The sequence below is a fragment of the Sebastes umbrosus genome, chromosome 1 (genome assembly GCF_015220745.1).
Source record: "Sebastes umbrosus isolate fSebUmb1 chromosome 1, fSebUmb1.pri, whole genome shotgun sequence".
NCBI classification, from domain to species: domain Eukaryota; kingdom Metazoa; phylum Chordata; class Actinopteri; order Perciformes; family Sebastidae; genus Sebastes; species Sebastes umbrosus.
In genome coordinates, this window is record NC_051269.1 from 6,400,608 (window position 1) to 6,508,559 (window position 107,952).

Genomic DNA, 107,952 nt, shown 5'->3' on the forward strand with positions numbered 1-107,952 from the left:
TTTGTAAATGTTGTCTATATTATCATATTAGATAGCACAATGTAGTCTAATATATGATAAATGGGTACCGTATAGGGATGTTAATAATTAACCGTTAGCCGACATTAAGCATTTTAACCGATTTACGCTATTGGTTAAAACAGTTAAAATAAACATTAATAATTAATTAAAAAGCTGAGCAGAACTCAGAGGAGCGGCTCGTCAGTTCAAGGAGAAAAGCTGGAGAGACTGAGCCAGAGTTACAGCTACAGGAAGTTGACTTCTGTCTTGAGCGGAGCACAGAGCGGAGGAGTTGTAGCATTTATTCACCGACAAATAAACTGTACGCACACTGTCTGCTACCCCTACGTTCACAGCTATAACGCCACCGACAAAACCCACATTCACCGCCGCCACACACACACACGGTCTGTCGGAAACTCGCTAAAGTTACGCCGGGCAGACACACAGCTGACAACCTGCTAAACTAAACTAAATGTGCGCTGGAGACTTTTCCTGGGAAAGTGACTGCATGTCCGCGACACTACACGCAGCATCGTAGCTGTTAAGTTAACGCTCCCGGACGGTGAACTGGGGACTCAGTTGTCTGTTGTGCTCATACACTGCAGCTGACGCACCGCTGCATGCGAGGCACAAATCTTGTCGGTTAACGGTTAATAATCGCTTAACGAGGGTCGGTTATTGATTAAGAAAACGTTTCTAAATTAGCATCCCTAACACTGTAGATAGACAGAGGAAAAAAGGTTTATGAGTGTTGATTGATAGATACTGTGAATCTGCTGTCTGTATGTTTGTGCATACATTACAGCTCCATACATACAACATAGTTCAACATTTTATAAAGCTAACAATGCTGTGTGTACTATATTTACCCTGTATCCCAAAAAACATGCATCATTCTGTGACTTTTTACGTTTTTGCACACATTGATGAAGCCACGTTTCAAAACAAACAGCACATAACCATAAAATGATAAATGACAGTGCGAAGTCTAGAAGACAACAAATTAATTTTTTTTTTACCTTGATCTTGTTTTATCACCCTGTTTCACCATCATTATATACAGTATATCATTTATATTTTACATCCCTCTCATTGTTGTCTGTGTGGAGTCCAAGTGTAACTCTCCTCTGGACTGTTGTTCAGGACGTTATAGCAGCTAAATGAGTGAGATGAAGCTACATAGAAACACAACTAAACAGAGCGAAAAGTAAACAACGTGATGATGAGTCAACGACACTTCAAAAAGGACCTGATGAAACTAAAGTGACTTGCAAGAAGTAATAGTTATATATTTTTTCAACATAATATACTATGACTTTTTTATTATTATTTTGACATACTATACTATGACTTTTTCAGGACTTTTTTCGACATACTATATTAAGACTTTTTATTACATACTATACTATGACTTTGTTATTAATTCTTTCAACATACTATACTATAATTCGTTTTTCGACATACTATACTAAGATTTTTTTTACTTTTCTCGACATACTATAGTATGACTTCTTATGGGGTTTTTTTTCGACTTTTTATGATTTTTTTTTACATACTTTACTATGAATCTTTTTGACAAAATATATTCTGATTTTTTTTTACACTATATTATGGCTTTTTTCGACATACTATACTAAGATATTTTATGACTTTTTTCGATATGCCACACTATATAATATATAACCCTAACCCTGACCTATATAGTATATGACCCTAACCTATATGATATATAACCCTAACCCTACTCTTTATGCCATTAGCTGTTGAGCCTGTTACAAACTCTATATCGGCGAAACCAGAAATGCAATCATTCTCAGGATCAAGCAGCACAAGTACATCATGGAAAGAGGTAATGGCAACACAGTTTTATATTTACATTTCAAACTACACGGCCCACATAACCTGCAAACTGTGGGCCTGGGAGAAACCGTGAGTAGTCCACGGCTCAGAGACGGACAGCGGAGAGAAAATGGATCCGTTTACTTAAAACTATTGAACCTAATGGTCTTAATGAAAAATACTAAGTCTTTAAATTATTCTGGATATCAAACACTTACAATATAAAGTTAACACTTGCCTGATAGGAACTCCCCATGAGGTTTTAACTCTAACCCCTCCCCTCCCTCCCTTTTCCTTCCCTTACAGTACCATCAAAGTCTACGTCGCTGATCAACATAAAATGCTTTATATTAACTACTAATGGCATGTTTCCTTTATTCACATTAACCCTTGACATGTTTTGTTTATTTATTTTACTCCATTACATTGTATTTATATTTTATATTGTATTCCTTTACATTGTATATTTTATTGCCTTTTTATGAATTTTATCCTCCTTTATTATGCACTTTCATTAGTGGTACTTTTAAGGTTGAGCAGCGACTACGGATGGGACCAGGTGTCTTTGAAAGTTGGAGTGAATCATCCCTTTTACACTGACGCCATCTATTGGACAAATGGTTTTATAGCAGCTCACTTCTACACCACATCAAATGATCATATAGCTTCTTTTAAACACCTAATAAAGATATCTGTCTTAAATAATAACACTTATTTGTTTGTATATATTTATATTTATATTTATATATTTAACACTAACCTACAATCTGCATGGCTTGATGTTTTTTATTCCTTCTACAGCACTTATAACATCTTTTATAGCACTTTAATTTATTTTACTAACCTGCGACGTGTATTGTTAGTCTTGCTTTACGTATTATTAATTATTGTACCCATTTTTATCTATTTTAAATATTTTATTGATCTACCTATGGGAGCTGCTATTTTAACACTGTCTTTAAACATATTAAAAGGGTCTTAGCGTAACATTTTAGCAGAACCTCGTGGCTTTTTTACCTCTCTCTCGGCTGTCCTCCCTGAGCTAGTGGATTCCTTTATGTTTTTAATCCTTTTAATCCCAGACTGGCAGCTGAGAGTGGATCTTGGAAAACAACTAAAGTTCCCTGATCACATAATACACACATATAACATCCCTGATGATGCATAACCCCTAACCCTAACCCAGAGCATCCTAATATAAAGTAATATAATAATATCAAACATATAATATAGTTTGAATAGATGAAATATAGTTTCTAACTACGGAAATGGCTAACGGTAAAACCACATTTCCAAATACGCAGTAAAGTTTATTACAATTTCTGGTTTTCTGTTGCATAACCCCCCAGTTGTATCTCTGGTAAACCCTGGGAAGAGACGCTCGCCTCACTCTGTCGGGCACCGGACATTGATGTGAGGGTGGGGATCGAAAAAAAGTCATAGTATAATATGTCAAAAAAATTATAAAAAAGTAAGTGTCGTATGTCAAAAAAAGGCATAAAAAGTCACACAGTAGTATAATATGTAAAAAAAAAAAGTCATAATAAGTTGTAGTTTAGTATGTTGAAAAAAAATAATTGAAAAAGTCATAGTGTAGTAAATCAAAAAAAAGGTATACGAAGTCATAGTATAATATGTTGAAAAAAGGCATAAAGAGTAAGGCTGTCAATGTTAACAGGTTAATGCAAAATCGTTTTAATCGCCATTCATTTCTTTATTTGCATTAACACAATCAATCTTTCAGAGGTCGTAGAGGGCTCAGTTCTAAAGCTAGAGTGAAGATACTAGTATCATATGAAACTACAAAACCTAATGAACCCGTTGGTACCAACCAAGTCATACTAGCTTGAAGGAAGATAAATAACGCTACGAAGTTATGCTTTATTTTGTTGAGGAAAAACTGTCATGGCCATTTTCAAAGGGGTCCCTTGACCTCTGACCTCCAGATATGTGAATGAAAATGGGTTCTATGGGTACCCACGAGTCTCCCCTTTACAGACATGCCCACTTTATGATAATCACATGCAGTTTGGGGCAACTCGAGGGAACAAGAGTTACTAACTTGAGGGAACGAGTTACTAACTTGAGGGAACGAGAGTTACAAACTTGAGGGAACGAGAGTTACTAACTCGAGGGCACGAATGAATACACATTTTCTCCTAGAGGTCTAGGGGGCTCCGTACCATGAGGAGGTGCAGAAATCTAGTTTTCTCTCAGAACACTTAAATTATAATATGCTGAAAGGTTATTTTGGAATTTTTGCCCAATGATGCCAAAACATTGTTGCCTACTGAAGCTTTAACTGAGGACTATAATGCAATTAATAATATTTTAATTGATTGACAGCCCTAATATTTATATAGTTTTCAGGGAATGTGCAGTATTTAACATGTGTTTGTATTGTTTTAAGTTGATTGCAGCAGTATTGCCCAGGCACAATAAAGTCTATCTTATCTTATTTTAATATACGTTCTTTAGGGGAACAAAATTGAAATGTTGTTTGTGAAACTTTGTTTTGACACAAATACAAATGATAAACTAGACGAAGAAGACGGTCAGCTAACCACCAGGTTAAACCTAACAAGTTGCTCTTACAGTCTCGACACGTCTCACAAACAGTTCATGACATGACTAAACAGCCTGAAACTAGAACTAACGTTAGCCACCTGGAGGTCAAACAGTACCTGAGTTAGCTGAACTAACTGACTTTCCAAAGGCATCTCTCCCATTTCTATTAACAATCATTCATCATGATCTAATCATTGCTCTATAAATCATCATCATTGAATGTCTGTCTGCTCCTCAGTCAGAGCCTGACACTCACACCTAAAAACATTTAGTATTGCTTCACACTTTAATCCAACCTTCCCAAGAAATCTAAAGTTTTTAACTTTTTCAAGAGTCTTATCATATAATTCAGATTTGGCAATTTCTTTTTATATCCAAATACCATGAATTTGGTCTTGTCTGTGGATATTTTGAAGCCCCAATCATTGGCCCAGTCCATCACCTTATCCACAGCTCTTTGTCCACTCTCACCTCTTTTGACTTATTGCATAAGAAGTCTTTAAACTATTAAAGCAATGAGTTTACTGTTCATCAGACCACAAATGAGACAAGAATTATCTCAACACATCAACCGCCGTGGGTTAGGGTTTACACTGGAGTTAGTTGAAAGCCCGGTTTGTCACGTACTGTTACTAAAGGGCACCTCCGTGCGTCGGTTTCCGATGCCGAGGGATGCTGACCAAACAGCGGTATTTGACGAGTTGGGAGTGAGAACGGGTTGTTTTCGCGTATCTTTTGTACCCGCACAAACGTCCACAGTTAGGCAAGAAAACCACTCAGTCAGGGTACGGGAAAACTTCTTGGTTGGGCTTAAAACAAGTAAGTAAACTCGTACGGAAACAACTACGGAAAATCATCACAAACGTCAACAAAAAAACGTCACTAACGTAACTTATAAAGCAAAACACCGGTCAACAAAGATCTGGAACACGAGTCTCAGTCAGTACGAACAGGCTGAAACAGCACCATGTGTGTTCAATGCAGGAAGCAAACATCTGCATTGTGCTCATCATTTGGAGAATAATAAAAAAGTGAGGGGGGTTAAAAAATGCTGATCTACAGTTAGTGTAACTTAAAGCTTCAGTAGTCAGTATATTTTTGGCATCATTGGGCAAAAATTCCATAATAACCTTTCAGCATGTTGTAATTCAAGTGTTCTGAGAGATAACTAGACTTCTGCTCCTCCTCATGGCTCTGTTTTCAGGATTTAAGAAAATCTAGCCTGTGACAGAAGACTTTGACCAATCACAGGTCATTTCAGAGAGAGAAAGTGTTCCTATTGGCTCCTTCACCAGATTTCACGATGGAGGCGTCACAAACTTTCGCATTTTACAGCTAAAGCGTACACTACAAGATGATTCTTAAAACATTTGAGGAGAGAAATAGGCATTAATGTAACATAATATTGATTTATATTTGATCAGCGCTGCCTAGTTTGACCGTTTGGTCGGAGTTCAGAGTGATTGACAGCCGGCTCTCATAGACGGCAGATGGACAGCAGACCTCAGATTAGCTCTGACTGCGAAATCTTGCAGATGCCGTTAGGAGCACCGGAGGACACAGAGGAACATGTTTTTTTTTCAGGTTACCTGTTTCATGTTCTACTGTCATGATATAGCGTCCGTTTAATAAAAAATATTTTTTTTAATCATATTTGCTCCACCCTCGCTATTTCAGCTTTAACTCTACAAAAACACACAGAAATATAGGTTAGATTTAAACTATGAAAACCCAACCTGTTATAAACTAGAATTATCATTTAAATCTGTACTTACATTTTCTTTCTGGAAGAACTGGATGGTGACTAAAGAACATATAAATACCACACAGTTCACGTTACATAAGAGAAAGGTAAACATGATGCAGACAGAAGCAGGTTGACTGAGACTCTAAATCCCTCTGCTGTCCTCCTCTGAGGTGACAGATTGTGTAAATCTGTCATTCTGCATGTACTGTATGTTTCAGCCCCGCCTTTAATAGATGTCTCTGGTCCTAATTTACTACAGAAGTCTTTCCAACTGTTTTTTTATTGCTTTACCCGTCTAGCTTTAGCTCTAAGTTTCTTGTAATCAATAGCATATCTCTCTAGCGGATGTCTTTTTAACCTTTTATATGCTCTATTTCTGACTCAAGCTGCGAGGTTACACTCCTCATTCCACCATGGGACCATAGTACCTCTTAGAGGATTATTGTTCTTGGGGATAGTCTCATTTGCAGCCGACCACATTACCGTAGTTATCAAACTACTCCACTTATTTATACTAAATTCACTTTTTACTCAAATTTGATCCAATTAGCCCTTTTATAATTAAGTTTCAGGGATAAATTAATTGGCTCCTCAATCAAGCACCTACCAAATCTACTTATTATTGGCACATGATCACTCCCCATTGTATTTTGATCTGCTGACGTGATTGTGGTATCTATAGGGGATGAAATTGCCCGGCTTGTTTTAAACCATGTTGTTTGGCCATTGAAGAAGCTATGTTGCTTGTGGTGGCGTTGATTCATAAAACATCTGATGTGGTGCACATTTAAACACAGGATCCAGGGAGCCGCTCCAACCATTTATTGTAGTCAAGGTGGTCAACAGTTGGATGGCAGTTGGTGGATGATTTTTTCTATTCAAAGAAACATTAACAGAGGATATTACATATCTCAAAAATATAATACAACTTACAAATAATAATAACTTACATCATTCATGCATCCACAATCTGGAATTTGGCTCTTCTCCTTGACATAGGATTAAACTCAGGTATCTAACATAACACAAAACAACCTGTTCACTTTCAAACAATATATTCCATTTCAACCAAATCAATTATAAAAGAGCAAAAGCCATATCAGACTCACATCCCTCTTCTCTGTTTGCCTGGAGGGCAGATTTATATAATCTAGATGGGACTGGTCTAATCAGGAGTGGCATTCTGTGCTTGCAGGCGGGGTGGAGACTTGTGATTTAACAGCCGTCATTAAATATAACTAGATTGTTCTTATCTATAAAATCTTGTAAAACTATTCCGTTTCTGTCTCTGTTCTTACTTCCCCATTGTTCATTGTGTGCATTAAAGTCCCCTACCCAAACTACTGCTTCCTTCATCTTATCCATCATTTCCTGAACATGGCTTTCTTCTAGATTAATGCAGGAGTTATATAAATTCATAATAGTGATTTTCTCCTGATCAGTCCACCCCTCTGTTATTACACACTCTCCTGTACTGGATTTCATTTAGATTAAAGGTTGGTCTCCCTATCTTTCCTTTCACATTTATACGTATTACACAATCCAGACTTGGTTTCAACCAGGTCTCCTCAATACATATTATTTCTGGCTTTTCTTTAAATTCGTCTAGATTTGTTTTTTAATTCCTGCCCGTTTGCAGCTAGACTCCTAGCATTCCAGATAATGTAAAACATTATTCCTGTTAAAACTGAAATAAAGGTAGCAGTTCTTGTCCCTCTAAATGTATATGTATAAATGTATATTTTGAATGCTGGGTAAATTTCCCAAATCCACTCCAAGTCCGAATAGTTCAAATGGATGTACTCCCTCGTGTTCATTTTTTTTATTCCTCTATCATCCCTCTTGCTCCTCCTATTGGATATTGGGAAAAGCCTTGTTTAAAACTCACAACTCTCCAACGAGACACGACACAGGGAGGGCTGGCTCTCCCAGATTTCAAGGTGTATTTCTGGTCCTTCGTGTTACATCCTCTCTCTACATGGCTCAATCCTATAGTTCTTCAGCCTCTTGGAGACCGATTGAGGAGAATTTATCATCGCCTCATGGACTATAAGACCTAGTGTGTTCCAACATACCATTGAAAAAACAACAAAATTTCACCTCTACCCGTGACTTATCGTACTGTAATGAAGCAGCCGCGTACAGAATTCACAAACGGTCAGATGTCTGTACAGCACACACTTAACAATACATACTGAGGGGATTAGAAAGAGAAGGAAGTGATAATTTCAATCTATACTGTCAGTATACACAGTAACATGATGTATTAATCATTGCTGTGTGTTTCTCCAAGCAGACCAGTGATCCAAGAAAAACAAAAGGTCAAAGCATCATGGTGTCCTCTCCCTGTTGTTTCATGAATACTCAGAACACTATATATACATGTATATACACTATATAATATACAGTACACTATATATACATGTATATATACACTATATAATATACTGTACATTATATATACATGTATATATACACTATATAATATACAGAACACTATATATACATGTATATATACACTATATAATATACAGTACATTATGTAGTTACTGGTCCAGTGAACTTTATCAGCCATTTCTAATTAATAATATATTCATCAAACCTCTAACAACAATATGAACAGCAGTCTTCATAAACACAATATAACCGTAATAATGATTATCACATGAATGATTATAAAAATAAAAATGAATGATGATCACAATGTTAAAATAACAGTACTGAACTGAATGATGGGATGTATTCAGTTAGTACTTATTTTTAGTAGCCTGCATTAAAATATGGTATTTTAATGCAGGCTAATAAAAATAAGGCAAAATACATGCATAAGATCATGGACTAACTGTAAAACACACTGGTTTCTGATCAGAGTGGCTGCTGACTGAACAGATACGAGGCCAGGATGAATCAAGCCTGGCTGTTAGTCTGGTCTGGAGCAGGCTAGCTGCACAGAATACATCTCCATGGTAACTGATGTGTCAAGACTAAATTGAGCCAGGTTAACTGGAAAACCCCCGGCTTAATCCCCTATGTTATCTTGGTTTTGTGAAACAGGCCTCCGGTCATTGGTGTGAAAAGGGTATCAAGTGTGAAAGGGGTCCTAGTAGAGGACCTGATCAGTTTTATAACTAACGTTACCATTGATTGATAAACTAACTAGGTAGTGATTGAATGTTAGTGTACTCACCGTGTTGATCTCCTCGTGTTGTTCCAGCAGACAGCAGACAGAAACACAGAGACAGAAGCTCCAGAGATGAGAACTGAAGTCTAACAACACCAGACATGATCAACTGATGCTGACAGGTAGCAGCTAACACACTAGCTAACAGGGCTGTGTTGTTAGTTAACAGGTAGCAGGTAGTCAGCTGATCCTGCCTCACCGTTAGCTGAGATAACGGAGGTTAAATGTCCCAAATAAACCAACAGTGGATAACTGTTGATCACTTTTAACGTTACAAGGTAATAAAATCTGGATTTATAGGCTAAATGGTAGTGATGTTACGAGTTGTGCCGAGGCTTAGGGGCGTGTGTCTGGGTTTGTAGTGATGTTACGAGCTGTGCCGAGGCTTCGGGGGGTGTTTCGGGGTTTGTAGTGATGTTACGAGCTGTGCTGAGGCTTCGGGGCGTGTTTCCGGGTTTGTAGTGATGTTACGAGCTGTGCCGAGGCTTCGGGGCGTGTTTCCAGGTTTGTAGTGATGTTACGAGCTGTGCCGAGGCTTCGGGGCGTGTGTTTGGGTTTGTAGTGATGTTACGAGCTGTGCCGAAGCCTCGGGGCGTGTGTCTGGGTTTGTAGTGATGTTACGAGCTGTGCCGAGGCTTCGGGGCGTGTTTCCGGGTTTGTAGTGATGTTACGAGCTGTGCCGAGGCTTCGGGGCGTGTTTCCGGGTTTGTAGTGATGTTACGAGCTGTGCCGAGGCTTCGGGGCGTGTTTCCGGGTTTGTAGTGATGTTACGAGCTGTGCCGAGGCTTCGGGGCGTGTGTTTGGGTTTGTAGTGATGTTACGAGCTGTGCCGAGGCTTCGGGGCGTGTGTTTGGGTTTGTAGTGATGTTACGAGCTGTGCCGAAGCCTCGGGGCGTGTGTCTGGGTTTGTAGTGATGTTACGACCTGTGCCGAGGCTTCGGGGCGTGTTTCCGGGTTTGTAGTGATGTTACGAGCTGTGCCGAAGCTTCGGGGCGTGTGTCTTGGTTTGTAGTCATGTTACGTGCTGTGCCGAGGCTTCGGAGTGTGTGTCGAGTAATCCAGGGAGTTTCCTGCAATGCGCGTATCGAGGCTTGTATCGTTTTAGACCAATGTCGTCATTGATGACGAAGCCTCGCTGCCCGGCCATACCGCTGAATGGTTCATGAAGTGGTTCAGATCTTCACTGGTTCAATTTTCAGAAGTGACACAGAACACTAATATTACCCCTCCTGCAATTATTATATTATATTATACTACACTACAATACAATTATTGACCAAAGGATTGGTTTACACACATAAGATGCATTACTCACAAAACAATTACAGGTTATTATACATGTATCTTATATACTCATAATATACTTACTAAATAGACATTTTATTATATACGATATATATATAAATTGATTACATGGTAATAGATTTTTTTTTCAATGTTTATAGTCATTCCCAACAGCATTTACTGGCCCAAGATACATTATATCACAGATCTGTGGTCCCAGTAGACCACAACCAGCACGGCTCCCAGTAGAGCACTTACACTTACACACCAAAAACTGACAAACTGACAATAACCTGATATTTTCAGGTGGATTTTCATTTAATTCTCACTGTGCAATGTCATTTTCCACTTGTGCAATTTTGTTAATAGTCTGTTTATTGCCAATACTGTATATACTGCTCCTATTTTTATACTTCCTATATTTATACTTGGTTCATATTTTGTTTCACTTTATTTAGCTCTTCAGACCACATTAGGATTTATTTATATTTGTTTGTAAATATATGTGGAAATGTGCGTGTGTCTGGCGTTGGATTCTATCCTTTATTATTTTTATGTCCACCTTGTAAAGCACATAATGATGATAAGTGTTATAATTAGATAACCTTCATTGTTATAATAATTATTATTATCAACCACACAAGATGTTTGTTAACAGATGAAACCTTCATTGAACAACATGAGACTAATATCCTACAATCTAGTGTTAAATATTACAATTACACAGAAAGTTTTGATTTTCTACAACACCTGGTGTTTGCTGTCAAAACTAAGAGCCAATCAGCTCTTTGATCAGGCGACAGCCAGCTGTTTCCCATCATGCCCTGGGTCTTGCAGTCGGTGGAGAGCAACTGCGGCGCCTGGCTCTAAAAACTGCGGCCGCCTCGATCTCGTGAGGTTATCGTTGCCCACGTGTGCACGACGTCAGAGCAAGTCGGACACAAATCTAACCGGCATGCATTGCGTGGTGATCGATTCTGCGCAGGCCTGGCTGATCTCCATCGAGTCTGTTAGAAGCTACAGAGATTGGAGAGTAAATGGTGCTAATGGTTTAGCCTTCTGCTAACAGCAGCCAACGGCTCACGGCTACGGTTAGCAGAAGGCTAAATATTAACAACATTTACTCTCCGTCTCTGAAACGTTTCTCTGATATTGTAGCTCTCTAGAGCCTCAAATCACAGTTTGTCATCTCAAATGTCTGTGATATCTGGATTCTGGCAGCCAACAACACAGCAAGATGACATTTTAGATGTGTAACTTTAGCCCACTGCTAGTGTTAGCCTCCAGTCTTTCCTTTGTTTAGCCTCCAGCTAATACCGTGACCTCATCGTGACGTCGACACTAAAAGGGTCTATAAAACTTAAATGTTACCCTCATCAAAAGAGTCGTGGCTTTCAGATGTGTTGACAGAGTAGATGAGTGCAGCTCAAGGAAGCGAACATGTTGATGTTCTGGTTTTGTTTCTGTGACCTTCAGAGGGCCAGAACATAGCTGTGTTCAAACCAACCCCGGTCTCCCCTACATTACTTCACATACTGGATCACGACTGACCTCCTAGATATTGTTATCTCACAAACTCTTGCTTCAACGTACACGTCAGATTTAACATGAGCATGAGCAGATGAAGACCGACTGCACAGTGAAGCTCAAACACCCAAGAGTAGCAACAAAAAGAAAGACGTTTCTGAATAGAGGAACCTTTAAGTTACCCGAGAAGCTGGTTATATTTAACTGCTAATACACCAACATTAAAAGATGGAAATGTGTCTATTGACTGAAATGAGCTTCCATCTCAACAACTCCTCTGATGACAGATGGAGCGCTTGTCTTTAAAAGAGAGTCCCAAATGTAGTTCAAGTGATCAGCAGCTTAAAGAGTTATGAAACAACTTTAATATCATGATGATCAATGTGGACGATTCATCAAGAAACTGTCCAGCAGCCAAGAAACATGTTGTAGTATTAGAAGTGGGTTTGTATGTAGTCTGTTTCTTTTATCAAAGTTTGAATAAAACGTAAAAAACGTCAAAATGTTAGTGAGTTTTGGACGTTTCTGTCAGATAAAACTGCCGGAAATTACAGTTAACAATTAATATCAGTTAACATTAATATACTTTTTTATTGAGGACATGATTAAATGTACAAAACACAGCAGATGAATGACAACAAGACAGTCTGTGTTTCACCCATTCAACTGTTTCCATAGCTCATCTTTATACACACTGTAAAAAACAACAAAACTTTTTTTTACAGTTTTTCTCAAGAATTTCAAAATAACAGAAAAATTCCAATAATTAACTATTTATTGAAATGTGTTTTAACAAAACAAATCCGTATAAATGGAATACATTAAATATCGTTTTTTTAACAGCTTTTGAATGCCAATTTTAACAAAACTAATCATAAAAATAAAGTATACTTTACTGATAACAGGAAACACAGCGAATGTTTGCAGCCCAATAATAGTGCATGAAATCGCCTTACGCTTGCACAGATGACCTTTCTTAATCTTATGGGATTTATAGTTCCAGATAAATGGAAGAATTATAGAGTCCAGTTTAAAAAAAAAAAAAGCTTTTAGTAATATATATACAATGTTTTGAAAGAGGTGTAACAATTGAGGGAGACACATTTTAACTGTGTTCACTCTGCCTTTCAAGGAAATTGGAAGAGTTTTCCAAAACTCTAATTTGGTCTTCCATAAAATTTGCTTCAAATAGGGAGTTATACGTCTTCATGATCTCTACCCCCAAATATATACATTGAAGTATATTCTGTGTTGTAACCAAAAATATCAGTGTGTGCTAATTGTTACAGCAAACAGCAGGGCTGCAGAGCACATCCCTGCCTAGAACACCTGTACAGGTCAAATGCATCTGAAACTGTCTGATTAGTAAGGATTCTAGCTCTGGGATTGTTGTTTAATATCTTAACCAATGAGATAAACCCTGTTCCACATTCATATTTTTCTCGTACTGCATATAGGTAGGGCCACTCCACACAACCAAAGGCCTTTTCTGCATGTAAAGTCCAGATTAACATGTCCTCCTTAGGGTGTCTGGGGGAGTATATAATATTGAAAAGGCGTCTAAAATCATCAAACGAGTGTCTGTTCGGGATGACAGGAACAATTGTTCATGATTAATTCTGTGAAAGGCCTTGAATGCATCAATAAAACACGTGAATCAGTGAAATTTTGGCTTCCATATCCAGCAACTTTTCCTTTAGAGCATAAACACACATATCAGTGCCATGTTTCCCTTTTAAAGACAAACATTTAACGCTGTCAGCAGGATTCTTTACAGCACTTTAGAGACAATACTGACAAAAGAGAAACCAGTCCAAGGAGCTTAAGACCAGGGTTGGAAATTTACTTTTTGACCGCCTGCCACTGTGGCCGGTGGATTCCAAGTTTTACCAGCCACTCAAAAGATCACCTTTGGTTTTTTTTGGCTGGTGAGTGAAGTAAATCTAGCAGCCACTTGCATATTTTACCAGCATCTGGCCGGTGGCGGGTGCTTATTTCTAACCCTGCTGAAGACCGGCGGACACGGACAGGCGACGAGACGCCCAAGCAACATATTGCACATCTCTACAGTAGTGAACCATCAGGATTGCACTTGGCAGACATAAACAACTTTTCTAAAACAAATTCACTCAAACACAAAAGTAACATTTCATTTGAACTTATTAAACATTCACCCAAGCGATAAACTATTGTTCTGTTAGCTTTAAGCTTTAGCTCAGAGTTATCTTTATAAGAACTAAAACCAGTGTGATTATATCTCCACCTTCTCTTTGGCATCAAGGGACGACAGAGGTACAACCTCTGCTCCTTCAGCTACGAGTCTTGACCTTTATAACAATCTCAGATGTTTGTTTCTCTTCTCATCTGGACTATTCATAGTTTTCAGTGACGTGACTGGCACATAGCCTGGAGGGAAAACACCGTTTTCAACTTCAACTAGCTATCACGCTAGCTTATCAACTCCTTGATCATAACAGAATATAATAACTTTCACCACTGCTCATTTTAGAAAGGCCACCGCAAGAAAACGTCTTCTCTGTTCATGTAATGTGCGTTTAGATAGGTTTCCCATAAGCTTCACTTTCACTATACAATGCTGTCTGCCACCGGACACGATGCTGGGAAATTAAGGCTAGCGTTAGCTGGCGCGCTAGCGACGCCAGCTAACGCTAGCGACGCCAGCTAACGCTAGCGACACCAGCTAAAGCTAGCAGCCAGCCAAGAAACAAACATCTATGATCCATTGTCCGTTTCATAATCTAAACAAAGAACATGTTTTCTTGCGGTGGCCTTTCTAAAATGAGCAGTGATGAAAGTTACTATATTCTGTTATGATCAAGGGGTGTGTTCCAATCCGCATACTTCTGTACTACATACTCATTATTTTGAGTGCATAGTGCGTTCCAATTGGGTAGTACGGCAAATGCAGTGCACTCAAAGTACCCGGATGTTGTACTCAAAACGGTCAGATCGTTGAGTGTGGAACGCTGGACACTTTCCACACTCAACTGCCTCCATCTTGGCTGCGTAGCGGAAGGGGCGGAGCCACGACCACTATTCAAACAGACGTTGATAACAGAATAAAACAATACAATACGTAAACATACCGGTACATTTTCAGCCGACAGGAGGACACATCGTAGACGACGACGTTGGAAACGTAATTTCCACTCTGCTTTCCTTTTTTTTCAGAAGATATTTTGGCGGGTAGCGAGCCGCGGTCAAATGTTGCGATCGTCATTTCCGGTCAGTGCGCCGCAGAGTATTCGATTTGAGACGACACTACCCCGTTGAAATTTACGCACTACTCAAGTGAGTACAGAGTACACACAGTGCACTACATTGAAGTGTACTTCTGGAAGTACGTGGATTGGAACACACTCAAGGAGTTTATAACTAAACAGCGTTAGCTAGCATAGCTGCTAGTTGAAAGTTGTTTTGGTGATGTTTAGCTACATAACGTTATATCTTGTGGGGACTCCGTCCCTCATACTGCTGCCAAGATGAACGCGTGACGTTACAGTTATCTGTTTATCTTTAGTTTGAGAGGTGAAGGACAAGAAATGATCGTTGGTTACTGCGGTCAAGCTAACGGTCACTCGCATCTCGGTGGTTAAACCAGCCGCCGCTACAGTTGGAGACAGACGCAGGCAGAGCAGACGCAGTAACGTCGCTCACGAAGCAATGTCTGGAAAATGATTTAAATGAAATGAGCTGGTTTGACCATGAAGACAGGAGAGACGGCTAGCGTGGTCGTAGTCGTTGGTTGCACGGGTGTTCACTTTCAGTCAGTGTAGTCCGCTAGTGTGTCTCTCGCCAGCGACGGCGGCACGACTCACTTAATTGCACAAATTCACAATCCTCCCCTCTGGGATTTCGTTCCGAGATGGGACTGTAGGAACACAGCCCAGGCTTGACTTCTCTTTGGTTTGTGCATCAAATTGAACAACAACTATCTGACATTTTGGCTAACAGAGTTGTAGAAGCTGAGGTGTTGTTGGCGGACAGCGGAGGGCAGCTTTGTTTTGCCCTCCAGGTCGGCGTTCCCAGAGGACCGCGACGTCACGTGAAAACTATGAATTACAGTCGTCTTTATCAGACTAAAGTCCTGATGCTCAACCTTTAATGAATTTAGAGGAAAAGAAACAGCTCCCCTCAATATTCAGAGCTCCTGTTTTGGCATCAGATATGAAGCAGCTTTAGATATGTCCATTATCTGTATTAGCTTGTCCTGTTCAGGGGGGCTGGAGCCGATCCCAGCTGACGTTGGAGGAAGGCGGGTAGACCTTGGACGGGTACCAGACTATCACAGGGCTGACACATAGAGACAGACAACCATTCACACTCACATTCACACCTACAGGCCATTTAGAGTGAGGGTAAATAAATAATAATTTAAAATAGGTTATTTGCTAATTATCACCTAATTACCGTGACATTTGCAGACCTGTAAAATGTGTTAGCCTACATTTAAAAGTTTACTTGTGGCTACATTGATGATATTCAGAGCTCTGTTTAAAGAAACAATAATTTAACATGTTGGTGAATCAAAATGTTGAACTATTCATTTAATGGACAGTTAATGTACCTATTTATTTATTATTGTTTTTTATTATTATTATTCAGGGATGTTTCACTGAGAGGGAGTCTCTCTTTTTCAGGAACGCTCTGACCACATTCACACCAGGAAGCTGCCCAGTACAACCAGTATGATCTGCTGGCCACTGAGCAGCTCCACTGGAGTGACAACGCGCTAGCACAAATTTGTTTTAATGCCACTAATTTCTTTAACTCATTAACGCAACTTGTGATTTTAAGATTGTAGTGGGCTCAGTTTTAAAGTTAGAGTGAAATACTGGTACCATATGAAACTAGAAAACCTCGAAGATCCTCACTCTCTCTTTCACTCTCTCTCTCACTCTCAATCACTATCGCACTTTCATTTACAGGTAGTTGTTTAAGTGGCGTCTCTGGATTGTCGTCATATGAAGACTCTGTCTGCTCACGAGAACCTGCAACAAAAGAATAATATATATATATATATATATATATATATATATATATATATTACATGAAGTCACGTTTCTTTATCATATGCACAATATTTACAACAAAGCAGTCTTTGGCAATGAGAATCTTGGATCTCAGGTTCCCTTCAACAAGTAAGAGATAATGTACAGCGAGCCGGTCATTGTTGTGAAATAAACCCCGACAGAGCGACACGACAACCCGATGCGGAGCGGAGGTCTTGCATCACCCTGAAGGTCGACTAGCTGAACATTATCCCGCTTATTACACGGCTACTTATTTAAGAAATCAATAAATTCACACAAAAATGGTCTGCCAGAGTCCGACATCAGAACTGCGCCCATAGCAACGGTTTGTTATACATAGCAACGGTTTGTTATACGTAGCAACGGTCTCTCATATGTAGCAACTGTTTGTTATACATACAGGGTCCAAAATTAACTTTTTTCACTTCCTGCCACTGTGGCAGGTCAGTATTTTTTTTTGTCTGCCAATCAGAAATTTTATCTGCCACTTTTGAAATCTCTCGCTAAATGAAGGAATAACATTTTAGATCTGATGTCATTCAATGTTCAATATATTTTACACAAAAAACATTATATACATGGTAAATTACAGTGTTCGAATTACACCGTAGCTTCTGAGAGAGCCCTATTTTGGTGAGGAAAAACCGTCAGAACAGATGAATAATGTGGGATTAATTTGCGATTACTCACGATTAAATATTTGAATCGATTGACAGCTCTAGTTCACATGTGAGAAGTCAAAAGAATCAAGACTCTGGACCTGAGATAGTTATAATGCATCTGTTATGTTGATGTCTGCATACTAGGACACATTGATCAAATATATTATATAAACTTACCTTTATTACAGCGTATTGTGATGAACTTTCTAGCTTCAGGCAGAGCTAGACCTGCAACAATGATGACAGCTCCCGAAAGCAATACACCAAGGATACACAATCCATTGATCTCTTTGCGGCATGAGTCCTCACGCACTTTCTCTGAAACACATCACAAAAAGCAAATGTAACACTCAAAATGTAACTGCATATCATGAACAGCACACATAGACTACACAAAATAACAATTAAAAGGTGCCTAAAATATTTTGTAAACTAATAAGACATGAACAATTAAAATTATTTGATGATTAAACCACCAAGAAAGAAATCTCACCACTGATATGCACAAAGGTCTCAGCAGAAACCTGATGGCTGATTGTCTCCTGTGTGACGACACAGCGATAGCGGTCGGTCTTGGTCACAGTAGTTTGGAGGATGATGTCGTAGCTTCCTCCTCTTGCAGACACCTGTGGTTCCTCAGCAGGAAGGATGTTTCCATCGCTGTCCTGCCACTCTACTTTAGGTTTTAGAGAAGCACCTCGAACGTCACACTGCAGCAGCGTCCAGGTCTCTGTGGCATCAAGTACTGTGACGGATGGCTTTGGAGTTGCAGCTGTGAACACAGTAGAAACAAAAGCTTGTTAAGGAGAACGATGGAAATGTAATAATGGAAGACATGTTGTTTAAGAGAGGAACAGAAAAGCCCAATGATGGGCTTAACGACACACTCAGCATAGGGCTGCACAATTTATCAAATATTAATCACGATTTTGGCTTCCCACAATTAAATGAACATGATCGACTGTGATATTGACGCTTAAAATGCACCGCTGATAGAAAACTCTGCTGCATATCAAATCAAGCGCCTCCTTAACTAACAGCCAGCCACCAGGGGGCGATCCAGATGTTTTGGGTTCACTTTTGGGGAGCTGTCATGTCGCTGTGCGCTCACCCTGCAGCGACAGGCTGTGGATAATTATGGATTATCGTTTTGGCCGTAATCGTGCAGCCCTACCTCGGCAGTGTTTGATAGAAAATGATGTTTCAACAGTTTTACCTCTTTTGACCACTGACAGCAGTTTCTGAAAATATTTTTTTGGTTCAGATCTAGAAAACAATTTCTATATCACTAAAGTAGAAGGAAAAAGTAAGTACAGCTGAAACAACAAGATGGGAAATACATTTTCTGTAGATTAACTAAAGAAAGAATCAACAACAGCTGTGATAACGATTACTCGCTTGTCATTTATCAAACATATTTTGCTTCCAGCTTCTCAAACTTCATTTTCTGCTTCTCTCTGTTTTATATCTTTATAAACTGAATGTCTTTGAGTTTGGATTGTTAGTCAGACAAAATAAGACATTAAACGTGAACAATTCAAATTATTTCATGATTAAAACAAGAAAGAAATCTCACCACTGATATGCACAAAGGTCTCAGCAGAAACCTGATGGCTGATTGTCTCCTGTGTGACGACACAGCGATAGCGGTCGGTCTTGGTCACAGTGGTTTGGAGGATGATGTCGTAGCTTCCTCCTCTTTCAGACACCTGTGGTTCCTCAGCAGGAAGGATGTTTCCAGCGCTGTCCTGCCACTCTACTTTAGGTTTTAGAGAAGCACCTCGAACGTCACACTGCAGCAGCGCCCTGGTCTCTGTGGCATCAAGTATTGTGACGGATGGCTTTGGAGTTGCAGCTGTGAACACAGTAGAAACAAAAGCTTAAGGAGAGTGATGGAAATGTAATAATGGAAGACATGTTGTTTAAGAGAGGAACAGAAAAGCCTAATGTGAGTCTTAACGACACACTCAGCAGTGTTTGATAGAACATGATGTTTGAACAGTTTTACCTCTTTTGACCACTGACAGCAGTTTCTTAAAATATTTTTTTTGGTTCAGATCTAGAAAACAATTTCTATATCACTAAAGTAGAAGTAAAAGGTAAGTATAGCTGAAACAACAAGATAAACAGTGTTCTGTACTTGTTTGTCATTTAACAAACATATTTTGGGGGATTCTCATACCACAGCAACACGAACGAAACCACACGAACAAGAACAGAGCAAAACACAAGACTAAAAAGTATAAAAGTATAAAAGCATGCCCTTTAAACATGCATACAATGTGCCCTTTGCTGTAAGGTATGCAAAATTGATTTAATTATAAGTTATAATTAGGGCTGTCAATCAATCAAAATATGTTGCTATTAATTATTAATTTACTAATTGCTATTAATCACACATTTTTAATCTGTTCAAAATGTATCTTAAAGGGAGATTTGTCAAGTATTTAATACTCTTACCAACATGGGAGTGGACAAATATGTTGTTTTATGCAAATGTGTGTATATATTTATGATTGTAAATCAATTAACACAAAACAATGACAGATATTGTCCAAAAACCCTCACAGGTACTGCATTTAGCATAAAGAATATGCTCAAATCATAACATGAGAAACTGCAGCCCAACAGACAACAACAGCTACAACCTAAAAATCACAAGTTGCATTAATGCGTTAAAGAAAATAGTGGCGTTAAAACTAATTTGCGTTACTATCATGTTATCTTTGACAGCCCTAGTTATAAGTTCAAAAGATGTATTGCACTTGGCCAGAGTTACTGAGTGTATTGTGAGTCCAGTTAGTTAGTAAATGTTTGTGTAATTTTGTAATCACAATAAAAGCATCTTTCAGTTGAAGGTCATTTTAAACAATGGTGATGACTTTTTATCAGAGAAGGCTGACGGGCCGTTGAGATTGTGACCCACAGACCTTCAATGACAGATCAGGAGAAATCATTGTCCAGTCTTGATGATGTCACTGATTTCTACACCTGCAGCGTGTGCTACTCCGTCACCCAGAGGCTGTGTACTATTATTTTATCATTCAAATATTGAGACACAATACCTTCACTTAAATACATCATCCTTTAAACACTGGATGTAGAGATCAGTGACGACATCAAATCAGGACTCACCTCATCTGTCTTTTAAGATAGATCACTGCAGATCTAAAAGATATCTGATATATAATTATGAGATTATGAGATGTATTCATATTTATTGTCAAGAGTAGATCAACTTCTGGGTATTCTGTGTCTGAGCTTCTGTAGATTTATGATTCATAAATGGTGATTCATGAAGAAAAAAAGCTTCAAATATTATGTCCAATCAAACAATAGTGGGGATCGTATAGAGAACCAAAGCTTGACTGAATGCAGTCAGATGGAAGGTGAGTGATCAACTAACGTGGAGCTTGTTAACCCTTTACTGCTGACAGGCATGTTAGCTGGTTATGCAGCTCTCTTTGTCTACCTGCTACACTGAGAACAATAAACATGAAGGTACTGTATCAACAGATTTGAATGATGCTGAGGTCTACAGCTCACACTTTACAGATGTTCATCAGTGACATCATCATTCACCTGGGTTTTCTCCTGATCGGTCTTTCATGATGAGTTCTGAAACACAAGAACAGTCATCTGTGGGTGATTTCATGAACTTGTCAAATGTTCTGGGCCTACTGGTTGAGTTTGAGCGTCTAAATGAAGCGGTGAAAACATGAGCAGAAGCACGACTTCACACAGCAAAGACCACACATTTAATGAGGGAGCTGCATGTTAAGACCATAGACTGTATATAAAGATGGACAACAACCAAAAAGAGAAGCCAAAACATCTGGATCGCCCCCTGGTGGCTGGCTGCAGTATAGGTCATAAACCTCCATGTTAGTGGAGGGGACATGGGCCAAACTAAAAAGTCAAATACATTTCACTCAAAGATGGTTTCTGTCATTTTAGGTAGTTCTTTTCACGCTGATGTTTGTTCAAGTGTTCATTTCTGATCAGTTTGGTTTGAATTAGTTATTTGATGCTGTAAAAAGGGGGTGGGACGTCATGATTGACAGCTGCTCTGAGTGAAGTCTTCGCAGTCGGAGGCTCTGAATTGTACTAACAAGCTGCGGCTGTGCTCGGCTCGTGATTGGCTTAGGCAGGTGTGTGGGCTGGACCTCTATACCGCGCCTCCAGCCCTCCGATCACTACAGACTCTGGCTCCAAATGAAATCACAATATGAAGATGGCAGCTCCAGTATCTGGGATATTTTGGCTTTACTTTTGTACAGTGGGAGGAAGTGGAGACGTGTCGTCCATCTCTATATACAGTCTGTGGCTTAGAGTCTACATTATCATCCAGTAACTACATGGAGCTCAGCAGGTGGGATCGATTAGGCAGCACTCCACCCTTTTCTTGTTTGTTCATTCACTTTGTTGGATGAGAAGTTTGAAACCACTCCTGTCTGTACGGTACATATGAAGCTACATCCAGCAGACGCTTAGCTTAGCATAAAGACTGAAAGAAGCCAGGACATGCAGCCAACAAAGACGGCCCTGGAAGAAGACGACCGCAAGCTAGTAAATGTGAATGTAAACAATACTGGATGTAAAATACTTTACAGATGTTTTATGAGGAAGGAAATGCATTCAACACATAATTCCCAAAACTCACTTGGTCCAGGTCGCACATGAAGGCAGATAGAGCATCAGCAGCAATTGTGTTAGTCAACTGAGTTGGCATTAGAGACAGAGAAGTAAGAAGAAGCAGAGGCTCAGTTCCCACAAGATTTAGAGACAGAAGATGTTACAGGCAGAAAACAGGACAACTTGTGTCATTAGTTAAGACCACATAGAGGAAGAGCAGAAAAAAGACAAAGATGTCAGGCATCGCAGGTTGAAACTACTAGAAAGGTCCCAGAGGGGCTTTGTACTGACTGAAATATGTTTTACTGTCAACCAAAACCATCAGTGTGTTAGGGTAGGGAAGTCAGAACGTATTGAGAGACGGACTGTATGTGGTTCTCAGCTACAAGCCCACTGGTTCCTGAAGATGTAAATCTTTAAAAATGGCTAACAAATATATAATTTCATCTTTTAAAACGGGTCAGTAATTTCATAAAACAGCTGGTCACTGTAGAGTTTAGCTAATTTGTTGGGGACTATTTTCAGCGGCGGATTAATCCACATGTGGTGCTCTAGTGAGTATTAGTGTCAGCAGGACGGTGTATGAAATAAACTACAGTGTGTTCACGGTGATGAAGGAACAACAGTGAGGCTCACTGATGTGTTTCAATGGAAGAAGAGATATCAGGCTGTGATACACACTATACTGTTAGGAGATACATTCACTGTTGTTTTGGTTTGGTTTTTTCGTGGGATTTGATGACAGGTGTTTTATCAGACTGGATGAACTGTTTCATAGTTCTAAGATCCCCTTTTTATTGTGTCCCAACGCAAGAACTAGAAAACGATCGTAGTTCTTAGAACGCTGTTTTGACGGACATTTCAGCTCCTATTTCAGAGCAGGTACTCTCCCAGCACATGAGGAACCGTGAGTGATGCAAGTGTACGTTGATTGGTTGAACATATGAGCCAATGCAGCACCGGCAACCGCCATTTTTTTTAGCCGTGTAAACAACAGAAAACACAAACAGACAACAGCTCGTAAAAAAATAAATGGAAAAAACAGACAAACGGACCGACAGTGAAGTCCAGAAGATAACTTGTTCATGAGCACACGCCCACTGATCCATAGAACGAGTGAGAGCAGCTGCTCAGCGAGCTAACCCAGTAGTACAAAGGCTAACCCAGTAGCACAAAGACTAACCCAGTAGTACAAAGACTAACCCAGTAGCACAAAGACTAACCCAGTAGCACAAAGACTAACCCAGTAGTACAAAGGCTAACCCAGTAGCACAAAGGCTAACCCAGTAGCACAAAGGCTAACCCAGTAGCACAAAGACTAACCCAGTAGCACAAAGGCTAACCCAGTAGCACAAAGACTAACCCAGCAGCACAAAGACTAACCCAGTAGCACAAAGACTAACCCAGCAGCACAAAGACTAACTCAGCAGCATAAAGCGTAACCCACTGAGCTGAAGAAGCCGATTCAAACTGAAATCGTGAACGGTACTTTCATGACGTCTGTTTAGTTTGTGTTTATATGATTGTGTCATGTAACAGAGCTGTTTATTTATTCCTATATTACTAACAAAGCTAAGAGAGCTGGTGAAACGTAATGAACGTAGCGAGCTCGCCGATCTCCCAGCTGGAGACGTGTACGAGCGGCGCCGGCCGGCTTACGTCACTTCAGCGTTCCTATTTACGGTACAAATGCAAACATAAAAAAGCCCTTCAAGGTATGTAGTCCAGAACCGTTTGGTCCAAAACCACTTAATAAGAAGATTTGGAAGAAGACTTGGTTATGTAATTTAAGTTGTACGTTCAAGGTGTTACTCGTTGTCAGAGGTTTAAACAGAAGACTAAACCTAAAATAACAGCTGGAGATAAAAAGTATATGAAGATTAACTGTTTGATCAAAGTACTCACTAACAACAAGCTCAACGTAGAATATCTGACGTGGCTGAAGACGTGGAAAATCGCAGGTGTAGTTTCCGCTGTCGGTCATCTTTGTATTTGTGATGGTTATGGAGGCGTTGCCGTTCTTCAGTTGGTCTGGAAAATGTGAGACTCGACCTTTGAACTGCTCGCTCTGACCTGAACGTCCGTTGTTGTAATGAACGCCTGCATCATACAGGAACACCTCCTTCCGATCTTCATCCTTCTGAGCAACTTTCCTCCAGTCAAACAACACTGACTGAATGTTCTCCTTGGTGCTGGGGGAACAGGGTAAGATGACATCACTTCCTTCTGCTGCAAACACTTTGACGACATCTGAAAGCAGAAACATATTTTAATCATTATGTTTAAATAGAGAAAGTTAAAGTTAAAAGGCAGAAAATCAGAAAACATATTTGAACACATCTCTTTTCATACTGGTACAATTTAAGTCAACATGTATATAATATGTCACGTAATGTCACGTGACAAAAACTCTGCAAAGCTTTGACTGAACTGCAGGTTGTGTTTACACCACGGATGTATAAAGAGAACTGGATACAGCCTTGGAGGCTTTTTGGGAAAACTTTCATGATGATTCACTGCAGCAATTTGTAATAATAACATGGCAATGTAATAATAAAAATAATAATAAAACACCCATCGAACTCTGCATTTATATTTGGCGTGATCATATCTTCAGATGGATTTTCTTTTCTTTTCTTTTTTACAATTACTATGCTATGAATAATCTCCAAATTACACTTTTGGAAAATAAGGAAAATGTTTTTTATTATTAAAAAATAAGTTTAATAACACAAATATATATATATATACATATATATATATATACTATATGCCTATAGCATTGGATGTGTACTGCGTATGACTTTAGCATCTAATTATTAAAAAATGCTGCAGTAAAACAACATGAAAATCATCACAGAGGTACCTGGGGACATGTTGAACAAGAATATGGTGGAGTTCGCTGAAAACAATTATATTCAATATATAATATATTAATAATATATTATAGATTTATTGTTTTTATGGAATTTTTAATATATGTTAAAATGGCAATGCTTGCTTTCCACTTGCTTGCTGTCCTTGTGTGTGTCCAGATCCTATATAGTACATCCAGCCCTCCCTCCACCGGCCCAAATCACCTGGTTTATCGCTTTCACCCACTTGTTCCGCTTGAATTATACAAATCATTAGTGATAATAACAGATTACTACAGAAATTAGGACATATTCAAATCACAGGTTTTTCTCCATAGTTTTGAGGCAGAGACATTCTCCAAAAGGTCTTCTCAGAGCTCTCCATACAATCACCACTATCAGACTGGTGAGGAGAATCCTAGGATGAGGTGTATCCATGGGCCTGACGTTATATCATCAAACTGAGCTGATAACTTTTATCTAAAATTAACTTATTCAGCTAACGTTATCCTAGAGCGGGGGTCTCCAACACGTCGCTCGCAAGCTACCAGTAGCTCACGACCCGTTTCTGAGTCGCTCGCTAAAGGTTCAAAGAATATGTAAACAAATTTGATAACACAAAGTCACTTGGTAAACCTAAATTTCTATCCAATCCATTTCACAGACATCCCGCCCCCTTCTGACACAAACTGATTATTTGCCAATCAGCTGTCAATTAAACGAGTTACGCTGCTGCCAAGTTTGGCACGTCAGTGACGCCGTAACATTAGGAGATGTTAGCAGGCTAGCAAGCACACACCGGATTTGAAAATAACCGCTGAAAATAGCCAGACCAAGAAAAGGCAAAAAACATACTACTTTCGTGAGGAATGCAAAACAGACTTTTTTCCCCCCAAATGTGAATGACAAGTGTGTGTGTCTCATTTGCGGTGTGAGCGTGCCAGTCGGTAAAAGATGTAACGTTGAGCGCCACTTCACCAAAGTCCACAGCAACTTTTCACGGGACCTTCCGGCTGGTAGCAGTCTACGAACACAGAAGGTAAAGGAGCTGAAAAGACAACAGTCTCTGTTTACCAAACCGATGAAGAAGGCCAATGCAGCAACAGAGGCTTCATTTAAAGTGACGCACATCCTAACGAAACACAAAAAAAAACGTCACCAATGGCGGCATTGTAAAAGAGGCAATGACTGCGGTGGCTGAAACACTATTCAAAGACCATAAAAGTAAGACAGAAATGATGTCTGCTATCGCCGATGTACAACTTGGTGCTAATACTGTGGCAAGGAGAGTGTCTGCGCTGTCTGCGGATGCTGTGGAGCAGCTAAAACGGGACATGGACAGGTGCAGATGGTTTTCCATCCAGTGTGATGAGTCGGTGGACTCCAGCGATATGGCCCAGCTGGCTGTCTTCGTTCTGATGGTGTTTGATGACTTTTCCACAAAAGAAGAGTTTTTGACCATACTTCCACTGAAAACTACAACCAGAGGAGTTGATATTTACAATGCTGTGAAGGACTATGTGGAAAAAAAGATCCCTGTTGAAAAGCTGGTGTGTGTAACAACTGACGGAGCGCCGGCTATGACAGGGCGTCACTCAGGATTTATTGCTTACTGCAAAGCGGACCCGGACTTTCCTAAATTTCTGAACTATCATTGTATCATTCATCAACAGGCTATGTGCGCGAAGGTTATGGGGTTTGATCATGTCATGACACCTGTTGTTAAGATTATCAACTCCATTTGAGCAAAGGCCAAGCAACACAGGAGCTTCAAGTTGTTCCTGGAGCATTGTTTTGCTGAATATGGGGATCTTCTTCTTCACACCGAAATCAGGTAGTTAAGCAGGGGTAAGATACTACAGCGCTTTCTTGGAATCAAGGGAGGAAGATACCACCCTGTTGTCTGATGCTGAGTGGCTACTTGATCTTGCATTCCTGACAGATGTAACTGAGAAACTGAATCTACAGTTACAAGGTAAAGATAAAAACATATGTGATATGATCAGTGCTGTTAAGGCTTTCAAAGCAAAACTGTCATTTTACATTCAACAATTGAAAAACAAAAGGTTTCAGCACTTCCCCTCAGTGTCAAAGATGTTGGAAAGCCATGCATGGGCAGCTGATGTGAACATACACAAGTATTGTGACCTATACTGTCCAAGCTTGGGCTGGAGTTTGCAGACAGAGTCAGTGACTTTAAGAAACTTGAGGCCTGTGTGACATTTATTGCCAACCCCTTCATGAAGGTGGACATATAGGTGAGATTTCAGGACAGATGGCTGAACTGTTCTGTGTCAATCCTGTTGAGATGGAGATGGAGGTTATAAACCTCCACAATGATGTCCAGCTAAAATCTCAACAGCATTCACAGCAGCATATCTGGAACCCAGTAGAGCCAGAAAACTATAAAAGACCTTCACCAAGCAGCTCTGAAAATGCCTGCTCTGTTTGGGTCTACAGACCGTTGTGAAGCAGCTTCTTCTGACATGAATGTCATGAAATCTAAGTTCAGAACCAGACTGACAGATGAACATTTAAATGAGTCCATGAGAGTTACCATTGATTGATAAACTAACTAGGTAGTGATTGAATGTTAGTGTACTCACCGTGTTGATCTCCTCGTGTTGTTCCAGCAGACAGCAGACAGAAACACAGAGACAGAAGCTCCAGAGATGAGAACTGAAGTCTAACAACACCAGACATGATCAGCTGATGACAACACACTAGCTAACACTCTAGCTAACACTTTAGCTAACACTTTAGCTAACAGGAAGCTAACACTCTAGTATAGCTCCGTGCACCTTGGTTTCGTCTAACTGATACAATATAAAAATAACAAACGACGTGGTGAGTGAGCAGCAACTGCCGTCAGATGTATGTATTTCTCCCTTCACGCTACAACAACACACCCACTGTGGAAGCATGGATGTATTAAACCTGAAGTGTCAGTGGGTAACTCTCGCGCCTGGGAATTGATTCTCGCGAGAGTTTCTACATAGCTCAGACTTCGCAATTTGCGGGTTACCTTCTATGGTGGAGGTTTGTCCAGGGCCCAATTCCAATGCGGCCCCTCCACCCTCCCACTGCGTGGTAGAGTGAACTCTGTTTGTAGTCACACTCACAGCTCAATGAGGCACCCTTCTTTAAGGTGGAGGGTAGAAGTACAGCGGTCACTTCAGGATGAACTTCCCTCTCTCCTGCAAGGAAATAAATATCAGAATCAGAAATACTTTAAATTGAGCTACGTTTTGCTCCCGTTCTAGAATATAAATATAAATATATAAAAACAGAGGAATCATAAGAAAATATAAATTAGAAATATACACAATGACAGTGCAAATAATAATGCTGAAAATAAGATCTATGCAAATAATATAAATGTTTAAATGTTCTGTATAAATAAATGCAGTGTTAATGCTGGAGCAAACCAGATTATTGCAAAGCTGAATTATTACACTAAATTATTGCACTGTTAAGTCAGTAATGCCATGTTGGAGAGATAATACATTATGGGGCTACTTTTTGGGGCCTCCTGATAGGGGTAAAAAAAAGAAAAGAAAGAAATATATGTTATGTGTAGAGATAAAGTAGAATAAATTAAATGTCTGTCTTAGTTCGAGCAGTTTACAGTAAATGTTTGTACCGGTAGTGGCACGGAACACTAAACGGCGTTGTACGTCGTCAGTAAGGGCGACTGGTTAAAGCAAGTGGCATCGATGCAGGCTCGCTGTTAGAGGGTTTTATAACCCACTTCCACTCCCCACTAACTGGTTTGGAATGGCCCTTAATATGGCGGACCGAATGCGCAAACAGAGTGGAAGTGGGTCGGGAGAGGGTGTCGGGGATGGACTGGAATTTGGCCTGGAAGAAGTATCTCTGGTATCTAATGGAGTTTTCTCTTCCATTCTCCAGTAATCTTGCGGCGGCGAGGCACATTGAGTTCAGCTGGTGCACACCAAGAGCAGAGTACGAGCAGGGAGGCAGGGAGGCATCTGATTGGTTCTTTCTAAGCGGACCGCGAGGCAGTGATTGGTAGACGTTTGTACAGGATTACAGCAGCTACAGATGACGGCTCTTTTCCGGTCCTTTTTCAGAGCTCATCAGTAATGGATCGCTGTCGGGGTGTAAAGACCATTTCAACCAATATAACAAATAGTGTAGACTGGAGAACATCGTCAACGCTGCCTTTAACATTACGATTTTTTTTTTTCTTTTTCCAAAGATTTTGGTGACAAACTGTTAAATATGTTAACGTCACTGCTTCTGGTTCATGGATCAGTGGTCTGTCCTTCGATATGGTGGGATTCAATCAATTATTAGGTCATTATTAAAAACTAGTGCTATCATATCACATTTTCCTTTAAGCATTTCTCACATTATCAAAACGTTTGCATACGTAACTTCACTAATCAGATAAGCGCTAGCTTGCGTCCGTTATTGTTAAGCTAATGTTAGTTTATAGATATTATGTTATGTGTAACATGATATTGCGTTTAAAACATGAAATGTACGATAACGTCACGAGTCTAATATCGCAAACAATAATGCTGATGGCATGTCTGAACAGCACGTTAACTCTCAGCAATATTAATGTTAGCTAACTTTTTTAATTCACCGCTATCTTAAGTTACTGTAGGTGCGCTAACATGTCGTGGAGATTAACTAGCAGCTAACATTACACAAATTAAACACCATCAATTGGTATTGATGTTACAATAGTTAAGGTCATTTTGCCATGAGTAACGTTAACTTTAGACACAGAGGTATTTACTACTATTTGCCTCTTATTCTGATTGCTCTTACTGTATTAGTATGAGAGTGATAAGTGCCTGAAAATGAATGTAATAGTAATTTCAGTAGCAGTGTTAGTGGTAATGATTGATGATTGATAAAACTGAGGAAGACATTTCATTGTATATTATATCATATTATATTATATTATACAGGGAGCTCTACAAGTATTAACCTTAAACAAGGAAAATAAACCAAAGCCATGACAAACGTGACTTTTAACCATTCCTTCTGATAAATTAATTATTTTCTATCACGTCAGTAATTCAGGTCATGTCAGCCTACAGTACACACTCGTCTCCTGAACGTCTAGCAGCGATTATAGCTCAACTATCCAGATTCTAAGTAATTGGAGACAAAACTTTATTTTCTACTCCACATTGATCATAAACCCTTTAATATAATAACGACTTGTTGAAACCGGTTGAGAAATGTAGACGTTATAGTGCTTTTTATCCAGAAAAGCGTCAGCTTCCCCGTTCATTTGTATAGGGTTAAAGGCCAGTCTTGCCTTGTCCAATATGGCACCCATATTGATGTATCACCGCAGCGGGCTGAAGTGTCCAATTCGGCATCTATGTATATGTCTATGGTTTTGCTGGGCTTGACCCTCACCACAACGTGATCACAGTTGTTCAACAGCGCCACCTGGTAGTTTGGCAGTGACGCCTGCAGCAGTGAGAGCCTGCAGCACTGCCGCGCCCGACACGTCCAGCACCTGAGAGAGGAGGCGGGTTTATTAGCAGCTTGTCATGTTTGTGGATTTTGGCAATGCATTTGGTGATCAGTAGACTCTGCTGTTGATTTGTTAAACAGTGATCAATCTTTTTTTGGTTTGATTAGGACACATCCTGGGGATTTCACCGTGGTGCTGGGTTTGGATTTAATGTCTTGGCTTCATATCACAATATATTCCAGAAATCTGAAATGCAAAAAATGTCCCACATTAGGCTATTTCACCCTATGTTTCACCTTCTACTCTTAACATGTATTATGAACTTTGCCTGCAGTTACCAGCATTCCCAGAAAATCCAGTACTCACCTGAGTTTCTCCTGGGGTTACAGTGTGATCGCCAGGCCGTGGATGATCCCGTACATTTGTTGTTGGATGGATCAAAACCGTAACCAGGATATATTGATTGGGACCGTTAATAACTTTGGAAAGTCTCGTCATGTCAGGAAACGAGGAAAGAAAGATGGTGTGCGTCAATCCTTCAACAGCTGAAGAATCACATTCTGCTGCCTCCTATAATCCTGGCAATTTCATGTGCAATCCTTGAGGAACAAGAATGACGAGCTACAAGGAAATGTCAACCATCTACGGATGCCTGTCTGATGGCAACTTGGCTCACCAATCTGGACACGGACTCGACTTTGGATATCAGCGGTGTGGGGCTTCTCTCCAGCAATGACTGAAATCACCTTATATAATATAATATTAGGAGCATCAGGAGAGATGGATTATACAAACACACCTCCTCCCAGTGACACACAGATCACTGGGAGGAGGTGTGTTTGTATATCAGTCCCAGATGGTGCAGTAATGTTTACCGGGTCCGGGTCGGCCTGCCCGACATTGAGCTTCTGTCTGTGTCGGTCACACCGTTTGTACCTCCAGAGGGAGTTCACCACTTATTCATTACTGTTATTTACATTCAAACAACGCCAATTCTGCTGCTGACACCATTTTTAAAGTGACACAGACATTACAATCCATCTCTCCTGACGCTCCTAATATTATATTATATAAGGTGATTTCAGTCATTGCAATGTCAAGAAATCATTGAATAGTTTTTATTGAATTGATTTTGTGCTGACCATCACGAACAAAAATGTGAAATGCATGTCTACGTACACAAATCAATACATTAAATTCTGTGCTGGTTGACTGGGCTGGGAGGAGGATGTAGTTACACTGTAGGACCCCAAGTCTCATGACAGACTCTTATTCATTGATTTCTCTTTTGGCATTCAGCACCATCCAGCCATTCCTGCTTGCTGAGAGGCTCATCAGTCATTTTCAACTGGATCCTAACCTGATAATGGATTCATTAACTGATAGGTCTCAGTGTGTGACTCTTAAGTCAGCTCTACTCATCCACTGGTTCCCCTCTCCCCCCTTCTTTACATCTTATACATCTTGTAAAAATAGACACATTATACAATTTGCTGATGGTTCTGTTCATGCTAGCCTTGTTGAAGGGGAGGTACAGGATCATGGGCCAGTGGTGGATGACTTTGTGTGATGAGTCTTTCCTCCTTCTACATGTGTCTAAAACCAAAGACATGATTATTGACTTCAGGAAGTCACCACCAAACCCTCTGCCAGCTGTAGTTAAAGGTGTTGACGTTGACCTAGTAGAGAGCGACACATATTTGGATATTGTTCCTGACAACAAACTGTCAAATCCCGTGTTGATGCTACCTCTAAAAAGGTCCAGCAGAGACCTTTTTTTCTGAGAAAAATTCAAGTTCACCCATAATTTTTGGGGAAAAATGTGTTCTTACTAAAATGAGAATATCAATTTCATATTCTCCAAAGGTCTAGAACCACACCGCTAACATGTCTAACAAACTTATAGGAGACATATTTTGTTTGTCGCTATTGCTCATCTTGGCTTGGATGGGGAGCAAATCTGTTGTGTAAACTGCTCAGAAACCTCCTTATTGTCAATCTAGCTAGGGAAGCCGTCCATCCTCTGAATGCTCTAGGTCTCTAGTTTGTGGCTGTATAGTTTCATGGGGCTGTGATTATCCTAGAGGTCACCACAGGTCATTTTATACAGTGAGGTCAAGTTTAAAAAAAATGGTCTCACTACAATGAAATGTCTCCTATGGGGACTAACATCATCACACATGAATACAGTTGGGCTCATTGGATCCACAAGAGTCTCAGCTTTACAGTGATATCCAATTTATGTAATTCAAGACTGTTTAGGGACCCCAGTATGCAGAAATATTCAGATACCATTTTAGAATAGGAGACAATAACACATTTATACTGCATGAAAAAAACTGCATGTGATTATCATAAAGTGGGCATGTCTGTAAAGGGGAGACTCGTGGGTACCCATAGAACCCATTTTCATTCACATATCTGGAGGTCAGAGGTCAAGGGACCCCTTTGAAAATGGCCCTGACAGTTTTTCCTCGCAAGCTAGTGTGACATGGTTGGTATCAATGGATTCCTTAGATTTCCTAGTTTCATATGATATCTGTTCCTTCACTCTATAGCTCTAAAACTGAAGAGGCTACAGCCTCTGAGAGATAGTAAAGTCACGATCCTGCGCGTCTCAGATTAAGGTAAATAAAACTATTCCAGTTGATCCTAATGATCCAAAATTAAACCTGCATATAGCAACTTAATTGTGAAGAAGTAATACATGTTTTTAACATTACTGCAGTGCTACAACCAGTTAGTTTGAGGTGATTATACACACAGTCTGTAAACAGCATTAGTCCAACGGAGTTACCTTCAGTGAACTACATCAGAGTGCTGCCATCTTGTGGCATAAATATTCAATTAAATGACACAGCAGAGCGTCTGCAGCAGAACTGTTATTACAAAGCCTCAAAAACACACACAATGACCACCAAAGCTCTGTTGTCTTTCAGAAAAAATAAAGGTTTATGTTCAGCTTCTTAGGTTTTTTTTATTTTGTCTTGCAATTTATGACGTAAGTTCTGTTTTGACAAGTCAACAAGTGAAATTGTGTTTGATTAGTAACAGAAGGTAAAAGTCAGACAAAAGATCTGCACACTGCACTGAACGAATCGGGTTGATACCCACAACCTGTTGTAGGTGTTAACTACTAGTTTGCATTTGTTTCTGTCATTTAAACCCTTTTAGACAGGCAATATAGCCTAATATTTTTGTTTTTTATATTTTCTATGAAGTTGTGTCTATGATAATTGTTTCCTTGTTGGAGGATTTATGTGATTCATGTAGGGCTGTCAGAGTTAACACGATAATAACGCGTTAACGCAAATTTGTTTTAATGCCACTAATTTCTTTAACGCATTACCACAATTTGTGCTTTAAAGCTAGAGTTAAGATACTGGTATCATATGAAACTAGAAAACCATGCCATGTCATACCAGCTTGTTGTGAAGGAGGCTCAATTTTGGCGAGGAAAAACTGTCATGTCCATTTTCAAAGGGGTCCCTTGACCTCTGACCTCCAGATATGTAAATGAAAATGGGTTCTATGGGTACCCACGAGTCTCCCCTTTACAGACATGCCCACTTTATGATAATCACATGCAGTTTGGGGCAAATCATAGTCAAGTCAGCACACTGACACACTGACAGCTGTTGTTGCCTGTTGGGATTGAGTTTGCCATGTTATGATTGGAGCATATTCTTTATGCTAAATGAAGTACCTGTGAGGATTTCTGGACAATATCTGTCATTGTTTTGTGTTAATAATTGATTTTAATATAATAAATATATACATACATTTGCATAAAGCAGCATATTAGTCCACTCCCATGTTGATAAGATTATTAAATACTTGACAAATCTCCCTTTAAGGTACATTTTGAACAAATAAATAATTCTGAGATTAATATGCGATTAACTATTTGAATCAATTGACAGTCCTAATAATTACCAGTTGTGGCCACAGGGATCGCTGTTTAGCAAAGGTTAAAGGCTTTAAGCATAGGTTAGTGTAACAGGATGTGTGCGTGCGTGTGTATGTGTGTGTGTGTCTCATGTTTCCTTGTGTTACAGTTATCTGATCCACAACTCTTCTCCACAGTGAGCAGCTGATCCTGTACAGCTCTGCATCAGGCACAATAAGGTAAAAGAAGATATTTAACAATTATCTAAACGTATTATTTCATAATGAGAGTTCAACAACGCAGCATCTCTATCATCTAAACTCTGGCATTCAGCTTGTTGTATGTTATAAGTCTTCAAGCTTTCAAAGCCTTTAACTTTTTTTTTCTTTCTTTGTTTTTTGGTGGTAAAAGAGATCAATTTGTATTTATTGTGTTGTTTGTGGCGGTGCAGCAGTTACTGTCAAACCTCGCTGACTTTCTTTGGTTTTTACATCTTCATAAACAATGACAGCTAAACTTTAAGTTAACACGATAATAACTCCATAATTTGTTTTAACGCCACTAATTTCTTTAACGCATTAACACAATTTGCATTTTTTTGCTCAATTTTAAAGCTATAGTGAAGATACTGGTATCTTATGAAACTAACAAACCTATAGATGATTTATGATTTTAGCCCGTTTCTGGCCTGAATTTCGAGCCATACGACTCATTTTAGAGTCGCACCGAATTTCAGCTTCGTCGGGCGTCGTTTGCCGTGCAGTGTACAGGAGGGACCGAGGACAGATTAACTCCTACTGACCAGCCGTGTGATCACTCAGGTCGTGGCTGATGATCGGACTGTACAGTGTGGTCACATAAATCGTGAGCTTTGGCTTATTTAAGCGACCTACTCGTACAGTAGGAGTAGGAAGTACACAACAACATTTCTAAAATCGTACAGTGTCTGCCCAGCTTTAGGAATCCATTGGTACCAACCATGTCATACTGGCTTGTCATGAAGGAGGTTAAATAACGCTCCAAACTTAAACTAAATTTTGGCGAGGAAAAACTGGCATGTTGACCTCTGACCTCCAGATATGTGAATGAAAATGGGTTCTATGGCAGGAGATGTGTCACCTGCTGACGACCCAGGGCCAGAACTGCTACCGAGAGCAGATCCAGAAGGAGATGTTGACCCGTTTGGCCTGGAAGAGCCGCTATGCCGACCTCTACCCGTCCCGCCACAATCCCCGAAACGACAGCACAGAACCAACACAGCTGCCCCGCCGGACCGCTGACTCCCGGTCAGCTGATTTATTCACATTAAACCTGCCGCTGTTTACAGTTTTGTCTTTATTAGATGACTTTTTGTAAAATCTTATTTATGTATCGCGCAAACTATTGATGATGTGCTCATGCTTCATCCACCAGGGCTGTCCTTCCTCCTGTCACCAGGACAACGGAGAAGCAGAGCGACCTTCCTCCTCCTCCTCCTCCTCCTGTCCTCTCTTTGGACGGTGAGGAGCGTCTCAGTGTGGCCCCCCTGATGAGGCCAGTTTCTCCTCAGACCAGACACTCTCTCTATCAGGACTCCTCACACCACGTACGAACCACTGTGACAACAACATACATGATGTTTGGTTTAAAATGTCCCTGGTAACACTTCTTTTTACAGGTCCGCCAGTTTCATGGTAATTAGGTGATAATTAGCAAGTAGCCTTTTTGAAATTTCTTTGGAATTACTGCCAAATTACCTCAAAATGTAGCTCAAAAAAGACTCTAAAATGGGGCCAGAAACGGGCTAAAATCACGAATTTCCATAATTTGGTTGGTTCCCATATTTCTGCCAAATGTTTTAAATAAAATATGTTTACAAGTCATTTTAAACAAAATGTCCTCCGCAGGGGAAAGGGCGGAGTCTGTACCTGCAGAGACGTGGCCACATTAGACCCGAGGAGAAGTTTGACTTTCCTCTGCTCTCGTCCTGGGAGTACGGCTGGAGGCTGGGTAAGTTCAGCACAGCCTCACGACAGTTTGTAATATTGTCACGGATTTTAATCGATTTGATTCGTGTACATATGGTGCCTTTAAATGAAACTCGTAAGCTCATGTTTACAACATGGGAAGTCGTGTGATATGCTTGGCGTTCAGGTAGTGAGAACACCGCTGCTAAGCAACGGCAATATCAACGTTACTGTCTAGAAGCCACAGAGGCTAACAATGTAGAAGGTTGCCCTCTGAGACCCACAATAGAGCCGGTTCTGTCATTTTTAGGGGGGTACAGGGGGTCTTTAGGGGGAGATAGCAGGTCAACAGTAGATGTCACATAGAAGTGGTGTACATCATCTGAAATCTGGGAAACGGAAGATTAATCTGAGATGCAGCTCAGCACTGTGTGTCAAGTTGTTCGAGTCATAAATCCGAAATAAACATGAATTAATTAATTATTCAAAATTAATTGTAAAAGTGTAAAAGGGTTTAAAACATTATGATCGAAGTATATGATGGTCATCCCCATTCTATATTATGTCTCATAAGTTGTTGCAGCAACTTTTGGGTTGATACCATTTGTTACACAGATTTAGTGGTAAATCTAACCATTTTCATTCACATATCTTGAGGTCAGAGGTCAAGAGACCCCGTTGAAAATGGCCATGACAAAACTTGCCCATCTTTCATGCCCAACTTTGGAGCGTTATTTAGCTTACTTTCTATCATCTAACATGATCAATGGATTCCTTAAGTTTTCTAGTTTCATATGATATCTGTAGCTTCACTCTAGTCCTAAACTGAACCTACTAGAGCCTCTGAAAGACAGTAAAGACAGTCGAGAACGCGTCTCCAGGGGCTAGCAAGCAGGCAACATAATGCAGTAAATGCAAAGTCATGATGACAGAGGAAAAAGATGAGGCCGTTGGAAATATCAACATTTTCCTCAGACATGTTATAAAATGACAAAGAAAAACAATATACAACTAAAATTACAATATATTCACTTATTATGCACCAAAAAATTAACTTCCATGGGCTCCTGCCGTCAACAAACACGTCACAACTCGTGAACTCGGAGCTTTCAGAAACTTTCCACTTCTGAGGTTGTGAATATCACAAGAGGGGGGCGTTCATATGGACTCATCTCCTGAACACGGTGAACACCACCACATTAGAAGGCATCAATATACACAAATTTCCATATTTTTTGTGGCACTCTGCAGGACTTTCAACAACGTATTTTCTTGCTTTTTCCTACAAATGTCCAGTAACACGTGATGCACATGTCAATTTCCACTCCAGCTTTTTCAAAATAAAACTACTTAGTCAGGAAAAGATGGTGGCTTAAGTTAAAATAACTCCCGAAGTGCTGTAACTTAAGTACGGAAGTTATGTGACAAATAAATCAACGTTGACTTCTGGTTTTCACACGGGACATGAACAGCGGTCTCCTGGGGAAAGTCTGGTGTTTTTAGACCCACCCATCCACCCTGACCTCCTCCATACACGGTGTTCGCCGCTCTTTCTACTTTCTGATTCACAATTACGTGGATTACATATGAATTGATTTTGTGCTGACCATCACGAAAAAAAATTGAAATTCGTGTCTATGTACACAAATCAATACATTCAATTTCGTCACTATTTCACAAACTGCTCTGCAACTGGGCTGTAAAGTTGAAGGCTGCTTTACTTCTGTTACTAACTGTAACTGGCAGGACTGGTGATGATGATGATGATGATGATGATGATGATGATGATGATGATGATGATGATGATGATGATGCATTATGATTAAAAACATATGTCTGCGTTTATAGCACCATATTCCTATACATTCTATCTTTGCTCTAGAACAGTTATTTCCTCCAGATTAACGGCGTCTGTCTGGATCCACAGGTGACTATACTCTGGATTACAGAACTCCGTCCCGCGCCAAGTCGTCGGTGGTGAAGAACACTTTCTACGCCAGGAACGGCGTGTTCAGCAACCCGTCAGCCACTGACACGCTGGGCTGATGTTCAGCCTTCAGACACCAGGGGTCGCTCTTTAGTAGGAGTGTAGAACAGCTAACAGGCTTTTATGTGATAAACACCATTCATGTTTGTTTTAAAGGAACAGTGTGTAACAATCAGAAATGGAATATAATGTTAATATCCAGCCCAGTCGCACAGCAGCTCGTAAAATAGTCACGAAATTGAATGTATTGATTCGTGTACATAGACATGAATTTCAATTTTTTTTCCTGACGGTCAGCATGATATCAATTTGTATGTAATCCACGTAATTGTGAACCAGGAAGTATAGAGAGCAGCTTAGGGAGGAGGTCGGGGTGGATAGGTGGGTCAAACACCAGACCTTCACCAGGAGACCGCTGTTCATGTCCCGTGTGAAACCAGAAGTCAACGTTGATTTATTTGTCACGTAACTTCCGTACTTAGGTTACGCCACTTCTGGTGTTATTGAAACCATAACCAAGTCGATCTTTTCCTAAACCTAACTAAGTAGTTTGTTGCCTAAACCTAACCAAGTTGATATTTTCCTAAAACTAACTATGTAGTTTTATTTTGAAAAGACTGGAGCGGGAATTGACACGTGTTGCTGGACACTCGTTGGAAACGCACGAAAAATATGTTTTTGACAGTCGTGCTGAGTGTCACTAACAAAAGGGGAAATTTGTGTCTATGTACACAAATCAAATAAATTAAATGTTGTGACTATTTCATAAACTGCTGTGAGACTGTGACTTTCTGCTTTTTGGCTTTGCAGCTTAGAGCAAAAAAAGCCAAAGATAATAAGCAGAAGAAATATACAATACACATCAACAATAACTTACATAAGTGATAGAATTTCTGCTGTACATAAATACCAGCCCTGTCTCCTAAAAGTTACGTTACAATACAACGAAACGCATTATGAATTTTTTTGAGAGAAACTGGATTTTCAGTTTATAGCTGAAGCTTTAATTATTTTGTGTTTGAGTGATTGATTAGAAAACACTATTATCAGATGTTTGATATAACATCTGAAAGATATATAATATTATATTATTTATGACGGGGTTAGAGGGTCTGACCATTCAGGTTCCTTGTGGTGATGACGATCCTCTTCTTCCTGTAACACTGTCTGTTAACCATCCATGTGGCTGTAAGGTTAAGTGTCTCCCAACCTGATGCTGTGTGATGGATAATTAATGAGCTCCTGGCCAGGTATCAGTCAGAGAGATGTTCACCTGATACCTCAGTGTTTTTAAACACTGAGCCACTGGAGGAAGTGTTACACACCACAACATTAAATATTTGATCACCAATCAGTCATAGTGAGTCCATTATGCCTCCGCCAAGCTTTTATTCCTGTTGTAAGTATAAAGTATAAACCTATTTAATGTTTAAATACGCTGATATTATCTTGCTCCAGATGTATTTACACATTATACGGCTCCTTCATGAGTTGGTGGAAACTTATTTAAATCAATCTTTTAATATCACAAAATTTGGATTATAGAAGTCCTAGTGCTCTAATTCAGCATCTGCACAACATGCACATGAGCAGATTGCTGGTAGAAATGTCAAGTATTTAACAGTAATTTTAGAAATTTTAGGTTTATTGAGGATACATGATAGAAGAGTTTTAAATGAAGTGTGTCTAAGTGCTTATAATTAAAGGGCCAGTGTGTAGGATTTAGGAGGATCTAATAGCAGAAATGGAATATAATAGTCATGATTATGTTGTGTTTTCGTTAGCTTAGAATGTGCCCTTCATATTGTAAGGCAGGCTTCTCGTTGCCTTTCACAATAAACGTACTTGTTACTGAATTAAACTACGGTAGGGCTGTGGGTAAAGCAAGAGCACGTGGACAGCTTCGTCCGTGCAACAGGATCCACTTTAATGTCTGATGAACAGGACAACCGAACACCGATAACCACAAAGTGGCACATTACTTCTTACATCATATCACTCCGCCAAGCTTAATCATCAATCACATTTTAAGCAAGTAAGGTGCGCCATATTATATAGTTCCAGATCTAAATTAAGGAGCAGAATACAATATGTATACTGTGTACAATGTGTGCCATTAATTGACTTAAATCTGAGAAAAATAAGGTAATCTACAAAATAAATCTTTACAAAAAATAAATCTAATCTTCTGCATTATTAAAAAGGGAAAATATTACTGTGATTAATATATAAAATATATTAAAAGGTGCAGTTGTTGTGCTCTCTCTCACAGCTACCCAGTCCAACGTGTCTCACGGCTCCTAACACTTTAAATCTGGAATTTATAGAGTATACGCAGTTACAATAACTGTATGTATAGGCTTGTAAAAGGAACTATTCCACCACGGACAGACCCACATCTGGCCTTGCTGGCCAACCTGCTCCGGCGGGAGCTGGAGCTGGAGAGCTCTGCGGCCGGCAGCAGCGGCTCCTCCTCAGTCTTGGAAAGGGAGGAGTGAGGGGAGGGGTACTCACTTGGTTGCAATCTGCAACCACACCACTAGATGCCACTGTCCCTTTAACAGTCTCAGGAAACATTAGTAATGTAGATGCATGTCACTCAATGTGGAAGCAATAGTAGGTTTCAGTGTTGTTTTCATTTTATTTTTGATGGTGGGGCAACAAGTTGTTTATATTTGGATCACAGATTGTACCTTTAAAATGTTCTAAAACAACTGAATAAAGCTGGTGAATTGTTCACTGTTGCGGATTTATTCCACTGGGATTAAAAGCAACAACAAAAAAAAAACAGTCTATTGGAAAGCTAGCTAAAATGGTATATTTTTGGACAATCAGTAATGTAAATGACACACTGATATAGCACTTCAAGGCAGCAGAGACACTATTGAGTCAATCTTTATTAATTATGCAGATTTTTGCACTATTACAGAAAACACAGTTAATCGCTGTAAATGTGATGATGTCAGCAGTGATTGAATGGACGGGAGGTCGGGGCTCTATGTGGTGGAAGAGATCAGGAAGCCGGTGAAGGTGTGACTGGTGCTGCTCTGGGTCGTCACTATGTTGTTGTACCTGGTCGCCTGCAGCGAGACCGTGTCTTCGGCCTCCAGCTCCAGGACCGCCGAGCCGGAGGTGACCAGGAAGCCCTCAGACGTGTCGCACAGCGTCATGTGACTTTCGCTGCCCTTCATCAGCGTCAGACACACCTATGTGATCATACAAACACACAAGGGTTGAAGAAGTACTCAGATCTGGTAAATGTGGGGCTCATTTTAGTGATTTTATATACTGCTGGGTTATGGAGGACGGAACCTGCCAAAATAAAAAAATAAATGAATAAATAACTAAATAAATAAATGACTTGATAAATAAATATGCCATTAAAAGTAACAAAAAATAATAATATATGTAGTCATTAATTAATTGATAAAATGTGACATAAATTGATATTTCTGTTTTAATTTGCTTTTTTACTTATTTACCTTTGTATTAATTCCCTTATTTATTTACTCTTCTGTTTATTTTCCACTTTTATTTATTCATGTATTTATTTTTGAGGATTTTTTTAAAATGTATTTGTTTATTTGTCTGCATTTATTTATTTATTCATTTTTGCATTCAGTTTTTTTTTATTAATTAATTCATAAAATGTGACAAATTGTTATTTTAATTTTCCTTTGTATTAATTCCCTTATTTATTTACATTTCTATTAATTTCCACTTTTATTTATGTATTTATTTTTATGAATTGTAAAATGTATTTATTTATGAATTTATTATTATTATTTGCATAATGAAGCAGAAATGCATAAATAAATGTAAAAATAAATGTATGAATAAATGTATAAAGAAAAGAATACAGAAGTTTGGGGAAATAAATAGTGGGTGAAATGCAAAGGGAAAATCATGCATAAATAAATGAATAAATAAATGCTTAAACACATACATAAATACACACATTTAAAAATAAACATAAAATAAAGTTAAAAAAAATTAAATCCAAAAATTATCCAAAAATCCCCAAATAAATAAATACATTTAGAAATTCCTAAAAATAAATACATGAATAAATAACAGCGGAAATTAGATACAGCTTTCATTTTGATTCAAATATATTGTACATATTCTTTATCGATTTTTTTTCCTATTCTTTTTTTTCATCTATTCTTTATTTATGTTTCTTGATTTTTGTACTTACTTTTCTTTCTTTTTTTATTATTATGTTGTGCATCAATACAACAAATTAAATTCCTTGTACATTATTAATAAACGTGATTCTACTAAATCCAGCTGTCTGAAAAGTTTAATATTTAATATGTAGTGGAGTAAAAGTATAAAGTAGCACGACATGGAAATGAAAACAAATAATTACCTCAAACTTGGGCTAGTAAATGTACTTTTTCAACCACATGTTTAAGTGACTAAATCAGATTCTTGAGGACAAAATGAAGCAAATCAAAACGAAGAGACTGAAAAGAGGACAGAAACAGTGAAACTAGAAAGACGCTGACGGATATACAGATAAGTTCTGTGAGAACAAACTCTTCAGACTCACTCTGCTCTTTGCTGAGACGTGATAACTGAAGAAATAGATGCCTCTGACAGTGCATGTGAACGTCCCGTTTGTCAGGGATTCTCCTTGATACTGATGATCCAGATCCGGCAAAATCTCTCTGAGGGAAGTTTTTACACAAACAGGTTTACAGAGTTAGTTTTATTGATTATTTTTACCATCCATGCATCCATCAAAATCTGCTCTATTTGAATCAAAGTCTTATGACAGTAGTGAGACTGTCAATCACATCTGATCAAACACCTTCACACAGTCCTGATAAAGCAGATTAGCTGAGTTTTTGACTGTTAATCTTTTTAAAAGATATATATTTTTTTCCCCAAATTAACTTTGAATGTTGTTTATTTAGTCATGAATATTTAATACTTTATAGCCCCCTTTTCTGTTAGTAACCATGATGAGGTTTTAGTCTTCTGCTAACCTCAGCAGTTAGCAGAGGGCTCAATTTTAGCAACATTTACTCTCCATCTCTGAAACGTTTCTCTGATATTGTAGCTCGCTGGAGCCTCGAATCACAGTTTGTCATCTCAAATGTCTGTGATATCTGGATTCTGGCACCCAACAACACAGCAAGATGACATTTTAGATGTGTAACTTTAGCCCACTGCTAGTGTTAGCCTCCAGTCTTTCCTTTGTTAAGCCTCCAGCTAACACCGTGACCTCATCATGACGTCAACACTAAAAGGCGTTTAATCACATTAAATGCCTCTTATGCTCCGTCTGTGACCTTTAACCTTCACAGCACTGACTTGTTGAAGTTGATGGCGGTGTCGATCTCTGGTGAGTGTGATATCTCCCGTTTGTAGGAGAAGAAGGATTTCTGCTGGTTGGAAGGGTTGAAGGGCCGTCCCTTCTCACCTGGCTGGCCTGGACTACCGGGAGGCCCCGAAAGACCCAAGTCCCCCTTCAGCCCAGGCCGTCCTGGGGGGCCCCACAGACCTGGCAACCCCTTCTGGCCCCTGACAGGCTCACCTGTCTCACCTGCTCATACAGAAAAACACTTATCACACGTGACGAAAGACTTAAGACAAAAGAAAGGCGTTATATTTAAAAAAATATAAAAAACACATGGTGAAGATTTTCATTTGCTTGTTTTGTCTATTTTCCCTGTTTTGTTTATCTCGTGTATCGTCCACTGGTCAACAGGTGGCGGTAATGCGGCAAGATACGCAGATATAGAAGAAGACTGCTGGATGTAAACAATGCAGGTGTCAAACTTTTAGGAAAAGTCAACTTTGCAAATGTTTAATGTGGCAGTAAATGCATTCAACATGTTTGTTCGACCTCAATGAACAGGAACAGTGTAAACATAACTTTTGTGTCTTTACAAGAAAAATTCACAGGCATCTTTATATGGAGGATGAAACCTGCCAACATAATAAATAAATATATGACTCGATAAATAAATAAATAAATATGTAATTAAATATAGAAAAAATAAATGTAGGCATTGATTAATTGATAAAATGTGACACATTTATATTTCTGTTTTAATTTGCTTCTTAATTTATTTTTCGTTGCATTACTTCCCCTATCTATATACTCTTTTTTTTAAATTTTCCCTTTTATGCATTTTTTTTTTTTTTTTTACTTTTACATTTATCTATTTATTTTAACAGGAACATTTAATCAGTCACACTGACACATTTTAGTCAGATTTACATTAAAACAACATGAAGGAAAACGTGTGAACGTAAATGTATGATGTATAATGTCTTAGTGTCCAGTAGGAGCTCACCAGGGTCTCCCTTCTCTCCTGGGGGACCGTCCCTGCCGTTGGGCCCATGGCTGCCTGGTATCCCAGGGATCCCTGGGATTCCCCCGCTGCAGGACTGAGTGACGACCGGGGTGATGTGAACTAAGAGCAGAAATGCTGCAGTGGTGCAGCTCAGCCACTGGGGGGCCTGAGTGAACACAGATGCACACACTTGTTTTTGGCAGAAAGGTATGGAGGACAGAACCTGCCGAAACAAAAACTAATTGAATAAATAAATAAATAAATCATTAAATGTAGCAATAAATAATATTAAAAATAAATGTAGCAATTAATTAATTGATAAAATGTGACATAAATTGATATTTATGTTTTAATTTGCTTCCTTATCTATTTATCTTTGAATTAATTCCCTTATTTATTTGCGATTGATCTGTACACCTGCACAGGTACGAGTTGATAAGCAGACACCGTTAGCTAGCTAGCTAGATAGCATATAGTCATCCACTCTGACCCCATGATGACACACGTTGAGTGACAGCCCCCTCATTTGCATAATGAGGCAGAAATGCATTAAGAAATGTAAAAGGAAAACAAAACAAAAATAAATAAGGGTTGAAATGCAAAGTGAAAAGCATGAATTAATAAATAAATACATACACTTAAAAATAAATATAAAAGAAATAAAAAAGAAATGCAAAAATAAATAAATTAATTTAAAAGAATTATACAAATAAATACATAAATAATTAAAAAGTAAAATTAAACAGAAGAGTAAATAAATAACGGAAATAATACAAAGTTAAATAAATATAGAAGCAAATTAAAGCAGAAATTTGATCAATTAATTAATGGCTAAATTTATTTCTAATATTATTTTGTTACTTTTAATGACATATTAGTTATTTATTGAGTAATTTATTTATTTATTCATTTATTTTTGATTTTGGCCGGTTCGGTCCTCCATACTAAGGCGGACAAACCTTAAACTTTATCCATAAGCAAACCCAAACCCAAAACTAAACTCCAAGTCTGAACCCTAAAATGTCCTGATCTGCCTTTTGGGGACCAGCTCTTTGTCCCAGAATGGAAGGTTTTCCTGCAGCTGACTTGATGGTTTTCTTAAATTTGTATTTTAATCATCAGAAATTGGATCAGTAAAACACAACAAGTTGACAGTGACACACATTATACACATTGTAGAAAGAGTGCATTCCTGAAGAGTTATCTGACAACAGCAATATGCAAATTATTCATCATAGGGCTGTAATATTTTGATTATTTTAGCTTGTTATCCAAAAATTATATATAGCCTATGTACACAGTATGATATACAATGTTATCAAGATATCATACATTTAAGATTAAGACAAATTAATGCGTAAAGAAAATAAATCTGCATTTAGATTTAAGCCTTTTAAGGACATGCAGCTCTAACAGCTCTGCCCCAGCAAGGCAGATACTACTGTACCACGTTTAAAGTCTAAAAACACTTCTGGTCTCAACAGTGCTTCTATCTGAATAGATGATTTATTATTCTTTGATTTGGTAGGACTCAAAATTCTCACCATTAGCAGGTAAAGCATGTCACTCGTGTTGCGGTGGAGCGATGATACGCTAATGGAGGTGAAGAGCTGTCCTGCTTCACAGAGACGGTCAGGAACAAATAAGAACAGGAAGTGAAACAGTTCAAGAGAACGTGATCACTGCTCTGGTGGTAATATCATTGTTAGGATGTAATACTGACTAGTCACTGAAGGAAGCGCCCTGCTGTCAGTGGTGGAATGAAACAAAGTACTTATACTCACATACTGTACTTTAAATGTGAGGTACTTGCATTTCATGTTACTTCTAAGTAAATATTGTACTTTTCACTGCAATACATTTATCTGACAGCAGTCATTTTGTAGATTAAGGGCCCTGTTTTAAAAAGTGCATAATCTGGGTGCAAGTTATTAAGTATGTTTTAGTGTCAAAATGCTATTTTCCCTTCAAGCCCTTCTAAAACATTTTCCCACATGGTGACCTGACGTAGATTTCTGCATGATGATGCTGCTACATGTACAGTATATATACATCCTTATAGTATAGTATATTAATACAGTAACTTAGAAGGCGTGCTCCCAGTTTGGAGAAGCAGACAGGAGTACTGGCATGGAAGCTAAGCAACGTACTGCTGTGGACGTCACGTTAGTTCAGATCAGAAAGTCACACAATAACACAAACAAAATTACTGTTTTTGTCAATGGAGTCTGGCAGATTTGAAGAGAGCGATAGAATAGCTTCAGTTCCCCGTCAGAAAGGGCTGTCTGATGGAGAGGTAAAGTGGTGAAAATAATCTAAATATAGTGTACACTTAACTTGATATTGATTTTTTTTTTTTAGATGGTTAAAATGTGTTTTTCTGCTGCTCAAGTCCACAGCCGCTTTACCTCGAAGCCGTTATATTGCTCTCTTCAAAGCCACCAGACCCCTTTCACAAAAACTGTAATTTTACCTTGCAGAACGCAGAAGTATACAAACAATCCCACTTTCAGGTATTTCCAAACTTATCACAGCTAACGTTGACTCAGTTAGTGCTAGCGTTCAGATTACTCATAACCTGATTGATGAGCTTACTGTGGTAATTTACGTCACTGCGTTGTGCTAACAAGTAGTTAAAATGAACCACAACTTTACCAGCTGCAACATTAAAGGGATACGTACACATCAATAAAGTATATCATATTATATGCTATTTTGAAATGGGCCATGAAGTGGAAATATAAAGCAACATAAGATTGAAATACTCAGACAAAATACTTCAAAATTGTACTTAATTACAGTACTTGAGTAAATGTTCTTTCTTCTTTCTGCTGTTCACGTCTTTATTTTTTAGTTTCCTCTCTGGGTTCAATGCCTTTTCCTGTAAATCTGTAATTATTTCACTGCATTTATCTGACAAAACAAATCGCTCATCAGAGGAAGTGAAACACTTTGACAAGAAGTCAGGAGAAACTGAAGAACTGATGATGAAGCATCGTTGAATGTTTCTGATTAAAAATCTTTCCTCCAAATTAACATTTTGTTCTGTTTTTCTCTGAACTTCCTCTCTGTTGTTACTGCTTTCTGGTCTGAACGTCAGTATCTGTTCCACAAAATATTAAATTTCCTCAACTGTATCTATCAAAAAAGACTTGATGTATACTTTTAATAATTACATCCTGTGAAATGTGCCAGTTTGTCATTTTCTGTCTTTCTCAGATCCTCTTTCCATTTCTTGCATTTTGTCGATGTTTTGTTTTTCATTTCTTCAAGTTTGGAACATCAAGCTTTTTCTTGACCTTCTTGTTTTTGGGACGTCAGCCAGTCGTGTCTAAAAGGTAATCAACAAAATTGCAAAAGCTCTTGCAAAAAGACTCGCTGCTCAACGACCTATCCCAACTTCAACCATTGGAGGTCAATGCCTAACCTCAACCATTGGAGGTCAATGTCTAACCTCAACCATTGGAGGTCAATGTATAACCTCAACCATTGGAGGTCAATGTCTAACCTCAACCATTGGAGGTCAATGTATAACCTCAACCATTGGAGGTCAATGTCTAACCTCAACCATTGCAGGTCAATATCTAACCTCAACCATTGGAGGTCAATTCCTAAACTTACGCATTGGAGGTCAATGTCTAACCTCAACCATTAGAGGTCAATTCCTAAACTATTTGAGGACAATGCCCTACCTTAACCATTAGAGGTGAATGCCTAACCTCAACCATTGGAGGTGAATGCCTAACCTTAACCATTGGAGGTCAATGTCTAACCTTAACCACTGGAGGTCAATGCCTAACCTCAACCATCGGAGGTCAATGCCTAACCTCAACCACTGGAGGTGAATGCCTAACCTCAACCATTGGAGGTGAATGCCTAACCTCAACCATTGGAGGTCAATGTCTAACCTCAACCATTGGAGGTCAATGTCTAACCTCAACCATTGTAGGTGAATGCATAACCTCAACCATTGGAGGTAAATGCCGAATCTCAACCATTAGAGGTCAATTCCTAAACTTAACTATTAGAGGTCAGGCCTAACCTCTACTTTGGAGGTCAATGCCAAACTCAACCATTGGTATAGCCATTTGATTTACATTTTAGAGTCCACTATTCCCATGCTAAATTCATGTTGCCTTCACACGTACGAGGGATATTCTCTAGAAACGTGACATGCATGTAATCCAGTGTAGATTTAATTGTCTCAATGTTACTGTTGACTCTCTGGACACCTTGTCAGAGCTGCATTAAGTTACTGCTAATGCAAATACAACACCCTCTTGCGGCTGCTTCACATTAATAGGTGTTCAACTGGCGAAACAAGGGGTGGCTTTTATTGTGAAGAAGCCACAGGAAACTATGTATTTGTTACTGAGGTTAACTTTGACTGATCGTTAACCAAACATGCATCTACTAAACATTATTGAGTTTGTCTGGCTGCACTGTGAACAAATGCTCCTCTGTTGTATTTTGTAGCTGCTCAACGTGTATTTGCTTTCATGGATGTTGCAGGACTGAAATCTCAAGTATTATAAAACTTAATTGACAGTCACGTAAACATTTCAGATTACAGCTTTAACCTGACACGTATTTACCAAACTTGACATAAACAAGAAATGAACAGAAATGTAAATTCTAGGGCTGTCAATCGATTAAAATATTTAATCGCGATGAATCGCAAATTAATCTCACATTTTTTATGTGTTAAAAGATGGCAAATATGCTTTATGCAAATGTATGGATATATTTATTATTGGAAATCAATTAACAACACAAAACAATACAGACACATATTGTCCAGAAACCCTCACAGGTAGTCTACTGCATTTAGCATAACAAACATGCTCAAATCACAACATGATATGGTTGGTACCAATGGATTCCTTAGGTTTTTTCTAGTTTCATATGATACCAGTATCTTCACTCTAGCTTTAACACTGAGCCCACTACAACTTGAAAATTTCAAGTTGCGTTAATGCGTTAAAGAAATTAGTGGCATTAAAATGAATTTGCGTTAACGCATTATTATCGCATTAACTTTGACAGGCCTAGTAAATTCAGTAAGAGACACTCAAGTACGAATGTTAAAGTTGTTTCATTATTACATTAGCCTCAAACACAAACACACAGCATGAAGCAATAATCGGGAACAGGCTTACATGTTGGCAAGAGGAAGGAAATCCATACTGTCAAACAAATCCAAGAGGTCACGGCTGGGTCAGGAACAGGAAACAGGTAAAAAAAATCCATAAACAGGTAACGAGGAAAAATAGGAACAGATCAGGTTCAAGTGCAGATAGCTGGAATGCAAACACATGAGCATCATTGACAATCAGGCAGGCAATGAGTGGAAAAAGGCAGGTTATGTACTGCAGGGCTGATGAAGGAAAGTGGAAACAATTGAGCAGGTGAACGAGACCGGTGGGAAAATCTGAGGGCAACTGGTGGACAGGTAGAAAATGGCAATGAAGTGGGAATGTGGTTCAAAGGAGGGACAGAGAGGCAAGAATAAACACACCTGAATCCGTCTTTCTTTAAACAATGCATAGAGATCCAAAGTAGATCACTGTGTTATGAACAGCCTGAGAAGGAAATGGAAATATGGCAAAAAAGGATAAATTACACAAAGTATTCTGGTGTTTTTTTTCCAGCTTGTTTAATTGGTTTTCCAGTTCAAATGATCTGTTTATGGACAGACAGAGAAAATAAAATCATTGCATCACATATTTTCATATAGGGTGATTAACTCACACATTAATGTAAACTCTGAGTCTGCATTATGTCTGCATAAACTGTAAATTAAAGGTGTTTTTAAGGGGCACATCTTCCCTTTTGAATGTGAAGCAAAATGGGGCTTAACTGGCAGCACAACATGAAACAGCAGTGGTACCCATATAGGCCTGCATAGAAGTAGTCGAAGTAGAAGAGAAGTTATTGGTCATTGTAATAATTCCTTGTCTCTAAAGACTCCTTCTCTGTTAGTAACCATGATGAGGTGTTTAGAGGCAGAATAATTGTCTGAACACGTTAGTTAACGCTGGCTAGCAAGTATTGTTGGCTTGTTTTTTAAACCGTGGCTGAAGAACATCCTGGTTCCTCTCAATATGTGCTGTCACACTCTCCAGAACCACTAGTGTTAGCTGAGAGAGGTAACATTAACCAACGGCACCAGATTAGCCGACCCCTACGCCGCTGACAGACTACTGCAGGAGGAGCAGACGGCTGACTAATGCTAGCTAGCTAGCTGTTGCGCTGTTGAGCTCATTTTCTGTAGCATGGTGGAATTAGCAAGGTAGCTAGCTAACTAGCCTGTCAGTCCCTAAATGAGTCAAATTGAACAACTTAATGCTTCATCCACACACTGTGGTCACAGCGTAGGAAAGCACAGAGCTATCACCAGATGAGTGACCACTTTGTTTGGCTAATTTGTGTGTGATATCTGGATTCTGGCCCCCAACAACACAGCAAGATGACATTTTAGATGTGTAACTTTAGCCCACTGCTAGTGTTAGCCTCCAGTCTTTCCTTTGTTTAGCCTCCAGCTAACACCGTGACCTCATCATGACGTCAACACTAAAAGAGTCTACTCGGCTTTGAAGAGATTCCTTCCTACCAAGTTATTGTTCTAAAAATATTGTTATGCTGCCCTGTTGGCCAGAGGCCTGTACTACGAAGCAGGATTTGGTGTTAGCGAGGTACCTTCAGGGTTAACCCTTCAGGGTTTTCTGTACTGCGAAGGTGGATCACCTCTTACCGAGGTAGATCACCATGGTAACTGATGCTGAACACCTGACCTGCTCCAAAGCAGGTTACGTTCCAGATAAGAGATCAACTCGTATAAAAGCACCTCCTACTGACCAATCAGAGCTCAGTGCAGTGATCGTATGGTAATATTATACACATATGAAGAAGTTTAAGTCATAATCCAGACTAAAAACAACACAGTTTAAACTGACAAATGCAGGAAGGAAAGCTGGCTGATTGCTGTGGGTGTTTACCGCTTTGAATTATATTTTCATACTTGTTTTTAAACTTCCTTTTGAGACCGTAGCTAAAAGAAGGCTGAAATAGTCATACACGCCATGCCTTTGATACTGGGCATGGTTAGGTATAATCCAGTCATCCGTTATACATTCAAAAGCTATTTATATCTAGGCGACTTTGTCTAACTTTTGAGTGTTCTGTTAAATTAATAAGTCTGTTAATTTACACATTCACACATCAGGAGTTTTTTCTTTTGCTAGCTGTTCTTGCTGCATTTGGCAGCTTCAACTGTGTTACTTCTAGTCTGGATTAAGTGTTTAATTTCTTCGTATTTGTCTAATATAGTTTACTCTTTGTAAAATGTGCCGCTCTGCTTGTCTGTCTGCAAATCTGTGGACTTGTCCACAGATTTGCAGACACCACCCCATTCATGTGAACGCTCTCATAGCCAGATTGAGAAACCCTGGGTTGATTTACCGAGTTGATAACCAGCGTCGGAGGACCGCTTAGCGGGATCTCGTTTGTTCGGGTTAGTGAAGCCAGATAACGAGAAGATACTGGTATGTTGAACTCACTTCGTAGTACAGACCTCTGATCTCTCTTGAAAGGAGATTTTAATAACAATGACACTTTACCTGGATCGATAAGGGAAATGTGAATGTACTTTTTCAAAAAAGGTTAAAGGCTCTGTGTGAAGAAAGGGAGGACTTTATTGAAGCTGTAGTTTCAGACTTAGACTGCTGTTGTAAAACTGTTTATTAAAAGTGAGGAAAAATGCTGTTTTGTGTTTCCCGTCCTGTTGGTCAGTGAGGGTGCAGCAGGAAGCCGGAGAAGATGCTGTAACCTGCCGGTTTTCCTCTCATCCCTCTGTAGTCTTTAGTCTCCAGCCAAACCTCCTGATCCCTCGACAGGTAGACCGCCAGGCTGCCCGTAGTCACCTGGAATCAGTCCACATTATATGTAGAAGTTATAGGGAGCATCTTTCTGCAGAGTTTAACACTAGAGACGGAAAGTACTTCCACATTCACTATGTGTCAGTGAAATTTTGAGGCAAATCTAAATCTGCGTTGTTTCATAGTACCTGTCTTCTGGTGCGTCGATGATCGCAGAACGACGCCAGCAGTGTTTGGCCCGCCTTCATCAGCACACACAGTCGGTCATCCAAAGAGGCGTGGTACACAAAGTAGTACGTTCCCGAGACCCGACACCTACAACACACACACTTCATTGATTCACTAAAAGTTTTTTTTTCCTCCTTGCTGGTTTTGCAGCTTGATCACACTGGATATCTGTACAAACAGAAATGTTTTATTTATTTACTTTGGTCTGAAACATCTCAACAGTAATCGGATTTCATTAAATCTTTGTACAGACGTTCATGATCCCCATAGGATGAATCCGGCTGACTTTTCCTGTAGCCTGCTGGCATGATGTTAACATTTATTGTTTTGAATGAAATGTCTCAACAACTATTGGATGACATTTGGTGCATCAACCCGTTCTCTCTCCCAACTCGTCAAATACCGCCGTTTGGTCAGTTTTGGTCAGTTCACAAAAATGTAAGATATGATAAGAAAACAGGTGTTTTTCTCACCTGAAGTGTCCTGTCGTGGTGTCGTAGTCATTGTTGATGTTGGTGATGACTTTGGTGAACCGGATGACGCTGGCTCTCTCCGGGTATTCGTCGGTTCCTCTGGCCACACTGAAGGCCGCCCGCTGCTGGACTCCAACAGTCCTGCAGCCACAGAAACAACACAAAGTGATGCTCAGAGCTGGATTCACCTGTTGGTGGGCCCCCAAGTTACTTAAAGGAACAGTGTGTAGGATTTAGGGGGATCTATTAGCAAGGAATAGCAAGGAATATAATATTCATATGTTTTCATTAGTGTATAATCACCTGTGTACGTAAAAATGAGCTGTTTAAGTCCAGTGTGTAGGATTTGGCGTCAGCTTGTGGTGTGTGTGCAGACTGCGGTAACGTGAGCCGCCGAGTGCTAAACCGCGGTAACGCTGGCCGCCGTCTGACTTCCGTTGCTCCTAAAGTGGCGTTATTATGGTAAGGATGGCCTCTGAGTGAGGCCAATGTCATTACCACAGTTTCACAAGTGTGTAACCACGGTGGCCTTCAGGTAACGTAAAAACATGTTTGTCTCTCTCTAGAACCAGAGTTTGGTTTGTCCATTCTGGGCTACTATAGAAACATGGAGGAGAAACATGGAGGACTCCTCCCAATGTAGATATGAAAGACTCATTCTAAGGTAACGAAAACACAACGATTCTTAGTTTCAGGTGATTATACACTAAAGAAAACATAGTTATTAGTATTATATTACATTTCTGCCAATAGATTCCCCTAAATAGCCCTGCGATGGACTGGCGACCTGTCCAGGGTGTACCCTGCCTTCGCCCAATGTCGGCTGGGATCGGCTCCAGCCCCCCCGCGACCCCTAACGGGATAAGCGGTTGCAGATGGATGAAGATTCCCCTAAATGTTGCACACTGGTCTCTTTAAAAAAAATAACATCAACAAAAACTCTGTCGTTATTAGAACACCTGTGCGTTGTTAAAGTGCCTTGCTCTGATTACATACCCTGGTTCTCCTGGTCCCCCTGGAGGTCCACCAACCCCTGGGACCCCTGGTTTTCCCGGTTCCCCACTCTGTCCTCGTTTACCAGGGCCCCCAGGCAGGCCCGGGACCCCCTTCTCTCCCTTCTGAGGGCCGAGGCCGCCTTGCCACGCCACTCCTGTAAACAGCAACAACATGCTGATCATCGGACATCCGTTTAAAGGAATGGTTGAACAGTTTGGGAGATTTGTGCTGTGTACGCAACCCGTTCTCACTCGTCAAATACAGCCATTTGGTCAGCGCCCCTCGGCATCGGAAACCGACGCACGGAGGAGCCCTTTAGCAACAGTATGTGACGAACCGGGCTTTCAACTAACTCCAATGTAAACCCACTCGCGGCGTTATTCGACGGTCGGAGAAAGTGACGGAGTATTAATAACATGAGAGTCCATTCAGGGCGGGTGGTGGATGGGTCAAACAAACAAGACTTTCAACCAGTAGACCGCTGTTCGTGTCCCGTGTGAAACAAAGTAATGATGGCTTATTTTGTCATGTCAGTCTTTAGTCACATGACACGTCGGTATTGTCAGTCCCGTGAGTCCTTAGTCACGTGAGTCTTTAATTTGTCAGTCCTGTGAGTCATGTGAGTCTTTAGTCACATGACACATCGGTATCGTCAGTCCTGTGAGTCATAGGAGTTTTAAGTCACATGAGTCATTAGTATCGTCAGTCCCGTGAGTCACATGAGTCGTTAGTCACGAGAGTCGTTAGTCACGTGAGTCGTTAATATTGTCAGTCCCTTGAGTCATTAGTATCGTGAGTCACGTGAGTCGTTAATATTGTCAGTCCCTTGAGTCATTAGTATCGTGAGTCACGTGAGTCGTTAATTACGTGAGTCATTAGTATCGTCAGTCCCGTGAGTCCCGTGAGTCACGTGAGTCGTTAATATCATCAGTTTCTTGAGTCATTAGTGTCGTGGGTCACGTGAGTCGTTAGTCACGTGAGTCGTTAATATCGTCAGTTTCTTGAGTCATTAGTCATGTGAGTCGTTAGTAGCCAAAAGTAACAATAGAAGGGTACCCTGTGCGTCGGTCTCCGATGTCGAGGGGCGCTGACAAAACGGCGGTATTTCACGAGTTGGGAGTGAGAATGTGTTGGTGTACAAACACTTCTTGTCATCCATGTTTTTTCCTTCCCTGTATTCTCTAGTATATCTCTATAATCTAGTGTAGAAACTTTAGATGGATCAGTGCGGCTGCTGTGTTTGGCTGTCAGAATATGTGTCGGGTACCTGACTGTCCTTTCTGTCCTCTCTCTCCGTCACGACCGTCTCTGCCAGGCAGCCCAGGAATACCTGAGGAGAAAAACACAGATAAACAAACAAAAGAAAACAAAACATATATGTAACATATACAAACATGCATGTACTCACCTGGCATCCCGGGCATCCCTGTTGCCCGGCAGGACTCCATGGCAACCAGCAGGTGGGTGGCCAATGAGAGCAGGGCGCCGATCACGAGAAGACAACGATGGAGCATGATGACGAAGCTTACGGGGGAGAGGAGGATACAAGGAGAGATGAGAGGAGATGAGGAGAGGGAAGGAGGAGAGGGAGAGCCGCCCACGAGGGAAATTGTTCGTCCAATCAGGTGCCTAATTGGCAGCCCATCAAGCGTTCAATGCTGGGAAGGGAAGCGATTCCTCGCCAATAGATGGAGGAAGTGGAGAAGATGGAAGAGAAGACAAGGAGAGAGGAGGTGGAGTGTTGCTGGTTCAAACTATTGTAATAACAGTGTTAGAATCTACCACAGTGCCTCTGAGCAACTGAATCATCTGCTGACAGAAAACAGCTTCAGTATAACACAAGAAATGCGATGTCAGATTATGATCAAAGTTCTCTTTTAACATAAAAAATACACAATCATTATAATGATAAAGAAAGGAAAAACAGGAGATGATCAGATTCTCTTTCATAAATAAATGTCATTGACTTCAGTCTGTAATCAACACACAGATGTGTAAAATAAATGAATATGAAGCTCACCTGAGAGAGCAGACGGCAGATTGAAACCCTCCTCGATGACAAACTGAAGTGAAGCTCCGAGTCCTGCAGCCGCCGAAGGAGGAAGCCGACGCAAAACCAAAGATTCAGCAGCTCTGACGTTGGATTATTCAGAGCCTGTTCTATGTAGTTCTGCAATTTAGGGAAGTTATTGAGAGAGAGAGAGAGACAGAGAGAGAGAGAGAGAGAAACAGTAGAGGAGGGAATCTTTTTATTAAACCTTTCCAACAGGTTCTCATCCCAACTCCTCACATACCGCCCCTCGGCGTCACGTTAGGTTTAGGCAACAAAACCACTTAAACCACATTAAAAGATGTTTCAAATCTTACCAGATGTGTAAAATGTGAGAGAGACCACACATAACGACATGTTGTGTTAAATTGAACAGTTTAGTTCCTATAGTGTGTGGAGAGAAACAGCAACACCACACACTAACAGATTCATTTTTCAACAAGAGTCCCCACTAAAAAAAACAGAAATCTCTCTAAATCTCTGGCGATCAAACGTGACTTTAGTGTAAACAAACATGGCAGACGACGGGCAGGAAGAATTAGAGATGTTAGCTTTTTACTTTGTACTGAAAATTAGCAAAGGATGGATGGATGAAGTCATGGAGACACGTTAAATAACCACTATTTTAATTACTACTTTATGCTTCACGCTCAGCATTAGCTCATGCATTAGCCGCGGCCGCCGGCGGTGGTCGTCCTTCCTTCTTCAGTCAGCTCGGTTCTCTATTGGCTATCGTTCTTTCCCACGTGACTGCGTCATCGGCTGTCCTCGGGGTTCCCCACACACAACAGGATATCCCGTCGTAAATACTGTTGTTGTTGTATATGTAATATTCAACATGTTTAATATTTACCATTTGAAATGGGTGCGGCCAGGATGGACTTCAGAGCCGATCGGGGGATGTAAAAAACATTCTTAACATACCTCACACCACAGGAACATCTGGAAAGATCATCTTTAGAACCATCAATCAATCAGGGCTTTGCTGATGGAGGAGGAATCAGGACCAGAATCGGCTTGATTCTCTGTAGTGTGTACTCGACATTAGTTAAGTTTGTGTTGGGCTTAAAATTACTACATTTGTGAAGTGAAAAAAACACGGGACATGAACAGCAGTCTCCTGGATGAAAACCCTGTGTGTGTTGGACACATCCACTTATCCTCCCGCCTGCCCGGTGTTATTCGCTCTTTAAATTACGTCACCACACTCCCGGCGCCCTTTCCCTTAGCATTTACTGTTGCCGCGGATGGTTTTACATACGCGTGGTACGTCTCATACAGACGCCAAAGGGTGCCTTGTGGAGCGTTGTCACACACCAACAGCCATGACAAGACGTTGGTATTTGACGCCCTTGCATGTACTCCCTTACAAAAAAGAAGCATACTTCAAGTTTATTTTATGAAGTAAATGTAAGTTTCCTTTAAGTATATTCCCAAGTAGTGACTTGACTATGACTTGCACCAAACTGCATGTGATTATCATAAAGTGGGCATATCTGTAAAGGGGAGACTCGTGGGTACCCATAGAACCCATTTTCATTCACATATCTTACATTTAAAGTATACTTAAAGGGACTCTATGTAAGAATCAGAAACTGCTTGTAAGAAGCGACACCTATGGCCGTTAAGTCAACAAAAGTCAACGTCCTGTTGCTCGCGCTCGCTCTACATAGACATGAACGAGCATCGATCAACACAGTGAGGCGACACACGTCAGCTAAAAGCACAATATCACTCTATATTTCAGCTGCTTGGCAGTAATGTTAGCTGACCAGACGAAGGTCTCTCCATGAATCAATGTGTTTCTTGCTTCAGCCTCCCGACCATGGTCAGAAGGAACAGGGGAGACACCGGAGTGAGATAGCGAGGTGGAGTGAGATAGCGAGGTGAAGTGAGATAGCGATTGAGAACGAGCGCGGTGTGTGAGTGAAGGCAAGCAGGCAGGCAGCGGAGCAGACACAGCATCGTCTCCCCCGTGTCTTCTGGCTGCGGTCGGGGGGCTTTAGCAGGATTAGCTGACACTGTTTTGCAAGACGGGCTTCACTAAATATAACTTTGCGGTTTTGGTGCTTCTGTGTAGTTTGTGTTGGAGTCTTGTCTGAACAGCGTAGCCACATGCGAGCGCGCATGGGACACCGACCCGCAATTATTAATATAGTGTAAGAAGTTACGAACAGTACCTTTAAAAGTATACTTTTATAAACTAAAAAGTGGGCAAATTTAGTCTCAATAAGTATTATAGTAGTACACTTACAAGTATATTACTAGTACATTGATATTAGTATACTTATTGAATAAAATATACTTGGGAATATACTTAAAGTGTACTTAAGTTAGAAAGTATCGAGAGACAGGGTAGCTGGTTTTCCTGTGATTTGTTGACAGTGACAGAAATGTAGAACATCCCCCGTGCTTGTTTCTGCCTGTAGATTCTGGTGCTGATAGAACAAGAGCAGGTCAACCAAGGAGGCGCCAAATTGGCAGAAGTTCACCAAAAACAAGAAGTGTTCAAAAAAAACAAAAATGTTTCACTTCCATAACCTTAAGAGAAGCCACATGAAACTTCTCTCTGATGAGGTATAATACAGAAGTACTGTGTGAATTAAAGGAAACATTTTATTGATGAGCCTGTAACAAACATCTTTACAGGATGTCACAAGGGGTGATGTTTAGTTTAGTTTAGTTTAGTTTACCCAAAATTCCAAATATAGCAGTAAAAAAAGCGTATGAGATACTGTCAGTGATAACACGTCACAGTCCAGGACTTATTTCCATCGGTTGGTCCTCACCACAACCGGATGGAGACAGCTGTACAACGGAAGACAAAGTGGGAGACACACGACCGCGTCCCACAACAATCCACTTACAGATAAATATGCCAATAAAAATAAATAATAATATTAGGGCTGTCAAAGTTAACGCGATAATAGTGCGTTAATGCAAATTCGTTTTAACGCCACTAATTTCTTTAACGCAATTTACGATTTTTAATTAACCTTTTAAAAGATCCGAATGGCCGCCGATCTTTCAGAGCTTGTAGCGGGCTCATATCACATCATACGAAACTAGAAAACCTTAGTAACCCATTGGTTACAAAAAAATAAGTTTATTCAAGTGTATTAGTATACTTCTTTTAAACTTAAAAGAAGAGAATATGCTTTCAGATTACTTTTGTTGTACTTATCAGAGATAGACTTAACAAAATTATACTTAAATATACTTGGCCTATACTGAAAAGTATACAGAAAACTCCAAGTATACTTGGATTTCCAATAATAAATATATACATGCATTTGCATAAAGCAGCATATTTGTCCACTCCCATGTTGATAAGAGTATTAAATACTTGACAAATCTCCCTTTAAGGTACATTTTGAACACATAAAAAAATTAAAACTATTTAAAAAAAATTATAAATATATGTACAAAGTAATAACTAGGGTGCAGTTGGAATTTATACATCTGTAGTTTTATATATACATACAAAGGGTGCAGTTGAAATGTAAATGTGGTATTGTAGTGCTGACATTATTACAGGCCGACAGTCGGTGTCGTATGGCTCTGGGTTAGCAAAATAAAAGTTCCTTGTAATTTAGTAGCTTTAAGGACTTTTACTTGTATTTTTACACTTTAGTATTTCTACTTTTACTTGAGGAAAATATCTGAATAATTTTTCCATCACTGGTTTTGAAACTATGTGAACTATGATGATGTTAAAACAACAACAGTGGGGAGACATTTGGGGTTATGGGGGGCAATCAACGATAAAGAAGAAAATCAACGATTGCACACTCAATAATAAACTTTAATTTTGTTTTAGATGCATTCAGAGTCAACATTCAAAGAAGGTTTACATGAGCCAGTATGAAGGGAACAGATCTGAAGTCTCCACGCTGCAGTGACATTATTGAGTGTACTTTACTGAACTTTATTATGGATTTGAGAAGAGCAGGAAGCCGCTGAAGATGATCTGTTTCTCATTGGTGTCTCGGAATTCAGTTACTCTTTGCTGGTCCCTAAAGGACTCGAGCCAGACCCTCTGTCCGACTGTCAGCTGTAAGACCACGCCGCCCGACAGCACCTGAAACACAACGCAGCCAATCACAGCGAGGCTTCAGGACAGAAACTCTAGAGGATGTCCTCAACCACAGAAACTCTCATGGCTACCAAAGACTGAAGTCTGACTCCCTCTCACGTCTAAAGACAATGTGTCTTCAGTCTCAGAGCTTTTAGTTACAGACTATAATATTTAACAAAGACTGGGGATCTTGCAAGGTCACTATTTACTTTAAGACTACAACTAGATTCCTTTAGAGATGATGTCACTTCCTGCTCCTGCTGGAAATTTACAGAAGAAAACCTGTTGAGAATCAAGTGGACAGAAATTGCTGCAGCCCCATGCTATAGCTATTGTCCTGAATAACTAGATAGCTAGCCCCATTCGGGACAATGGGGCTACGTGCAAGATAACGTTAGCTACTGGAATGTTTGCCTACAAGCTAACTGTATGTTTCAGCTGAAGATTGCTGGCTTCAATCATATAAATCAACACACATACATGTATATAATGAGAGAAAGCGAGAGAGAGAGAGAGAGTACTGCAGCCAGACTTATATGATTGAATCCAGCAATCTTAAAGAAAAAGTTTGTAATTTGAGTGAAAGATTTATCAAAGATTTCCCTCCGTGTTGCTGAAACTGACCTGATCAATGTTCCTGTTGTAATCACAGAATCCCAGCTTGTCTGTCAGAGCGTTACTGGCGATATACAGACACACGCTGACCTGAAACACAACAAAACAACAACAACTATAATACAGTCTGATTATGGAGCACTGTGAAAATACTCCACTACAAGTAAAAGTACTTATTGCAGTACAAGTACTAATGCCACACTGTGAAAACACTCCACTACAAGTAAAAGTACTGCAATCAAAGCGTTACTGCAGTACAAGTAGCCTACTAATACCACACTGAAAATGCTCCACTACAAGTAAAAGTACTGCGATCAAAGCGTTACTGCAGTACAAGTAGCCTACTAATACCACACTGAAAATGCTCCACTACAAGTAAAAGTACTGCGATCAAAGCGTTACTGCAGTACAAGTAGCCTACTAATACCACACTGAAAATGCTCCACTACAAGTAAAAGTACTGCATTCAAAACCTATGTATGTAAGTATTATCAGCTGAACGTAGTCTCCAGTAGTCTCCAGTAGTAGTAGTATTGAGTTGAGTTCCTTGACTTTGTACTACAGGACTTGAGTAAATGTACTTACTTACATTCAGTCAGTGCTGATGACATAAAAACACTTTCTGATGTCTCAGACGTTAATAATAAAACAGTTTTTGTGATGTGAAGCAGAGCAGCAGCAGGACGGCGGTGCGGTACCTTGGCAACAGAGTGGAAGGTGAAGTAATAAACACCAGCTGCTCTGCAGGTGAAGTGACCTGTGGCTGCGTTAAAGTCTGCAGGTGTGTTGACCACAGTAGTCTGGAAGGTTACTACCTGATACACACACAATAACATAAAACATCAAAGAAAAAAGCAGACGACTGGGTAACAGTAAAGTAAAAGTAGCAGTACCACTGTGTAGAAATACTCTGTTACAAGTACAAGTTCTGCATTCAAAATCTTACTTAAGTATAAGTACAAAATACTCAAAGTACAAAAGTAAAAGTACTCATTATGCAGAATGGTCTATTTCAGTATCATGTAAGGTGAATTATAATTATTGATGCATTAATATGTTCATCACTTTAACATTGCAGCTGGCAAAGGTAGAGCTCATTTTAATTATTTTTGGGATATTTTACTAATTTTCATCTAATAATTTATTAAGATTTCACTTATATTTTAAGGATATTTTACTAAAGTTTTCAGATATTTTACTGACATTATTTTGGATATTTTACAAATGTTCTTCTAATAATTTATAAATAGTTTACTAGTATTTTAAGGATATTTTACTGATAATATTTTGGATATTTTACAAATTTTCTTCTAATAATTCATTAATATTTTACTAGTATTTTAAGGATATTTTACTGATAATATTTTGGATATTTTAAATTGTTTTGTCTGATACTACTATAATATTTTGTCTGTTATTTTAATGATATTTATATTTATATATATATATCATCACTTTAATGTTGCAGCTGGTAAAGGTGGAGCTCATTTTAATAATGTTTTGTATATTTTACTATTTTTATCTAATAATTTATTATTATATATTATTTTAGATAATTTACGAATTGTTTTGTAATATTTTATGAATATTTTACTAGTATTTTAAGGATATTTTATCTGTTATGTGACTGATAGTTATATTTATATATATCATCACTTTAATGTTGCAGCTGGTAAAGTGGAGCTCATTATATACTGCTGGGTAGTTCTATAAAAATATATGATAATTTATTTGATGTACTTAGTTACTTTCCACCGAAAAAAAGAAAGAAAGAAAGAAATGATGTCTTTTATTTTGTAGATATTTTTCATATGTGAAACATGTGGAGACAAAGCAGCTGAGAGACAGACAGGTGTGATGGACGACAGACTGAACCTGGCCAACAGGAGGATAACTGTTATCAGTCCTGATCACTGAGAAGGCTGAACGGGCCTGTTGAGGAGAGTTCTGTCCTCCTGGAACAACGCACACACACACACACACACACACACACACACACACACACACACACACACACACACACACAATAACAGAAATGTACGTGCGGCCAGTATAGTCTGTGACATCGTCAGTGGGTATATACCGTATATGTGTGTGTATGTGTGTGTGTATATATAGTTATTACCTGACAAGGGAGGCCTCTTAACTTAGTATGTGTTCATTTTGTATCTAGTAAGGTTCAAGTCATGTATGTATTATATTATATTATATTATATTATGAACTGGATACTGGACTCAAAGATGGCGCCCACTCTCTTGCTGAGCGTAAAAACACATGTTCTGGCTGGTTTGTTGCCCGTGGACTTTACATTGAGGTGAAATTAGCTTTACTGGGCTCTGGGAAAGTCTGCAAATATAAATATTTATATCTTCTTCTATAAACTAACCTCTGCCATGTCGTAAAGTTATCCTGAGGCAGAGCTGGGTTTGACTTTTTCTTTGTTCAGTTGTCACCATAATCCATTTGTTGTGTTTATTTATTTCCCCCCCAATATCATAATGTCATTAAAGAGATATCAGGGTACTGGGTAGATGACACAAAAGTTCCAGCAAACTAAGCTAACTCCTGTTTGGACTTTTCATTTATTTCATTTGTGTCGAAGCTGAAGCGGGCAGTATTGTTTTTGTTTTATTTTTTTTATTATATATGAGTTTAGTTTGATATACACTGTAAGCTGTAGGGTCAGAAGTGGTGTCGTTACCGTGGCCGATGTTTTTCCCCTCTGGGCCGAGGGTACCGGGCTTTCCAGGGTTACCCGCTGCTCCCAGGTGTCCCTGGTAACCTTTAGGACCCATCCCCCCCTGCAAGCCTCGATTCCCCGTCTCCCCCTTCAGCCTCAGTAGGGCGCTGGCATCCACCGGACCGCTGGCCATCACGGCTGGAGACAAACAGATGAATGCAATAAAAGATCTTTGGGCCACTAGGGGGCAGCAGAAACAAGTTGTGAATAGGGATGTTAATAATAAACCGTTAATTAATGCTATCCTCAGTATGATTTCATGGAAGGACAAAGCAAACAAACAAACAAACTAATATACCATGAAATAGAAAGTCTTTTACCTGGCTGTCCTTTCTCTCCCTTCGCTCCAGGATATCCATCTCTTCCCAGAGTCCCTGCCTCTCCCGCCTGTCCGTCCGTCGCTCTACAATCCACGTCACATTGGCCGGTCGTCAGCAGCAAGGACACGCCCACCAGAACCGCCAGCCCATAATAACCTCCCATGATCCAAAACACTGGATTTAACAATGAATGGTGTTTCGGAGAAGAAGCTGATGGACGACAAAACACAAGAGAGACATAATGAGGAGAAACTACACAACAAGTTAAATGATTTCTTTGTGACACTCATGTTGGGATTTGAGGGTTTTAGAAACACATCTTTATTTTCTACATTGATTCCAGTATTTGTGGACACAATATATTTAAATATGAATACTTCATCGCCAACAGTGTTTCCCCACTCAACCCAGTCTCACGGGACGGCGTATGAATACCACGACATTACACCAACATACGGCGTGTCATTTTCAACTCTGGAAACGTCTGAATTTAGGTTCAGGCAAGAAAACCACTTAGTTAGTTTAAGGGAAAACATCATGGTTGGGCTTAAAATAAGTAAGTAAACTAAGTAAACATGTACAGAAACACCTACAGAAAACACGTCACAAACGTCAACAAAAAACACGTGAAAATCGTCGCCAAAAGTCACAAAAGAACAGTCTCAAACATGGGTCTCTTGGTTGTAAGTCTGGTGTTTATTGGAGACCGCTGTTCATGTCCCGTGTGAAACCAGAAGTCAACGTTGATTTATTTGTCACATAACTTCCGTACTTCAGTTACAGCACTTCTGGAGTTATTTTAACCAAAACCGCCATCTTTTCCTAAACCTAACTAAGTAGTTTTGTTGCCTAAACCTAACCAAGTCGATCTTTTCCAAAACCTAACTAAGTAGTTTTATTTTGAAAAGACTGGAGCAGATATTGATAAGTGCGTCACACGTTGCTGGACATTCGTAAGAAAAAGCACAAAAAATACGTTGTTGAAAGTCGTGCTGAGCGTCATGAAGAAAAAGAGAAATTAGTGTCTATATACACGAATCAAATAGATTAAATTTCGTGATATTTCACGTACTGCCGTGAGACTGTGTTGGATTTAAAGACAACTAAATGTTCACGGAGCATTTGGGCAGCAAAGTTCTCTCTAGGTTGTTTTTCTTAGAAAATAATGATGTGTGGAAGGAAGAAAATCTGAGGAAAGCTGGTTTGCAAAAACACACAAAAACCAACATAATTCATTCACACATAAAAACAATCTTAAAATGCAGCGTAAAGACTAAAACAAATCAAAACACACAATAAAAATTGGCAATTATTTCATTTCTAAACTGAAATAATTCCATCGGTTTTTACATTGATTTTGATGATTTCAGACAGCCATTACTTTCAGTTAATTTATACAAAAAACTACTTTAAGAGGTTTGAACTTTCCTGCCTATAGATAATCATTTATTTGCCTTTATCTTTAAACTATAAAATGTTTTAGTTTTGATGTTTTGCTGTTGAAAGAACAGCATAAACATTATTTTACTCACCAGTGGAGTTTTCTGTCTCACCAGCAGAGATCTGGAGCTGCAATGAGAAGACGGGATTTCCTCTTTTGGTGAACAGATCACGACTTCTTATTAGACTCACTGACTTATTCTGGAACACACACAGAAAATCAGACAGGAAATGAAACTGGTGACAGAAAGATTGATTGTTCAGAGTTGCTGATTTAAGATCTTGGGCCAGTTTCACAAAAATATTTTAGACTTGTGTTAATGCAAGTGAATTCATTTTTCTCTTAGATTTCTTTAATGCAAGTTAATAGATAAATAAATTAATAATTAATAATAAATTTACAAAAACTTGGATTGGAGTTTTTTCTTTAAATATGTGAAGTGTAACATGTTTGAAGCAAACACAGACACACTGGAACATCTGACTGTGATGTATTCAAATCATTTACTTCAGTGAAAATAGCAACAACAAAGTGGAAAAATAAAAATAAAAAAAACATTCAGAATTCAAAATACGAGATAAGAAATATAAGCAGTACTTTAATCAGACCAGAAACTGAAACATTAACAAAAATATGAATACCACCATCTTTATTACAAGTTTCCCACTTACTCTGTAGTCACACCTGATTATAGAAACAGAATTCAGACAGACCCTCTGCAGATACACCAAGTGGTTTGCTGACAAGGGTAATAGGCATCCAGGCCCTTTTTTGTTCTTTTTATTTTCATTTATTTATTTATTATTATTATTATTATTATTATTATTATTATTATTATTGTAATTATAATTATACTTATTATTATTATTATATTTAATTTTATTCAATGTTCTGCAGACACACCAATTGGTTTGCTGACAAAGGTTGGCATCCACCCCCTTTTTATTTATTTCTTTCTTTCTAGCTTTCTTTTTTTCGTTTTTAAAATATGTTTAATATCATTTTTTATTTTATTCAATTATTACTTTTTTTCTGTTGGTAAGGCAATACACTCTTCTGTGAACTGTAAATTTGTATTATATGACAGATTGTTTATTACCAAAGCATAATTATAATACTTTATATGACCTCTCATGTGGAGAGTTGTGTTTTTGCAATTTTCAATTGTTAAAAGCACACAAAAAAAGAAAGAAGTATGAGCAGTAAAATGCACTCAAGTATCTAAAGGAAAAGAACTGCTTAGTTTCACGTTTGGATGAAAACGTTTTACATCAACTTACGAATTTAGTAAAGAAAGAAGGAAAGTATGGAGGAAGAAAAAAGACATTTATATAGGCTACTAACTGAAAAACAATAAATAAATAAATAAAATCACATGAAATCAATACAAACTGCATTCAAATCACAAAGTAAACACACTGATGTTTCTACACTAAAAGCTTTTCAGCCTGTTTGAATAAATCAGGGTTTGGAGCCCTCATGTGGTTTTATGATTTAATATGTACAATCTGTAAATATTAAATCAATATTCATCTACAAGCAACAATTCAATCAAAAGTGTCTCCTGAATTTTTAATTATTATTTTATTTATTACCCACAGTGGAGGAAAATAACTAAGTGCATTTACTTAAGTACTATACTTAAGTACAATGTGAGATACTTGAGTATTTCCATTTTCTGATACTTTATACTTCTACTCCACCAAATTTCAGTGTGAAATATTGTACCTTTACTCTACATTTATCTGACAGCTTTAGTTACTTTTCATATGAAGATTTTTACATATAGAATAAACATGGGACAAATATCTATTAAGTGTTGTATACATTGTGACAGTGCCTTTTCCAAATAAAATAAAATAAATAATAAAATAAATAAATAAACATCTGATAAGTTTATAAAATACACATTGTTAAAGATTAAACAAGTATTTAGTTGGACTCAAACTCGTCTTCAGTGGGATGATAACGTTGTTTGCTGAGGGTGTAAATATGCAGCTGTTTAGTAATAACAACTTTAAGAGGTGATAATATGTCGGTGTTGTGTGCCCTCTAGTGGTGAGAAAATATGTAGTAATTCAGCTTTAAGTGCTGAATACTGCTTTTATCTCTGTACATTATCCTTATAATCATCTCTAACAGAGCTGCTCCTTTGTATGGAAGTTTTTATTGGACTTTAATAGTTGTAATCCAGAGAAGACAATTCACAAATGTGTACCATGATCTACAAATATTTCACTATCCAAGAACATGTATTTTTGTATTTGTGTTGTGTAACGTCACATCCACAAAAATACAGACGATTTGCAAATACGCATAATTTACTCTGTAAACACATATCTTAATTCCACATAATTATGTTATAGGTTTACTTGTAAAGTGATATACACATTTGTACACGTGGAATGATGTTTGAGCATTTATGTATCGCTTCCTGTCGGTCTGTGAGCCACGTGACATTTGTAACTTCCTTCCAGATCTGTAGAGAATAGTTAGTGTATTTATTTGATATTCAACATATTTTACTCTTATATCTTTTTATGATATTTTTCTATGATATCTCAGTACATTTTTTTAGATGATATTTTTCGACATATTTTTCGACGATATCTTAGTACATTTTTCTATTATATTTTTCGATAATGAATTTTCCCACATATTTTCTACGACATTTTAGCACATTCTTCCATGATATATTTCCCATAATACATTTTTCTATGATATTTTTCTACGTTTTTTCTACTGTACACTCTTGCTGACGGATCCACAAATGGATGTACAAATGCGTATATATCACTTTACATGTAAACCTATAACATTTTTATGTGGAATTAAAATATGTGTTTAAGTTATACGTATTTGCAAATCACCCTGTATTTTTGTGGATGTGATTTAACACAACACAAACACAAAAATACGTTTGGGGACAGTGAAATATTTGTAGATCATGGTACACATTTGTGGATTGTCTTCTGTGGATTACAACTATTAAAGTCCAATAAAAACTTCCATACCTTTGTTACATAGATCTTGCCCTGTAATATCCTCAGTGTTACAGTGTTGAAACAGCCTGTTTGTGTCAGATGGTGTGTTGTTGAGATAAGAGGTGGAGGTGAAGATCGCCTCATTATGTCAACATACCTTTCACGGGAAGAAGAAAACAAGACGAGTTCTGTCTTGTGAGCTGTCCCTGTGTCTCTGTGTCTCTGTGTGGATGGGAAAAACACACAAGAAACCAAATTCATTGTACCATCATCACAAGAAACAGGTCACAAAAAGAAATTTGTAGTGAAACCATATCTAACGTATTCTATAGAGAAGTCTTCAGCAGGGTTTTAAAACACGTTAAAACACATGAGATACAAAACAATACAGCACACAGAGTTATGAGTAGTTACGATGGAGCGAATGAGGGACGAATAAGGAATAAAAGAGACTATAATAGAGCAAACACTGGTGATACTGTATTACTGTATTACTGTATTACTGTATTACTGTATTACGAAGATGAAAATAACTTAGATGATGAACATGACTTTTCAAATGCAACCTGCAAATCTGTTAAATCCTGTTGTGACTGATCTGTTACAGTTATTTAATGACTGGATATTAAGTCTGAGTGCTACTTCCTCCTCCAACGTCTCAGTGATCACTTTGATTTCATCACTGTCTGTGTCATTGTAAACTGTCTAACTGTCTGAAACTCGCCCACTGGTATTACTGCTCAGTTTGCATGTTACTGGATTTACTGTAAATGAACTCAGTGGTGGAAAGAAACTAAGTACATTAACACAAGTACTGTACTGAACTTAAGTACAATTATGAGGTACTTGTACTTTACTCTATTACAATTCTGAAGGAAATATTGTTCTTTTTACTATGTTTATTTGATAACTTAACTCAGATTAATGATACAAAACTATAATCAACATTATTATGTATCATCAGAGGTTAAGATAAGACAGCCCAGTCGCACAGCAGTTTGTGCACACATTTTTTTTCGTAATGGTCATCACAAAATCAATTTGTATGTAATCCACATAATTGTGAACCAGGAAGTAATAAGAGCGGCGAACAACACGTAAGGAGGAGGTCGGGGTGGATGGGTGGTTCAAAAAACACCGGACTTTCACCAGGAGACCGGCGTTCATGTCCCGTGTGAAACCAGAAGTCAACGTTGATTTCTTTGTCACGTAACTTCCGTTCTTAAGTTACAGCACTTCTTGTGTTATTTTAACCCAAACCACCATCTTTTCCTGAAGCTAACTAAGTAGGAATCCATTTGTACCAACCAAGTCATACTAGTTTGTCATGAAGGAGGATGAATAAAACTCCAAACTTATGCTAAGTTTTGACGAGGAAAAACTGTCATGGTCATTTTCAAAGGGGTCCCTTGACCTCTGACCTCCAGATATGTGAATGTAAATGGGTTCTATGGGTACCCATGAGCCTCCCCTTTACAGACATGCCCACTTTATGATAATCACATGCAGTTTTGGGCAAGTCATAGTCAAGTCAGCACACTGACACACTGACAGCTGTTGTTGCCTGTTGGGCTGCAGTTTGCCATGTTATGATCTGAGCATATTTTTATGCTAAATGCAGTACCTGTGAGGGTTTCTGGACAATATTTGTCATCTATATATATATATATATTATCTTTAGTTTATAGTTCTGATCAGCATCTGATCCTGTGTTAACAACAACGTCCTGGTGTTTTCTCAGGAAAAATGCGTCTGCTCTGTGAGTGTTATCAGCTGTAGGATCTCCTCATCACCTGCTGAATAGCAGGACAAATACCAACTTGTCGGACAACCTCCACAAAACAACATGCAAAAACACTTTAGATCTTTTAGGAGTTACCGGTCAAACCTCAACGGGCGGTTCTTTAACAACAGTTAAGCTCCCGGACCTCTGTGTCAACAGCCACATACCATAACATTATCAGAAAAACATGCTCTTTATCCCAGAGACCTTCTTAGTATATAACTATATAGTATGTAAGTAGTTTCTTGAGTCCAAAACTCAAAGAAAAAGCAACAGCAAATATGTAAGAGGCTGGAACCAGATAACTTTTGGCAATGACTTCAATGATTAAATTATCAAAATAAATGTTCTGTCACGTAATTCATTTGAATAAAGAAATAATTCAATAGTAACTTTAATGCTGTTCACACAACACAGTCCCACGGCAGCTCGTGAAATCTGATTATTTGATTAATTGATTTCCCTTCTCTTTTTTGTCGTGACGTTCAGCTCCGACTTTCATCAACATATTTTACGTGTTTTTTCCTACAAATGTCCAGCAACACGCCTTTTCAAAATAAAACTATTTGGTTAGGTTTAGGAATACATCGCAGTTTGGGTTAAAATAACAACGGCAGTGGCGAAACTTAATTACAAAAGTTACATGACAAAAGACACTTTGTTAGGTGTAATGTGCATTATTCTTTGTTTATGTGATAAAGAAGACCTTAATCTCTATTTTAAGATATTTGTTATAAATATTTGACACATTTTAAAGAAAATATGAGGAAGTAATTCATGATAATGACACATATGATTATATTACATTTTGTTTATGTGAATGTTTGGCTGCTACCCCATGAACACGGTCATTACACTCTGAAAGGGCCGAGGGTTTTTCTGTCACATGACAGGCGACATGAATGTGAAACCAGACTGATGTATTGGTTAGACTACTTCCTGTGGTTGTGTCATGTGTCTCTGCATTGTGGCTTCATGTTGTCTGATCTCTGTAGAGTTACTGCTCAGCAACAAAGGCCACACAAACATCCTCTCTCACACACACATTTTAATGTATTTTAATTTATGGTTTCTTTTTGATTTGATTATATAAAAACCAAATGATCTCCCCTCTGTCACACAAACACATTTTAATGTATGGGTTTTGTTTTCAGCCTATAAAGACCAGATGACCTCCTCTCTCTCACGCACACATTTTTCTTTTTACACACTCAACAGGAAGACAGTAATGTGGGCGGAACACTTTTTCGCTCTGTGTCTCCGTCCAGTCCTGCTATTGGTTGGCTCTCGACCAACCACACTGCCTGTAGTCAGACACTATAACCACAATGTTCCCCCCCCCCAGCAGTGACTTCAGATCTAAGAGGTTTCACAGTGAAGTCTTCCTCTTTCTCCACTGTATTTAGTTCTTATCAGGAATAAACTGGTCGGATCTAAACGTCCTCTCAGCACCAGCAGATTGTTCGACTACTGCAGGTGAGAAACTACTTGTTGTTTGGTTTGTGCTCACGCTGAGCTGAATACCTGAGAGGCTTTACATGTCTTTAAACAATGAAACATCTGTCAGCCCTTAAACAGCAGGTGGACTATGAGTCACTACACATCTGTTCATTTCTCCCTGACACTTTGTTCTCATGTTTTTGGTGGATGAAGAATTCAAATCCTTAGTTTAACACACTAAAACAACAATGGAACAATTATTGAGTAAAAGTAAACAAACATTAGCAGTAAAACTTCCTCATTGTGAAGAAGTAGGGCTGTTCTCGACTAAAGAAATTGTTAGTTGACTAACATATGATTTTATCGACTAATCGATTAGTTGATTTAATCGACAGATCTGTAAAGCTGAGTTTCTCCACAAAGAATCACACAAAAGCACCACTTTAAATCTAGTGTTTACCAGAGATGTGCTCAGAGGATCCTAAGAAATAATCATTCAGCATGAAAAAAGCATTAAAAAAATGACTAATCGACTAAAGAAATCTTAGTGGACTGAGACCAAAACGGCTGAATTATTAGTTGACTTATCGACTGAGAGGAGGCAGCTCTATGAAGAACGGTCTCTGTCAGTGATAACATGTCCATTCAGACATCACAGGTGACTTTTTATTTCATATTTATTTTGTTTTATGCAGTGGTGGAATGTAGCTAAGTACATATACTCAAGGACTGTACTTACAAATTTGAGGTACTTTACTTCAGTATTTCCATGTACTTTCTACTTCTCCTGAACTACATCTCAGAGGTACATATTGCGTTTTTCACTCCACTTTTTCCTCGTGAACACGGTAAACCCCACACCATTTGACACATTTACTCAAGGACTACTTACAAATTTGAGGTATTTCCATTTCCTCTACTACATCTCAGAGTTAAATATTGTACTTTTTTACTCCCCTACATTTATCTGACAGCTTGAGTTCCTTCCTGTCCAGGTAAAAACAGGTATCTCCAGATGTGTTGATGTTGAATATTTGTAATAAACTGAAGGATGAAAAATAAATCCTCCTCTTCGTCCTCCTGAAGCTAAATAAACTCTATAAAAAGCCTCTTGGATCAGCTGGAAAATGCATCGTCACAAAGCTGAAAACATTAGAGATACGATGTTCTCACAGGACACCTGATGATCTTATAGACCATGATGCATTGCTGCAGATTAAACTAGTCAACAGGATATAAAGGAGTTAAAATACAACATACACATTAACGCAGCAGTAATATTTATCCAGAAACATCAGATAGATAATAGGAAAACATTTCACTGACACAGCAGTACTTTATAACTACATTTAGATGATAATACTGACATACTTTTACTTCAGTAACGTTTTGAATACAGTACTTTTACTTGTAGTGGAGTATTTTCAGTGTTGTATTAGTACTTTTACTTCAGTAAGGTTTTGAACGCACAGCTTTTACTTGTAGTGTAGTATTCTCACAGTGTGGTAGTAGTACTTTTACTACAGTAAAGGTTGTGAATACTCTGGTTTTACAGTGTATATTGGGAGCAGACGGGACGTCACCAGCAGGTAGAGACTAACTGCTGCCACCCATTACACAAGAGGTGATATCTGATCCAATGTTTACAACAACGTCATGGTGTTTTCTCAGGAAATATGCATCTGCTTTGTGTGTGTGTGTGTGTGTGTGTGTTATCAGCTGAAAAGCAGGACAAATACCAACTTGTCGGACAACCACCTCAACATGCAAATACACTTTAGATCTTTTAGGAGCTACCTGTCAAACCTCAACGGGAGGTTGTTTAAAACGGTTAAACTCCTTGTTCATTGTACGAATCAGGTACCAATACGATATTTATCGGTCCAAACACCTGATACTTAAATGTAGTTACAGTTCAATAATGATCAAAGCCTACTTTTAATAACATGTCATGTACGTAGCAGATACAGCTGCTGTTTACTGCGCGCTGCCAGCTATTTGATCTTTGATCGACAGCAGTGATAACAAGTCAATACCATTCATTACATTATATTACATTACATAATATTATATTATATTACATTATATTACATTCCTGTGGGGAGACTCTATACTGTCCTCAGGCTGCTGTTATGTGGACATGCTGCTGCCTCGTTGGTGATGTTTAAACCAAAAACAGACTTTTAATGTTAGTGTATTGATTTTAATAAACAGGAACTGAGCTCCTAATATTGTCATTTATAAAGTTGATTAAACTGTAAGTCACACAGCACCCTAAATATGTTCAGTCTTTTTACGTACAAACACTCCCACACCATGTTAGAACAGAGACTATTACAAGAATACAGTTAGAATATTTTGACAATCTTTTACAAGAAAAAGTAATTGAATTATGAGAATGATCATTCATTTTGCAAAAATAATATTATTATGAGATGGGATGGAAACTTTATGAGAAAACATTATATTTTAAGAAAAGGGTTTTAAATTACAAGAGAGTACGACTTTATTCTCTTAATATTAGTTTTTTAGCTCTTGTCTTTAAATATTATTATTATAAATAAATATTTAATTTCTCAGTATATTCAAAACACTATTTCTTTTCACCAATGTATGAATAAATACACTTTTTGCTTTCAGTTGGACATTGTGTGGATTATCACTGGTGGTGAAATACATTTAAAGTAAAATTAGCAATACCCGAGTGTAAAAATACTCATATTAAACGTTTTGTTAAGAAAATGTACTTTAAGTATCAAAAGTAAAATGCAGTATGGCCTCTTTTTGAAAGTTGCATCATTATATACTGTAAATTAAATGATTATAATATTATTACAGGTATCAGCTGGTGAAGGCGGGGTCAATTGAAATAATTTAATTTATAACATTGCATCATATTTTATAGAAGCTCGTCATATAACTTTAAGACATTAGAGACATTATAGGAGCTGTATGACTTTAAGACAATGATTTTTCTTTTCTTTACATCTTTATTTGCACACCTGTTTGACTTCTCTTTAGAGATGTATGGGAGTCTGTAGCAGACTGACAGACTGGTGCTGAAAGCTGAACTCAGTCCAGTGTTAGTACAGTAGCAGTAGATATATCCTGTGTAGACGTGAAGCAGATCCCAGACCATGGAGGCTGACGGGGGGATTAGTGAGGGGGCGCCGTAAAGACTGAACCTGTTAGAACAAGTCCAGAACAACGTTGTCCTCAGATGTTTACCTTGAAGCATTCACTGATTTGAAGAGGAGGAAGAATTCAGAAAACAGCTAATTCATGTTTTCCCTTACCCTAACTAAAGGGTTTTCTTGCCTAAACCTAACTGCGGACGTTTGCGTGCCGTACAAGTAACACGCAAAGAGGCTAAAATACGTACAAATGACACGAGGAATGCCCATGTACCCATCCCCCTCACCTCCCGCCCACCATCAGTGGTCTTTCTCTCTTTTTATGCTACGTCATTAATTCTTACCGTAGCACTTATACGTGGATGTGTTTACATTGCAGTCAGTACAGGATACATGGCGATCAAAGGACACGCGGAAATCAAGAAAGGCGCATTATTGTGGCACTTATACGCCTCTTCATACGAACGGGCTGTTTCTGTAGTTGTGTTACGTTGTTTCTGTACGTGCTTCCGTACTTATTTTAAGCCCAACCACGACCTTTTCCCTTACCCTAACTAAGTGGTTTTCTTGCCTGAACCTAACTGTGGACGTTTGCGTCTAAAATGCTTACTCATGACAAGTGTAATGTAATGTTGTGGTATTTATACGGTTTCCTGTGAGACAGGGTTGATTACTCTGTTCTTTTACCCTAATCTATTGCTGCGTTCTCCTTCTCTGATGATGATTTAGCAGTTTAAACTATTATTGACCGACGGTGCTGTTGAACTGTTTTTAACCACATTGTCTTTTGTAATTCTTCACATTTTATCATCAGGTTTAGTTTTAGTAGTCATCATGTCTTTTACATGAAATAATTGTCAGTCTTTCCTGAAGAACTGAAGATGACACACACACATGCCTGCTGTATGAAGTCAGACTCAATGAGACACTATTTTTATCTTTACAGCGTGTAATTAAACCACAACACGCTTTTGTTCTGTGTCTACAGTGTGTACTGTACAGTGCGTTGGAGGCCTCAGACGAGTCTCACACACAGACTGGCAGCTTATACAGTAATAACACACATGCCTGTACATGTTCAGCCACTATCAGACTCATTAAGATTTGCCTCCTCTTTCTGTTTGTTTTGTATTTGTTTTTCTCTGCAGCCACCATGAAAATAGCAGCTTTTAACATCCAGAAGTTTGGAAAAAACAAAGTGTCCGACCCAGATGTCCTCAATGTCCTGATTAGGGTAACAACGACCAGTGTGAACACACATTTTACTAAACTAAAAGACTTGCAGCGCTGTCACCTGCTCCCATTAACATGTGTTCATTTTACACGAAGAAGAGACGTGTTGCTGAAGCCATTATTATTATTGACTAATTATGGGAAACCAAACTAGAATTATTACTGAAATGAGATGAGTGAATGCCAATTGCATCAGCTTTGTGAGATGTACCGTGGGCTGTGTGAGCTGATCAGAATCAAGACTTTTGACCTGAATTTACTAAAGCCGGTAATAAAAACGTCTTCCCCCCTAGGTCGTGTCTCGCTATGACATCATTGTGATCCTGGAGGTCGTGGACATCAGTGGAGAGTCTGTAAAAACCTTCCAGGATGCACTCAACAAGTGAGTTATTATCGTTATTATTATTATCATAATTATTGTTGTTGTTATTTTTATTGTTATTATTATCATTATAGGGTCCCTTGGCCTTGAAGGAGGTTATGTTTTCACCGGCTTTGGTTTGTTTGTTGGTTTGTCTGTCTGTCTGTCCGGATTCAGGAATTTTTTGAAGGATTCCAATCAGCCTGAGCATTAAGACCACAGGGTATAAAACAAGCGCAGTGTAACTGATGACACGTTGATGACGCATGACCTCGCCTCCTTCTGAGAGCAGAGAGATACGTGTGTGGATGTGTGTGCGGGAGCTGCTGTCCGTCCGTGGTGAGAAAGAAAAAAGCGGTAGATGACGGGATGAGAGACGACGTAGTGTAACGTCAAACAGACATAACAAGGCTGCTGAATGAGAGAGGTATCCGCCGATGCGTTACACGGAAACACAGCGTGTTAACAACAAGCCGACCACCTCACGGTGCCGCCAGCTGTGAGCTGTGATCTGTTTTTAAAGTGACGCACCTTGGCGGAGGTCCGCGCTCTCCGAGTGCCATTCTAGTTGTTATTATTATTTATCATCATTATTATTAAGACCAGGAAATTATTTCCTCGGCCTTGCATTTTTATAAATATATTACAACTTATGACAAAATAATTGAAACAAAACTAAAGGCCTTCTGCGAATATTATACGGATTGGGCTTTTATTGTGAAAGGGAAGAACAGAAGGAGTGGATCTGGTCTGCACTGCGCTACCTAGATGAAAAGTCAGAGGATCATTGTTCGTATCTATGCCTTTGAAAATGAACGCACTGTAATTTGTACATATCCCACCAAATCAATTTATATGTCATCCACGTAATAGTGAACCAGGAAGTATAAAGAGCGAAAAAACGCAGCGTAAAAAACCCCACCAGACTTTCACCAGGAGACCGGCGGGCGTTCGTGTCCCGTGTGAAACCAGAAGTCAACGTTAATTTATTTTTCATGTAACTTCCATATTTAAGTAACGCCACTTCTGTCGTTATTTTAACCCAAACCACCATCTTTTCTTAAACCTAACCAAGTATTTTCTTGTGAAGACGTAAGTTTATTTTGAAAAGACTGTATGCATGTAATGAGCGGAACATTCGTAGGAGCTAGAAGAAGAGTGACAGGATCACCAGAGTCATTGGGATTCATCACTCTTAAATAAATGTGTGTTTTAGTTTTGAATTTCCCTCAACAAATGTGATAAGGGTGAGCAGATACAGAATTTACATATATACAGTACGTTGATTTAACTATTTAAGGGGAAACTTTACATCACATCTGTCTGTCCAGAGCCAACAGGAAGCATCACTACACCCTGCAGATCAGCAGCCGTCTGGGCCGAACGCGCTACAAGGAGCAGTTCATGTTCCTGTACAGGTGAGTGTAGCACATCCTCACTGGTTCGCCATAAAAATGCGAAGAAATAAATGTTTGGTGCTCTACAGTTGTAGCGTCGGCCTATTTGACCACGGAGATGAGAGTGACGTCCGGCTCCACCGCACGTTACCGTGATACAATAACGTTTCCTGTCCGTGACAGAGTTAGCATGCAGCTTTAGCCGTGATTTGTAGCTCTGCTTTTCCTAACAATGTGTGAAACTCAAAGTGTTTCCATCCTTTACTGGATGTGTAGTGTTTACCACGCTGGATTTAAGACGGGAGGGTGCAGGTCGTATCCACGCAGACCCTCCAACGTTTTATACTTTCTCGTTTCGGCTCGCTGCGGTTTGTTTTGGTTGACGGATAAGGAACGGATATGACATCACGTTACTCAGACTACAACAATAAAAGCGGTAACTTCCTTCTACCTCCACATAGACTCAAATGAAGCATATATATATCGATTCTGGTATTAAAAAAATCGATTTCAAAAATGAATGAAAAAAATTGCGATACATAGGTCAATTGATTTTTTTTTCCCGCTCCTATGCCATACAAACCTAACAACAGTGCTGTTACTGTTACTTTGAATTTAGGAAAGGGTCTACGCCATCCTAATTTAGGATTCCTAACTTGGGAAATCCCTATGTTAGGACAGTTCTGTAACAGCTAAATTCTTATCCTAAGATAAGTTGATTTTTCCTAAATGCAGTCAGGAAGCGTGTTTCTGCTATAGCACAAATGCTCAATGAGATAAGATTTAGGAAGTGTATGTAATGAGGCCCTGCCCAACTGCCTTCAAACAACTGTGGTATCTGATGGATGTTGATCATTTGAGCTGGTTTTGTTGATCCATTTCCAACAGAACAGGACCCTCTAACTACAGATATCAGAAAGAAACCTGCTCTGCTGATCATTCTGAAGCTGCGTAATCAAAATATAATGTATTGATTGTTTGTGTAGGGATGACCTGGTTGACTTGGTGGGCTCCTATCAGTTTGATGACCAGTTGACTGAGGGAGGAGATGTTTTCGCTAGAGATCCCTACATCCTGCGATTCAGATGCCTCAGTACAGGTAAAAATATATCTTCAAAAACACAAAATGAATTAAGGAAATGCAAAAACACGTGCTCTCACCTCTTTAAGGCCGTACACACCGGGGGGCGTGACATTTAATTTGCATGTCTTTAAATTTTTCGAACTGTTGTTTTTGTCATGAATATTTTCACACAGAACGAGAATATTATGTGGCGAAAAGTGACGTTATTGTTTCTTGGAATGAGGTTGAATTTCTGAGATTTGGCAGCGCAGTCCAGATCCACTCCTTCTGTTATTGCCTTTCACAATAAAAGCCCAGGCTAGCATTTAGCATTTTCGTCTTTTATTCGCCACGCCCCCGCCGTTTTTTTTCTAGTGATTAATTTGCACGTTAATATATTATTTAGAACTGTTGTTTTTGTCATCAATACTTTCACACAAAACGCGAATATTACTCGGCGAAAAGTGACGTAATTTTTTTCTGAAAGAGGTTGATTTTTTGAGCTTTCAGACTGCAAATAAAGGCATCAACCAATCACGTTGTGCATAACGGGTTGAGATGTGCCTATATTTATGAAAAAACAACACGGAGGCTCCATAGTCTGAACCAATAATGCAAACTTTATTACTCCTTTCAACTTTGACAAAGGCAGCGCAGACCAGATCCACTCTTTCTGTTCTTACCTTTCACAATAGAAGCCCAGGCTAGTATTTCGTATTTTCATGTCTTTTATTCGCCACGCCCCAGGCATTTTTTTCCGTGTGATTAATTTGCCCGTCAATATATTATTTAGAACTGTTGTTATTGTCATTAATACTTTCACACGGAACGTGAATATTACGTGACAAAGAAGCAACATACTTTTTTATCACAACAATTTAGATTTTTCTGAGTTTTCACCGGCAAATAAAGGCATCAACCAATCACGATGTGCGGAACATGTTGAGTTGCGCCTATATTCATGAAAAAAACAACACAGAGGCTCCGTAGTCTGAACCAAGGCGGCAAACTTTATCACTCCTTTCAACCTCGACAAAGGCAGCGCAGACCAGATCCACTCCTTTTGTTCTTGCCTTTCACAATAAAAGCCCAGGCTAGTATTTCGCATTTTCCTGTCTTTTATTTGTCACGCCCCCAACATTTTCTTTCGTGTGATTAATTAAAATGTCAATGTATAGTTTTGAACTGTTTTTTTTATCATGAATACTTTCACACAGATTGAGAATATTACTTCCTGTCAGCTACACAGCTGTGTGAATGTAAAGGTCTGTGTGTGTGTGTGTCTACCACAGTGCTGAAGGACCTGGTGCTGATCCCAGTTCACACCAAACCAGAGGACTCGGAGAAGGAGCTGGACGAACTCTACGATGTCTTCCAGCACGTCAAGAAGAAGTGGATGACTGATGTAGGGACATGACATCATTAGTACTCTGGCTATGAAAGTGATCTGTGATTCACTAACAGGAATACCTGTATCCCAGAAGGCAGAGATGGACTAATTAAAAAAAAAAAAAAAACTTACAATTTGATTTAGGAATTATACATCAAAATAAACAGTTGAAATATTTAGCTAAAAGTAACGGATAAATGGTTGAAAAAGATAGCGAGAAGCATTGGGTAAATGCTAAAATCATAGACTGTATATAAGAAGTGGACGTAGTCACCGTGATGTCACCCATTAGTTTGTGGACTGCGGTTTTGAAGCCTTGAGATTGGCATTTTGGCTGTTGTCATCTTGATTTTTGGGCGTCGCCATCTTGGTATTTGGCCATCACCATCTTGGTTTTTCAGGCGACCAAAATGTTACAATTAACTTTGATGAAGTGAAAACACACTGTGAAAGGGTTAAAATTGTAAGACAAAAACACAGACAACTCCTAGACCGGACAAAGCCGTGGTAGCGACCTGTCAATCACAAGGTCACAACGCCCTAAAGCATACCCTGCTTTATGGTCTATTTGACTCTAAATGGGACCATCATTTACTAAATGAACATCATGCTGTATTGAAGAAGACTTGAAACTAGTGATTGAGACCATAAACTCATGTTTACAATGTTTACTGAGGTAATAAATCAAGTGAGAAGTAGGCTCATCTTCTCATAGACTTCTATACAACCAGGAGTCGCCCCCTGCTGGCTGTTAGACAGAATGCAGCTTTAAGGAGCTTCAGCATTGACTTCACTTCTCAGACCTGGAAGTTGCCGCCTGTATAAAAGTAACTGATAAATGATAAACGTCCAGCTTCTGCAACTCCAGGTGGTGGACGTGTGTATGCAAACTAACCTAAAAAACAGTTCTATACAACATCAACTTTTATATGATTAATAGTTGAGGAAGTCATCAAAAGAACGATCCAACATTGTGAGAAATTAAAGTATTTCTGTGAGTGTTTACCTGTTTGGGTCTTTGTTGACACGTGTTGATGTCCTCCAGAATGTGATGATCTTGGGCGACTTCAATGCGGACGGCTTGTACGTCTCCAAGAAGAAGATGAAGGGCATCCGTATCCGTAGCGACAAGAACTTCCACTGGCTGATTGGAGACGATGTCGACACCACGGCGAGCACCCGCAACGACCACACATACGACAGGTAACACACACAAACCCCAGTGGTGGAAAAATAGAATAAATGTAACATTATAAACTGTCCATATTATAAAAGTACTTCATTATCTTTACCAGCTACAACATGTACCTGCTGGGTACCACTTTATAATAAAACATACTTTATAAAGGGTTCAGTGATAAATGGCTGTATTACGATTCATCAAATCATTTAATAACACTTTTAAGATTACTCATAGGCCATTAAGCAAACTTTTGGGTTGCCAGATTATAAAAAAGTCCATCTGGCTGGTATACCATTAATGACTGATACTTCATAAGTACATTTTGCTGGAAATACCTCTGAACTTTTAGTTAAAGGACCAATATATAATACATTTACTGTAATAAATCATAAAATGACCATCAGAGGTTAAAGAAACGTGCTAAATTGAAATTCTGGACTCTCAGACAACAACTGGTGCCTTCAAATGAAACTGGTGAGCTTGTGTTTACAACATGGAAAGTCGTGTACACTATATGCTTGGCGTTCAAGTGGTTAAGTCGTGAGAACACCGCTGCCAAGCAACGGCAATTTTAATGTTAATGTCGGCGTCTAGAAGCCACAGAGGCTAACAAGTTAGCAAGCTAGCAAGTGGGTAACACAATGTAGTAAATGTAAAGGCATAATGACAGAGGAAAAAGATGAGGCCGTTGGGAATATCAACATTTTCCTCAGACATATTATAAAATTATTTAGAAAAAAAATATACGACTAAAATTACAATGTATTAACTTATTATGCACCGAAAAATTAACTTCCAAGGCCTCCGCCATTTCTGACAACATCAACAAACACGTCACAAGTCATGAACTCGAAGCCTTCAGAAATTTTCCACTTCCGAGGTCGTGAATACGATATGAGGGGGGCGTTCATGTGGACCCTTCTCATGAACATGGTAAACACCACCACATCTGAAGGCACCATAAATCTGTGTTTTTAGTTTTGTGTCTATGCATTTTGTTTGTTTGCTTTTAATCGTTACTGTTTTTATATTTATTTGTTTATTGTATTTATGTATCTATACATTGAGCTGTATTTATAACAGCCAAGTTTCCCTTTAAGGGAGAGTACAGTAAAGTGAATCAGTGTGAACAACTCAACAGACTGTGCATGTCTGTCTGTATGTCTCCGTTCAGGATAGTAGTTTACGGAGACGACATGCTCCAGGCTGTCGTACCAAACTCTGCCAAACCCTTCAACTTCCAGAAGGCATATGGACTCAGTGACGAGCAGGTCTGTTGTTATTTTGAGCTTTTAATTTCACTAACTAATTATTGTGCTGTTGTGAAGAGCCTTAAAGTCTGGAATTAGATCAGTTTATAATATCACCTAATTCAGCATGAAAATGTCCAGAAACTTTCACCCCTGGTTTGATTTTGTCACAACTTGGTTCACATTCATCCACAATTATAGCTGAAGGTTGACAAACTGTCAATCAATAAATAACTGTTTATTTTTCAGGCTCTGGACGTGAGCGACCATTACCCCGTGGAGGTGGAGCTGAAGTCCACGACGACCACAGCACGTGAAGAGGATGGTAACCGGCACAAATATACATACATACTTATTATTATTATGATCATGTACTACTGCTACTACTACTACTATAAATAATAAAATCACAGTTTTGTTCATGCTAAATGAGTGTAGCAGTCCATCATTCTTTGGTACTTGCTGTCATGTCATTTTAGCTGAATGTCTCAGTTCCTCTTAGTTGATTGGAGGTGATTCAGATCCCCTGTTGACTGACTCCTGATTAACAAGTGAGAGCAGCTAGGTGCGTTTCCCCTCTTGGCTAATAAGGGTGTGACGACGCCCTTAAAAATCAATTTTCTCCATGTTTTTAGGAAGAAAAAGTTGTATATATCAGGCTATGAATTATATATGAACAGCCAACACATTCTCACTAACAACTTGCCAAATATCACCATTTGGTCAGCGCCCCTCGGCAACGGAGACCGGCACACGGGGTATTTTGTGACGATGCAATTTAACATCGTTCCAATACAGGGCATGAAACTGATGTGCTGCACAGAGAGTTTATAGCTAATGTTCAACTCTTCTCCCTAGTTGGGCTTTTACATGTACAGTGTAATTAAAATATACAGCTTTCTATATGATAAAACTACAATACACTACAAATATGAAAATACAAGAAAATACACATCATACAATACACGTAGCCTACCACAATACAATAATACAAATACACCAATACACCTTGGTAATTTACAGTACAAGTACCCCTCTAGCGTTTGTTTTTTTGGACAGACCAGAGACAGCGTGTCAGTATACGTTCGTTTATATGAGTCATACATAATGTCCTTTCAAAATAAACTTCCATTTTCACAGGAAGTTAGGTTTAGGCAACACTACCACTTCAGTGGGGTTAGGAAATGGTTGTGGTTGACGTTTACTTCACTGACTAACAACTCACCGGACTGAAGATACTGACAAGTCACGTGATCCACTTTTAGTTTCACGCGGGACACAAACAGTGGTCTCCTGGTTTAAAGTTGTGTGTTTGTTTGACCCATCCATCCTCCAAACAGCAATTTGCCATTTACAATTCTACTATTTCATTTAGAAGACGCTTTTGTCCAAAGCGACGGACATCTGAGTGTTCTTACGACACAACTAACGATCTAGATAGGAGGGAACAACGTGAGTTAGAGCCAACAACAGCTTCAAGTCCAATCGGACACAGGTACCGACAGGCAGTGCACAGAGGCAACGCACAGGGTGGATAGAAGTAGATTTTTTTTTTGTCATCATCCTCATTAACAACATCAACAATGTCATCAATATCACCATCATCGTGAATATCCTATTCAACATCATCAACATCCTCAATAGCAACAATGTCATTAGGTGAGGAGGTGTTCATGAAAGAGCTGTTGGGTCTTTAGCTGTTTCTTAAAGGTGGAAAGGGACTCTGCGGATCGAATAGAGTTCGGTAACTCATTCCACCACCGGGGGGACTACAGAGGAGAAGAGTCTAACTAGCGACCTAGGGCCCTGTTGTGATGGGAGTACCAGGCTGAGCGTAGTGGGCGGGAGGGAGTGTACACCTGGATGAGGGAGCCGTTTTTGTTGCTGTTTTGTAAGCGAGCAACAGGGTTTTGAATTTGATGCGAGCGGCACCTGGGAGCCAGCAGAGGGATATGAACAGCGGAGTGACGTGTGCTGTTTTGGGTTGTTTGAAGACCAGTCATGCTGCTGTGTTCTGGATCATCTGCAGAGGTTTGAATGTGCATGCAGGGAGGCCTGCCAGTAGGGAGTTGCAGTAGTCAATGCGTGATATTACAAGAGCCTGTACCAGGAGTTGTGTGGCATGCAGGGAGGGTCTGATCTTCCTGATGTTGTACAGGGTAAAACGACACGACTGAGCAATTGTGGCCACGTGAACCTTAAAGGTTAGCTGGTCATCAATCATGACACTCGCCTCACTGGTTGACTGGCAATCGTTCCTGGCCAAGAAACAGTTCGGCAGTTCCTGTTGGACAGAGCCAAGCTAGCTGTTTCACGGTTATTGCTAGAAAGGATCCGTCTTGTGTAAAACTCTGGCGAGACTTAGTGTTCATGTATTCACGTTCTGCAGGCATCCTGTATCTCTACACCTGTAGGAGGGTTGCATTTGCAGTTCTGTGTGACATGTTAACATGCTAATTTGAATGCAGGGTGTAATTTGTTGTAGATGAAGGTTCCAGTAATATAATGAAGTCATGAATCAAGTTCTTCATTTATATTTTATTATCATTTAGTGTTGTTTTTGGCGATCCCGGCCTACGGACAAGAGCGGTAGTGTTTCAGAGCACCAGAGTCCCTTTAGAAAACCTCTCATTTTACTGCAGCATGGTCTGACAGTCTGCCAAGCGTAGTCCTGGCTCTCCCGTGCCTTCTTCCCTCCAAGCGGGCCCGGCAATATGGCCTGGGCAGTGCCAATGTCCAGTTTACAAACGGGTAGGTATATGACATTAAGATCTACAAGCCAAATACCAACTACACAATCATCCGATCAAAGATAAACTAGCTAATGTTATGCTAACGGATTACTAATAAAACATCAGCTAATACTGCATATTTAATCTACCGTATCTTGCAAAATGAAACCCATAACTTTGTGAGTTTAGCTCTTGTTTTTGACACTTGCAGTAAACAGCCATCGGATGGCACTCTTGCTGTTGATGACGACACATTCCCTATAGCTTTGTGTTTTACAAATTTAAAGAGAGTGGTATTGATCTTCTTATTTCTGTCAGAAAGTGAATCATTTCCCCAAGATGTTGAACTCTTCCAGCCTCCCTAACCCGTGCTGATGTAGCTGTAGGATTCAGTGGATTATGTGATTTCTCTGCAGATCTGGACCTGCCGGACCTGCCGGTACCGCCGCGGCCCGTGGTCGTGGATGAGGATCTGCTGGAGCTGAAGAGAGGAAACCTGCTGCTGGAGAGGGAGAAACTCAGCCTGGAGATCCAGATCCTCCGGCTGAAGATGGCCAACATGAGCCGCGGAGATGAAACTCATCACAATACAATCCTACCTTAACCCATGAAGTTGACACTAGCTGCTCACCGTTCTGGGTTCATACTTGAGCTGCAATATGACGACATATACCGTCAAAATGATAGAAAAATGTCTACCGTATATGTATTTCTCTATATCATTTCTATTGTGATGTAGGCTTTTTCTATATAATTTCACTTAAAACTGTTTTGTTCATTTTGCACTCAAGTTCTTAAAATGAGAAAATACTTTTCATTTGTCACGTATGTAGTTCACACAGGACTATACAAACACAGGCTTTACCATGCGGTTATAGCCAATAGTTGATGATATATTGATGCTCTAATATCATAGACATTTCTCCTCTATATCTTTACACAGACAATAGTTGACTATTTATTTATTGAATTACCAGAGAACATGCTATATTGTGATCTACAGGCTGTCGTTTTTCAGATATTCATACCACTGTACCTCAGACTCAATCCTGGATTGCTACTTTTATCAAGATGAACCCTTTTCAATTACTGTTTTTGACTTTTGACTGAATCAAGGTATGAAGTTGATGAAATAAATTATAACTGGCTCATTTGTGACAGACATTTGGACTAATTCTAATACAGATTGATTGATTCTCAGCCCGAACCACACGTGGTGGTCTGACAGGTTTGGCTTTTATTCAGCATCTTTTTAAACAAAGTGTTGAATCAGTAAGTGGCGTCTTCTTTTAAAGCTGGCATCACTTTGAAAATTCTCCTCAAGAGAGTCATTGTGTCACATGTGAACGAACGTGCTAACTGGCCGTTGGCTGTCATCTTTGCGGTGCGTTTACATGCAACTTGTCGGCCAAGACAAAGGTGACAAAGTCGGCCTTCGTCACCGCTAGTTCTCTGATGCCGGCTCGGTGTGTCGGGGTAGTAAAAGACACTGTACCAAAGCAAATTATTGATTTAATGAGGTCTGAAATCATTAATAACTCGGGGGTTTAAAAGAGAAACTTGATCACTTCTGTTACTTTAGTTTTATGGTTGAGATTCTTGAATGATTCCTTTTCATATAACCAAGAATTGAAATGACAAGCAGTAATTACAAAAACTTTATTAGTATCTCCCTCTTTACAATACAATACAATAAGAAGAAACAAGACCTGGGGTGATTTGTGTTTCTGATGGTTAAAGTCTCACATGGACACAAAACTAAATACGGTGGAAATCATTTTCCATTTTCTAAAGCTGCAGAACTTCAAGCTGCAGGTTTGAAGCTTTTAGTCAGTGTGTGTGTGTGACTGAGTGAAATTTTTAACAACTTATATCACAGTGAAACCTGACTATAAGCCATTAAGGAGTTATGATGTGTGTACGGGGCAACAGATATTCCTGGTCCTTGAAATTCTCAAAATGATTCAATTCATGTTCACTGGTTAGAGGATGTCAACACCAGGGCAGGTTTTGGAGGTTGATGGGATTCATGTGTAACGGAGCAAAATAAACGGTCTTCTCAGCGAGCAAACGCACACCTCAGACACAGGAAGCGAAGCCGGGGAGCAGACCAACATCGTTGTCTTACTTCTTGCCTGATTTCTTGATGCCGCTGCCGCCTGGAGGGAAAAAAATGCCAAGATAAAAAAAAAATAATATGCTTCAGAAAACCTTTAATATGACCACATTTTTTTTGTACTTTGTTTTTGAGTTTGTCAGGGTATTTTTTTCTATGCAATATAAATTAGGGGTGGGAAACAAATCGATTCAGCCATGTATCGCAATTGTTTTTTTTACGATTTTCAAATTAATTATTTAATGCCAAAATCAATATATTTGCTTCATTTGAGTCTAAGTGGAGGTAAACGGAAGTTACCGCTTTTATTGTTGTAGTTTGAGTAACGTGACGTCATATCCATTCCGTATCCGTCAACCAAAACAAACCGCAGTGAGCCGAAACCAGAAAGTAGAAAACGTTGGAGGGTCTGCGTGGATACGACCTGCACCCTCCCATTTTAAATCCAGCGTGGTAAACACTACACATCCAGTAAAGGATGGAAACACTTTGGGTTTCACACATTGACAGGAAAAGCAGAGCTAGACATCACGGCTAAAGCTGCATGCTAACTCTGTCATGGACAGGAAACGTTATCATATCATGGTAACGTGCGGTCGAGCCGGCCGTCGCTCTCATCTCCGAGGTCAAATGGGCCGACGCTACAACTGTAGAGCACCTATATACTGACATTTATGTTAAATGCATTCAAACGGCCCCGATGGAGCTGACCATGGATGTATAAAGAGAACGCAGCTGACGGGAGAGCTAGAGACCACCTCGGAGAAGTTAGAGGAAGTAGACACGTGGGATTACGTCAGATTTTCAAAATAAGGTGCTAACAAAGGGAAATGTATATACAAAATACATAAATGGAAATAAAATAAGATTGATTGGATTATATTCACCAGAAGTATAAAACATTACATGTCCCTCCATCAAACATTTTTACTGGATTCATTTAGAGATTTTTTAAAGTAAAAGTCCCTAGAAGTGTATGATTCAACTTTTTCCCTCCATGGTCTAGTATTAAAGAAGTTAACAAAAATCACAATAAATCGTAATATCGATCGCAACCCATATTGAATCGGCAGCCAAGTATCAAGATAGTATTGAATCAGGAGATAGGTGAATCGTCCAAGCCCTATTATAAATATAGTTGCTTTAAAAAAGAAAAAAAAAAAAAGTCTAGTCAGTGGCAGCTGAGTGCATTCTGGGTGTTGTAGGTTTTCTACCTTTTGGGCAAAAAGGAATATCTCAGCTCTTTTTCTCTGGTCATGTAGCACCAATTTCAAAAATATTGCTACTGCATAGACCAGCTATTCTCAACCACTGGGCCGGGGCCCACTGGTGGGCCTCAGAGCACTACCTAATGGGCCATGGAGGTCCTGCCAAATGGTTAGATTAACCTCTTCAAAATCTGACGGCCGTTATTCTATCTTTCAGAGGTTGTAGCAGGCTCAGTTTTAAAGCTACCGGTATCATAGGAAACTAAAAAACCTAAAGAATCCATTGGTCCCAACCATGTCTCACCATTTTGTCGGGAAGGAGGCTAAATAACGCTCTAAATATACACCAAACTTTGGTGAGGAAAAACAGGCATGGCCATTTTCAGACGGGTCTCTTGACCCCTGACCTCAAGATATGTGAATGAAAATGGGTTAAATGGGTACCCACGAGTCTCCCCTTTACAGACATGTATGTCTCGGATGCAGTGACACAAAGTTGAGTGTTTTTGTTTTTTTTAGACGAAAAAATGTTGTTGAAGCCTAGTTTGTAATTTATTTGGGAAGGTGGTCCTCGGAAATGATTTTAACAATCAGAAGTGGGCCTCAGGATACAGAGGGTTGAGAACCCCTGGCATAGACAGTCTAGTTTTATGAAAAGACCATCTTTCCAGCAGTGAAACATTTCTTTAAGATGTAATTGAAAATAATCAGATTTTTTTTCTTTACAGGTCACATACACATCTTATACACCATGGCTGCTTTTCTGGTCTTACCTAGAGGTCCTTTTCCTGAAGCTTTGGCCTTCAGCGCTTCCATGGCCTTCTGGTCGTCCTTCTGCTTCTGCTTGAAGGCAACCTCATCCTGCAGACACACAGTCAGTTTACAATCCTTTGACTAAACTCTTTCCATGATATCACTTCTGGCTGATGTTCCCCTTCAGTCTGGGCTGCAGCTAACATTTATTTATGACTATTTTGGCAATTTTAGTCCTAGAAAGATTAAAACTGAGCATCACAGGTTCCCAGACACTAAACAACAAAAAGGAAATGTTGCTTCAGGGCTTTTTTATTTTTTACAACAAATACTCAGCTGACAATCGAAGACATCTCCTTGGGCTCTGAGAAATAGTGATGTATGACGTTATGTAGACTAAACTATCAGAAATCAGAAAGAGATTTATTGTCATGGACGTTGGAATTTGCCTTGGTGTTGGGATGCATAAAGGTCAAAATATACAATGAAAAAAAATATACTAAAAATGTACGATAAAATTATGTAAGTCACATAAATAAATAAATTAATATAAAAACTGGAGAAAGAACGGAATGCAAAATGAACGGATAATGAATGTACAAATATTCATTGTATAAAGAATATATGCAATGTGTAAATAACAATACAGAAATGTGCGTTAAGAAAGAAAACAGTGGATAGATTAAGTGATGCACTATACTCATTTTTAACAGTCTCTTCTGCACTATAGTCACTTTTCTTTTTTTAATAGTCGTGTATCACAGCTGTTACCTGCACTATATTCACTTTTAACAGTTTTCTTCATCTCCTTGTATTTTTATATCTGGTATATTTTTTTATACTTTGCACTACTAACTTTTTTACTGCCTTTTTACTAACATGTTTTTCCCTATGGAACTGTGATGCTGGAAACTTCAATTTCCCTTGGGATCAATAAAGTTGCTATCTATCAATCTATCCATCCATCTATAATGAAAACAATGGTACAGTCTGAGAGCACACTTACATCATCCATTTCCTTGTTCGCTTTCTTGGGAGCCTTCAGTGGTTTCTTTTTGCCTCCTGTGGACAACAAATCAATACATATTATATTGGCTGTCTGGCCTGATCAATAAACAGCTCATCTGGAGATAGACAGGGTTTGGTTTGCTGTGGTTTGGCCAGAAGGCCGTGATCCATTGAAGATCTACTCTTCAATACAACCGTGCACACAGAAGCCTGCTATACCGACACAGTGTCACAGTATAAGATCAACCTCAGCTGCGGTAGCGGGTCTGTGGCTAACACCAGCTATACATAGCTATAATGGTGTTTAAATCAGCCGCTGGAAGACTATTTACACGCCGAATGTCCCAGACGACCGCAGTGATTAACACATGACCCTGAAACATTGTCTTTCTCGTGTATAAAGTCCACGGTGACAGCAACAGAACATGAATGTGTGATTAGTGAACGCAGTCTGGTGAAGGAGGAGCGTCATGAGGCTCGTGGGCTCTTTAGCAGCCGCTAGCCTGCTAGCTAATGAATGACGCTGCTCTGAGTTTAATCACGCTGTCAGACACATTCCATGATGACCAGGAGATGAAACCAAGTCTCACCTTCTCTACCAGACATGATTCAAACTCGTCGCGCTGCTTTGAAGAGAAGAAATACACGTGTTTGTTCAGTTGAGATTACAGCCGGCTGTCTGTCTGATCCGCGCTGTCAGGACCCGGGGAACTAGAGATGGGTTGGTAGAGAACGAGCCGGTTCAAAGAGCCGGCTCTTTTGAGTGAACGATAAGAGCCGGCTCCCGTCCGAGAGTCGTTTTTTTTCTCTTTAATTAATTCAAGGCAGAATGATAGGACAATCTTCTCCGCGCCACAGGCACTCCATGCACTAGTGATGTTACGTGCTGTGCCGAGGCTTCGGAGCATGTGTTGAGTAATCCAGGAAGTTTTCCGCGATGCGCGTATCGAGGCTTGTATCGTTTTAGACCATTGACGTCATTGATGACGTCCGAAGCCTCGCTGCCTGGCCGTACCGCGTGACTGGTTCAGGAAGTGGTTCAGATCTTCAATAGTTAAACCAATGCCACTTTCCAGAAGTGACACAGGAGACTAATATTACCCCTCCTGCCATTATTATATTATATTACACGTGTAATATATTATCAATAATTGTATTGTAGTGTAATACTACACTACAATACAATTATTGACCAAAGGATTGGTTTACACACATAAGATGCATTAGTCACAAAACAATTACAGTTTATTATAGATGTATGTTATATACTCATAATATACTTACTAGAAAATAGACATTATATTATATATTATATAGATATAAATGGATTACATGGTAATATATTTATTTTTCATTGTTTATAGTCATTCCCAACAGCCTTTACTGGCGCAAAATACAGTATATCAGAGATCACATTGTTAAGATCATATCTACCTGTTTTACACTCTTTGGCCATCAGGTGGTTTTGTGTGTACATGAAGCCTCGAGAAATGAACCCTTTTCAGAACCAATTTGCTGGAAAGCTTCAATGCTTCATGAAGCTTCAGCTCGCCATCACTAGTAAAATGAAGAGCCGTTTGGGAGCCGAAAGAGCCTTCTCGGTGAGCTGAGCCAAATGATCTGGATCACTAAAAAGAGCCGTAATTCCCATCACTACGGTGAACTCAGGACCCCGGTGAACTCTGAACCGGAAACAGAGGGACCGCTATGTGCCTGAACGAAAAGCCCACTGAGCCTGCTGTTAGCTGTTAGCTGTCTCATCAGGATGCTAACACACTAGTTAGCCCAGAGAAACTGCGTCCGTGTGACATGTATGCTTTGACAACATTGAAGACAACAGGTATATTTATGTATTTATATGAGTTAAACGATCACAGACCTTTATATGACTAAACAGACCTGTTAGCAACGTGGAGCTAAAGCTAGCTAGTGAGCAATGAACAGGGAGATGAGCAGAGCAGAGCAGAGCAGAGCAGAGCAGAGCAGAGCAGAGCAGAGCAGAGCAGAGCAGAGCAGAGCAGAGCAGAGCAGAGCAGAGCAGAGCAGAGCAGAGCAGAGAGGTAACCTTGGAGGAAAACTGTTATGTAAGTTATACAGAACTAATGCAGTTAGTCTCTGTGTAACTGTGTCCTCCTACAGTCTGTCTGGCTGCTCATCAGTCAGTAGTAGAAGTGTCTGTGACCTGCAGTGGTGGAAATACTCTGCTACCAGTACAAGTCCTTCATTGAACATCTTACTTAAGTAAAAGTATCTGAGTATAATCAGGAAAAGGTACTTAACATATTAGAAAGTACTGACTTTGTAACTGTTTACTATTATAGATTCAATCATTAGATCATTATTACTCATGCATTAGTGTGAAAGCAGGATTTTAGTGTTGTAGTTGTTGAGCTGGAGATACTTTTGACTTATGATTATTATTATTATGGATTAATCTGCTGATTATTTTCTCCATTAATAGATTGATTGTTTGGTGAATCCCATCACAATGAAACCAGAGTCCAAAGTGACACCTTCACGATGTTTGTTTACTCCAACCAGCTGTCCAAAACCTCAACATTATTATAATACATTAAACATTGTTACAGTAAAAAGAAAAGCAGCAAATCTTCACATTTGAGAAGCTGGAACAATGAAATGTTTGATCTTTTCTCTTTCTTTCTTGACTAAACGATTACTGAAATAGTTGCTAATCAATATTCTGTCAATCAATTAATGGATTCAGCTGTAGTTGTACATTTTCAGATGTTGTGCTGAAAACCTGAATTTGTAAAGTAGCTCGTAACTAAAGATGAAAAAAGTACTATGTTTCTCTCTGAGATCTGACAAGAGGTAGAAAGTGACACAAGAAGAAAAATACTCAAGTAAAGTATTAGTACCTCAAATTTGTACTTAAGTACAGTACTTGAGTAAATGTGATTAGTCACCTGCGTCATGTAGTATGTGCAGAGTGCATATTAGTCATGTTTGTTTCCCCGGTTGTAAAATTAGTGTCAGTTTGATGTGGTGATGAAGTTAGCTAATAGTGGAATTTAAATGTCTCATTTATTTTAAGGGTGAGTTCAGTGGTGAAAAAAATACTTACATCTTTTACTTAAGTAAAAGTACTTGCATCAAAGGGCACAAAGAGTGAAAGTACACATTATGCAGGATGGCCTATTCCAGAAGAATGTACTATATATTATATTATTAAACTATAACTGTCAATGCATTAATATGTACAATGCTTTAATGTTGCAGTATTTTACTATTTATACTGCTGGGTAGCTAGTGAATTTCACCAAGGGCTCAATAAAGTCTTTCCCCCTTTATCCAAAATAATACATCATCATTTATTTGTTGATTATATTTTGTATTATTAATCAGAATCTGCAAAATAACAAAGTATCAAATAAGTGTAGTGGAGTAAAAAGTACAATATTTTCCTCTGAGATGTATGATGATGTATAATAAGCATATGCTCTGTTGCCAGTTTATTAGGTGCATTTGCATTTGCATTGTAGTGACTAACACCTAAATGTCTAAATAATATCAATTGCGAAGAACTCAAATTTAAACAGCTGGATTGTATCTGAGATAAGAGACGCTGGATCCAGTTCAGTGGTCAGATCTCTTTGACGCAGCAGCTCACCCTTAGCTGATAATCTAAATGAGAGGCTTTGAACCTGTTTAACATTCACACTTGATAGTATATCAATCATCTCACTGTTTTTTCTCACAGGTGCCTGTTCCAGTGTCTCTGTAGCTGCAGGGAAAGTGAAGCTCTGACAGTTTTCAAGCTGCTATTCTGACCACTGCCCTCCTCAATGAGGTACTACTTCAGAGGAAAGACCTGAGCTTTTATCTGTTTGGTTTTACGTTAAAACACGACACTGAAGCAGATGATTAACGGTTTCTTTACTGCGTCAGGTACAGAGGAGCTCAGATCTGTCTTCGGGCTCATGGACCGTGCTGTCTGACCCGCCTCTCCCTGGTTGGACCTCTGCCCGGCAGAATCGCTCTGGTCCGAACCTACAGCGCCCACCATCAGCCCGGCGCCCCCCCACCCACTAACCCCACCCCTCCTGATGGGAAGGGCGGAGCCGACGTGGTGAAGGAGCGAGCCCTGGCTGCCTTACAGGTACAGGAAATCCCTCTTCTGACTGTTTATAACAACCTTTCAAGACCATAGACACCACTGACTTCATATATTAAAGAGGACCTATTATGCTTATTTTCAGGTGCATACTTGTATTCTAGGTTTAAAAGCCCAGTCTGCTCTGGTTGGTCAGCTAGCCCACTCTGTTGTGATTGATCAACCAAACCAAACTTTTTGGACTCCGCTCTAACTAGCTTTTTTTTTGAGGATGTGCCAAATAGCCGTTATGCAAATATGTTACTTGGTGACATCATCATGCTACGGAAGAAAAGGCGGGACTTCAACAAGGCGTTTCAGAAAGGGAGAAAGCACAAAAGCATAATCGGTCCTCTTTAATCATCTGATACCACAAAAGAACACAAAACTAAATTAAAACACTGCCCTCTTTCTCCCTTCTCTCCCTCCTCCAGCATGCAGGTGAGCTTGGGCGGCAGTGGGGTCAGAGGTCGGCTCAGACGACCACCGCCACAGTCAACTACTGGTGGGCGAGGTACGAGGAGTTTGTCGGGCTCAACGAGGTCCGCGTGGCCCAGACCAAGGTCACTGAGGTCAGCAGACAGTAAGAGGCAGGAATGAATCCCAAATGTTGTTCAGTTCTCCATAGCTCACTGATGCCCTACGTTATAGATGAACTCCAACATCTATCCGTCTATACTGAGAGAGAGTCTCAGACGTGTGTTTCTTCCAGGCCGAGGCAGCGTTCATGGTGGCCAGAGGGATGGTGCGCGAGGCTCACATCAGCCTGGAGGCCCTCCAGGTCCGGCTGAAGGAGGTCAGAGACCGGCTGGACAGAGTCTCCAGGGAGGAGGCTCACTACCTGGAGCTGGCCACGATGGAGCACAAACTGCTGCAGGTTATATATTTAATATATTGGGCTGTCCGGAATACCATTTTTTTGGGCTTTGAAGCTTCAGTGAAAACTATTCGAAGGTATTCGAAGCTTTGCAGCTGCGCCGCTGTTAGCACGCATATTTTTTCTGCTAAATGCATAAAGCTTTATTGCATAAAGCAGCATATTTGTCCACTCCCATGTTGATAAGAGTATTAAATACTTGACAAATCTCCCTTTAAGGTACATTTTGAACATATAAATAATGTGTTATAAATGATCTATCAAATATTTAAATTGATTGACAGCCCTAGAATATACTCTTTAGTCTAGTCCGAGAGATCTGTTGAATAATGTACCTGTTTGTGTGATAACAGAGCTCTCTTCTGACCGCAGGAGGAGCGTCGTCTCCGGACAACGTATGAGAACTCCGAGGGTTCGGAGAGGGAGAAGTTCGCCTTGTTTCAGCGGGCGTCAGGGAGAGCCACGAGAAAGAGCGGTACGAGAGCAGAACGCACCAAGAACTGGTCCGTCATCGGCTCGGTGCTCGGAGCCCTGATCGGGGTCATGGGATCGACGTACATCAACCGCGTCCGGCTGCAGGTGAGGAGGGGGGGTGACAGCAGTTGGAGTCTATGGATTCGATGGAGAGAAAGGGTTGCTAATAGTTTAGTCTTCTGCTAACCTCAGCCAATGACTCATGGCCTCAATTAGCAGAGGGCTAAATATTAGCAACATTTACTCTCCATCTCTGAAACGTTTCTCTGATATTGTAGCTCGCTAGAGCCTCGAATCACAGTTTGTCATCTCTAATGTCTGTGATATCTGGATTCTGGTACCCAACAACACAGCAAGATGACATTTTAGATGTGTAACTTTAGTCCACTGCTAGTGTTCGCCTCCAGTCTTTCCTTTGTTTTGCCTCCAGCTAACACCGTGATGTCATCGTGACGTCGACACAAAAAGGGTCTATGGGTGACGTCACAGAGACTACGTCCACATTTTATACAGTCTATGGTGCTAACATGATCTGCTAATGTTAGCTACACAGGTTTTTATATATATCTCCTTCCAACCTCTCTTGGTAACGAGTATCACTATTATACGTGCCCCAGGCACAACGTTTATATACGTTTAAATGATGAAGTGATGATATTTTCGAAAGACATGGATGTAAACTGTAACTGGACGTGTTGGTGGAGGCATACAACCTCAAGGTGGTACTTCTAGTTTCACTATGAAGTAGTTTCTTGTTATTTACAGATATTTTATCCGTCCCCAGGACACCAGTGTGCATTGATCTTTGTTTCAGCTGATGCATCCTCACCTCTCTCACCTGTAGGAGCTGAAGACTCTCCTGCTGGAGGCCCAGAAAGGTCCAGAGAGCCTGCAGGAAGCCCTCAGAGTCCAGGCTGGAAACCATCACTCCCAGCAGGGCGAGCTCCGGACGCTCATCGACAACCTCCGGCTCGCTCTGAATGACGCCTTCACACAGAGGGACCTCGTGCTTCAGGACAAGAGAGCTCCGACCCCAAACTCACCCACGGTGCCTCTTTCAGCCTTAAAAGACCTCCAGACCGGCAGCCAAAAGGCAGAGTCCCTTCTGGAGTCCCTCCGGCCACTGCTGGGACAACTGGAGCAAGGACTCGGTAGAGTAGAGGGAGAAATGATGGAGGTGAGGAGGCTGCTGGAGACCAGACCACAGGCTGAAACACAGGCTGCTCAGCCCCAGTTAGCAACACCGGTGAGTCCAGAGAGACCAGTGAGTCCAGAGAGAGAGAAACCAGTGGGAGCCAGAGGTGATGGTGAGGCATCTGGAGGAGACCCAGAGGACACTGGGAGAACGAATCAGGACAAACACTCTTTATAACGCCGTGTTTACCTACACCGCCACCGCCATCACCATCTCTGCTGTCTACCTGCTGCTCAGAGGAGCTGCTTAGACGTGATGCCTGAATCTGTTCACATGCACTGAACCACCGTCAGTCACTGGGAGTAAATATCTAAATAAATTATGTTAGAATAAAAATGTTCTCGGTTGGAAGTAACTCAGTTTCTGTAATAAACTGGTTACTTATCTTCTTATGCTGCTGTTTACTGCTGTCACTGCCGGTGGCCTCTAGATAGGATTCATTCTGTGATCTCAAGAGAAACGTTAACTAAAAGGATTTTGGTCTTAATTCTAGCTGCATTCGACGACCTAACATCTGCTTTCAAATCAACACCTGTGATGTTTTTAACTTAAATTATAAATAATTATAAATAAACCTCGTCAGTAGTTGACCAGAGGCCTGTACTAGGAAGCAGGATTTAGGGTTAGCGCGTTAACTTCAGGTTTAACCCTTCAGGGTGTTGAGTCCTACGACAGTGGTTCACTTCTTACCGGGTAGATCGCCATGGTAACTGATGCTGAACACCTGACCTGCTCCGGAGCAAAAAAAAAAAGCACCGCCTACTGACCAATCAGAGCTCAGTGTGCAGATATGTATGATAATATTACACAAATACAAAGAAGTTTAAATCATAGTCCAGAATAAAAACAATATTTTACCGCTTTGAATTATGTTTTTATATTTATTTTTTTACCCTGGGTATGTTGAACTCGCTCCGTAGTACAGGCCTCTGGTCAGCCTATGTATATACTGTAGAATATAAACATAGAATTGAATCGAATAGATCGGCTCCATTTTCATATCCGATCCAGCTGTTTGAGTCAGTATCGGCCCGATATCTGATCCGGTATCGGTGCATCCCTACATGAAATTGTGCAGAGATCAGTATAAACACCTGAAGGAGCAATAATGAGAATACATGAACTGTGACTTTCATTAATGTGAGAACACATTATCATGTGAACTGACAAAATGAAATGGATCAATTACAAAAGTCTCTTTACAGCTGTGAGAGGGCCTTTAATCACTGCAGGCCACCAAAAGTCAAATTCCTGAACTAACTGCGTGTTAAAATGTAGAAAAAATGTGAATGAAGTTTTGCAGACAGTCTTGAACCTCCTCCGGTACTTGAATGTGTGTTTGTGTGTGTTGTTGAAGACTGAGCTGATGATGATCACTGTGTATTAAACTGTTAATTAACTGTTACCAAAGTTTGTTCTCCTCAGCTTTATTGTTTCTATAATAATAATATAACAAACACCAATTATTTTCACTATATGGTGAATGATTTTTCTTTTAAATGCTTGTTATAGCTGAACAATATTATTCTAAACCCAAATATATTCAGTTACTGTTCGTATAAGACGAAGAAAAATAGGAAATCTTCCCATTTGAGAGACAGCTAATCTCTACATGATAGACAACACATTTGATTTAAAATGTGTTGCAGGTGAACCCTTGTGTTGAGGCATTATCTATTTCTACAGTGGAAACCTCTTATAGCGATCAAACATCTCAGGACAGAATTATTCCTATAATAATGTTTAAGTAATTTGCTTATAGTAAAAAAAGTCTGTGGTTCATTTGGTTATTTTAATACATGATATGAGAAATATTAGGGCTGTCAAAGTTAACGCAATATTAACGTGTTAACGCAAATTTGTTTTAAACGCCACTAATTTCTTTAAAGCAATCGATCTTTCGGGGGTTGTAGCCGGCTCAGTTTTAAAGCTAGAGTGAGATACTGGTATCATATGAAACTACAAAATATAAACACAATATATGTAAAGAAAATATAAAAATTTAAAATAATAAAATGAGAATATATGAAATATGTACAAATATTTGCTTTAAGACGTGCAATATATAACAAATAACCACTGAGGTAAATGCAAAATGTTGAGAAGTGGGATCTATTGAGTGTTAAATCTAAATGCCGGAATGGAATAAATAAGAAATGAATAAGAGTATTTCTTGAATGTACGGTATAAATGCAGTATTATGACAGTATTGCACAGTTAAATTATTGCACAAATTATTTTACAGTTGAGTTTAGTCAGTATGTGTCAATTGGATGATAATCTGACAAGAAAAAAATAAAGAAAAGAATTATAATAATCTTCATAATGAGTGAGTGTGTTCCAGCAGCAGCCAGCAGGGGGCAGGCAGCTTATCTACAGTCTGTAGGTGAAACCTCATCAGTCGGCTGCTCTCTGTTGGATAGATCTTAATGGGTAGAACCAGATCTGGGTAGAGATGGACAGATCTGGACCAGATCTGGGTAGAAGCAGACCAGATCTGGTCCTATTCAGAATATTAACAGAGATACTGCCCATCTCTCGGCAGAATAGATCATGCGTGGACCAGATCGCAACTCTACCGCAAATCACAGTTGAACAGTCATTGGAAATGGAGATTCTCCGCTTTACATCAACTTCATAGACTATGAGAAGGGCATTTGACAGCATTGACAGAAGCTCCTCTGGAAACTACTTCGATACCAGGCATTCCAGAAAAAAATGGTCAACATAATCAGGAACTCTTACGCAGGGATGACCTGCAGAGTTATCCATGGAGGACAGCTCACCAGAAGCTTCCAAGTGAAAGACCGGCGTCAGGCCAGGGCTGTCTACTGTCCCCTTTCCTCTTCCTCACGGTTATCGATTGGATAGGTGAGAGACCACAACAGCACAGAGGAGAAACGGGATCCAGTGGACACTCACAACACAGCTAGACGACTTAGACTTTGCTGATGACCTGGCTTTGCTGTCTCACAGCCGACAACAGATGCAGAGAAAAGACAACAATACTGGCAGACACATCATCACAAATAGGCCTCACATCTATAAAGGAAAAAGTAAAGTCCTCAAGGTCAACACAACCAGCGAAGACTCAGTGACCTTGGAGGGAACAGCACTGGAAGAAGTAGAAGCCTTTACATACCTCGGTAGTGTCATCAATAAACAGGGCGGAACGGATGCAGATGTCCAGAGCCAGAATCGGCAAGGCAAGGGCTTCATTCATACAATTAAAGAACATCTGGAGCTCCAAAGAAGATCAGCCGGCGGACAAAGCTCAGACTCTTCAAACTCCAACATTAAACCATACTCCTCTATGGTTCAGAGACGGTGGAGGACAACAAAGACGCACAAAATAACAAAAGTACAGAACATTCATAAACAACTGCCTGAGGCGGCATCTTAAACATCCACTGGCCGGATACCATCAGCAACAATGATCTTTGCAAAGAACAGGTCAAAAACCTGTTGAAGAGAGAGATCAGGTGAGAAGGAGATGGGGATGGATTGGCCATACACATCCGGAAACCCGTACCCAGCATCACCAGGCAGGCCCTTAGATGGAACCCACAAGGCAAAAAGAAGGAGAGGGCCGGCCCCAACACGGACATCACACCAGAGCGGGCTGACATGGAAACAACTGGAGAGGAAAAGCCCAGGACAAAAGACTCTGGCGGACTGTGGTTCAACGGCCTGTGCTCCACAAGGAGCGAAAGGCTTTGAATGAATGACTGCCCATCTCTGATTGTCACCCTTTCAAATATTAAATAAGTATTGTCACTAGTTAAGTTAATTCCTGTTTTTCAGGATTTTCCCTTCGGGTTATTCATCAAGACTTTTTATATGGTCAGGAGAAGAATCCTTTGGGGGTACTATACAAGTAAAAAAAGAACGTTTTTGTTGCATTTGTGTGAGGTCAAGTTAACTCAAGGTCAAGGTCAACTTTATTACTGACTAATAAATTATATAAGATAAGATGAAAGCAGCACCTGGACAGAAATAAGGACATATTAATATATAATAATATACAGATTAATATAAAAAAGTGAGAAATAGTTATGACGTATATAAAATAAAAAGCAGTTAAAGTCAAAATTACACTTGCTCTCCCCGTCTACCGCGACAAGACAGGGACTAGAAGTTATTTTGCAAACTCCTGCCACTGCTTAAAGGTCTTATCTCAATATTTATAGCACTATTATGTCACTCATAATGTAGCGCCTGATAAGATCCGAGCAGATTGCGGTGGAAAGAGCTTGGAACTGATAGATCTGATGAGTATGGAGTGGTGCATTGTACGGTAAAACGGGTCAACCTCATGTGCCCTCGCCTTAGAGCTTAACTCAGTTCAGGTTCTTCAATCTAATGCATTATAGTTGTGCCAGACTGTCTAGAGATGTCCCCTAATGTCAATGAAATAAATGTGATCGTGTCACATACTGTAGAAAAGGCAAACCTCAACTCATTCTTGTAATAAGCTGAACGAGCTTCTGGGCTGCTGTCTTTCAGACTCTGTCTGAGGCATTTCTCAAAGACTTTCAACTCAGCGCTGAAATGGTCATTTTTGGAGTTCTGGGGTTTAAATGTATATTATGACGAATAAAATAAAATGAAAGATGTGTTTTGCCTTTGCAACTTTTACTTGCTCAAAGAGGATTTGTTGGAGTGGAAATCCGGAAGCATCCGCTAGGATGAACGACCTGATGCTATTCCTTCAGTTAGAGAAAGATAAAATACTCCGTCAACACAAAACATTCCATACAACATGGGACCCTTTACTATCCTTATTTCAAAAGGCTTAAGACCCTTCCCCAAAATTAGGCAGAGGCACTGGTCATTTGATTTGTCATGATCTGTTAATACTGATGGTAAATAATCCTACATACTGAACATCCACAAATTTGTTTATATTTCAAAGCATTGTATAATGTTTCTTTCCTATGCGAAATGTTAAATTAATTAATCTGTATGTATGTTTTATTTTGTTAAATATTGTGTTGTTGCTTTTTTAATTTTTTATTTTTATTTTTTATTTTACATTATTTTACTTTCTTATTTTATAATTATTTTATATTCATTTCATTTTTTATTTTTTTATTTTCCTTATCATACTACTACTTTGAGCTACCATTCCCTGTGTAGATAGATTATCATAGGGTTATTTTGTCCAGGACAGTGGGGGGATGGAGAAAGTGAAAATGCTCTGTGTCAAATATCTGTGAATAATGATCTTTTTCTTAAATAAAAACTAAAAAAAAAGTCAAAATTACACGGAAAGCAATACATGCATTACCCCCGACCAGAGGAGAGAGAGAGAGGAGATGAGAGAGAGAGAGAGAGGATAGAGAGAGAGAGAGAGAGAGTACTATGATACCATATACTACAGCATACACCAGAGTAGTATATAAATATGATTAAGTAATTATAAAAACAATAATATCAGATTAAAAACAACATAATCTGGTGGAAAAAGGTGAAAACCAGAAGAGTGACGTTGTCACAGCACAGGAGAAATCAGTCACTGGGTGTCCACATACTTCTGACCATATAGTGGTGAGTCTCTCTGCAGCGTTATCTCTGTGCTGGTTTAATCCACCGCAAGCAGCTGTTAGCTCTTTACTTAGCACAGTGACACACACACACACACTACATTCTTATTGGCTGATTCTGATGTTGGTGATCTGGAAATTTATTCTTTTGTTATTATTTATTTATTATTATTATTATAGAGGGTCACTTTGGTATTTTTCAAACCCGGGACCCTATGTTTCTCATTTTTTAACTTTTTACTGACCAATAGTAACAACAATTTCTGAAAGTGGTTCAGTATTGAGGTGAGAGGCGCTGTAGACACAGCTGTAATCCTATTGGGGCAAGCTGCACCGTCATTTACTTCCACTAAAGTGCTCGTTTTCTGCCATGACAAGGCTCTGATTGTTATTATTAAGTGTCTGACAAACATTATGGAAAGAGTCTCGCTCAAGGAGAAGTCTAGTTCTGAAATCTGGCGAGGTGACGTGTTGCCAGAAGACAACGGAAGACAACATCCATGGTGGAAATACCCGAGTGTTTGTTGTGATGGAGTTCAGAAGAGCGTAGCATACAACCTTACACCAAATTACTTTTCAAGTGATTTGCACTGTCGCAAACACTATTTCCAACGCCGGAATAAAAATCAGGAGAGTTTTGCTGGAGATGTGGCGCACTCCCGTGATCTCGATCGTAAGAGTAAGGTGGTCAGAAAGCTCAGTCTTAAGTCAGAGTCTTTAATCTCGTCTTGACATTCAGATAAAATCAAACAAGTTTAATATTATCGTAAGTTCAATGACACGAACACTGTCAACAACCAGTAGGTGTATTACCAAATACCAAAGTTACCCTTTAAGCTCTTATAGTTACATGGAGGACAGACAGACAGACAGACAGATAGATAGATAGATAGTATTATAGTATATAATAATAATATAATATTAATAATTAGATAATGTTTTCCTGTGTTGTTTTGTACCAAAGTGGGACTTACAGTTTATTTGGAGCTTCAGTCTCGGGGCAGATTACAGTTAAAACACACACACACACACACACACCCAATGAGAAACAACACTGACCAAACAGGACGGGACACATAATACTCAATTAATGTGTTCCATCCAGTTCAGGTATGTGGAGCTTGTTGCCTGTCAGTCAGCGATGTTTAAAGAGGAACACGCCACAGTCTGTCCACAGGTCTTTATTTAGGAGTACTACAGCATAATGTGAAAAAAGTTGTATAAAACCTTTCCCTTCCCAGTTAACTATGTGTTTAAAAATAATAAATGGCATTAACTAGCTGTATAACAGAGCAGGAGATGTGTATGCATGGAAAATAACCCTCAAAATAAAGACTTGTGTACTCAACAGTCCAAGCTCGGAGGGGAAATGTGCAAAAACAAACACAGTCCAAAAGTGCACAGAAAATTATATAAATATGAATATTTGTATTTCTGTAGCCTTAATTATGGAAGTGCAACCTGTCTGACGTCTTGAAACTGAAGCACACTTCACGCTGATCTTTAACTATTTTGGATATTTTAAGTGTTTTTTTGTGTAGTAATTTGCTTCCATAGACATTTCACAAACTTTAGTGGGAAAGAAAAACATCATAAAATACACATTATGTGTTTATTTACTACTTTGTCTATTTGAGTCTGTAGATTTCTCCAAAGATTCACCATTAGATAATGCCTCATTTGCATATTTAAACATAATATTTCAGAAAGCTTGTACTACAAAAAGTAATCATCTCTAAAATCGATCTCTAGGTAGTTAAACCGGTAGTGTCTTCAAAATGTAGTGAATTTTACATTCCACAGGCAGAACAAACTCTAGCATGAAAGCACTAAGGTCTGCCCTGATGCAGGAAACCTAAAGGTGTTCTTTAATATTAACTCCATAAAAATCATCCTCGATCAGAAAAGTTAAGACAGCAAAGAAGTCTTTAAAGGTCGTAAAGACCAGAATTACTGACTGAATCTGCTGAACTGTCTGTAATAATGGAGGAAGACTTGGAGAGGAAATGCACCGAGCTGCTCTCACTTGTTAATCAGGAGTCAGTCACCACAACCTGCACAACAGGTGATCTGAATCACCTCCAATCAACTCAGAGGAACTGTTATTTAGGATAGTCACAACTGAATTACAGATATCTCTACTGTCATTCTGACTAGTCACAATGACTTTATAGATATCACCAATCACAACTCTAATTATAGATATCTGTAATAACATTCAGACTATCCCTATCTCCAGTTAGAGATATCTTCAATGTCATTCTGACTAGTCACAATTTAATTTTAGATATCTAAAAAAGGACAATGTAGATATCTACAATTGAGGGGAATTAAAGATATCTTCAACTGGAATTATGACTAGTCAGAATTAAATTGTAGATATCCGCAACTGGAATCACGACTAGCCATAATTCAGTTGCGGATATCCGTTCAGAGATACCTGAGAATCCAGCAGGTTCAAACCCAGAGTTTGACCTTTGACCTCTAAAGCCTCACTAATTTGACTCACAATGGCTTTATGTTTGTGTACAGATTAAAAAAATTAACATAAGAGAGGTATAGAGGTGAGTTTGGTCAAAGTATTTCTGTAGTGTTGACATTCAGGTAGGATATGTGCTGCTTTACATAATTCACCTACATACATTTTTTATACTTTTATAATATTGTTTCTTATGTATAAAACATTTTTTACTTAATTACCAGTAAATAATACTAATATTAAAAATAATCACGAGCCCCTCAGTCATAAAGGTCACATGGTTTTTACTGCAAAATATCACTGTTTATTACAGAACCGGCTCATGTTGTTAACCAGCGCCTAAAATACCATCTGGAACATCTTTTATTACATAACATTGATCGTTTTATTGATCAGCTTCAGCGTTGTTTAAATCACAACTTAAACAGATAACAGTACTTCTGCTTTATAGCCACCATAATGTCATACAGTTGTATTTATATTGAATACATTTATTCACAGAGACAGACATATCAAAATTGTATTTGACTGTTATTATTTATTTATTTATTTATTTGTATGATTATATATATATATAGTATATATATAAATAAACACATATATAAACACATATATGTGTATCTCCTGAGCACCAGGAGAAACCCCATCCATCCATCCATCTTCAACCGCTTATCCGGGATCGGGTCGCAGGGGCAACAGCTCCAGCAGGGGACCCCAAACTTCCCTTTCCCGGCACACATTAACCAGCTCTGACTGGGGGATCCCGAGGCGTTCCCAGGCCAGAGTAGAGATATAATCTCTCCACCTAGTCCTGGGTTTTCCCCGTGGTCTCCTCCCAGCTGGTCGTGCCTGGAACACCTCCCAAGGGAGGCGCCCAGGAGGCATCCGTGCTAGATGCCCGAACCACCTCAACTGGCTCCTTTCGACGCAAAGGAGCAAGGACTCTACTCCGAGTCCCTCCCGGATGACTGAGCTTCTTACCCTATCTCTAAGGGAGACGCCAGCCACCGTCCTGAGGAAACCCATTTCGGCCGCTTGCACCCGCGACCTCGTTCTTTCGGTCATGACCCAACCCTCATGACCATAGGTGAGAGTACGAACGAAGATTGAACGGTAGATCGAGAGCTTTGCCTTCCGGCTCAGCTCTCTTTTCGTCACAACGGTGCGGTAAAGCGAATGCAATACTGCCCCTGCTGCTCCGATTCTCCGACCAATCTCACGTTCCATAGTCCCCTCACTCGCGAACAAGACCCCGAGATACTTAAACTCCTTCACTTGGGGTAAGGACTCATTCCCTACCCGGAGTAGGCAATCCATGGGTTTCCTGCTGAGAACCATGGCCTCAGATTTAGAGGTGCTGATTCTCATCCCGACTGCGTCACACTCGGCTGTGAACCGATCCAGTGAGTGCTGGAGGTCGCAGACCGATGATGCCAACAGGACCACATCATCTGCAAAAAGCAGCGATGTGATCCTCAGCACACCGATCTGCAAACCCTCCTCCACCCGACTACGCCTCGATATCCTGTCCATGAATATCACGAACAGGATTGGTGACAAAGCGCAGCCCTGGCGGAGGCCAACCCCCACCGGAAACGAGTCCGACTTACTGCCGAGGATCCGAACACAGCTCTCGCTTTGGGCGTACAGAGATTGGATAGCCCTGAGAAGTGCCTCCCTCACCCCATACTCCCGCAGCACCCCCCACAGTATCTCCCGGGGGACCCGGTCATATGCCTTCTCCAAGTCCACAAAGCACATGTAGACTGGATGGGCATACTCCCAGGCCCCCTCCAGGATCCTTGCGAGAGTGAAGAGCTGGTCCGTTGTTCCACGGCCAGGACGGAATCCGCATTGTTCCTCTTCGATCCGAGGTTCGACTATCGGCCGAACCCTCCTTTCCAGCACCTTGGAGTAGACTTTACCAGGGAGGCTGAGCAGTGTGATACCCCTGAAATTGGCACACACTCTCTGGTCCCCCTTTTTGAAAAGGGGGACCACCACCCCGGTCTGCCACTCCTTAGGCACTGTCACCGACTTCCACGCGGTGTTGAAGAGACGTGTCATCCAAGACAGGCCCTCCCCACCCAGAGCCTTCAGCATTTCTGGGCGGATCTCATCAATCCCCGGGGCTTTGCCACTGTGGAGTTTTTGACTACCTCAGTGACTTCCACCAGGGTAATTGATGATGGTCCCCCATCAGCTCTTAGCCCGAGTGTCCAAAACATGCGGCCTCAGATCAGACGATACGATTACAAAATCGATCATCGACCTTCGGCCTAGGTGCTCTGGTACCACGTACACTTATGAGCATCCTTATGTTCGAACATGGTGTTCGTTATGGACAATCCATGACTAGCACAGAAGTCCAATAACAAACGACCACTCGGGTTTAGATCAGGGAGGCCGTTCCTCCCCCAATCACGCCACTCCAGGTGTCTCCATCGTTGCCCACGTG

At 39.5% G+C, this 107,952-nt stretch overlaps 8 protein-coding genes and 2 long non-coding RNA genes across 12 annotated transcripts; 4 read left to right on the plus strand and 6 right to left on the minus strand.

Moving 5' to 3' along the window:
* The first annotated feature begins 9,341 nt into the window (after nt 1–9,341).
* Nucleotides 9,342–28,166, plus strand: LOC119486162. Its single transcript, XR_005206474.1, has 3 exons — nt 9,342–9,460; nt 14,781–14,786; nt 28,119–28,166. It is a non-coding gene; the product is annotated as an uncharacterized LOC119486162 (long non-coding RNA).
* LOC119485842 (CD276 antigen-like) lies at nt 16,963–28,089 on the minus strand. 2 transcript variants are annotated; one of them, XM_037765662.1, is made up of 7 exons: nt 27,962–28,089; nt 24,406–24,750; nt 21,448–21,483; nt 19,442–19,720; nt 18,359–18,637; nt 18,043–18,183; nt 16,963–17,161 (listed from the first exon to the last, which is right to left on the minus strand). In XM_037765662.1, the coding sequence occupies exons 1-7, from the start codon at nt 28,056–28,058 to the stop codon at nt 16,992–16,994; spliced, it is 1,347 nt and encodes a 448-aa protein (XP_037621590.1). In that variant the 5' UTR covers nt 28,059–28,089; the 3' UTR covers nt 16,963–16,991. The 2 variants fall into 2 exon arrangements, with proteins under 2 accessions (XP_037621590.1, XP_037621598.1); XM_037765670.1 differs by lacking the exon at nt 21,448–21,483.
* A 6,644-nt stretch (nt 28,167–34,810) lies between the features above and the next one.
* Nucleotides 34,811–38,906, plus strand: LOC119486004. 2 transcript variants are annotated; one of them, XM_037765901.1, is made up of 5 exons: nt 34,811–34,950; nt 35,789–35,997; nt 36,125–36,296; nt 36,598–36,700; nt 38,585–38,906. In XM_037765901.1, the coding sequence occupies exons 2-5, from the start codon at nt 35,822–35,824 to the stop codon at nt 38,701–38,703; spliced, it is 570 nt and encodes a 189-aa protein (XP_037621829.1). In that variant the 5' UTR covers nt 34,811–34,950; nt 35,789–35,821; the 3' UTR covers nt 38,704–38,906. The 2 variants fall into 2 exon arrangements, with proteins under 2 accessions (XP_037621829.1, XP_037621823.1); XM_037765895.1 differs by having other exon boundaries at nt 34,845–34,950; nt 35,819–35,997.
* Nucleotides 38,907–41,261: 2,355 nt separating this feature from the next.
* Nucleotides 41,262–46,656, minus strand: LOC119485983 (complement C1q subcomponent subunit B-like). The gene is made up of 5 exons (XM_037765857.1): nt 46,500–46,656; nt 44,956–45,121; nt 43,967–44,198; nt 43,200–43,317; nt 41,262–41,850 (listed from the first exon to the last, which is right to left on the minus strand). Exons 1-5 carry the CDS (start codon nt 46,515–46,517, stop codon nt 41,641–41,643), a joined length of 744 nt encoding a protein of 247 aa, XP_037621785.1. The 5' UTR covers nt 46,518–46,656; the 3' UTR covers nt 41,262–41,640.
* Nucleotides 46,657–52,625: 5,969 nt separating this feature from the next.
* Nucleotides 52,626–56,705, minus strand: LOC119485992 (complement C1q subcomponent subunit C-like). Its single transcript, XM_037765868.1, has 7 exons — nt 56,550–56,705; nt 55,938–56,053; nt 55,797–55,859; nt 54,530–54,683; nt 53,534–53,674; nt 53,021–53,147; nt 52,626–52,877 (listed from the first exon to the last, which is right to left on the minus strand). Exons 2-7 carry the CDS (start codon nt 56,041–56,043, stop codon nt 52,743–52,745), a joined length of 726 nt encoding a protein of 241 aa, XP_037621796.1. The 5' UTR covers nt 56,044–56,053; nt 56,550–56,705; the 3' UTR covers nt 52,626–52,742.
* A 3,658-nt stretch (nt 56,706–60,363) lies between these two features.
* On the minus strand, nt 60,364–65,991 carry c1qa (complement component 1, q subcomponent, A chain). Its single transcript, XM_037765844.1, has 7 exons — nt 65,866–65,991; nt 64,334–64,543; nt 63,975–64,151; nt 63,148–63,227; nt 61,971–62,087; nt 61,282–61,362; nt 60,364–60,660 (listed from the first exon to the last, which is right to left on the minus strand). Exons 2-7 carry the CDS (start codon nt 64,494–64,496, stop codon nt 60,511–60,513), a joined length of 768 nt encoding a protein of 255 aa, XP_037621772.1. The 5' UTR covers nt 64,497–64,543; nt 65,866–65,991; the 3' UTR covers nt 60,364–60,510.
* A 5,394-nt stretch (nt 65,992–71,385) lies between these two features.
* On the minus strand, nt 71,386–84,242 carry LOC119486170. Its single transcript, XR_005206475.1, has 3 exons — nt 84,097–84,242; nt 72,902–72,906; nt 71,386–71,397 (listed from the first exon to the last, which is right to left on the minus strand). It is a non-coding gene; the product is annotated as an uncharacterized LOC119486170 (long non-coding RNA).
* dnase1l4.1 (deoxyribonuclease 1 like 4, tandem duplicate 1) lies at nt 71,885–86,875 on the plus strand. The gene is made up of 10 exons (XM_037765719.1): nt 71,885–72,017; nt 76,264–76,349; nt 76,642–76,730; nt 78,041–78,127; nt 79,093–79,205; nt 80,462–80,574; nt 81,605–81,762; nt 82,917–83,013; nt 83,242–83,317; nt 86,141–86,875. Exons 2-10 carry the CDS (start codon nt 76,269–76,271, stop codon nt 86,326–86,328), a joined length of 1,002 nt encoding a protein of 333 aa, XP_037621647.1. The 5' UTR covers nt 71,885–72,017; nt 76,264–76,268; the 3' UTR covers nt 86,329–86,875.
* A 493-nt stretch (nt 86,876–87,368) lies between these two features.
* On the minus strand, nt 87,369–91,537 carry tma7 (translation machinery associated 7 homolog). Its single transcript, XM_037766007.1, has 4 exons — nt 91,400–91,537; nt 90,808–90,863; nt 89,822–89,909; nt 87,369–87,883 (listed from the first exon to the last, which is right to left on the minus strand). The coding sequence occupies exons 1-4, from the start codon at nt 91,413–91,415 to the stop codon at nt 87,849–87,851; spliced, it is 195 nt and encodes a 64-aa protein (XP_037621935.1). The 5' UTR covers nt 91,416–91,537; the 3' UTR covers nt 87,369–87,848.
* Nucleotides 91,538–92,482: 945 nt separating this feature from the next.
* ccdc51 (coiled-coil domain containing 51) lies at nt 92,483–97,809 on the plus strand. Its single transcript, XM_037765680.1, is given in 8 exon segments — nt 92,483–92,649; nt 94,531–94,620; nt 94,719–94,929; nt 95,358–95,495; nt 95,636–95,800; nt 96,173–96,379; nt 97,119–97,541; nt 97,543–97,809. Coding segments are annotated over 7 exon segments (1,326 nt in total). The 5' UTR covers nt 92,483–92,649; nt 94,531–94,615; the 3' UTR covers nt 97,720–97,809.
* The last annotated feature ends 10,143 nt before the right edge of the window (nt 97,810–107,952 follow it).

What these genes read in the sequence shown, in the direction of transcription:
- LOC119485842 (XM_037765662.1), bottom strand. Translation starts at nt 28,058, where the DNA reads ATGTCTGGTGTTGTTAGACTTCAGTTCTCATCTCTGGAGCTTCTGTCT. An exon ending in CTACGTTGAGCTTGTTGTTA is followed by an intron (nt 21,484 to 24,405) that starts GTGAGTACTTTG and finishes CTTGTGTTTCAG; the next exon opens with AACTCATCATGAAAGACCGA. An exon ending in CACAATACGCTGTAATAAAG is followed by an intron (nt 17,162 to 18,042) that starts GTAAGTTTATAT and finishes CTTTTGTTGCAG; the next exon opens with GTTCTCGTGAGCAGACAGAG.
- LOC119486004 (XM_037765901.1), top strand. Translation starts at nt 35,822, where the DNA reads ATGTGTCACCTGCTGACGACCCAGGGCCAGAACTGCTACCGAGAGCAG. An exon ending in ATCAGGACTCCTCACACCAC is followed by an intron (nt 36,297 to 36,597) that starts GTACGAACCACT and finishes TGTCCTCCGCAG; the next exon opens with GGGAAAGGGCGGAGTCTGTA. An exon ending in GGAGTACGGCTGGAGGCTGG is followed by an intron (nt 36,701 to 38,584) that starts GTAAGTTCAGCA and finishes CTGGATCCACAG; the next exon opens with GTGACTATACTCTGGATTAC.
- LOC119485983 (XM_037765857.1), bottom strand. An exon ending in AGGAGAGAAGGGAGACCCTG is followed by an intron (nt 44,199 to 44,955) that starts GTGAGCTCCTAC and finishes CTGTATGAGCAG; the next exon opens with GTGAGACAGGTGAGCCTGTC. An exon ending in ACGTCTCAGCAAAGAGCAGA is followed by an intron (nt 41,851 to 43,199) that starts GTGAGTCTGAAG and finishes ATGATCACATAG; the next exon opens with GTGTGTCTGACGCTGATGAA.
- LOC119485992 (XM_037765868.1), bottom strand. Translation starts at nt 56,043, where the DNA reads ATGCTCCATCGTTGTCTTCTCGTGATCGGCGCCCTGCTCTCATTGGCC. An exon ending in GGGGGACCAGGAGAACCAGG is followed by an intron (nt 53,675 to 54,529) that starts GTATGTAATCAG and finishes CTGTGGCTGCAG; the next exon opens with GACTGTTGGAGTCCAGCAGC. An exon ending in ACCACGACAGGACACTTCAG is followed by an intron (nt 53,148 to 53,533) that starts GTGAGAAAAACA and finishes TGTGTGTTGTAG; the next exon opens with GTGTCGGGTCTCGGGAACGT.
- c1qa (XM_037765844.1), bottom strand. Translation starts at nt 64,496, where the DNA reads ATGGGAGGTTATTATGGGCTGGCGGTTCTGGTGGGCGTGTCCTTGCTG. An exon ending in GGGGAAAAACATCGGCCACG is followed by an intron (nt 63,228 to 63,974) that starts GTAACGACACCA and finishes GCGTTGTTCCAG; the next exon opens with GAGGACAGAACTCTCCTCAA. An exon ending in GTTATCCTCCTGTTGGCCAG is followed by an intron (nt 62,088 to 63,147) that starts GTTCAGTCTGTC and finishes TGTGTGTATCAG; the next exon opens with GTAGTAACCTTCCAGACTAC.
- dnase1l4.1 (XM_037765719.1), top strand. Translation starts at nt 76,269, where the DNA reads ATGAAAATAGCAGCTTTTAACATCCAGAAGTTTGGAAAAAACAAAGTG. An exon ending in CAGTTCATGTTCCTGTACAG is followed by an intron (nt 78,128 to 79,092) that starts GTGAGTGTAGCA and finishes TTGTTTGTGTAG; the next exon opens with GGATGACCTGGTTGACTTGG. An exon ending in AGAAGAAGTGGATGACTGAT is followed by an intron (nt 80,575 to 81,604) that starts GTAGGGACATGA and finishes GATGTCCTCCAG; the next exon opens with AATGTGATGATCTTGGGCGA.
- tma7 (XM_037766007.1), bottom strand. An exon ending in CGAACAAGGAAATGGATGAT is followed by an intron (nt 89,910 to 90,807) that starts GTAAGTGTGCTC and finishes GTGTGTCTGCAG; the next exon opens with GATGAGGTTGCCTTCAAGCA. An exon ending in TTCAGGAAAAGGACCTCTAG is followed by an intron (nt 87,884 to 89,821) that starts GTAAGACCAGAA and finishes TTTTCCCTCCAG; the next exon opens with GCGGCAGCGGCATCAAGAAA.